Here is a 144,179-nt window from a genome sequence, read left to right on the forward strand (position 1 = left end):
TTTAAGGATACAATACTTACTTTCCATGGTTAATATTTTTATTGCTATCATATGATTGGGTGTAAATTCAGTAGTAAGGGATTTTTCCTTCTTTTTTTTATGTCTAGTAATGTTTTAATTAAATTGATTGACACAATATATTGCCAAAATAATTCCTATTGTGAAATTTGATTTGATTAAAATTACATAGATATTAGTATGAAATTATTTATGCGAAGTATGTTTGACACAAAGGAAGATGCAATTTGGTCAAATAATAACATACTTGTGATGATAAATATGTGACAATTATAAAGTATTTTCATGTGAGTAATGGTCAATTCAAAGAAAAACTATTATTTGACAGAACTAATTATCAATGTTTGATCTTGAGAGTACCAATTACAAATTAATTTATCTATCCAAAGACTAGGAATTAAAGTTGGGCTGAGTATCTTGTGAATAGTTTATTATTTAAAATAATTGCATGTCATGTTATATATATATATATATATATATATATATATATATATATATATATATGACTTGTTATTTGTAAACACTATATATTAGGAATGGTTCTTTGTTATTGACTAAGCAAATATATGATATATGGTTGATACAAGGTCAGAATATTGATTTGGATACAATATTAATATATATTACAGTATCCCTAGGTGCAGGTGGTTTGTAAATTAATATGATTTTATTTTATTCTATTTTTCTAATCAACCAATAAAGTCATTTTTATTTCATTTGGATTTTGGATATAATGAGATATTATTCAACATATTTTTTTTTATAAAAAATTGCATCGAATCTAGTGTGCTAATTATATATAGTTGTGATGTAATTTTATTATGGTAATTTGGAATTAATCTTTTACAATTATATATAATATAAAGCCTTGTGAAATTGAAAATTATTCTAGGAATACTTCTTTTTCACATGAGGATTGTTTAATGATTATATAATCATTAAACAATAATGTACATGTACAATTTTTGGTTTTGTACGCTTATGTGTAAAATGTGTAAATTTCAGACCTCTCATTTCAATTAAATTGTCTTGTATTTTTTGTTGGACTAATTGAAACAACATGTTGCCCGGAACCTCTATTGCGTAAGTTAATCTAATTGAATTTACATAGATGTTGCATGAAATTATTCTTGTAATTGTGTTCAGCCTAAAGGAAGACACAATTTGGCCGAATAATTACATGCATATAATGGTAAATGTGTGGTGATTATAAGGATTGATTTTCCATGTGAATTATGAAGTGTTCAAAGACAATCATTATTTGACAAAATTTATCACCATATTAATTTTCCATGTGAATAATGGAATGTTCAAAGACAACCATTGTTTGATCATTGCGTTGAGAGTACCACTTGTAGTTAGTCATTTCAATCCAAAGGTTAGGGATTAATGGTGTGCTAGGTATCTTGTTTAGGTCTTTAAATTTACCATAAAGATAAATTGTGCATTGTATGCTTATTGTTCTCTCATTAGTAGTTGTTGCTACCACTCTTGTCACTACTCATATTTCTTTGGAATCCCAATATGTCAATTTAAAAGGAGTTAATTGAGTATTTTCTCAATTGCATGGAATTGGACAATTTTTTTAACTATGAAAAACACTAATGGGTCTTTATTTATCATGATACTATATCAAACTAGGTCCTTTTTTAATAAGAAAATGAAGAGAGTTGATGATATTGCATAAAGTTTTTCTCTATTAGAGTAGAAACACAAGAGCAAGATAAAGAATTTACTTATTACTTTTGTAAAAAGGTAGGACATGAAGCAAAAGTGTCCAAAGTACATTGTTTGATGTGTGAAGAAGGGTAAACTTTTCATTTTGTTTGTTCTAAAGATAATTTAGTTTTCATACCCAAGGGCATTTGGTGGGTAGATTTTGGTGCTATTACTCACATAAGTATGTTTTTGCAAGGTTACTTGTGGAGTCAGTTGCCAAGTGATGCTGAACGAATCATCTATATGGGGCAATGAAAATAAAATTGTAGTTGAAGTTATACGAACCTTTAAGTTGTTTTTAAAGACTTATTATTTGGATTTGGTTGAGACATATGTTGCACCGTCTATTAGATGGAATTCAAATTTTATTTCTATTTTGGACAAATTTAGTTATTTTTGTTCATTTGGAAATAATAAAGTTAATATCTCTTGTGATTCAAATGATGTTGGTTATGAGTCTTTAATGGATATTGAGTATTCCTATAATTAAATGTTGTGAAGGATTCACACGATACAAAACATAAATTAAATGAGAATTCCGTCACTTTATGGCATAGACGCTTAGGCCACATCTCTATATAGAGAACTCAAAAGCTTGTGCTAGAGGAAATTCTTGGACCCTTAGATTTGTCAGATTTTTAAGTTTGTATTGAGTGTATTACGGGAAAACAAACAAACAAACAAACAAAAGGAATTTAGGTGCCAAAAGAGCTAAGGATGTCTTAGAACTATTTCATACAAATATTTGTGGGCTTTTCCCTAGGGATTCATGGAATAGACAAATATATTTTATCATGTTTATAGATGATTACTCTTTCTTTAATTGATCAAAAGTCTTGGTCTCTAGATGTTTTCAAGTCTTTCAAAGTTGAAGTTGAACTCCAATTAGGAAAGAAAATTAAGACTGTCAAATTTGACTGTGGTGGTAAATACTACGGTAGATATGACACACAAGGTGAGTAACGTCTAGAACTTTTCACATTTTTTCTCTTTCTTCAATAAGTGTGAAATTGTTTTGCAATATACAATGTTGGACAAACCTAGCATGAACAAAGTTGCAGAATGACAAAATTGGACTCTTAAGGATATGGTAAGAAGTATGATTTTTCTTTACTAGAGTCACTTTGGGGAAAAACATTAAAGATTGCATTTTATATCCTCAATAAAGTACTAATTAAAGTAGTCGCTAACACCCACCCCCCCATGAGCTATGGACTACGAATAAACCTATCATTAGGCACATGCACATTTGGGAATGTCTAGCTGAAGCAAGACCTTATAGGCCGCATTAAGGTAAACTAGACTTAACGATATATTTACTATTTTGTTGGTTAGATTGAGCACTCTTGTGAGTGTAAGTTTTACAATACCACTATAAGATTATTCTTTGAGATGAAAATTCAAAATTCCTTGAAGAAGTTGAATTTGGAGGGAAAGGAAACATAAGTGTTGTCCTTAAAGAATAACTTGTTATTGACAAATGGATAAGTCTTTGTACTTACCATTGTTCAAGAAACATATCTAGTAATTAATAATGATGTTATTCTTGACATCATTCAAGAACAAGACAACACTGAGATTCCTCCTCAAGCACCACCTATAGCTCAAACTCAACCGCCTCAAGAAGTGTCATTTAGAAGATCCACTAGAAAATGGAGAAATGCAACTTTGGATTATTATGGTGCATCTCTTTAAGAACATGAATATGACATTAAGTTGATTAAGAAAGATCTAATCAAATTTATTCAAGTCATACGTTGTTCTAACCCTTGAAAAATGGATTATTGCTATTAATTATGTGATAAAATCAATGGTTAACAATGACTTTTGGAATATCGTCAAATTACCTGAAGGTGCGAACCCCATAAGTTGTAAACAAATATCTATAATTTGAAGGGATTCAAAGGGCAATGTTGAGATATATAAAACTTGTCTTGTTGCCAAAGACTTTACTTAAAAAGAAGGAAATGATTATAGAGAAACTTTTCCCCGATTTCTTAAAAAGATTCTCTTAAAACTATAATGACACTGATGACTCATTTTGATTTAGAGTTGCATTAGATGGATGTAAAGACTATGTTCCTAAATGATAACATTGATAAAACAATATGGTGCAACTAGAAAACTTTGTTAAGGTGATTGAAAGTTTATGGTGCGCAATCTAAAAGAAATCATCTATGACTTTAAATAGGCTTCCCCTCAATGGTATTACAAATTCCATCAAGTTATTACCTCTTATGGTTTTGAGGCAATTTTGGTTGATGATTGCATATATCAAAATTTTAGTGGGAGTAAAATTGTCCTTTTGGTATATATGTTGATGACAAATTTCTAATCATAATATAGTTTTGGATATATTCAACATGAAAATAATAAACTAGAAGATACACATGTTGGTAAAGGAGACAAGTTAGTCTCAAACAGTACCCCACTAGTAATCTTGAAAAAGAATAGATGCAAATAATTCCTCGTGCTTTAGCTGTGGGGAGTCTTATGTATGCTTAAGTTTGTTTCCATCCTAAATAGATTTTTTCTTAGTGGAGTCCTAGGGAGATATGTGAGTAATCATGGTATGCGTCACTAGAAAGTAGTAAAGTGCTTAATGCGCTATTTGAAGAGAACAAGAAACTACATGCTTACATATCAAAAGTCTAGAAGTTTAGAGAGCATAAAGTATTCTGACTCTAATTCTATGGGATGCCTAAATAGAAGAGACTCCACATTAGGATACATTTTTAAACATGATGATGGAGTTAATATCTTGTTTTGAGGCATCAAACCATATGATATAACTGCAAAAGTTTGTCATTGGCTTGCCTGTTGTTACAAACATTAAGAGACCATTAAGTATTTTTTGTGATAATAACTCAGTAGTTTTATACTCCAACAACAACAAGGGTTCCACCAGGTTAGAGGTTATTGACACAAAGTTTATGGTTGTTAAATAAAGAATTAAGAAAAATAAAGATATTTGTAGAACATATAGGAAAAGATAATTTGCTAGATGACCTACTAATTAATGGTTGACACTTATGGTGTTGTTTTAGTTGTTGCCTTGGTTTAGTGGAAGTCTTTATGTTCTATGTTTGGATCCAGATTTCATGTATTCGATTTTCTGCATAAATAAATATTACAGTTTATAAGTGCAATATTTTAATTGTACTTAAGGACTTAAGATTGATCTCGCTAAAGACTTAAGTTGGACCAATTGGAAATATGCATGACTGAGATCACATTGCATGTAATTTCCATGTTGCTTATCCATATTGACCTATGTCATTGAGTGTATTGATGTGGTGGTCATTGAGGTCTAGTCACATTTGTTGTAGTAATGAAAGCTGTAGTGATTCCATTATTGATACATGAGATGAACCGGGTTGTTAAGGTGAAAGTCTAAAGGTAAATAGAGTATGGATGCGCGCCTAAGGATTTTTTATATAATTGTTACAATATATAACCCAAGTGGAAGATTGTTGGAAGTTTCTATTCTAATAATTAATGTGGGCTAATATTATAAGACAATTATATTAGTTATTTATCATTAGTGAGTTTTATTTTATGTGATCAAATTAAGTTAGTTTGTTGGACAATTAAATAAGATGATATTGACTTAAATGAGCATATTTCAATATTGGTCCATTAGGGGATAATGAGAATCATATTAGGTTAGCATGTTATAAGAAGGTTATGGTTTCCAATATACCGAGCCTTTACAAATAGTTTCTCTTCTCCCCATATGAAGAGTTACAAAGGTCATATTGAGCAATAAAGAGGTTCCGATTAAGGAAGAATCATAATGCCATTGTTCATAATTGTGATGGATAGCCACAAAGATCTTACAACAAATATCAAAAAATGCTTAGATCAAGAACCAACTACAAATCTAGGTATTTCATCTAATCGTTAATAATCAAACATGTTGTAGATCCTAGGACTTTTGTTTAATTGTCCTAAATTATAGACCTATGAATTTTTAGCTTCCGCATAAAGAATAAAGATTAAAGATATTCCAATAAAACACACATATAAAAAAAGAACCATATTAATCTAATTCCTTCCTCCGTGATTTGCATGGATTCTGTTGTTTGTTCTTTTCACTCTTACATGAAGAACACCTTCAACAAGTCTCGTAAGCCATTGGGGTTTCCCAGTCAAGAATACGTTGCAGCCCAAGAGCATTCCAAATAGCACCCTACATGCATATCCCACTACTATTGCATAGTTTTCTTAAAGGGATCCCGTGGAGCTTTGGATTTCCTCCATATGAATAATTTCCAAATGTATCAAACTGTCCACATGTAGGTATGATTTCCTCAAACTGGTTTTGTGAAAGGTTCAAGAAAGATAGAAAATTCATATTTGTCAAAGCCATGGGAATCTCCCCCATCAACTCAACTGGTTCCTTGAGAGGTTCAACCATTCCAATTTACTCAAAGATTGTGGAATGATATCGATGATTCCATTGTATGAAAGTTCTCGATGCATCATACTGGTAAGGCCCCACTAAAATTGTGTTATTGGAGAACATAAAAAATTCACAACCTTGGAAATGGATGCTTGGTAGTGGTACTGAAACACGTGATGACACCACGAAATTTATTTCATTGTAATTGAGTACCTGTAACTCTTGTAGTGTTTCTTGTCATCGGGGAAATGTATCCTCTATGTTATTGTTTCCATGGTCCAAAACTTCGAGTGTTGTGCAGCAAACCAAAGACTCTTGCAAGTAGGGGTGTGCTAAATTTAGTTTGATAAAAAAAATTGAATTGAATTGGTTTCAAATTATTTTAACTGATTCGGTTTTATATCCAAATAGTCAAACTAATTTAAAAACTTCTTCAGTACCGAACTGGTTTTAAAAAACTGGTTATGAACTGAACTAGTTTTTAATTAGTTTTAAACTTATTCTAAGAGCAGAACTAGTTTTCTAACCAGTTTTTGAACTATTTTTTTGAAATAAAAAAATATTTAAATAAAAACTTGTTCGGTTAATTGAATTGGTTTTGTAGAAATAATTCGGCTAACCGAATTGGTTTTATAAAATAATGCACTCATTTTTTCTTGAACTAGTTCGAAAAAAAATCAATTCAACTTAGGATTGGTTACCGTCCGAACCAATTTTTGCACACCCCTACTAGAAATAGTCCCTCCAATTGGTTTCCATTCAACTTTATAGTCTCAAATGCATTTCTCTTACCATGTATTTGGATAGATAATTTTAAAATATTAAGTCATAATTATCAATTAGGTCTCAAAATATTTTAATTAGTTTAATTCGATTTTTAAATTTTTAAAAGATTCAATTTGATCCTTAAGTTCTTAAAATTAAATCAATTTGATCTCCAAAATTTTAAGAATTTGAGGATCAAATTGAACCAATTAAAATAATTTAGGGATCAAATTGATTCATTTGAAAAAATTTGAGAACAAAATTGAACCTCTTATAATTAAATTTGGAGACCAAATTAAACATTTTAAAAATATAACACCAAATTGAATAATTTTAAATAATTTGGATACAAGTATCATAGATTCAAAATAAATGTCAAAAACTAGTGTCCATACCGAGCGTTGCCGGGATACTTTTTCTATTTTATAAATTAAAAGACAAATAAATCAATATATATATATATATATATATATATATATATATATAATTTTTTTACATGTGAACTTTTTATGCAAACTACATGATTACATATATTAAATTAAATACATTATATTTTGTCAAATACTTTCTTATATATGATATTTTTGGTACTGGACAACTTTTTGTTATGTTCATCACATATTAACATTCAGACATACTTTTGACTCTTCAATTATAACATACAATTGTTCATGAAAAAATACTAATGTTGGTAAGTACACATGTTTGGGGATGCCACCATTGTCAATTACTTTGAAGAAGCTCATTATATACATGTGTCTCCCTCTTTTACACAACCCATTAAATTTCCTTAGCATGAACTTTCTTATTCTGGACTGAATCTTAAAATACATTTTATAAACTTTAAATAGAGAATATTTAATTTTTTTTGCCATAGAATCATTTCAAATCAACGCATATATATTTATTAAATAGAACTATAATTTTAATAAAAAAATAAGTTTTTTCATTTAATTTAACTTGAAACACATGTAAATTAAAAATAGAAAGTTTTTTTTTGGCAAAGAATCATCTCAAATCAACATATGCATATTTAACTATATGGTTTTTTTTCATTTATACCTATAACGATCGTGCTTATTTTTTAAACTTAGATATCAATTAAATGAAATTTAAAAATATTTATTAAATAGAACCATAATTTTAAAAAGAAAAAATGCATATTTTTTTAACTTTATATTTTTAATTTATGTTTGTTATAACTGTATTCTTCTTTTTAAATTTACGTATCAACTAAAATAAAAAAATAAACATAATAATCAAGAACTGGAAATAGAAAATATAGATTTTCTATTAAAATAAAAATAATGTGTAGATAAACAGATAAATCTTCAATTTCTAAATAAATGATTGAAAATAAAAATTATACTTATTAATTTTATCAGCAAATCATTTAATTTAACTTAAAATACATTTTGTAAACTATAAATAGATAATACTTTTTTTGTCAAAGAATAATCTCAAACCAACACATTCTACATATTCATTAAATAAATTAAAATTTTATTTAAAACAGAAAATGCATAAATTTTATAACTATATTTTTTTCATTTATGTTTGTAATCATTGTACTTATTTTTTAAACTTACTTATCAATTAAATTCAAAGTAAGCATTGTAATCATGAACTGAAAATAGAAAATATAAATTTCAATTGATAAGTACAATTTTAATTTTTAAGTAAAACTACAATTTTATAAAAACAAAAAATACATAATTTTTTTAACTATATTTCTTTATTTATATCCTTAATAACTATACTTAAGAATACCAAATTCAGCATCATTCAGACCAACAATTTATTAGTTTTTAACTATACATTTTACATTTATGTTAGTAGTAATTATACTTATTTTTTAATTTACTCATCAATTAATTTAAAAGTAAAATAGTAATCATGAACTGAAAATAGAAAATACAAATTTTCTTTTATATTAAAAATAATGGGTAAATAGACATATAAATCTTCAATTTCTTTATAATGGTGGTAAATAAAAATTATACTTATTATTTTTATGAACAAATTTTCTAATTTAACTTAAAATATTTTTTCAAACTATAAAATAGAGATTTTTTTTCCCCAAAGTTCCCTTAGAATTGTTATGTTATAGATGACAATCAATTAGGAATTATAGTCTTCATCCACAGTTCCACACCTTAGTAACCACGCTACAATATACATGGAAAACTCTCCTAAAATTGACACCAAGAATCTCAGCAATCAATCTTCATTGGATTCTTAATATAATATTCATTGGGACTTTGGGAGAAAGAATCACTATTTGCAATATAACTTGAACAATAAAAGTATAAAAATGAACAAACCATATACTGCCATCATTATTGCTTTATACTATTTAAATTTGAAAACATTATCATGACATGAATAGACCATAAATGGTGTGTTAACTTTCTGGAAAAGGCAAACCAGCATAGATTTTAGGCAATTAGCAGAGATGTGATCTTAGATCTTCTAGCAAGGAACAGAGCAAAGAGGAATGTCCTATAGAAGCAAAGCAACTGCCTGTGTTCTTGGTCTATCACAAGTGGTGGAAAGAGTAAAACTAAAATAAAAAAAATTTGTAAATCATTGCAAAGAAGTTAGTACTGGCTCAAGTTTTCCATTTAAATGAATGGTCCTGCTGTGCTTTTCAAATTTCCCCTCAATAACCTCCAAAGCCAAAGTAATTCTTTCTATTATTTGCAGTGACCATGCTCTGCTGACGTTCAAATTTGGAACAATCCCAGATGCGATGACCAAACCCACCGGGATCCTTTGTTTTCCTTCAGCAAGAGGTGTTTCAAATCAATCACTGTTGTCTCACTTTGATTGTTGTTTACAAATGTTGTTGCTGTATCTTCCTTTCCACATCTGCCAGTTTAACCAATCCGATGGACATAATTTTCAATCTCAGCAGGCATGTGATTGTTAATGATGTAATATCCCTTTTTTTAAAATAAATTAAAAATGATTTTTATTTAAAAATAAATAGTGTTTTAGAAAAATAATGAGATTTTTATAATTAAATAAATAAGGAGAAATAGTTTTATTAATTAAAATAATATTTTTAAGGTAAATAAAATAAATGTGTTTTTAGAAAATAAAAACAAAAGATGTTTTATTTATTCATTTGATAAATAATAAGATAGAGTTTCTTTTTTATAAAATAAAGAAAAATAGGGTAAATAATATGCTGAGAGTACCTAGCTATAAATAGATACATATTAGGTTAGGTTTTATATTTACGATACGTCTTTACCCTCTATCTTCCTCTAAAATTCATTTTTTCTTATTCCTTTCCCAAAATCATCTCTTTTTCCTGCATACACTCAAATTTGTCCTAGTAAAACTAAGATCTCAGACTTGTTAACCGTTGGATCATCTTTAAATTTGTACACCCCTTTGGAACTCATTTTTTCACATTCTCACCATTGGGATTTGTAAAATAATGTCTCTAGAAAGATAAATACACCTTGCACGAAGAGAGGGAAATTGAGACTCCAATCACTTTTCATTCTCTCTAACGCTTAGAAACCCTAACAGACCAACTAGAAAAAAAGCTTGAGGAATCTTAGGAAATCGCTAGAGACGTTTCTATTGTTGCTGGACTACACACATGAACCTGTTTAGATGTAAGGGATGAATTTATCGTAATTAGGGTTATAATGAACATGTGCAAGGATCATTAGAGGATCAAATTGGAGTTTATTTTAAGATGTTTATTGTACTTCTTCCTTTACGATTATAATTACGAGATTGCTCTGTTTGACGGATCAATTGATGTCCCGATGCAAATTATTATGAAATTGATATGTTCTTGTATTGAGTGTGAACCCTAGAAATTGGGTTTTTTTTTTCTAATTAGCGTAAATTGATGAAATTAAGTAAGGAGGGATTTACAGTAAGAGGGAGTGAGATATTGATTTTGTATTTTCTCATTTTCTTGCCTTTTAGGGTTTTTTTATAGTTTAAAACTATTATAATTGAAATTGATTGAAGATTCCTAGTAGATTATGCAGTGTATTCTTAGATAATATATATGAATTTATGTGTACTTATTTTTACATTTATATATACATATATATGTATATGTGTGTGTGTGCATGTATGTTTTAAAAATATTTGAGATTAACTCATGCTAATAATATCATATTATGCATGCTAGTTTGGAAAGATATTTTCAATGGCACTTTAGTTATTATATAAATATTTACTTATGATAATTTTTTTTATATAATTGAGTTAAGTGGATTTACTTTCTACTTTTTATATACTTGAATTGTTTGCTCTTATGCCTTATTTCATGTTAGTTACATGTGTGCCTATATATATATATATATATATATATATATATATATATATATATATGATAAAGTGTTCATATAATTATTTGGAATTGGTGCATTGAAAGCTTACTTTGAAATTCATGATCCAGTATTGATGTGTGCTAGTTTTATATATATAGCTTTAGCTATATATCTATATACATTAATATTTGATGTAAATAATATTGTAGTGTTGCTATAGTATGATTCCGAAAATTATTCAAGTGTTGGAGTTTGAGAATATTATGGTTAGATTTGATGTACATATGTATATTGTAACTTATGAATATTGTTACGAATGTTATGAAGATGTATAAATAAACATGAGGCTTAGTGACATGTCATTTTGGGATTATGAAATTGTGATTGAGATTGAGTATAAGTGGCAAGTTGAGCATGTGTTAATCTGTGGGATACACGTGAACATGTGATGTTGGATTGTGACATTGTGGGATGTTAAATTATGGATGTGGGATATAGTTGTAAATAAGTGTGTGGTTAATACTTGATGTGATATTACTTGTGTGTGTTAGTTGTGAATTATACAATAATCCGACTAATCTTTACCTTGAGAAAAGTGTTTATGCGTGAGTTGTTAAAAGGAAAGTGTAGGGTTTCAAGTTAGGAACCTGAAGTGTTAAATTATAGCGCAACGTTTTAAACATGTTTGTTGTTTTAGGGGTTGGACCTGAATCAGAAAGGTGATACCCTAATAGATTCTTCGTAGTCTAGGCATTGGGGGTAAATACACTAGGTTTGAGTGCTCCTTTAAGTCTATGTTGATCCCATATGATTGGAGCAATCTTGCAAAACATAGTGACTTGACTGGTCACCTTATGATTTTACTTAGTGAGTGACCTGACATACCCATTGTGTGGTGTGTCTTGTTATGTACTCCTAAGCGTCCTAGTGTTGTTTTTCACTGACATGGTACTACATTGCATATAGGCTTGGGTCTTGGTAAAATTGTTGCGTAACGCCTGTGAATTGTTTATTTGAGATTGGTGAGTGTTGTTACATCTTGAGTCTAGTGTGTGATTCATGTGTAATATGATTGATGATTGAAAAATGAATTTTTAAGGATAAAGTGGTGAAGTGACATGGATTGTATTAAGTTGAGCTATGTGATCAATATTTCTATAATGTATTTTGCTTATGTATTTGTTTGTCCGTATTTTATTTAGAAATGTGATAACTCACTCCCTATGTGTTGTTTATGTTTGAATCCTGTGATGATCTCAAACCTTGTATTCATGGGAGCAGATGACTAAGTGGATGATTTTAAAGAACCTCACACTAGAGGACACAGGACACAATGTTTTGATAGGATGTGACATTGGGGCATGGGTTTCTATTTCAATTGCATGATGTTTTGAACATGTTATTTTATTCCGCTGCTTAACTTGTTTCCTTTTGTAAACTTGGACAACCTTGCTTTGAGCCAGAGATATTTCTAATAAGTTTTATTTGGTAACAATGAAGTGAATGTGATCCTTTTACACACAAGGATTTATTTACGTGATTTGAATAAAATTGATTTAATTAAATTCCATATTTTTATATGTTTTTCTTATTTATATGTATGTCAGGGTAGAGGGTGTCACAAATGACATGCTAAATAGTAGGAAAATCCAAACCTTTGGATGCAACATCAATTGCAACCTCTTGCTACATACTTAGTATAGACCTCTATTTAACCAAATAAAAAAAGTGTCAATTAGGTTAATATCAATATTATCGTGAAATAAGTATATCACCTAATGTATCAACCCTCTCCACTCGTTGGGTGTTAGACTCGAGATCAACTTAGTTCATCGATTTCTAAGAAAAATCCACTCACTTTCCATTTCTATCCATTTGTCTTTTTTTGTTTAGCTCATCACCAATATCATAAGAAAATACACTAGTTTTTGCAATTGAATTGACTTTGACATTAATGACAAGGTAGATCTCAGTCTATCGATGGACTTCTTAACTGGTGCATGACAATATAATTGCATCTTGCTTGTTAGATTCTAAAAGAAGTTATTCCTTCTCAATTGCATCAAAAGTGTTGTCTCTTTGAGCGACTTCTCCTTATACTTCTTTAAATTCACATTTTCCTTCAATAATATATAGTAAATCCATTATGTACTTCAATAAGCAAGAAGTATGTCTCAATGGGAACTTCTTGTCCACAGATGTGCATTCTCTATGTCATCCACACATTTTAAAGTGGAAAAAAAAACATGAATTGCAATGGAAGGCCAAAAGAAGTCATAATTGGATCAAAATTGAAGTTAAATCTATATTAGCACCAAATACATAATATACAACAAATACCAAATGATAAATTAGAAAAAAGAAAACCTATAATAGAACATGTTCTTCACTTTCCTGCCTAATGTCAAGAATTCAATCTCAAAACATGTTTTTTTGCTTGGAAAGGGTGAGCAATCACAAGCTAGAACTTTGTATGCATGTGAGGTCATACTCCATTCAAATAAATGTTACCATGAAGAAAGAGCATAAAAATTTAATGTTTCTATTCAGTATAAGTTTGGATTTCCTCTTTCTTTTGGCTGTTTACTTTGGTTATTTCTATTTTTATTTTTTTAGGAAGGGGAGGTTAACCATGTTAAGGTATATGGAATATATTAAGTATAAAATTAGCCAACGAAAACTAATTGATACATAAACAAGCCAATAGTGTTGATTATTCAAAGTATGGGCATCAAGAGAAGTCTTAGGAAACCAAGTATTTGGAAAGTATATTCCAAAAAAAAATGCAAGGTTTGTTAGGAGTTAGTGTGAAGTAGCAATTGCTCATATGGAGATAGTGACTGATGTAGCTCCATGTGGAGCTTGTAGGCCTTGGATCTTCTTCATTAATGGAGTCCTTTGCTTCTTGAAGATCAATGGCAGCAGAAGGGAGAAGGAAGAAAGATGATTGGAGACACCACTTCAAGGAGAAGATGACTCAAGAACAAGCTCACGACCATATGAAACCATGGATAAGAGCTTGAAGGTAGGAGAAGATGAGTGGAAGGAGAAGGAGCACGAAATTTTATGCCTCAAATGAGGTCTGAACTTTGAAGTGTAATTCTCAAATGATCAAAGTTGAAAAAATGCACACACAAGGCCTCTATTTATAGCACAAGTGTCACACAAAATTGGAGGGAAATTTGAATTTCTATTCAAATTTCACTTGAATTTGAATTGGTGGAGCCAAATTTGGAGCCAAAATTTCACTTATTATGATTAGTTAATTTTTAGCTAAGTTTCAGCCCACTAATCCAAGATCAAGTCCAAGATTCTCCCCTAAGTGTGCTTAGGTGTCATGAAGCATGTAAAGTATGAAGGACATGCACAAAGTGTGACTATATGATGTGGCAATGGGGTATAGCAAGCAAATGCTCACCTCCCCATTAAGATGGTCCAAAATTTAATTAGATTAAGCTTCTCCAAATTCAATTAAATTTATCTCCTAACACTCATATCAAATAGTGCACTTAATGCATGTGAAATTAAAAAAATACTCCTAATACAAAAACTAGTCTAGGTGCCCTAAAATAAAAGGGTTGAAAAATCATACATTACTAAGGTACCCTTCCTACACTATGGAGCCCTAAATACAAGGCCCAAAAATAATGAAACCTTAATGTAATATGCTAAAAGATTAGTTGGCTCATACTTAGCCTATGGGCCCAAAATCTACCCTAAGACTCATGGGAACCCTAGGGTCTTCTCTTGCATCTCTGGCCCGATCTTCCTGGAGACTGCTATCCAATGCCCTTGAGGGGTAGGATTGGATCATGTTGGACAAGTGGCCTCAGAAATTTTAAGAAGGGGGGGTTGAATTAAGATTCTGTTGACTATTCCTAATTGAAAATTTCCCTTTCTTAGATATTCCCTAGATTCAAGTATTTCTTTAATTGTAAGTTACTCGAATAACAAATAAGGGGAAGTAAACTTAAAAGAAATATGAACACAACAAAAAGTAAAAGAGATTAAGGAAAGAGAGAATGAAAAATCGGATTTATACTAGTTCGACCACAACCCGTGCCTACGTCCAATCTCCAAGCAACCCGCTTGAGATTTCCACTATCCTTGTAAGGACTTCCCTCCTTTGTGTTCAATGATTACATCCAGGAAGTTATTCCCACTTCTTGCAAGAATGGAGGAGAGGAAGAAAAATAGAATAGCATAAGTTTTTGCCCAATGAACTTTTCTTGACAAAGCAAGTGTTGAACAAAAACTCTTAGAAAGATGTTAAGAATAAGCATTTTGAAATTCGTGTCATGGTCACATATTTATAGTCATTTGATGGCTCATGAAGAAACCATGTTAAAAGTTGTGACTTTTGACAATTTCTTCAAAACCAGTCACTTTAAAAAAGTTGTGACTCTTGGAAATTTCTTCAAAAACCAGTCACTTTAAAAGTTGTGACTCTTAGCAATTTTTCAAAACCAGTCACTTTAAAAGTTGTGACTTTTGGCAATTTTTCATGGCCAATCATTGGTAATCAATTACCATAATGGTGTTAATCGATTACACAGTTTATTTTATCAAAAGTTGTGACTCTTCATGTTGAGGTTTGAAATCCAACGTTCAAAAACCATTGGTAATCGATTACACTATTTTGAAAATATTTTGTCACAAGTTGTGACTCTTGAGATTTGAAATTCAACGTTCAAAAACATTGGTAATCGATTACATGTCCATGGTAATCGATTACTACTTTGTAAAACAATTATAAAATTGTTTTGGGCTTCTGGAAATCGATTACTACCTTATGGTAATCGATTACCAGAGAGTAAAAACTCTGGTAAAAGATTTTTCTTTGAAAAATTCTTTTGGAAAAATTGTGTTATTCAATCTTTTCTTTGAAAAATTCTTTTATACTTATCTTGATGCTTTTCTTGAGGTTCTTGCATATCTTGAGTCTTCTCTTGAATCTTCACTTGAATCTTCTTGATTTCTTTAATCTTGTTTGAAAAATCTTTGGCATCATCAAAATAATCTTGGAAGCTTTGCTTCTACACATCATTATCTCCCCCTTGAAAAGGATTTGACCTCAAATCCAGAGGTTCTTGATTCTCTGGGCTTCTTCCCTCAACACCTCTAAAAAGAATAAAAACATATATATTAGTGGTGTTTGGTATGTTAGAGTAGGGTAAGGTCTGAAAACCCCTTTCCTGGGCATCTTCCCATGAGGGAACATGGTTCCTCACTGATGTGTCATTATTTTCTCCTATTTCTTAACCCTTTTTGCATCATTTTAAGTACTGATTAGTCTTAATTGTCAAATTAATTAGGCAGTTTTATTATCTAGGCCCATTCAACTAATTTGATGTTTTAAATCTAATTTTAGGAATTAATGAAGCATTGGGCTTGAATCCAAAATTGGGCTTGGACTTGAAGAGGGCAGACTATTTTATTCTACAAAATTAGATCTTATCTTATCTTATCTTATCTAGATATTATTTAGATTTGATCTCATCTAGATATTATTTCATCTAGATCTTATCTTATCTTATCTAGATTTGATTTTATTTTATTTATGGGCTTGGATTTAAAACAAATTTGTAAGCTTTGGGGCTGGAAAACTATATAACAGCACCAAAGTTCTAGTTTAGGCTCTATCTCTCTCCTCTCTCTCTCTTCTATTTTTCATTTTTAGTTTTAGTCTCTCTTCTCTTTCTCTTTTATTTTCGTTTTTTACAATTCCAGTTCGGACTTTTAGTTTTATCAATAAAATTTTGTTCTCTATTTGATTAATGGAAGGCTAAGTCCGCAGCGTTGTTTTCTCTTGAGGATCAAGCACAGTTCTCTTTGAGGTTCTATTATTACTGTTAAATTCTATTAAGTTTTTCCTCTTCACTAATTACTCTGAATTTGTTGCTATTAATTCATGCATGCTTAGTGCTTGATTAATTGTTTCTGCGCTTAATTTACGTTCATGCTTAATGATTGTTTATGAGTAATAGGTGTGTGTGATGCTTAATCACATAATGAATGTTTTATGTTAAATTTCGGTTAGTAATTTAATTTAGGGACGGATTAAGTGGTTGAACTGATAAAGGATAAATTCTCGCAACCCAGGATAAGAGACTTGCTTGTGAATCAAGGGGAAGCAACGTATTTTAATTATGATAATTTCTAATTCAATTTTACTCGCTGTTTAATTTACAAAAGCAAACAACCCCCCCCCCCCCCCCCCGCCCAATTTGTTCCTATTTCCTACTATCTGTTATGAACATTTGGTGTATCATTGCTCATTGGGAAACAACCTAGGATCACTTCCTAGTTACTACATTTTAATATTTATTTGATTCGGGTACGGCCTCGATCACTCACCAACTCAGTGAGTGGTGTTACAAGTATAGAAAAATATGGGACACAAACTTTGGCCATCCATGAAAACCCCTCTTATCTTTCATAGTTAGTTGATCTTTGGCCACCCGTGAAGGTGTTTGAGGATGCAACATAAAATTTGTTCCAAGGTGGGTAAGGGTTATCTCATTAGTTAGGCCATTATAGATGATTTTCCTATCATATTGCCATGGCCTACCTAAGAGAAGGTGTCCTGCCTTCATAGGAACTACATCATAAATCACTTCATCCTTATATGTTCCAATGGAGAAGGGCACTTTAACTTTTTGATTGACTATCATCTCCCCTTTCTCATTGAGCCATTGAAGTTTGTAAGGCTTTGGATATGGAGTGGTAGCAAGGCTAAACTTAGAGACTAATATTGTGCTGCAACAATTGCAACATGAACCACTATCTACAATGAGAGAGCATGTGTTATAAACTTTTTACACCTTGTGTGAAAAATATTCTCTCTTTGAGATTGGGTGAAGTCACAAGATTGGCCTCCTAGAAGCCTTCTGACCATTAAAAGGTCCTCTTCTTCATGAGGGTAGATTTCTTCACTAGATTCTTCCCATTTTGCTTCTTTACTTTCACTAGAGGAAGGTGAAGTAGTAACCTCATCTTTGTTGGATCAAGTGGCCTCGAAATAATTAAGAAAGGGGGGTTGAATTAATTATTGATGTGACTTGACTAATTAAAAACTTATCCTTCTTAATGTTACTAGATTCAACTAGGATTTTACTACTAAGTTAAGAAAGTAAAGAACAGAAACAATAACTTAACCACGGCAATTAAAAGTACACAGTGGATATTAAAGAGTGTAAGGAAGAAGAAGACAAACACAAGAATTTTATACTGGTTCGACAACAACCCGTGCCTACATCCAGTCCTCAAGCAACCAACGGTTCTTGAGATTTCTTTCAACCTTGTAAAATCCTGTACAAGCCAAAGATCCACAAGGGATGTACCCCTCCCTTGTTCTCTTTGAACAACCAAGTGGATGTACCTCCACTTGAACTGATCCACAAGAGATGTACCCTCACTTGTTCTCAGTACAACAACCCAAGTAGATGTACCCTCTACTTGTACCACAAAGGGTGTATCCTCCAATGTGTTAAGACAAAGGATTCTCAGGCGGTTAGTCCTTCGAATCTTTGTAAGGGGAAACAAAAGATATCTCAGGCGGTTAGTCCTTTGAAATCTTTTGTTAAAGGGGAAGGGAAGAATCAAAAGAATTCTCGGGCGGTTAGTCCTTTGAATCTTTTGGAAAGAGAGAAGGGAGACACAAAAGAATTCAGGCGGTTAGTCCTTCTATTCTTTTGGCAAAGGGAGAATAGAATGAAAAAAAAGAGTAGCACAAGTTTTTGAACAATGAACTTTTCTTGGAAGAGAAAGTATTGAACAAAAACTCTTAGAAAGAAGTTGAGAAATGAATCAGAAATTTCTATGTAAACTTGTTATAAAATTCATGCCATGGTCACATATTTATAATCATTTGGTGACTCAAGTTAAAGTTTGTGACTCTTGGCAATTTCTTTAAAGCTAGTCACCTTTTAAAAATTGTGACTCTTTTGAAAACTAGTCACTTAAAAAGTTGTGACTTTTGAAAAAATCTTCAGAAACAAGTCAGTTTAAGAATTGTGACTTTTGAAAATTTATTTTTCGAAATCAGTCACTGGTAATCGATTACCATCAAGGTGTAATTGATTACACATCAATAGATGTGACTCTTCATTTTAAATTTTGAAAATCAAAATGTTTAGAAACTTTGATAATCGATTACAAGTATTGTGTAATCGATTACACAAGTTTAAAATGATTTAAAAAATATTTTATCACTAGTTATGACTCTTGAAATTTGAAATCTAACGTTTTAAAACATTGGTAATTGATTACATGATTATGGTAATCGATTACAGCTTTGTAAATCAATTTTGAAAACAATGCTGGCTACTGGTAATCGATTACTACCTTCAGGTAATCGATTACCAGAGAGTAAAACTCTTTGGTAAATGATTTTGTGAAAAATTCTTGTGCTACTCAATGTTTTGAAAAACTTTTTTAGTACTTATCTTGATTGAGTCTTCTCTTGATTCTTGAATCTTGATCTTGATTATTCTTGAATCTTGATTCTTGAAATTTGATTAAATCTTGAAACTTGATTATTCTTGAATCTTGATTCTTTGAAACTTGATTCTTGAAGCTTTTTGACTCCTGATTCTTTGGGACTTGCTTAATTCTTGATTCTTTGGCATCATCAAAATAATCCTGGAAAGCATTGCTTCCACAATCTCCCCCTTTTTGATTATGACAATCCTGAAATCAAGAGAATACATACAAGTTTTGTTCTACCATTCACTCATCTCTTTCTCCCCCTTTCTTTTTGAATTTATGCTTAATTTTAAAGCTTTGAAAATATAATATCTTGATTTCTAAAATACCCATTTTTCTCTCTCCCTTTGGCAACATCAAAAAGGCCAAAGTGCGTAAAACATGAAAAATTTAATCATACACAAAGCATAATTTGTAAAACAAACATAAAAGATTCTAAAACATACATACATAAAGCAAAACATGAATAAAATCATATTGAAATGCAAACCACATAGTCATATATCACAACCCATAAATATTCAGTCATACTAAGCAAATATTAAGAGAAATACTAAGTGTTCAAATGTCATAATAATATAGCCAAATACACGGCTAGAAATCAAAATACTAATAATAATAATGTCTAAACTGATGGTGGTGGAGGTAAATCAAGGCAATCACGAATGATGGTGACATCTTCTTCAACCTTTGCAATCCTTGAGTCCATTTTGTCAAATCGCATGTCCACTTGTTGTTCCAAAGCATCAAACCTCTCACCAACATAGGTTTGAAGTCCATCAAACCTTTCAAGAATGTTGTGCATAAGAGATGAAGAGTCATCTCTCTAAGAATATGGTGATGGAGAACGGTCTTCAGCGGCCTGTACTGGAGCATCCTTCTTTACCCAAGAGTCATCCCTCTCTTTGCGGTAACCGAAGGAAGAGACTACATTTGCACCGATAGAGAAGGATCTCTTGACGTTGACAAAGGGCTCAGAGTCAAGAGGGACATTAAAATGTTGTAGAAACAAAGTGATCAAATGAGGATATGGAAGAGGAGCATTTGATCGCAATGCCTTATGCATGCGATATCTCACAAGATGGGCCCAGTTGATTTGATGAACGATTAAGAAAACCCACATGATTATCAAATCTTCCTTAGACACCTGTGCAAGGTTGGAAGATTTAGGGAGTAGAATGCACACAATCAAGTAGTGCATAATGCGGCATTCGAATGCCAATGAACCGGCAAGAAGCCTTCCGGTCATATCCGCTTGGTTGGTGCAAACCTTCTGGCGGGCATCAGACACAGAGAAATCAAACTTCAACTTATCATCAAGTGTACCCTCAAATGGTACACCGTCACTTGATAATTAAGTGAGATAAAAAAAAGGGACCGGTTTATGACCATCTTAATCCCATAAACTTCAGAAATCAAGGAATCTTCTTGAATTTCCAAGTTTGAATAAAAAGCTTTATCCAATTTAGGGTATAAAGGAAGTTTCATGGAGATAAACTGAATTAAAACAAAATTTTGAAATGCTTGAAGGCAATTAAACACTTCATCATCAAACAAAGCTAAGTCTATGAACTTAGGGTTGATAATGGAACAAGAAGAGAAAAGAGAATTGCATCGGATACGTTGTTCTTTCGAGGAAAACAACGTAGGAGATGATATGGAGGGAGGAATTGATGCAATCCTACCCCGCAAGGGCATTGGATAGAAAACTCCAAGTAGATTGGGCCAGAGATGCAAGAGAAGGCCCTAGGGTTCTTATGAGCCTTAGGGTAGATTTCGGGCCCATGGGCTAAGTACGAGCCCACTTATCTTTGTAAATATTAGATTAAGGTTTCATTATTTTTGGGCCTTGTATTTAGGGCTCCATAATGTAGGTAGGGTACCCTAGAAATATAGGATTTTTCAGCCCTTGTATTTTAGGGCACCTAGACTAGTTTTTGTATTAGGGGTAGTTTTGTAATTTCACATGCACTAAGTGGATATTTGATGTGTGTGGTTGGAAATAAATTTAATTGAATTGGTAGAAGCCCAATCCAATTAAATTTTAGAGGGGGAGGTGAGCATTTGCGTACTACACCCCATTGCCACATCATATAGTCACACTTTGTGCATGTCCTTCATGCTTTTCATGCCTCATGACACCTAAGCACACTTAGTGGAGAATCTTGGAATTGATCTTGGATTAGTGGGATGAACCATAACTAAAATTCACTAATCATAATTAGTGAAATTTAGGCTCCAAAGTTTGGCTCCACAAATTCAATTTCAAATTCAAGTGAAATTTGAATTTTCCTCCAATTTTGTGTGACACTTAGGCTATAAATAGAGGTCATGTGTGTGCATTTTTTTCAACTTTGATCATTTGAATATTAACTTCAGATTTCAGAGCTCTTTTTGAGCACAAAATTTCGTGCTCTTCTCTCCCTCTCCCTTCATTCATCTCCTTCTTCCTCCAAGCTCTTATCCATGGCCTCCTATGGTGGTGAGCTTCTTCTAGACTCATCTTCTCCTTGAAGTGGCGTCTCCTCTCTCTCTCCCTTTCTTCATTCCGCTGCCATTCATCTTCCAAGAAGCAAAGGAATCCATTGATGAAGAAGATCCTAGGCCTACAAGCTCCAATGGAGCTTGTATCATGTGGTATCAGAGCTTCTTCATCTAGGTGATGTTTTTTTGCTTCCTCTATCTTTTTGTTCGGTGAATTCTCTTCAATTCCTTGTTCTTCATCTTATTCTCCATGTATATCCTTCATTGTCTTGTGGTTTGGTGCTTTTTAGAGTAGATTAAAAAAAAAAACCGATTAAATCTTAGATCTACACTTGTTCTTGCATTTCTATGGTTCAAATTTTGTAGATCTACTCTTGAATCTTGTTTTTGTGTTGATTTTAGGTTCTATCAATTTTCATTCATAATATTCTTGTGCTGAACCTTTAGATCTAAATCTTGTTCCAAAATATTGATTAGAAAAAAAAAACACAAAAATCTAAGTGTAAATCACTTAATCCATGTTGTCTTAGAGTCATGTTTAGTCATAGTAATTGTCACATTATGTTCTAAGTTTGTGTTGAATTTTATTTTATTGATTGAATTCTAGATACATTTGTTCATGTATTATTGTCATTCTTAGCCTATCTTTTGAATTTTGAGTCTAATTCATGCATGTTATTTAGTTCATAACATGTTCTAAATCAATTCCTAGAAGTAGTCTTGTTCTTGAACTTTTTTTTTTTGCTTTCTAAGTTTCCTACATGATGCCTATGATGAAGTTGAGTTGTGGTGCTGAGTTGTGGCTGGATTTGTGAATCAAAATAAGTCTTAAGATCTCTTTAATTGTGTTATTCAAGATAATTGAGCATAAGAAAACACAAATTGTAACTATCCAAGCCTTAAACAACATAAACACTACTCTTGATTTCTAGGCTAAAATCGCTGGTGCTGGCAGCTTGAACATACGAACTTGTATAAATTACTGGGAAATTGGTCACTACGTTTTTTGAGTTGAAACTTTTACTGAATTTTCTAGACATCTGGACCAAAATTATAAGAAAAGAACCAAGCGATTTGGATTAAAGGAAAAAATAAGAAAAATCTCACAAGTTGGCAGAAAAATCAGTGTCCAGGAAAAAAAAAGGAAAAGTGAAAGGAAAGTGTGCTTGTTGTTTTGGCTCAAAATTTGTTCTATAATTGGTGCCTATTTTATACCAATCCTAGTTCTGAAATTTCAATTGAAAATTATTGTGAAAACAAGTGCCAAAACTAGAGGTTTCTTGAGTCTTTTTTTTTAGAGTTTTTCTACTCTACTCTAGAGCCATTCTAGGTTTCTCTTTGAGTCCTAGCTTGGTTTTTTGTGCTTTTCATTGCTTTAATTGTTGAATAATCCTTGGAAATTTGTCTTGTTAAAACTCTATTGATTTAGCTTTCATTTCATTTTATTTTTTTGGTCTTTGGTTATTGCTTGTCTCTTTGTTTCCTTGCTTGTGAGTTGCCATATAGGGAATTGGAAAGGAGGATTGGTGTCATATCTTGAAGAATTTGAGTCAAGAAGAAAGGGGCCAACCACCTTAAGAGCTATTGGACTAAGAAGCACTCCAAATTGAGTGAAACACTAAAGAGAGAATAGCCACCACAATTGAGGACTTTTTTTTTCTTTGTAATTTTGTAATTGGCAATTTGCTTTGCTTTCAAATTTTGTAACAAAAAGGCCTTTCATTGGAAGTAAGTTGGGAGCCTCCGCTAGGTCACCCTACTTCCATTTGTGTGTAATAATTTTAGGCAATTTTCCCTCAGGATAGTGAGTGTTTTGTTGGGAACCTTAAATGAGGTCATCCAAACACTCTTAGGATCCGCCTAGTTTGCCTTTCTTGCACTTTAATTTCTTGCTTACTTTCATAGCTTATTTCTTTTACCCTCCATTGTCAAACCACCTAGATAGCTTGCCTTTTACCAATTAGTTTTTACCTTATCTTTCACACCTCTTTTAGTGTTTATTTTGGCTAGTTTCAACCATAGTTTCTTTTACCTTTTGTTTTCAAACCCCCAACAAGAAAGAACCATAACTTAGGAACCAACATGAGTCTTCATTCTTCATCTAGTGTTAATGGTGAGGGTTCTACTCCTAAGGACCCCTTGTATAAGATATTAGATGAGTTGAGATCCCTTAAGTTGTGGAAAGAAAAACAAGAGAGAAAAGAAAAAGGTAAAAAAGGAGTGGAAGAAATAAGTCAAGATGAAAGAAAGAAAATAAGAGAGGAAGAAAGAAGAAAAATAATGAAAGAAATGAAAAGAGAAAAACATGTCTCCTATAGTAGTCATAACTCTTGCAAGAGCCTAAGTGAAGAACTTCGTGACTATTATGAAGGAAGGCATAGGTCACATCTTAGACCTCACTCCCATAGGAGAGAAAATGGAAGAAAGCCTCAAGAGGTTAACATTAAACTCTCATACTTCCATGGGAAGGACAATGTAGAGGCTAATTTAGATTGGGAAATAAGGGTAGAGCAACAACTTAAAAGGAAGTCTACTTCAAAATCTTATGGCTCTCACTCTTATCCAAAGAAAGACCAAGGTCAAGGAATCTTAGGGGTGAGACCTTCTAAGCCCAAAGATGATAAGGGGAAGACAATAGAAAAGCAACCCCTTAAGGCTAGTATACAAGAGAAGACTAGCTCCATGAAGTGCTTTAAATGTCTTGGAAGAGGACACATTACTTCTCAATGCCCCACCAAGAAAACCATGATTATGAGGGGCCAAGACATTTATAGTAGCCAAGATGAGGCTACTACTTCACCTTCCTCTAGTGAAAGTGAAGAAGCAAAGGGGGGAAAATCTAGTGAAGAAATCTATCCCCAAGAAGAAGGACAACCTTTAATGGTTAAGGAGGAGTGTAAGGAGGTAAGTGTCTCCTCCAAGAGGTTAGCTAAGAAGGAAAGACATTTTGAAATAAAGACAAATATTAAAGAAATTTCCCTTCCTAGACAACCTCCACATTTTCTCTTTTGTAAAAAGACACTTGTTAGCATTGCCACATCTCTTAGGCTTGAGTTTATTCCTCAAGTAAAGGAGTTGTTGGATGATGGTTTGGTTCGCAAGAGATTAAATCCTTGTGCTTTGTTGGTGCCCAAAATAGGTATTATTAGGCACCAAATCCCTACAATAGGTGGTGTGATGAATGTTTTGGGTGGTGCAACACTCTTTTGTAAAATCACTCGTGCACCCAACATCTTCATGATTGATGTACATAGGGACTCATTAGGTAGGTTTGTTCTTATTTTTGGTTTTAATACAAACTTAGGTGCTCATATGGGACACCTTAGGTTTGTCGTATTTTTTTGTAGGAATAATCAACATAAAAATACAGAAAAAGGTACGCTTTATTGCATTACTTTTCTTAATTTTTTAAATAGTGATCAAGGGGTTCCCACGGACCCTAAGAGAATAAAGGTCATTCCTGATTGGCCCCCTCCGCCAAGTATAAGGGAAATCTGGGGCTTCCATGACTTAACAAACTTTTACAAAAGGTTTGTCCCATATTTTTCTATACTTGTAGCACCACTCATTGAGTTGGTGAGGAACCATGTTCCCTCATGGGAAGATGTCCATGAAAGGGGTTTTCAGACCTTACCCTACTCTAACATACCCAACACCACTAATACATATGTTTTTTTTATAGGTGTCGAGGGAAAGAGCCTAGAGTATGAAGAACCTCGGGATTTGAGGTCAAATCCTTTCCAAGGTGGAGGGGATGATGCAATCCTACCCCCCAAGGGTATTGGATAGAAGACTCCAAGAGGCTTGGGATATTGAGATGTTTGCGCCTTGGATGTTCCGTGGCTTCGTGTTCTAGTGACTGCGAATGAAGTCGCAATCCCCTTTTTCTTCTTCGATGGTTCTGCCATTTGAGAGACTTATTCAAAATTTCAATCGATTGAAATGAAAAAGGATGAAAAAAGATGAATTTTGGGCTTTGTGGGATGTGATTTGGTTGAGAATTGAGGGAGAAATCAAGTTTTGAAGATTTAGGGATTTTGGGTTCGAGTTCTGCAGAAATCGCATTCTCGAGGTTTCTGAAATTTCGAATTTATAGACATAGACGCTCTATAATCGATTACAGGAATGTTGTAATCAATTACACTTAGCCTAACTGCCTGTAATCAATTACATGAAAAGGTAATCGATTACCAGGCACTTCTTCTAAAACAACAATGAAGAAATCAACACTTACCAAGATGAACATAGAAAGTTTTAATATATAAAAATGATTTTATATAATATAATAGTTTTGAAAAACATGAGCAATCAATAAAATACTTCTAAACATATCATACAAGTAATCATACAACAATAGAAAGATATAGATCATGGCATCACCAACCATTTAGATTTATGATAAGCTTCATATTTTGAGAAAGGAAGATAACTCTACAAAACATATGAGCACAAACTCATTATAGCAATCAATCAAGACAAACAAATAAAAAAAAATTTAGTCATCATATAAACAAGTTAAATAAAAGAGAAATTTCAACCAACTTAATTTAAAAGTTAATGGTTTTGATGTTACCTTTTTCATGATTCAAGTGCTTAGATCTTTAAAGATGGAAGTCAGACTTTTGTTTTTCTTACTTAAACTTCTTGAGAGATGTTCTCATCACTTTCATAGTCCTTGGATAGAAGGTTGATCTCCTTCTCCGAACCATCGGATGAGTAATTGTCATACCAAGCAATATACGCCTTCTTGGATCTTCTTTCTTTATAGCTTTTCTTCTCATTCTTCTCGGACCATGATTCATTTGAGGGACAATTTGCCTTTATGTGACCGGGTTGATTACACTTATATCATTTAAGAGTAGGAGAAACTTCTTGGGATCTCTTCCTATTGTTGAAGTTATGGCTTCTCTCCATTCTTCTATTTTTGACGAATTTATGAAACTTCTTCACAAAGAGTGAGAAGTCCTCTTCATCATCATATTCTTCTTCTTCTTCTTCTTCTTCTTCTAGCATTGAGGAGGAGGCTTTGAGTGCTATGCTTCTTTATCTTTTGTCGGTCTCTTCATTTTGGTTGAGACGTGGAAGTTCCATTTCATGTTCCTGCAATTTTCCAAAAAGAATGGCAAGAGACATAGAGGAAAGATCTTTTCTTTCAGAAATGGCAATTACCTTGGGCTGCCATTCCCTACTTAAGCATCTTAAAACTTTATTGATTAAATCTTCATTTGGAAAGGTTTTTCCTAAGGAGGCAAGATGATTGATTATGTGTGTAAATCTTTTCTGCATACTTTGGATGTCCTCATTAGGGTTCATCCTAAATAATTCATATTCATGTGTAAGGGTATTGACTCTAGATCTTTTCACATTAGTGGTGCCTTCATGTGTAAGTTGGAGAGTATCCCACATCTCCTTTGCATTTGAACAGTTTGACACTCTAAAATATTCATTAATTCCTAGGGCAGAAGTGATAATGTTTTTGGCTTTAAGATTATATTGGATTTTTCTTCTATCTTCTTCAGTCCACTTATCTCTAGGTTTTTGTGTTGTTGTCCTAGTGCTTGCATCTACTATGGTGGGTATGTAAGATCCTATTTTTTATTGCTTCCCAAATATTTAAATCTATGGCTTTAATAAGGATTTGCGTTCCGGTTTTCCAATAGTGGTAACTCTCACCATTAAAGATAGGTGGCCTATGGATGGAGTTTCCTTCAGGAAACAGAGAATTTGAGGAGGCCATGAATCTTGAAATTGTGAAACTTTTCTCAAGATACCTACTCCGATACCACTTGTTGGATCAAGTGGCCTTGAAATAATTAAGAAATGGGGGTAAAATTAATTATTGATGTGACTTGACTAATTAAAAACTTATCCTTCTTAATATTACTAGATTCAACTAGGATTTTACTACTAAGTTAAGAAAGTAAAGAACAGAAACAATAACTTAACCAAAAGTAAAAGCGGCAATTAAAAGTACACAACGGAAATTAAAGAGTGTAGGGAAGAAGAAGACAAACACAAGAATTTTATACTCGTTCGGCAACAACCCGTGCCTACATCCAGTCCTCAAACAACCAACGGTTCTTGAGATTTCTTTCAACCTTGTAAAATCCTTTACAGGCGAAAGATCCACAAGGGATGTGTTGGATCAAGTGGCCTCAGAATAATTAAGAAGGGGGGGTTGAATTAATTATTCCTAAACCCTTACTAATTAAAAATTTACTCTTCTAAGGCTTTTACTATGTTGTTCAGTGAATAAAGAGTAGAAGAGAAACTTGACCAAAAGTAAAAGCGGAAATTAAAATGCACAGCAGAAATTAAAAGAGTAGGGAAGAAGGAGACAAACACACAAAAGTTTTTATACAGGTTTGGCAACAACCCGTGCCTACATCCAGTCCCTAAGCGACCTGCGGTCCTTGAGATTTCTTTTCCAACCTTGTAAAAATCCTTTTACAAGAAAAGATCCACAAGGGATGTACCATCCCTTGTTCTCTTTGAACCTAGTGGATGTACCCTCCACTAGAACTAATCCACAAGAGATGTACCCTCTCTTGTTCTCAATCAAACCCAAGTAGATGTACCCTCTACTTGTACCACAAAGGATGTACCCTCCAATGTGTTAAGACAAAGATCTCAGGCGATTAAACCTTTGAAACATTGTGAATGGGGATACAAAAGAATTCTCAGGCGGTTAGTCCTTTGAAATCTTTTGTATAAGGGAAATGGAAGAATCAAAAGAATTCTCAGACTGTGTCATTTTGAATTCTTTGACAAGGGAGAAGGGAAACACAAAAGAATTCAGGCGGTTAGTCCTTTGTTCTTCTGGAAAAGGGAGAAGAGAGACACAAAAATAATTCAGTCGGTTAGTCCTTGACGAATTCTTTTTGGAAAAGGGAGAAGAGATGAAAAAGATGAATAGCACAAGTTTTCAAGGTTTAGAAAACTAGAAAACTTTGGAAAACTTTTGGCAAAAGGAAGAAGAAGAAGTTCAAAGAGACTTAGAAATCAATGTGGAAAAATTGCTTGTGTAAAGAATGAATTGGAAAAGATAGATGTGTAGATTAATGATTGGATTTTTATTTTTTTTTTTTTGTGAAAATGCAAAACAAAGTCTTGCTTTTATAGACTCTTCATGTCTGGTCAAGAGAACCATTTAGAAGAGTTATGACTTTTAGAAAAACTTAAAACCAATTTGAAAAAGTCAAAAACCATTTGAAGAGTTACATCTTTTGATTTATTCAGAAACAATCATTGGTAATCGATTACCAAATCAGTGTAATCGATTACACAAAGCTTTTTTTTGAAAAAATGTGACTCTTCACATTTGAATTTGAATTTCAACGTTCAAGCACACTGGTAATCGATTACCAAAACATTGTAATTGATTACAACTTTTTAAAATCAATTGGAACGTTGTAAATGCAGTTGAAAGCTTTTTGAAAACCATTTTGCTTACTGGTAATCAATTACAACAATCTGGTAATCGATTACCAGAGAGTAAAAACTCTTTGGTAAACATGTTTTGAGAAAAATCCATGTGCTACTCAGTTTTTGAAAAAACTTTTTCATACTTATCTTGATTAAGTCATCTCTTGATTCTTGAATCTTGAATCTTTAGTCTTGAATCTTGATCTTGATTCTTGGAAGCTTGAACCTTGAATCTTGATTCTTGAAATCAAATTTCCTCTTGAACCTTGAAGTGTTCTTGATTCAATCTTGAACATCTTAAACATCTTGAACTCATTCTTTGATTATCATGAATTGACCTTTGAGCTTTTTGTCATCACCTTTATTATCATCAAAACATCTTTGAATCAATCTTGATTCATCATGAAGCTTTGCTTCTACAATCTCCCCCTTTTTGATGATGACAACTTCTGAAATCAAGAAACACACACACACACTTTTTCCTAGTCGATCACTCACATAAATTTCCATTCTCCCCCTTTGTTTTTGAATTTATGCTTCCCTTAAAATTAAGTGGATTACTTATGTGAGTTCTTGATTTAATCCCTATTTCTCTCCCCCTTTGGCATCAACAAAAAGTACATAACAAGTTTGAATCATACAAATACAACTAAGCATCCACACAATCATTAATGGAAAAATATTTCCTAAATCATGAAGCAAGAAACATGAATAAAGAACCATGAATAGATCCAATATAAAATCCACATAGTCAAATAACATACTTAATATTTGTTCAAACTTACCATGCAAATATAGAAATAGTAAATTGTTCAAATATCATAATAATAAAGATTATTTGGATAAGTCACTGACATCTATTAGTCCTAATTCTCTTCTAATGTTGTAGAAGGTATCTTTACTTAGTGGTTTTGTAAAGATGTCTACAAGTTGATTTTTAGTATCTACAAATTCTAACACAACATCACCTTTTAGAACATGATCTCTAATAAAATGATGCCTAATTTCTATATGCTTGGTTCTAGAGAGAAGAACTGGATTTTTAGATATTTTTATGGCACTTGTGTTATCACATTTTATGGGAATGTGATCTAATACTATTTCATAGTCAGATAGTTGTTGCTTCATCCACACAATCTGTGCACAACAACTACCAGCAAAAATATATTCTGCTTCTGTTGTGGATAAAGCTACACTATTTTGTTTCTTACTATTCTAAGAAACAAGTGCAGACCCTATGAATTGACATGTACCACTATTACTTTTCCTTTCTGTTTTTGATCCAGCAAAATCCGAATCTGAGTATCCTACTAGATTGCATAAAGAATTCTTAGGGTACCATAATCCTAAACTAATTGTTCCTAATAGGTATCTTATGATTCTTTTTACTGCCATTAAATGTGAAAACTTTGGATTTGATTGAAATCTTGCACACATGCATACACTAAACATAATATCTGGCCTACTTGCAGATAAGTAAAGTAGAGATCCAATCATACCTCTGTATTGCTTTGGATCAACAGGTTGACCGGATTCATCTTTGTCAAGATAACAACTAGCATTCATAGGAGTAGCCAAGTGTTTTGAGTTTTCCATTCCAAATCTCTTAATAAGTTCTTTGCAATACTTTGCTTGATTGACAAAGATCCCATCACTTGTTTGTTTGATTTGTAGTCCAAGAAAGTAATTTAACTCACCATCATGGACATCTCAAACTCACTTTGCATATCAATAGAAAACTCCTTGCACAAAGATTCATTAGTAGATCCAAAAATTATATCATCAACATAAATTTGTACCAACAAGATATCATTATCCTTCTTTTTTATGAATAAGGTGGTATCTACTTTCCCTCTAGTAAAATTCTTTTCTAATAGGAATTTACTCAATCTTTCATACCAATCCCTAGGTGCTTGTATTAAGCCATAAAGTGCCTTCTTTAATCTATAGACATGGTCTAGTTTTCGTGAGTCTTCAAACCCAGGAGGTTGTTCCACATATACCTCCTCCTGAATTAGACCATTTAAGAAAGCACTCTTGACATCCATTTGATATAGTTTAAAATTCATAACAGATGCATATGCTAATAACATCCTAATGGCTTCTAATCTAGCTATAGGTGCAAAAGTTTCTTCATAGTCTATACCTTCTTCTTGGTTATATCCTTATGCTACAAGTCTAGCTTTATTCCTAATTACTATACCATTTTCATCCAATTTATTTCTAAATACCCACTTAGTTCCTATGATTGGATAATCTGAAGTTTTTTCTACTAATTCCCATACATCATTTCTTTCAAATTGATTTAATTCTCCTTGCATAGCTACTATCCAATGGTCATCTATAATAGCTTCCTTAAATTTTTTAGGTTCTATTAATTAAACAAATGCCATATTATTGCATAAATCTTTAAAATAGTGTCTAGTTGTTACCCCTTTTGAGATATCACCGATGATGTTGTCAAGAGGATGATTTCTTGAAGTTTTCCATTCTTTGGGAAGATTATCATTTTCTTGTGCTGTGTTATCTTGATCATCCTTGTCTTCATCATCTCCTTTTCTTTTCAGATTTCTTTCTTCATTTTGTGTATCTTCCAAAGTATCTGCAATATCATCAAGAAACTCCTTTCTCGGGGAGGTAGTATTAGTTTCATCAAAAGTAACATGTATTGATTCCTCAATTGTCATGGTTCTTTTGTTGTATATTCTAAATGCTTTACAATGTAAGGAATACCCAAGGAAGATACCCCCATCTGCCTTAGCATCAAACTTTCCTAGGCTTTCTTTACCATTGTTTAGAACAAAACATTTACATCCAAAAACATGTAAATGTGCAATGTTTGGTTTTCTATTGTTGAAAAGTTCATATGGGGTTTTCTTAAGAATGGGTCTGATTAAGGCTCTGTTCATAATATAACATGCGGTGTTAACTGCTTCTGCCCAAAAGTATTTTGGAAGAGGTGTGTCATTTAAAAGAGTTCTAGCAATTTCTTCTAGGGCTCTATTTTTCCTTTCTACTACTCCATTTTGTTGAGGTGTCCTAGGTGCAGAAAAGTTGTGTTCTATGCCATATTCATCACAAAACATTTCAAAATCATTGTTTTCAAATTCACCTCCATGATCACTTTGATGGAGATAATTTTGAGATTCTTTTTGTTTTGAATGACTTTGGCAAGTCTTCTAAATGCATGAAATGCATCATTTTTATGAGTAAGAAATAAAGTTCAAGTATACCTAGAATAGTCATCAACAATTACAAATGCATAGTAACTCCCACCAAAACTCATGACCCTAGATGGTCCAAACAAATCCATGTGTAATAATTGCAATGGTTGAGTGGTGGAAACAATATTTTTAGATTTAAAAGATACTTTTGTTTGTTTACCTTTTTGGCATGCATCACATAACTTATTTTTTCAAATTTTAATTTAGGCAAACCAATAACTAGATCTTTTGAAATTAATCTATTTAGATGATCCATGTTAATATGAGCAATTCTCTTATGCCATAACCATGGATCACAATCTTTACTTAAAAAGCATCTATCATTTTCAGATTTTTGTTTTAAATCAATCATGTAAACATTATTTTCTCTAAAACCTATATGTTCAATCAATATCTTTGTCATGCTCATGCTTAATAACACATTTTTCAGAATCAAAAGATACTTTATATCCTCTATCACATAATTGACTAACACTTAATAAGCTATGCTTCAAACCTTCTACAAGCAACATATTTTCAATAGGAGTAGAAGAACTCGTACCTATTTTACCGACTCCAATAATTATGCCTTTGTTGTTGTCGCCATATGTAACGTGTCCACTTTTCTTGGGGGAAATGGTTGTGAATTTGGATACATCTCCCGTCATATGCTTGGAACATCCACTGTCGATGTACCACTTCTTCCTTACAAAATCTTCTTTGTTGTTCTCATCAGATTTAGTCATAGACACAAGTTGACTTGGTCTTCATCATGATCTTAAAATAACCTATTCTTGAAAATTCTTTTGAAAAACAAAGAATCTAAAGAGGCCATTAATCTTGAAGTGGTTAAACTTTCTACAAGAAACCTGCTCTAATACCACTTGTTGGATCAAGTGGCCTCAGAATAATTAAGAAGGGGAGTTGAACTAATTATTCCTAAAGCTTTACTAATTAAAAATTTACTCTTCTAAGGCTTTTACTATGTTGTTAAGTGAATAAAGAGTAGAAGAGAAACTTAACCAAAAGTAAAAGCGGAAATTAAAATGCACAACGGAAATTAAAAGAGTAGGGAAGAAGGAGACAAACACACAAGAGTTTTTATACTGATTCGGCAACAACCCGTGCCTACATCCAGTCCCCAAGCGACCTGCGGTCCTTGAGATTTCTTTTCCAACCTTGTAAAAATCCTTTTACAAGCAAAGATCCACAAGGGATGTACCCTCCCTTGTTCTCTTTGAACCTAGTGGATGTACCCTCCACTAGAACTGATCCACAAGAGATGTACCCTCTCTTGTTCACAGTCAAACCCAAGTAGATGTACCCTCTACTTGTACCACAAAGGATATACCCTCCAATGTGTTAAGACAAAGATCTCAGGCGGTTAAACCTTTGAAACTTTGTGAATGGGGATACAAAAGAATTCTCAGGCGGTTAGTCCTTTGAAATATTTTGTACAAGGGAAAGGGAAGAATCAAAATAATTCTTAGACTATGTCGTTTTGAATTCTTTGACAAGGGAGAAGGGAGACACAAAATAATTCAGGCGGTTAGTCCTTTGTTCTTTTGTAAAAGGGAGAAGAGAGACACAAAAAGAATTCAGGTGGTTAGTCCTTGGCAAATTCTTTTTGGCAAAGGGAGAAGAGATGAAAAAGATGAATAGCACAAGTTTTCAAGGTTTAGAAAACCAGAAAACTTTGGAAAGCTTTTGGCAAAAGGAAGAAGAAGAAGTTCAAAGATACTCAGAAATCAATGTGGAAAAATTGCTTGTGTAAAAAGTGAATTGGAAAAGATAGATGTGTAGATTAATAGATTGCATTTTTTTTTTGTGAAAATGCAAAAAAAAAAAGGCTTGCTTTTATAGACTCTTCATGTCTGGTCAAGATAACCATTTAGAAGAGTTATGACTTTTAGAAAAACTTAAAACCAATTTGAAAAAGTCAAAAACCATTTGAAGAGTTACATTTTTTGATTTATTCAGAAACAATCATTGGTAATCGATTACCAAATCAGTGTAATCGATTACACAAAGCTTTTTTGTGAAAGAATGTGACTCTTCACATTTGAATTTGAATTTCAACGTTCAAGCACACTGGTAATCGATTACCAAAACATTGTAATCGATTATAGCTTTTTGAAATCAATTGGAATGTTGTAAATTCAGTTGAAAGCTTTTTGAAAACCATTTTGCTTACTGGTAATCAATTACAACAATCTGGTAATCGATTACCAGAGAGTAAAAACTCTTTGGTAAACATATTTTGAGAAAAATCCATGTGCTACTCATTTTTTGAAAAATCTTTTTCATACTTATCTTGATTAAGTCTTCTCTTGATTCTTGAATCTTGAGTCTTGAATCTTGATCTTGATTCTTGGAAGCTTGAACCTTGAATCTTGATTCTTAAAATCAAATTTCCTCTTGAACCTTGAAGTGTTCTTGATTCAATCTTGAACATCTTAAACATCTTGAACTCATTCTTTCATTATCATGAATTGACCTTTAAGATTTTTGTCATCACCATTGTTATCATCAAAACATCTTTGAATCAATCTAGATTCATCATGAAGCTTTGCTTCTACAGGATGTACCCTCCATTGTTCTCTTTGAACAACCTAGTGGATGCACCCTCCACTTAAACTGATCCACAAGAGATGTACCCTCTCTTGTTCGCAGTACAACAACCCAAGTAGATGTACCCTCTACTTGTACCACAAAGGATGTACCCTCCAATATGTTAAGACAAAGGATTCTCAGGCGGTTAGTACTTTGAATCTTTGTAAGGGGAAACAAAAGATATCTCAGGCGGTTAGTCCTTTGAAATCTTTTGTTTAAGGGGAAGGGAAGAATCAAAAGAATTCTCCGGCGGTTAGTCGTTTGAATCTTTTGGAAAGAGAGAAGGGAGACACAAAAGAATTCAGGCGGTTAGTCCTTCTATTCTTTTGGCAAAGGGAGAAGAGAATGAAAAAAAAAGAGTAGCACAAGTTTTTGAACAATGAACTTTTCTTGGAAGAGAAAGTATTGAACAAAAACTCTTAGAAAGAAGTTCAGAAATGAATCAGAAATTTCTATGCAAACTTGTTATAAAATTCATGCCATGGTCACATATTTATAATCATTTAATGACTCAAGTTAAAGTTTGTGACTCTTGAAATTTCTTTAAAGCTAGTCACCTTTTAAAAATTGTGACTCTTTTGAAAACTAGTCACTTAAAAAGTTGTGACTTTTCAAAAAATCTTCAGAAACAAGTCAGTTTAAGAATCGTGACTTTTGGAAATTTATTTTTCGAAATCAGTCACTGGTAATCGATTACCATCAAGGTGTAATCGATTACACATCAATAGATGTGACTCTTCATTTAAAATTTTGAAAATCAAAATGTTTAAAAACTCTGGTAATCGATTACAAGTATTGTGTAATCGATTACACAAGTTTAAAATGATTTAAAAAATGTTTTATCACTAGTTGTGACTCTTGAAATTTGAAATCTAACGTTTTAAAACATTGGTAATCGATTACACAATGTTGGCTACTGGTAATCGATTACTACCCTCTGGTAATCGATTACCAAGGATTAAAACTCTTTGGTAAAAGATTTTGTGAAAAAATCTTGTGCTACTCAATGTTTTGAAAAACTTTTTTAGTACTTATCTTGATTGAGTCTTCTCTTGATTCTTGAATCTTGAGTCTTGATCTTGATTATTCTTGAAATTTGATTAAATCTTGAAACTTGATTATTGTTGAATCTTGATTCTTTGAAACTTGATTCTTGAAGCTTTTTGACTCCTGATTCTTTGGAACTTGCTTAACTCTAGATTCTTTGGCATCATCAAAATAATCTTGGAAAGCATTGCTTCCACAATCTTAGCTACTATAAATGTCTTGGCCTCTCATAATCATGGTTATCTTGGTGGGGCATTGAGAAGCAATGTGTACTCTTCCAAGACATTTAAAGCACTTTATAGAGCTAATCTTCCCTTGCATACTAGCCTTAGGAGGTTGCTTTTCTATTGTCATCCCCTTGTCATCTTTGGGCTTAGAAGGTGTATCCCCTAAGATGCCTTGACCTCGGTCTTTCTTTGGATAATAGTGAAAGCCATAAGGTTTTGAAGAAGGCTTCCTTTTAAGTTGTTGTTCTACCCTTAATGCAAAGTTGGACTAGGTCATCTAGGTCCCTATATGGAAGAAGCTCAACCTTGTCCCTCACTTCCATATTAACCCCACTAAGGAACCTAGCAATACTTGTTCTTTCCTCCTCCCTATGCCCAACTCTCAGAAGGAGTAGTTCCATTTGTTGCCTATACTCTTCAACACTCAAACTCCCTTGTCTAAGCCTTTGGATCTTGTCTATAAGCTCTCTTTCCTAGTAGGAGGGGATGTGCCTCTTCCTAAGGGCACTTTTCAAGTCATTCCAATGCTTTACTGGAGGATCCCCATAAATCCTTCTTTCCCTAACAAGGGAAGTCCACCAATAGAGTGCATACCCTTGGAAGCTAAGGGTAGCCAAAGGAACCTTCCTTTCCTCACTTGTATGATGGCAAGCAAAGAGTTGCTCAACCTTTATTTCCCAATCTAAATAAGCCTCTACATTGTTCTTCCCATGGAAGTATGGGAGGTTAATGTTAGCCTCTTTAGGTTTTCTTTTCTTTTCTTTCCTATGGGAGTGAGGTCTAGGATGTGACCTATGCCTTCCTCTATAATAGCCACTAAGTTCTTCACTTAGGCTCTTGCAAGAGTCGTGACTACTATAGGAGGCATGTTTTTCTTTTTCTATTTCTTTCATTATTTTTCTTCTTTCTTTCTCTCTTATTTGTTCTCTCTCATCTTAATTTATTTCTACCCTCTATTTTCCTTTTTCTTTTCTTTCTAGTTTTTCTTTCCGTAACTTGAGGGAACTCAACTCATCTAAGATTCTAGATAAAGGGTCCTTATGACTACTACCCTCACCATTAACACTAGATGAATGATGACTCGTGTTGGTTCCTAAGTTGTGGTTCTTTCTGGTTGGGGGTTTGTAAAAGGTAAAAGCTATGGTTCAAAAGAACTCAAGATAAACGTGATAAGCAAGAAGAAAGTATTATGTAATTTCAAGATAAACTAAACGTGAATAGTAAAGAAAATAAGCTATGAAAGTAAGCAAGAAATTAAAATGCAAGAAATGTAAACTAGGCGAATCCTAAGAGTGTTTGGATGACCTCATTTAAGGTTCCCAACAAAACACTCACTATCCTAAGAGAAAATTGCCTAAAATTATTACACATAAATGGAAGTTTGGTAACCTATTGGAGGCTCCCAACACACTTCCAATGAAAGGCCTTCTTGTTACAAAATTTGAAAGCAATGAAGGTAAGTAAATTATCAATTACAAAATTACAAAACAATCCTCAATTTTGGTGGTTGTGCTCTCTTTGGTGATTCACTCAATTTGGAGTGCTTCTTAGTCCAATAGCTCTTAAGGTGGTTGTCAATTACAAAAGTGCACACACAAGGCCTCTATTTATAGCCTAAGTTTCACACAAAATTAAAGGGAAATTTGAATTTCTATTCAAATTTCACTTGAATTTGAATTTGAATTGGTGTAGCCAAATTTGAAGCCAAAATTTCACTAATTATGATTAGTGAATTTTTAGCTATGGTTTCAGCCCACTAATCGAAGATCAAGTCCAAGATTCTCCACTAAGTGTGATTAGGTATCATGAGGCATGTAAAGCATGAAGGACATGCACAAAGTGTGACTATATGATGTAGCAAAGGGGTGTAGCAAGCAAATGCTCACCTCCCCCTTAAGATGGTCCAAAATTTAATTGGATTGGGCTTCCCCCAATTCAATTAAACTTATCTCCCAACACACACATCTATTGGACAAGTGGCCTCAGTTATCTTAAGAAGGGGGGTTGAATTAAGATACAAAAATTATTCTCATTTACAATTTAACTGTCTTTTTGAATTAACAATGCACCCTTAATATGAATTACTCAAAAGACAATTCAAAAATAAACTTCTTGAAAGTAAAAGATAAATAGCAATAAACAAAAGAAGTTTAAAGGAAGAGAGAATGCAAACTCAAATTTTATACTAGTTCGGCCACCCCCTGTGCCTACGTCAAGTCCCTAAGCAACCCGCTTGAGATTTCCACTGTCTTGTAAAAGTTTTTTACAAACTCTGAACCACATAGGGACACCCTTCCCTTGTGTTCAGATATCCTTACAACTTAAGAGACCCCCGATCTCTTAAATAGATCTCTTTGAATAAGAAGAAGAGTTTTCTCTCTTTAAGAGAAGGATATTACAATTGAAGATTGATCAAGATTCCTTATTGAATTTGCAAGTATTTTGGCCAAGGAATATTTTGAGAGTGATAAGACAATTTGGTTTTGAGAGGATAAGACAATGTTGTTCAGAAAAACTCTGAGCAATTTCGTGTCCCAAATCACCTATTTATAGGCCTTTGATGGTCATTCAAAAACTTCTTGAACAGTTGTGACTCTTGGGAGTTATTTTTGAAAATTCCTTACTAGTAATCGATTACATAAATGTGGTAATTGATTACACGATTAGTTTATTAAGAGTTATGACATTCAGACTTGAAATTTGAATTTTTCTATCTGGTAATCGGTTACACAAATGATGTAATCAATTACAAGCTTTTAAAATTTAAATTCAAATTTCTAAAAGTTGCTACATATAGTTTAAACTTCTGGTAATCAATTACATACCTTGTGTAATCGATTACAGGCTTTTAAATTCAAATTCAAAATTTTCAAATTGTTTCATAAATCAATTTAGCCACTGGTAACCGATTACCAGAGAGGAAATATCATATTTTTGAGAAGATAATTGTTCTTAAAAAACTTTTGTAAAATATTTTCTTTAGCCAAACCTAGGTAGCATCAATTAAGGAATTCTTTCTAAGATCCTAACTAAGTACATCGTTCTTCTTGCATTTCTGAATTCTTGACTTGAATCGCGCTCATCTTTGGCATCATCAAAACTTCATATCATATATGCTTCTACAACATCAAATAGTGCACTTAATGCATGTGAAATTACAAAACTACCCCTAATACAAAAACTAGTCTAGGTTCCCTAAAATACAAGGGTTGAAAAATCCTACATTACTAGGGTACCCTCCCTACACTATGGAGCCCTAAATACAAGGCCCAAAAATAATGAAACCTTAATCTAATATGTACAAAGATAAGTGGGCTCATACTTAGCCCATGGGTCCAAAATCTACCCTAAGGCTCATGAGAACCCTAGGGTCTTCTCTTGCATCTCTGGCCCAATCTTCTTGGAGTCTTCTATCCAATGCCCTTGGGGGGTAGAATTGCATCAGTGACATTATAGACTGTGTATAGGGGTCGAAGGCATGTTTTTGGTGAGTTCCATATAGGCACAAATTTTTCCTTGAAGAGCCACAGGCTCTGTATTACGCTTTTGTGCTTATTCAGTGATTGAATAATAAAGTAATCCCAATATAGTTCTCCTGGTGCTTTGATCATTCTCTCTAGTGCTCTAACACATGCAAATACAAAATAGGGTATCAATTATCACAGACTTACTAACCTTATAAATTCTCTCCTCATTAGTATCCTGCTATGTTTGGTTTGCTATAAAAAGTTATAAAAAAAAAACTTAGTAGGGCTTTAAATACACTAAAATTTGTTCAATACAGGCTAGTTGATCACAATGACAACTTGCAATAGTCACACTTGTTCTTTCAGAAGTACCTTCGGTGCTTTCAACATGTACTTTTTTATGCATTGCATTTTAGGCCAGCTTTGCATATCATTTTACTTATGATAGGTTGCATTTATCTGTCTTTTAGCTTAATTTTATTCAATTTGTAGTGTTTCATGCTTTCTGGACTTATCACGGTGTTTCCTTGGTTGAGAAATGCTTGGAACACCCCCCCTTCACGCACACTTTCTCTCATTGGCTAAAATTTATTGAAAATGACAAAATCTGATGGGTCTCACATCATATTCAATGACTCTCTCTTGATTTTATAATTTTTAGTAAATTTGTATCCAATTAGAGAATGTGTATTTGAAGGAGTGTTGTAAAAAGTGTGTTCCTAGCACTTCTTTTTCCTTGTTTTCATTTTAGTTTAGATCACTTTTCACATAAAGGATTTACAAAGGGAAGTTTGAACACAAAAAACTTGACAACAGAGTTAAATTCAAGGAAGTTTTGTTGTAACTTGCAGAAAAGATCATGAGGGTGTGATTAGGATTACGATAGTTAGACATCAGAACTAGAACCCAAATAAAAAAATATAAACAATCACACTAGAAGGGGAGTTGAATAGTGTGTTAATCAAAGATAATAACTTTTTCCAAATAGAAACTTTTATCACCAATCCAAAAAGATAGATACAATGGAATCGTCCACTGATAAGAAAAAAAAGCTTGATCATCCAATAATGATAAAGAAATTTTTCACAACAGTTTTTCAAGTAAGCACTTGGTGAGAAACAATATCAAGATAAGCTTAAAAGAATACTCAATAAAACCACTTAAGAGAGACGTAGAAATACTTGGTTTATACTAGTTCACTCAAACAAAGCTACGTCCAATTTTCCTTTATGCAATTGTAAAGGGTTCTACTAATCAAAATTTTAATTACAAACAAGTATTCTGTCATACTGTTAGTCGTCTTATACGACTAACTTTTGTATAGAAAAATCTTTTTCAAAACATGTATAGTTTCCCCAATTTATAGTTATTTTGTATGAATTATAAATCTTGTTTTGTTTGAATAGTTGTCTTTAGAGTATCTCCCATGTGATTTAATGATAAAATTTGCACAATTTCAGGTCAAAATAGGTTAAAATCTGAAGTGCTAAAAGGAGCAGTCGTGCTAAGTGGACCCTGTGGGCTCAGCGCGCATCCACCACTAAGCACAACTTCAACGTGCTTAGTGTGACAAAGGAATCTGGAAGAGCACAAGAATCAAGGCTGCCTGCTAAGCGTGAGATCATCTCGCTAAGCAAGACTTTTAACTTTAGCCAGGCTCAACGCACGACTAGCGCCAAGCCCTAATCCACTAACTCGCGCTAAGCGCGACGTCACGATTTCAGAGCCTATTTAAGTCTGAATTGTCAGAATTAGGGAAGGATTTTGAGAGACAAGAGCTGTATATTTTTGCACAGACTTCGAGAATAGTGCTTTAGAAGCAGTAGAGAGGCAGCAGCTAAGCAAGGAAGCTAGGGTTCATCGCTTTGAGAGATTAGTGAGTGTTTGAGCGATTGTGAGGTGCCAAGAAGAGGAGGAGGGATCCCCCTTCCTATGTAAGCAACAATTGCTCTGTACTTTCTGTCTCATTTGTAGTAGGGTTCCTTGTATGGCTGGCTAAAAACCCTAGTTGGGGATTTCTAATAAACAGTTGATGTAATTACTTTTCATATCTAATTAATTGTGTTTTGTGTGTTCAATGCTTCTTTCAATGCTTAATTATTGCATGCTCTTGGCCTGATCACCCACTTTTGTGTACTGTTAGGTGACTTTAGCATTGGGAAATGTATTGTTGCCTTAGAACTTGATAGAACCAGGACTAAATAACTACATTACCAGGGATGGATTGTGGGGTTTTGGTTTTCTGAATATGATGTGATGATAATGTTGTTTAAGTTAAGCCTAGTCTTACAAGAGGGATATGTGGATGAAGCTTAGGTTAAATTAGTCTAAACTTACGAGGTATCGAGGTTTATTACTTTAGGCTACAGCATAGAACACAAGAACATGATTAATTAGAGAAATATCCTCATATACATCAACTTGTTTGTTAGAAAGACCCAACGCTTTTTACCTATTTCGGTCAACTTTTACCTATTTGCATTTATTGTTTTTACCATAGAATTAGTTTATTTCTGTTTTTAACCATCAATTATCAATGTTTGTTCCAACAATGCCTTACTTCTGAATAAAACTCTGTCTAATAAGCAAGTTCCCTGAGTTAGATACTTGGATCACTCCGTTTTAATTTTAAATACTTGACGCCCCGGTGCGCTTGCCAGTATTTCATTTCCCTTGATTATATTTGTTAAAAATTGGAGAAAAAAGGAACCACATGGGAAAGTGAACACATACCACTTCTGGCTATACAAGTATTCTCTTTATCATTCCTGGCACACCCTTAGACTCCTCTTGAATCTAAGACCACCCAAGTATTGTTTAACACTAATTCACTCTGAGATTTCACAAACAAAAGTTTGAATAAATACAATGATTCAACAACACTCAAAAAGTGGATAAACAATTAAGCTTAAGTACAAATAACTTTGCTTAGCAAAAAGTAGGGAAGATTAAGTGTTGAGTATATCGTTAACTAATCTAGCAGAGTTTCACTTTAGAAAAATTATGCTTATTTTTCAGTTCTTTTTTTTTTTCTTGAGCAAGAAACACCTTTTATAGAATTTAGTGAAGAATCCGTTATGGGATCAATGTTGAGCCTTAATATGACCATTGTCTCACAATTGGAGATGAAAACATGTGGCATACTCTAATTGGCGAGGATAGGAATAAAGATACAGACACTTGTATGTGCTTCTTTTCTACGAAGAAAGTGACCTTTAAGGAATATTTTGTAAATACCTTTTTTTCTCTTCTATTTTGTATTTTCCTTAAATTTTAAATGTTAGCAGTTCAACTAAAGAGATGCAAAACTAAAAATAGAAAAACAAGATCTTGCACTTTCCTTTGTGACTAACATAGTCCTTTAGTAACTTGTTGGATGTCACTTGTGAGGTGTACAAGTGATTTAAAGTTTAATGGAACTCAGTGTGAGAACACTGGTTTTCACAATAAGTGGATGCAGTCGATTTAACAACGCGTTGGACGTTGGATATATCTGAACAAAACTATTTTCCTCTTTAAGTATGGACATGACTTACTAGAGCTATAGATGTTGATTTAATAATGAGCAAGATCTTTTTTGAAGTTGGTCCTGCACACTTAACAAGAACTCATTAGTTTATCAACAATTTATACTTTTGTAAACATCATAATCTAAGGTATGGTAGGTCGTCTTGTTGTTAGTGGATCATCCAGACCTAACAAATAACACTTGCAAGAAGATCATAATCCCATGACCATGATCATAACAGCATGAGCGCGATCAATATTTTATGTTTTATTATTTTTAATTTTGTTTTGTAATTGGGCATTAGAAAATTTTGGCTTTGTAGTATTGAATTGGAGTATTGACAGCTTAGCAAATAGCTTGGGATTTTCTTGGATTTTCTCTTCTCCGATTGGTACTATTTCTTGTTCTTTATTATTTTCTTTGGGATTACTCATGATCGTGTGTGAGTATAACCCTTGGCAATTATTCTATGTTAATTTAATTTCTTTGAGGTTTTCCTTAATTTCGTCTTTAATTCTTCTCTTATTGCAATTTATACATGTTAGACGTTTGATCACTATTTGCTTGATTTTAGGCGCATAGGGATGAATTGAAATGTGAACCAAACACATTGGAACCATAAGAGGAGAATTTAGGATTTAATTCACGACAATAGAATTAATCCTAGGTGAATAAAATGAATTAGTAAAAAGCGTCGAGGGTTTAATTGAAGATAGCACCATGACAATAGAGGTTAATTCAATTAGGCATATATTCATTTCTTGAAAGAGAATAAATACCTTAGATTAATTCACCATTAGAAAAGAATTGGAAAGAACCTTGAATTGATATATTAACTAAACAAGAGTCTTAGTGTGAAACCACGATCCTGGAATTTCTCAAATTTGAATCTAATCCAAATCAAATATTCTCTTATCTTCTTTATTTTAAATTTATCTTATATTGATATTTAAATTTTTTTCTAAATATTTCCAAATCAATTTTTAATCTTTTACCAATTATTTGATTTCTATTTTTAATTATGATAATTGCTAAGTCCAAAAACATGATCCCTGAGGATTCAATATTATTACTTGATGACTGTTGTGCAGTTGTAGTTTTCCCTTATCAAGTTTCTGGCGTCGTTGTTGGGGACTTGTGTCAAGGTGTTTGGGCAATTTTTTGGTATTTTTTGTGGACTTTAAACATTCTTTTATTCATTCTCAATTTACTCTTATTTTTATTTTCCTCACCCAGTGTTAACTATCTTTTAGTTGCTCTAGTTTGTTATGGGTTTGTGCATGCCAGGTATGATTGGTACAAGGAGAAAAACCAATCCCAAAGATCTTTGTTTCACTCCAGAAATTGAGACAATTGCTTGGTGACTTAGTCGTCTAACCAAGAGAGCAAAATAACAAGCACAAGAGTTGACGTTAGAGGAAAATTCTTCCTACTCACCTGAGGAGACACCTTCCAATTCATATCATGAATACTCTTCTAGTTCACAAGATGAAGACATGGTAGAAGAAGCACCAATTGTCAAGAGAAACTTGGCGGACTGTGTTAATGTTAGTCGGTTAATACGACTAACTTTTGTGTAAAAAAACTGTGCAAATTGTTTTCAACTCCTTCCATTTACAGTTCTTTTTGTAGTATTGTAAGTACTTTTTGTAAATTTAGGTAATAAGTACTTAGTATCCCACTTTTGTGTATTTAATAACCTTTCCATTTCAATTTCAGGTAAAAATAAGCAAGTTTGGTGAAGTTTGATTTTTGCAGTTCGCTGAGCCATCTTCCTCTGGCTGAGCACATGATCCGCTAGGAGCAGCATGAGTGGCTGAGCGCATAGAAGAACCTGGAAGAAGATGACCAGTACAGGTGCGCTGAGTGAGAGTCAAACTCGCTAAGCGCACCGCTTGCACCTCCAGGCTAAGCGAAGAAGAGGCGCGCTAAGCCAAATGTCACTTAATTCGGCTGAGCGAACCAGAATGTGGCTAAGCTAACGACCAAAAATCAGCAACACTATTTAAAGCCTGAAATCAGAAATGAAGGGAGTTCTCAATTTTTGGTGTTTTCTCTGTTCTTGGTAGCATTCATCTAAGGGGCTGAGTGGCAGAGAGAACTTCTGGTGTGAAGATCTTGAGGGACAATAGAGATTGAAGAGGAAGTTATCTTGCGGAGTATTGAATGAGAGTTTAAGTGATTGTGAGGTTTCTAGAGGTGATAGAGACATCCTCACCACTTGTACTTCCTAATCTTTCATTTTCTCTTTTTCATCTTTGTAAGAAAAGCTTCCCAGCTATGGAGAGCTAAATCCTCAGTTGGTTCTTCCTACGGGGTACTTGATGTAAATACTCTTATATTTATCTAATGATGTTGCATGTGTTCTTTGTGCTATCAATACTTCATTTTAGTATGATTTTTCCTTGATCACGTAGATGCATGCATAGTTAGGGTCATTCAACATTGGGAAAAGGTTTGATCCTTAGAACTTGATAGGACGTGGCTAGTTTATCGTATTTTCACGAGGGATCGAGGTACGGTAACCTAGTTGTTGGTATGTATGTCTTAATGCAGTTCTGGTCAAGTTTAGTCCAACAAGAGGGATCTGAGGACGACGCTTAATTAGGATTAGGCTAAACATGCACGAGACATCGGGGTTTAGCAGTCCAAGAGACAACATAGAACACAGAAATGTTGTTAGGTAGAGAACATTTTTAGTAGCATCAGTCACCCAGTAGGAAGACCAACATGTTGACCATCTGCCTTCACACCTACCACTGCTCACCTTTTTATTTACCTTTGATTAGTTATTTTACACACGTGTTCATACTACACACAAACCTTTTACAACAAGACGCTTATTTACTGAACCACAGCTTTACCAAGTAAAATAAGTTCCCCAAGAGTTCGATACTCGATTCTTACCGTTTTATACTACTTGCACGATCCGGTGCACTTGACGGCCGTCGAACAGTCAACAATAACGGTCAGCTCTCTATTCCAGCATTGCCAAACCAAGAAACAATAACCAGACAACAAAGGCTAAGCCGACATCCATCCCTCTTCTTGGTCAACATGCATTTGCTGACTTGGCCATGAAGATCCATACAACCACCTTGTCATTATCTATGATCTACGCAGTACAATAAGGATGGCTCAGAATAAAAAGGAGAACCATTATCTTAGAGTTTTCCATTTTTCTCTAATTGGAGATGCCTTGAAGTGGCTCAATACTCGTCCATCTCAAAGCCTTACTACTAAGGGAGACGTTGAAAGTAAGTACTTACCCCGTTTCTTCCTAGATTAAAAAGAAGCGAAGCCAAAACTGATATACTGAGTTTCCGCGAGAGGAAGGATGAACCATTGTGTGAAGCTTGGGAGAGGTATAAGACTCTCTTGATGAATTCCCCTAATCATGGTATTGATGAGTTTAATCAATTATACTAGTCCTTCCAAGGTTGGTATTTTTTCCCCTAAGTTTTCTTTTTTTTTTATTGCTTTCTGTCTTTAGAATAATTGTGATTTGCCTTTACTTGTGTGACTTAGCTTGTAGTGATTGCTTTCATGTTCTCATTGAAGCATGAATAAAAATGGTTTTGGTTCAATGCATGATTGTGGTTGGACTCCTAAATTCTGTGTTTTTCTAATGGTGGTTAATGTGTGTGGCATGTTTGTATGGTTGTCTTTGCTTCCTTGATGAGGCCTAGCCTAGTGAAGAATTAATGTGATATATATATATGTTGAGTTGCACCATTGTTTCTGGCACATTTGATTTTGCTTGATTTTCTTGAGTCTGGATTGCATGCATGCTTGCTTGGAAGTGATCAAGGCCTTGCTTCTTAGTTTTAGCCAGTGGCAAAAAAAAACTTTGCCTTGAACAAATAAAATCATTTGCACCCTTTTGAGCTAAACAATGAATTCTTTTTCTCATGTATGTACCTTTACCCTGAAAAGAAAGGCAAAGTCTTCTCAATCCTAAGAATAGGAGAGAAATTTGAAAGGTAAGGTCTAACATTAAGTTTGGGATGTCTTACTAGACAACCAAAAGTGTTGTGAAGAAGGGTGTCCTAAGGAAATCATATAGTGTAACAGTTGGTTACTATTAAAAAAAAAAAGACGAAATTGAAAAACTCAAGCAACACATTGAAACCACACAGATTTTGCTTTTCATTTCTCAAAATTTCACAATCAACACACATACAAGCAAGGATCACTAAGGGCTTTATTGGCTTCTAACATGGTTGGGCTAATATAAAAATTGGTTTTTCATAGAAGTCAAATACCTAGAGAATATGAGAGCAAAAAGAAAATGGAATCTCAATTCAATCTCAATAATTAGAAGAAAGTTGTATCTCAATTTTCTCATTAAGTCACACCACTTATTTGCTTTCACCTAGGTCTCACTTTTCATTTATTTCATTTTTTTTTTACACATTGTGGGACAAAGGTAAGATACACTCGCCCATGTTGTGTGATTGAGTGATATTCGTTCTAGGACCAAGGAGCATAGGTAGCTCATTGCATTCTTTGCTATCCATATTAACCACTTCAAAAGTGAAAAGCTTTACCACCATTTTGGAAGGAAAAAAGGAGAGAATTTGTGATTTTACTGCTAAGACTTAAGCCTACCACTTTGGTACGACTAAAGCTCAACTCTAGAAAAAAAGTTATGAAAAATATAGCTGTATAGTTTATCTAAGTAATGTATAACTGACGTCTACCCACTGCATATGATTAATCGTGTATAGAAATATGATTAATTTTGTTTCACATGTGGTTAACTACTACTATATGTTTTCAATCATCTTTTAACACACTTATTCACTTAAACATAAGTAGTTAAACATTTTTTCAATTTGAGAGAGTAAAATGTTTTTTATATAAAAAAATCACCCTCCTCTCTCTCTCTCTCTCTCTCTCTCTCTCTCTCTCTCTCTCTCTCTCTCTCTCTCTCTCTCTCTCTCTCTATATATATATATATATATATATATATATATATAAAATTTAAAATTTCAATTATTATGATTGAGAGAATAATGGACATTTTAACATATATTAAAATATAAAATTATGTAAATATCTTAATGAATGTGCTACATTAATGCTAGAAAAAGAAAAAATAATCAACAACCTTATATATAACGGTGCTTTGTTTCTATAATTATAGCTAATATTTTACTTCAATTTAAAATTAAAAAATGGTTATAAAAAGTATGATATTAACTTATTTTATATCAAATAAGTTGATTAATAAATTTATATTTTTAAATGAAAATATTAAAATTCTATTAAATGTCAATAAGTTTTTTTTAGGAAAAAAGTTAATTTAATAGCTTATTACGAGGTTATTAATTACTCCCCTGATATTAGAATTTCTTTTCAATTTTAATGTAAATAATTTTCAATTGTTCCTTTTTTATGCAGCAACAAATATGAGTCAGGGACAATATTTTGAACATGTTGGATTTAGGAATTTTGTTAATATTTTCAATGAAATCATAACTTAGAAGTTGTTTAACTATTTTTGTGTGTTTAATCCTCCGGTTCATCAAGGGAAAGAGATGTTGACTATTCTAGAGTTCGATAGGAAGATAAGTAAAACCTGACCAAAAATTGTTTCCTCCAAAGATCAAACTTGAGTACTACCCGAATAATTCAACATTAACTTCAGAACATCAACCATTTGTGCCTAATTACTTGGTTGAAGTTGTTTGACTATGAGTCACTATGACAAGTTAAAAATAGATTGATATTGTCATAACAGATTAATATTTATAAAAATATTATTATTTATCTCTTTAAGTTTTATTTTTAAAAAATAATAAAAAGGTTAAAATATGTTTTTCGTCCCTATAAATATCGAAATATTCAAAATTTGTATCTACAAAATTGGGTCTTTTTTTCATCCTTGAAAAATTGGAATCTATTACTTTTTGATCCAGACGCAAGTTTGGGTAAATCCGAACCTATGTGTCACTCTTTCATTAGTGCAATTGTTGGCTATGGGAGTAAGTGATTTTTGGGGGTTAAAAACCATCACAAACCGCAGAAGAAGAAAAAACCCAAAATTTGTAATCCCTCTTGCCTAACTTTCTTCATCTTCTCCGTCCACCAAGCTCATGTCATAGAAGTTATACTCATTGCCCATGGTGAACTCCGCCAAGGTTGCCAGTGGGCTTTCGTCGATGTCGTTGCAGAACAAGGACCCGCCGTAGTCCCTGACTATGCAGCGCCCCCGCCCACCAGTGTCGAAGGCACAACCATGGCAGCCCTAGAAGCGGATGGACCACATGGTTGGGAGCTAAAGGGAGTAGGCTCGATTTAGGGCGAGCTTGAAGCCTCTGCAAGCCAAAACAAGCTTTCCTACACTGGGTTGGATCTTGGGCCACACTAGGTGTTGGCACTTGTTGTAGAAAATCATTGAGGATGATGCTGAAACCTTAAGCACTATAAGTGAGGAAGAAGATAGTGGTGAGAAGGGGTCTCAGACTCAGCATTAAGCCCATCATGGCCATGGTACAACAATGTTATAGGGATGGGGGATGGGTTGGGCTATGTAGAGCTTGCCTTTTATAGACGCAAATAAGGGAGGGGTATGGTATGAGGGTTTAAGCAAAGATAGATAAATGATGCCCTTTATTATGTGATTGAGTGAGTGATTTAAGCAGGTTGAAATGCGGGCTCTATACACATACAAACGTTAGGAGACGGGTGATTGTGGAGTTGGGATTTAATGGTTCGAAGAAGATGAAGAAAGTTGGGGAAGAATGAGGTTAGAGAAGAAGGGGGGGGGGTCTACATTTTGTGATGATTTTTAAAGCCCAGAAATCACCCACTTTCATACTCAACAATGGAAGTATGGAACCAATGAAAGAATGACATAGAGGTTCAGATTTACCCGAACTTATGTCTAAACTAAAAAGTAACAGATTTTAATTTTTTGAGGACAAAAAAAAACTTAAAATTTTACAAAAACGGATTTCGAACATTTTAATATTTGTAAGAACAAAAAATATATTTTAGCCTAATAAAAAATACCACTCCCTTACAAATAATTTGCCTTCGTGCATCACACGCGAGAGCGTGAACTAATATAATTATAAGATAACATCATTAACATATGCCTAAAAATATCATTAGTGTTGTAGATAACATTTTGAACAGTGAAAAAAGTGTTTTCTAAAACGTTATAAAAACAAAAAATAAAACAAACATAATTTACAAGAACTAAAAATAAAATAATTTTGTAAAGATAAAAACAAATGCAAGAAATAATAGTTATTTTGAATGGCTATTTTTAAGGATTATTCTTTGAATGTGAGTGTTTTTAATTTTAAGATGTCTTTGTTCAATGTGAGTTTTAAGGAGTTTTAATTTAACATACTTCTTTTAATTTATTTGTTTCATCTTTAATTTTAAATTGAATTTTAGTATTTTTTTTTTTAAAAAAAAGACACTGTCAATCATTAAAATAATTTGATATCATAATATAATTTTTTATAAGTTCAAAATATGATTTACATGTTTAAAATATTATGTATTTTAATTATAATATATTTATATATTTAAAAATATTTATTTGTTATAAATTTTGATTATTTAAAATAAATATTTATTTTTACATTATATAAATTGAAGGTTTGAATATCTTTTTAGTTCTCACAATTTAGTGAAAAATTTACTTTTCATCTTTACAAAATTCTTTTGTCATGGAGATTCCTCGTTTTGCTCAAGGAATACAATTCCTACAAAAACAATAAAAAAATACAAAAGGTATAGGTTTCATTATCAATCACCATGACAACCGAAATTAAAAAAGGTTGTAAAGGAATTAATAAGCCACAGCAAACGTGACGTGCCATTGTTCTCGGGAACTAATTACAAATCTAAAATAGAAATGTTTTTAATTTCTCATTTATCACACCTAACCCTAGGAGTCAAATTTCATGTTTACTAGTATTATTCACATCAAACAACTTTGCATTTGACATTAATAAAATCAGTTTCAACTTTCAAGTGTTGATTGCATGGAAAGCACGTTATGGAAAAACTCAGATTTAGTATATTCCATTCCTTTTTCAAATGACATTCATACCAAAAGTCCATATAATTTCCTTCCTGCACCAGAGAATTAAAAAAACAAGTGCCTTGAACTTGGCCTGGTGAATGTTGCAGCTATATCTGTCATAAAAAACATGATGCCGATATTCACTCTAAAAGTTCATCATCCTTGGCATGTTGACCCGCGAACTTGCCTTGCCTTGCCTCGCCTCAGCCAACAGTATCTAAATCAACATCTGCATCTGTCTCTCCATCTATCATTCCGGCCTCAACTTCGGCATCAGCTTCCAATTGGCCTGCTTCCTGACCACCATCAGTGTCTGAGCTGAGCTTCTGAAGTTCTTCAGGCGTTGTGGTCCCACCTTGTGTACCAGGGGCAGTTGCAGCATCAAATTCCATAGATGTTGCTGTGGTATCTGTTCTAATGCCATCACCATCGATCTCAGTTGCATTTGTAGCAATCTATTATTTCAAAAGAGAAAAAAATGGCATGAGCTAAAGTGGTTTCAAGGACGCCTTTTAAACATTGGATTCCTTATTACAAATACTAAAAAAGAGTGTTACAATGTAAGTTGGGACTTAACTCAATCCTACAAAATCGACTTGAAAGATAAGGATAACTCCCCACTTATATACTCTAAAGAGAACTGTTGAGACTAAAGAATGATCTGTTACAATGTATTGGTGTATTTCATATGTTCATAAAACAAAGAGCACTAACCATTATTTATACTAATTATGATCCTAACTAATTAAGGAAACAAATCCTAGAGAATAATGTAAGGTACGATAAAATATTTTTGGATATTTTGATATATTCTAATTTCTAACACTCCTCCTCAAGCTAAAAAGCTTACTATGGAATGGAGAACTAGGATGATTCATTAGCTTTGAATGATATTAAAGAAGTGTTAGAATATATTGCCATATATTCTAAGAAGAACAAATACAATGGAGAGAAGAAAGAAACTGGTGCAGATAGCAGCTAATCTTACAATATCATCGCATGGGGTAGCATTGATAGCAATTACTATTTGATTATTCAATTAACAAATATACTACAAAAAACATAAAACCGTACATAACTAATGACCATCAAGGGCAGTATATAACTTCATAGATGGATTCTATTTGTCATATATACATACAGAAAATCTGAACAAGAAAGATTAGATGGGCATTGTACAACAGAAAGATAGGGAATTTTCTATACTAGTTTTTTGGGTTTCATTGACTCCATTTGTTTTCTAATTCAAACAAAAGGATTTAGCCTCTTAAAGCTTCTGGGGCATTTTCAAGTAAAATCTTTCAACAGTTTCAAAAACTCATCCATTCAATGGAGCTTTCTGCATGTCGATAAAACCCTTTGGAAGTCTAAGGGCTAGTTTACCTTAAGAAAATGTTTTGTTTTCCTTTATCTTTCTTTACTTTCAAGTTCGGAATACAAAAAAAAATTACATTGCTTTCATTTTATCTTCTATTTTCAAAGATTTGTATTTTGTATAGCAGTGGAAGCAACTTTATTATTTTTTTCACTAATTCCTATACACTTTTGAAAACAAAAAAAAAATGAAAACTAGGTGGTATTTTCTTCTCCTTTTTCTCTCTTGGGTTACGAGGGAGGTCCAAAAACCTAGATACTAGTTGGAACAAGTATTGAGACAAACCAAGGATTGACCCTAGAATTAAATTTTTTCAAAGGAATGGCCTTTTACGTGACACAAGAAAACCAACAGCTTAGAATATGCTAAGTTGCTAATGCATTAATCTCTGAAATTATAATAAATTGATATTATGCTGCAGATGATGAGCTGCTCTTGGAGTGCCAACCTAGTTGGGATGTCCTGGCCTCTTTGACGTTTTGCATATCATCACCTTTATATATATATATATATAAAAAATCTCTGACATTAAAAGTGAATTGTCTGCTCCAGCTTAAATATAATAGTTGAACTAGAAGCACAGCAATACAGGAATTATATCCTGCCAACAATTTCCTCTGTGCGGGAGGAATAAAATGTTGAATATAACCAGCAACAATTGGAACCATCAAATTCTACACAGCCCTCTATAAAAAAGATATTTCTCTTGAGCTGATGTGATTAAAAAAGAAAAATGAAAGGTGTATCTGAATCAATAAACCTGATTTTCCTCAATTTGATGGGCAGTGCCTTTTGTTTCTTCCTTTTTACTACGCTTACTTCTGTCATTTGGTTTAGCTTGGTATTTAGATCGGACATCAGGTGGCAAAAGTTCTAGAGGGACAACCCCTTCAATGCCATGATCAGTAAACTGCAACCAAAAAATATACAATCATTGGACCTAAGAAAATGAGCAGAACAAATTACAGATTAAAAAAAACCTTGATACCTTAGAAAATCCCTCCAAGTCTTGTCGTGCTGAAAGCCTAAGACCTTTCCAACAATAAACCTGAATTGAAAAGAAAAATAGATATATCATATGTATGTTCTCAAGTTGAAGGCTAATCATCAGAAAATAAACATGCTCCCACTAAATTAGGAAGATTTCTTTTGTTAATTTAAATTCTGTTCTATGGCCAGATCATACGTATGCAGAGATTTTGAGACTCTGGGTGTGGCAAAATGCTCATATTTTGAATTTAAAATATTTCTCTTCAGACTTGCTACTAGATAAGGACGCTGTTGTGGTACCCCACTTGCAATCAGCATAAGGGTGTTTCACAAGAATGTCTTTACTCTTTAGTAGGTGTGGTGTAATGGGAGAGCTCTTTTGTATTCATGTCTGTTTTTCCACTGGCCTTGCTTTATTCTTAATTTTTCTTTTATCTTCTTTTTGCATTTTTCTTTTTTTTTTCAAATAAAATTATTGTAAATTATTTTTTAATTTATACTTTAACATGTTTTAATGTTTTCCACTAGCAGTATATCATTTAAGATTAAAGAGTAAGCAACTTATGAGTTAAAGACATAAACAGTAGAATGAATATGACTAAACAAAACGATTTGCAACTGAGTCCAAGTTGCTTTACTGATGAAGATATTTTGATGTTACCAGAAGGTGCAATACTTTTTAACATTGTCCATTTGGAGGCTAAACCATTGGTTACTCAACTGATCCAGCTGACCCATAAACAGCTTTAATTCCTCTCTTAGCTACATATACATGGAGACCAAGGCTGTTAAATTCATGGTTGGAATTTTATGATTTTTTTTATAGGACTAGCAATTCTCACCACACCCACTAGCATGGTGAAATCAGGGATGTATCATAGAGCGAGAGCATAGAAATGGTTGAAAAAGGTGATCTTTAATGTACTAGTGAGTCAGCATTTAAGTGCTGGACTAAACCAATTTGGGGAAAAAAATATCCCCAACCAAACTCTTTTGTTTGGCCCTGTCCAAAAAATCACATTGCTGGAGAGAATACATAAAAAGAAAAAAGTCAAGGATGAAAGGTGATTTTTGCCAAAGTCTGGTTATTCTAGTGAAGTTGAAGCTTGGTACAGCCGCTAATCCTCATGTCACGCCTTTATTTATGAAAGATGCTTTGACATAGGGTATGCTTTGGTCAAATTAATAAGTTTTTTAATTGAAAGACAAGGTCAAAAGGCACAGTGCTCTATAAAATTACATCACAAATAAGAGAATGATGAGGAACTTTCCTCCTCTGGCTGCTATTCATCCTTGCAGCTGTCATATCCACCACCTTCCATGCCATTTAGCCATGGCTACTATAGACAGTACAGACTCCGGAGCAATAGGTAGCAGCCAAACATGTCTAATTCCTAAAATAAGTATTTTTGGATAGGCTTATATTTTTGGTTGTCTTCACTATTCTACTCATGGTTGTTTCAACTGTCAAGGGAGTTTTCATCTCTGAGATGAAGAGAGAATAAGCAGCCTAGCAATATTAGTAATTTCCTTGTTCTTTAGCATTTTTTATTTTTGAAGATAACTAATTCTCAAATTTCTCCTTTCCTTCTTTTCTCTTAAATAAAACCACTTTTGCCATCCAAAATAAAATTTTAATCAGAGGATTACCCTGTTATTCTTGTGATGATAATCGGCTTCTATTCCAGCAGAGGGATCCATCTGTAATTTCAAAAATACAAAGAATTTTGATATTCAGTAAAATGAGAGAAAAAAGTAAACAAAAAAATAATGGGGAAAATTCCTAATAACCACTCCTGAAATATTAAACAGGGTCTGAAGGTAGGAAGGGAAAATCAATATGCTCATTGCAAAAGAATAAGGAAGCTTACATCTTCAGCCAAGGGTTTCCAGTACTCCATAATTGAAGGTGTTTGAACACGTTGAGGATCAGTTAAAGCATTCTGGTAATTCAGAAAAATTGAGTGTAAATTGATAATAACAAAAATTCGATCCATATTATATGACCAAAGAGTGGAAATAAAGAAATGTTTTTTAACCATGGGGAATAAGAACTAAGTATAACATCAATGCAAAGACAATAGATAATTCATTTTGAGATTCTCCTTTTACTCAGATTGATGGAAGGATATATAACAACCCACCCTAGGGAATTTAAAGTAAAATACTTAAAAGTCTAGCATCTTAAGATGGTACATAAAAGCAGTTCTAACAAACTATATTGGGCCATAAAGCAGCAGAATGTTCAATGTATAGAAAAAGTTACTTAGCTCTAGGTGCATCATCGGTGACACCATGAATCATGATAAATAAATACAACTTAATCGATTCATTAATGTATCGTATGATTCAAGGTCGTTTAATATTCATCTGATGATATGAATTGGTAACAAATTGAATCATATCTAACCGTACGATTTGAATCATGAATGTAAGATTCTAATAACTATGATTTGTTATGCTGAGTTGGCAAACAGTTAGGAAGGTAGTGGGAATATTCGGAGGAGCAGGTGTGAGGCATGCAGCATGCAAGGGTATTTGTTTTTAGTATTTTGACAGAGAATATCATTCTGAGGAGCCCAAGGCTCTGGTTGTGTCCTTGTAAGAACTTCAGCTCAGTTCTTTTAAATTGAATAGCACTTACAGTGGTTTGTGTTTTTGGTGTCCTATCAGCTAGATTTTGTTAATAGAATTGATAGGCAGATTATTTGTGCAGATTTGTTGGCCCTTTAAACTAGCATATCTTGCATCATTGTATAGCTGTAACTATGTAATTATATCCTTAATTAGTTAGCCCAGCTGTAGGTTACCATTTATAGCTTTCTAGCAGATTTCAAGGCTAGAAATCAAATTGTACCATATTATAAATGAGAATTCTCCAAAGGAGAACACACAATTTTTATCCCAATTTCTGAGTTATGGTATCAGTCTAGGTTTTGATCCTAACCTAATTTTTTTTCTTCGTTGTGCTCCCAGTCTCCAAGTTACCAGTTCTAGTCTCTTGCGTGGTACTGTTCACATCGTGGTACTGTTCACAGTGCGGTTACTGTTCAAGTTGATCTTAGTTCTGCTCTTGATTTCTCTAGTTTCTTTTTCTTGTTTTTTCTCCTCCTTCAATTTTTCTCAGCATCATGTCTACTGAAAAATATGATGTCCTCTTTGTTCGTTCTAATGGAAAGAACTACTCCACCTGGGCATTCCAGTTCCAGATCTTTGTCAAAGGCAAGGAGCTTTGGGGTCATGTTGACAGAAACTCCTGACAAAACTACTCACAAGGAGGCACATGCCAAATGGGAGGTCAAAGATGGGTCATGACTTGGATCATAGGCTCTATTTAGCCTAATATCGTCCTCAATCTCAGACCCTTCACCACAGCAGCAAAGATGTGGGACTACCTGAAGAAAATTTATAACCAGAACAACATTGCTCGCAGGTTCCAACTTGAACATGAAATTGCCATTTTTCAACAGGATGGTCTCTCAATTTCTAATTTCTATTCTCATTTCATGAATCTTTGAGCTGAATATACTGACATCGTCTATAAAGATTTGTCAACTAAAGGACAAACTGCAGTCTAAAATGTTCATGACACCACAAAACGAGATCAATTTCTTATGATATTGAGATCTGATTTTGAGGGCATTCGGACCAACCTAATGAATAGGGCTACGGTCCCCTCCTTGGATGAATGCCTAAATGAACTGCTTTGTGAAGAACAACGTCTCCTCACTCAGACAAACATGGAACAATAGAAATCTGCCTCCCTTCCTGTGGCATATGCAGTACAAGGCAAACCATGAGGACGAGACATAAGTATTGTCCAATGTTTCTACTGCAAAGGCCATGGACATTTTGCTTCCCACTGCCCAAAATAGTTATGCAATTATTACAAAATAGGTCACATCATAAAAGAATGTCAAATCAGACCACCACAGAGAAATGCAACAGCCTTCACTGCCACTGTTGACTCCTCTACTACTCCTGTTTCTGGGGGTCAGAATTCGTCTTCTTCTATGCCAACTTTAACCCCTGAAATGGTTCAACAAATGATCGTTTCAGTATTTTCTGCTTTGGGTCTTTCAGGTAAAGCTTCTTTACCCACCTCTCCTTGGTATTTTGACTCTGACGCATCCAATCATATGACCAACAATGTTGTTGCCCTTAACAATGTTACAAATTACTCTGGTAATTTGCAAATACACACTACAAACGGAAACAATTTACCTATCAAAGCAATTGGTGATATTTCCTCCTCTCTTACTAATGTTTATGTTTCCCCTGATCTCATCAGTAACCTTATTTCAATTGGTCAATTAGTTGATAATGATTGCAGAGTTAAATTCTCAAAATCTGGTTGTCTTGTGCAAGATCAACACTCAAGGAAGATGATCACGAAGGGACCTAAAGTTGGACTTCTTTTTTCTCTTTATTCATCGTTGTCATCATGTTCTTTTCTGCCTTTCATTTCTTGCAATTCTGCAACTGTTAATTTCCAATTATGGCATAAGCATCTTGGTCACCCACATTCCAATGTACTTCATGACTTGATGAAATCCAGACTTCTTGGCAATAAACATTCCCCATCTTTAAGTGCTATTCAATTTGATTGCAATTCTTGTAAACTTGGTAAAAGTAAAATTCTACTATTTCCAGTTCATCAATCAAATGTAAATCAGCCTTTTGACATAATTCAAAATGATTTATGGGAAATCACACCTATAATATCTCATGCACATTACAAGTATTTTATCACTTTAATTGACGACTATGGTTGTTTTACTTGGATCTATTTTTTGCATTCTAAAGCTGAAGCATTCTCTGCATTCAAATTCTTTCATGCCTATGTTCAAACTCAGTTTTCATCAAAAATTGAAACTCTGCATTCTGACAATGGGGGGAATACACATCTCATTTGTTTCAAGAGATCTTGCAGGCAAATGGTACATTACCTCAAAGGTCGTGTCCTTCCACACCCCCAACAAAACAGGGTAGCTGGAAGAAAAAACCGTCATCTTCTTGATGTTGTTCGTACCTTAATGTTGGACTCCTTTGTGTCCTCCTGTTTTGGGTGTGAAGCTCTCTCAACTGTTGTCCACTTTATTAATTGGCTGCCTTCTCAAGTCTTAAACAATGATTCCCTTTTCTTAAGGTTATTTGGTAAGCCACCCAATTATTTCAATCTCCACTCCTTTGGTTGTGTCTATCATGTTCATCTTCAACCACCAGAACACGCCAAACTCACAGCTCAATCTGTTAAATGTGCTTTTCTTGGTTACTCAGCACACCAAACCCAATTATCCCTTTTCTAGAAATGTCATCTTTCAAGAAGATACATATTTTTTTGCTACTAACCAAGAGACTCACTCTTCTACATCCAAATCAGTTTTGTCATTGTTTCCTAACAGTTCTGCAGAAGAACAAGCTCGTCTCCTTTCATGATTTACCAAAGACGTCTGACTGTTCCACCAATTCACCCTTCAATCCCTCCAAGGCCCCCTCCCAATCATTTTCTCTGGCTGCTGATCCTGCTGATCCGTCGCAGTACTCACATTCGTAAACCACCAAAAAAGTATGATTTTTCTTAACCTTTATCTTTGACAGCAACTTTAGCAGTTGTTCCTATTCCTTCTTCATATAAACAGGCAATGGAGCATAAATGTTGGCAGGATGCCATAGAAACTTAACTTCTTGCACTAGAGGAAAATCAGACATAAGACATTGTTTCATGTCCTCCATCGGTTAAACCTCTAGGCAGTAAATTTGTATTCACTATAAAGTTGCGTTCAAATGATCAATAGATTGATACAAGACTAGATTTTTTGTTCTTGAAAATAAGCAAGAATTTGGCCCAGACTATGAAGAGACCTTTGCACCGATGGCTAAGATGACTACTATGAGGACTATTATTGCCATTGTTGCATCTGAATCTTGGCAAATTCACTAGCTAGATGTCAAAAATGCCTTCCTTCATCGTGACCTCAAAGAAGAAGTTTACATCAAACTTCCTACTGGTATGCCCTCACCATTACCTAATACTGTTTGCAAGTTAAAACATTCTTTGTATGAATTAAAACAGGCACCAAGAGTGTGGCTTGAAAAGTTTAGCACAACACTACTTGGCTTTTCCTTCATCCAAAGTAGCTATGATCCATCTCTCTTTCTACAAAGGACCTCAAAAGGAATCATGATCCTCCTTGTTTATGTGGATGACAGTATCGTCACCGGCTCAAATCAAGAGGCTATCACTACAATCAAACAATTGCTACTACTCCTTGTTTATGGGAGTGTACAACTTTCCACATGAAAGATCTTGGACAGCTCACTTATTTCTTGGGATTAAAAGTACAATTCCAACAAAAAGACATATTTGTCACTCAACACAAATACACATAGGATCTAATTCAGCTAGCTGGTCTCACCACTGCAACTACGGTTGACACTCCCATGGAAGTTAATGTCAAGTTAAGACAGAATGAAGGTGAACTCCTACAAAATCCAACTTTATATAGAAAGTTGGTTGGAAGTCTCATCTACCTAACCATCACAAGACCTGATATCTCTTTGGCTGTCCACCCAGTCAGCAAATTCATGCAAAATACTAGACACTTGCATCTTACAGCAATACAACGAATCATTAAATATTTGCCGGCCACTCCTAGTCGTGGTCTCTTCTTTCCTACAGGTGCAATAATACAACTTCAAGCATACAATGATGCTGATTGGGCTGGATGTCCCGACACAAGGAAGTCTACTACTGGCTAGTGTATATTTTTAGGAGATGTCTATCTCTTGGAAATGCAAGAAACAGGAACCGGTCTCTAAATCATCTACTGAAGCAGAATACCGGTCCATGTCTGCAGCATGCTCTGAGATTATTTGGTCACGGGGCCTTCTTTCAGAACTTGATTATTCACAAGCAACACCAACTCCGTTGTATGCTGATAATAAAGTGCCATACATATTGCAGTAAATCTTGTATACCATGAAAGAACAAAGCACATAGAGGTTCATTGTCATTCAATCAGGGAAGCCTATGACCGTAGAATTATCACTCTGCCTCATGTCTCAACATCTGTTCAACTAGCTGACATCCTCACCAAATCTTTCACACGTCAACGGCATAATTTCCTAGTCAGCAAATTGATGCTTGTAGATTCACCAGCATCAATTTGATAGGGGATGTCAATGGAATTGACAGGCAGATTATTTGACATTATTTGTGTAGATTTGTTGGCCCTTCAAACCAGCATATCTTGCATGATTGTATAGCTGTAACTGTGTAATTATATCTTTAATTAGTTAGCCCAGCTGTAGGTTACCATTTATAGCCTTTTAGCAAATTTCAAGGATAGAAATCAAATTGTATCATATTATTTAAATGAGAATTCTCCAAAGGAGAACATAGTTTTTATCCCAATTTCTCTGAGTTTTACAGATTTCACTTGAATGAAATATCATTAGGAAAGCGGAATATCTAGACAGATTGTGATGGGTTTTGACTGACCAATTCAAAACATACTACGAGAGCTTTGAAGGTAAAGTACAGAATGTCATGACAATATCTACTCATTCATGACCCTAGTGTTCAGCATCCACAATCACCAACTTCTACAGAAAGGCATTGCATGTTGAAAACTAGTCACAGCTTCTGTAAAGAGTAACATACCGGATTTTGATCTGCCCATTTCCACAACTGAGACAGTTCTTTATTACCCAATCTCCATCTTGGCCTACTGCAGATAGCAAGATAGAACAATGTAAGCGAGACAATCATAGCATTGACAAAAGCATCGGTATAATAATAATAATCTACAAAAAGAACTTCAAATGCCTTAGACTAGTTATAATCCACTTGTCACCTTTACCCAGAAGTGGATTTCTTTGTTGTGACCTATATAAATTTTATTTACCCTCTACACAGAAGTAGTTTTTAAATTGAACACATACATTCCCTCTATGTTTCTAGCCTTTAAATCTTTAAATATGTTCATTATCCTAAACACCACATCTTATATAAGTAGATAATGGCATATCAAAACAGAATTCTCATCTCCCCCACCCCCACTTCCCCCGGTAAAAATAAAAAAATAAAAAAACCCTATGAGAAGGTCCTGAGTAGAGTTCTGTTCCATGGCAGCTCAAAAATAAACATTGATGGGTGTGTTTTACCCCAGCCAAAACTAGCAACATTGAAATAATGCCATCAGGTGTGGGAGTGTATATTGCATGTAACCACCGAACCAGAGTGAGTTTCAATTAATCAGAAATAAACTTCCCCAATTTAAACTGGTCCTCAAACATCCATTTTAACTACTGGTCCTCAAACATCAGAGCAGCATTTCTCAATAGAGGAGGATAGACTATTAGAGCAAATTATGTAAAGTGATATTATACCAGATTTTGGTCCCAACCTTTATGTATTGGGACTAATCTGGAATGTAGTTTGTAATTCTAGTACCACTGGTACTCAACAACAACAACAACAACAACGCCTTATCCCACTAGGTGGGGTCGGCTACATGGATCAACTTCCGCCATAATGTTCTATCAAGTACCATACTTCTATCCAAACCATTAATTTCGAGATCCTTTTTGATAACCTCTCTTATAGTCTTTTTGGGTCTTCCTCTGCCTCGAATTGTTTGTCTTCTCTCCATCTGGTCTACTCTCCTCACTACAGAGTCTACCGGTCTTCTCTCTACATGCCCAAACCACCTAAGTCTATTTTCCACCATCTTCTCTACAATAGGCGCTACTCTAACCCTCTCTCTAATAGCTTCGTTTCTAATTTTATCCTGTCGAGTCTTACCACACATCCACCGCAACATCCTCATCTCCGCTACACCTACTTTATTCTCATGTTGGCTCTTTACCGCCCAACATTCTGTTCCGTACAAAATCGCCGGTCTTACCGCAGTCCGATAAAACTTTCCCTTTAGCTTGATCGGTACCTTTGCATCACATAACACCCCCGATGCTTTTCTCCATTTCATCCATTCTGCTTGAATGCGATGATTCACATCCCCTTCAATTTCCCCATCATCCTGTATTACAGACCCAAGATATTTAAACCGTGTGACTTGAGGGATAATATGGTCTCCTATTTTCACCTCTGAGTTAGAAACCCTCCTTCTTTTGTTGAACTTACATTCCATATACTCCGATTTGCTTCTGCTTAGGCGAAAGCCATGTATTTCTAGAGCTCGTCTCCAAGTTTCCAACCTCTCATTCAACTCCTCCCTCGACTCTCCAAGGAGGACTATGTCATCTGCAAAAAGCATGCATCTCGGCGCTATCTCTTGGATTTGTTCCGTGAGGACATCCAGAATTAAGGTAAAAAGGTAGGGGCTAAGGGTTGACCCTTGATGTAAACCAATTGTGATGGGAAAATCGTCTGACTCTCCACCCTGTGTCCTAACACTAGTCGATACCCTATCATACATATCTTGGATAGCTCGAATATATGCAACCCTAACCACTGGTACTCAATTAATAGAATATTATTTTTGCAGAAAAAAAAAAAACTGGCATATGATTGGCTACTCTGCAAGTCTGCAACATCCATGTATAAATAACTAGTATTTATTTAATTCAGAAACAATGACCTTAAAGAAATGAGGAAATAATTTTTTTTATCTTCCTGGAGATTCTGAAAGATTTCTAATCCTATAATCTAAAACCATTATCACATGACAAACATTTTGTCACTCAACAAACCATACCGTTTCTTGGGCCCATCTGGTACTGCTTTCTTCTCTATACGTTGTTTTTCATATGGGAGGCAGCCATCACGTTTCCACCACACCTAAAAAGTACAGAATGGGATTATATTTAGCTAAATACTAAAACTAATCTTAACGTTTAATAATAAATAGCAACCACATGTTTATGAGCAAGAAAGCAAGAGAACATAGGGAGAAAGAGTTTAAGGAAGATACTCACCCAATTTTTTTCTCGTTCCAATATATGCTCAATTTTGTGAAGAAATTCTGTCCCTTTTGGTGGTGTCAGTTCAAGAAGTTTTTTAACACGTTCCTCCCATGATGTAATCTCTTCTTTCTGAATTAAATAAGGAAATATGCAGTCCAAGGTTACATGTAAACAATTCCACTTCTATCAACACATTTAATAGGATATAAGCAGTCTTGAAAAAAAAAGCTAAAATAAGGCTCCTCCTTCCATAAAGACCAATTCATGTTTGCACAAAGGGCAGGAAAGCAAGAAAAAAATAACAAAGAACGGATGTTTCACAAAACATGACAGAGTATACTAATGTCAAAAAGAAACTTGCCAGTAACTAACCCATGCTAACTGCATCTCAATACTGCTACTATTAAAAAACCTAATTGAATGTAGAATTTTAAACAGAGGATTGACAAGAACATGAAACTCTGGATATAAAGAGAGGATGAAACATAAACTCCAAGTGTGCTTATGCTAGATCAATTACATATTCCTTATAATGATTCCATAATAAAATTTTACTTAATTTTTTCAGTTTTCCTTTTACATTCTAAGGTGATCACATTATTTAAGTTTTAAATTCTAGTTCAGAGAGGAGACACTGAAGGGAGTTTCTGATGGCCATTGCTGCGTCCACAAACATTTATAGATATGTATATGATTGGATTTCTCTTTCCAGCTTAATATTTTTCTCTTTCTTTTTTTTTAGTATACTTTAGTAGCACAAAGAAGATTCCTAATCCTATGCTCCTGTTTCCTTCCTTTTCTTGATGAAAAGATGAAAAACTTTGTTAGATTACATTTATCTTTACATTATCTTGTATTTATTATTACATAGAAACTTATGATTATGATTGATATGTAATTACCCAATAATCAGTAATTGATTGATATGTAATCAATACTGATTCTGATTTCTCCATTATAAATAAAGATGAGATGTCATCATCTAAGACAACAAAACATCCCAGTAAACCCTGTTATTTGAAGCTTAGGTTTTTCTTGAGAGAGGAATAACGAAAACCCGTGTTCCACAAAGGACATACTTGTTGGACAAGTGGCCTTAATAACTTAAGAGAGGTTAATTAAGTTTCAAAATTTTTCCACTAACAAACTTTAACCCCATTTTAAATGATATACGATAGGCTCAGAATACAGAAGAAGAAGCAATCAATTTAATAATGTTCTTTTAACTACACAAGACAAAGTAATCTGCAATAAAACAACTGAGATAAGGGAAGAGAGAAATGCAAACTCGTTTTATCCTGGTTCGGCCACTTCCCGTGTCTACGTCCAGTCCTCAAGCAATCCACTTGAGATTTCCACTAACTTTGTAAACTCTTTACAACTTCTGAACACACCTTGGAATCCCTCTCCCTTGTGTTCAGGATTCTCACAAGTCAAGAGACAAATAATCTCTTGATCACAACAATGTTTTTAGAATGTACAAAAGAATTTCTCTCTTTTAGAGATGATAATACAAGTTGAAGATCTTAGAAGAATACTCAATTGATTCGGAAGTGTTTGACCAATAGTTGTTTAAAGAGCATTTGACAATTAAGTTCTCTTTTAAAATCTCTCTTACTTTTCGAAGTCAGACACACATATATATAGGCCCATTGTGCCTTTTCAAAATGGTTTGAAGAGATGTGTCTTTTCAAAAAGCTTTTCTGAAGTTTTTTCATTGGTAATCGCTTACAGGATTCTAGTAATTAATTACACAGTTATATTTCTGAAGAGTCATGACTTTTCAAAGGTTTTGTTTGAAATCTCTTCACTGGTAATCAATTACACAAATCAAAATTCAAACAGTTTTGTGCCGTTAGTCAAAAATATCTTCTCAAACTCTCTGATAATCTTTTTGAAATGATTTAGCCTTTGATACTAAAGATGTTGAGGCCAAACTAAAGCAATCAAATTGAGATTCTTTAAACAAACTTACTAAGTTCTTATCTTTAGATTTATTTGATCTAGCTCTTTTGACTTGATTCAATCCATGCTCATCAAGTAACCTTTTTGGCATCATCAAAATCTACATTTCACGATATTGTCCCAGGTGGACCTTTTTGCTTTTCTCCCATCTTCTGGTGACCTTATTTTTCGCACTTTGTTTTAATCACATTTCGTTTTTCTGTTTTCACTTATCATGGCTTCTTTGCCCTCTTTTGGCAGACTTCCCAACACCTTTACCTCGAAGCTCACCTTCGACCACTATCGCCTATCGCCGAAGACTGTCATGTCGTCTACAAGCACAGCCAACTCAAAACAAACGCTACACACGACCCCAGGCGTGTTAAGTTCACGAACATGACACGTGACACATCTCCGGCCAGCGTCACACTGATCTTCTCTCCCTCCGCCTCAAGGCATCCCCGGTGGATCTTTTTGCTTTTTTTCATGGGTGAACAGTACACATCACCATCACGGAAGACTAGTGTTGTCAACAGCAGATCACGGAAAATCGTGATGAGCTGAAAATCTGCTATAGCATATAGTGGATAGCGTCGCGGGCAAGTAGCGGAAGCAGCATAGCAGTTGAAATATAACGTGTGTGTGTGTGTATAACAATTAAATATGTCTAAAAAAATTAAGCTATATGCAAACAAAAATAAGTTGGATAAACATTGACATAATATTAACTTATAAGTTAAATTGTGCAACGCAAAATATGTTGGAAACATTAAAAAATGAGCTAAATACTAAAGAAGTCTTAGTAAAGGAATGGAGAAGGCTGGACTCTAGAGGGTTCTGAGTTTTGGGAGGAAGGGTTTACGTAGAGGAAATGTTTAAGTGGCAATGATCTTCAAAGGTTGAATGCAATAGAAACAAAAAAGGCTACGTTGGGCCTATTTTAAAATAAGAAAGCCCAAGTCACATTTAACTCCAACTCCATAGTTTAAAAACACACGTGAGTTTTAGTGTAGAATAAAACTAAAACAAATCTGAATTTTTATTATTTTTAAAAAGGCACATGAGCCCAATCTGTCCAAGACCCGCAAGCCCAAACATCAGTCATCTCCTTCACGGGAACCCTAAATCTGAAACTACCTCGACTCTGCTCTATCACAGCTGAGAAACTTTGTCACTCTGCAATTTCTGAATGGAGACACAAGATCCGCGACGTGAGTTTTAACAAAGCCATAAACCTTGTCCACAAGCCCAAAACAACTCTGAACTGAAGTGTCGTGCAGACTGCAGATGCGACCCGAATCCGCACCTGACCCGGTTCCTTTCTTTGAGAATGATGAACCAATGAACCCTAAACACTGTCGATGCAATTTCTCTCTAGTTTCAACCTTGTCGGAAACCGACGACACAACAACCGTGATGCAATGAGATTCAGTGATGCGTAAGACGCCCGTGATTGCAATTTTTGCGGAATCCGTAACGCGATGCCGTCGCGATTGCGTTTTCCCTAAAACCCGCTACGCTATAGCGTGGTAGCACCGTGATAGCCGCTATTTGACAACACTGCTGAAGACCGCCACACCATCCACGTGCGCAGCCAACTCAAAACACCGTTGCACAGGGCCTTGGTCACGCACATGACGTGTGACGCATCTCTAGTGAGCAGCCTTTAATTTCTATCAGGTTGACCACATTTGTAACAAGTTCCATTTATATGACATATATGCTTGAGCTTGAGAGGGAATATTAGATTACATTTATCATTACATTATCATGTATTTATTATTACATAGAAACTTATGATTCTAATTGATATGTAATTACCTAATAATCGGCAATTGATTGATATGAAATCAATATTGACTCTGATTTCTCCATTATAAATAAAGATGAGATGTGGTCATCTAAGACAATACAACATCATAGTAAACCCTGTTATAAGCTTCTTACAGGAAAAGAAGAAAGAATAACTAGGATATGTATTCCAATAGGATTCTAGCAAGGAAGGACACACCTTCAATTATAAAAGCAAGAAATAAATCTAGACAACCTGTTTTATAGGAGTAATTTAAGAGAAATAGTATAGATCACGTCAAGAAAGGCAATAATAGCAAATAGTGAGCACTTAGAAAGACAAGTATTGGGCTTTCATAGCCATAAATATAAATATAACTCTGAAGACAATATAGTATATACTGCATAATCAAAAGAGTTCATGGTGGCAGCACTGACCATGTTTTCAGATGGCAAATCCTTGTCACCTTTTCCAGGGGCCTTAAAGCAAATGAAGTTGTAACCATCAGCTCATATAGATTGCGTAAAATATACATCAAAGAGAAATTAATCTTTAAAAAACTATTACCTTCAAGTAATCAAACAATATAAGACACTGTACAAGAACATGGCGTCGAAAACTTGGATCTTTTAACTTTTAGGAATTCCACCAACAAAAAGAAACAAAAACAAAGGGGATCTTAAGTCAGGACATGAACATCTTAACAGAAAATTGAGCATGCATTTTTAGTTGTAAGCATCAAGATAGTCAAACTGCTTACCTCTAGACCCATTAGTTTGCTGCTTGTAAGATATTTTATACTAAAATTAACTGCCTCTTCCTCCAAATTATTGGCATCTCCTTCTTCATCACTCAAAGGTTGTGCTTCAAATGTATTCAGTACAACCTTTGTCCAACAAAAAATTTGATGTAAAAAAAAAAGAAATGAAGCGATATCAAATTTGAGAAACAACCGCATGCACACACAAACAAACAAGAAACTATGAAACAAAGGATTACCGACAAACTCAAGGTAAATTTCTGCCACTTTGCCGGAGCATGACTTATGGAAGTAGGGTTAGAAAAATATTCCTGCATCAAATAAAATAAGACTGATCAAACATACTTGTTTTAACATTTTTTAAGTAAAAGTGCTATACTGTGGCTTTAATATGAGAACCATTCATTATAATTTGCCGTTTAAAGACACATCTCAAAACAATGTATTTCATCCACTTGTTTAATTTCTTTAAAAATTTCATGCTACCAATTTTATGATTATCTCAAAAATTATTAGAGTACTTGCTAAAAGAAGTAAATGTTAGAACTGTTGGAATTACACACATTGTATGGGTAGCTGTTCCACACATTATATGGGTAGTTGTTCCAACAAAGAATAGTCATTAATGTACCTAGTTAGTCACATATTCATGTATCTAGGAATTCACATGGATGTACATAGGTACTAGAACTTCATCAATATTCTTGTAAATTTCACATTGTATTTACTCCCTAAGTCTATATAAATATAGATCAGCTGAGTGGGTTAAGCACTCAAGCATTTCACAACCTCTAGTTTCTTCAATATGGTATCTAGAGCCAACTTGTTTGTTCTTTAAAGGTTTCTGCATCTGGTCAGCACAACCTAAAGTCCCGTCTTTGTCCCTTTGTCCAAACAACAACTTCAATATCCAAAAGTCCCTTCCACCAACCTGCCCACTATCCAAGGCCGCCTTGGTCACCCTCACCAAAAATCGCCGCCTCTCCTCTTCCTTCCTAGGTGATTAGTTCTTCGATTAGACAACTCTTTGACAAGTGCTGAAATGGCTTCAGACTCTCAGAAAACTGATGGTCATGCATTCTCTATCTCTGGAACACCAACAATCACTTCAGAAAAATTGAATGGAAAAAATTATTTAACATGGTCAGCCTCTGTTGAACTTTGGTTTCTTGGTCAAGGTTATCATGAACATCTAGAGCAATCCTCAAAAAAGATTTCAGAAGACAAACACGAGCAGTGGAAGAAACTTGATTATCAACTTTGTGCTCTCTTGTGGTAGTCTATTGAGCCAACTATATTGACAAATTTCAGAGCCATCAAAACTTGTTATTCTTTTTGGAAAAAGGCACAGTGTTTTTGCTAATGACATTCAACAATTGTATGATGCTGCTCAGAAATTGGTCACTCTAAACAATCTGATCATAACATGGTTGCCTTTGTTTCGAAAGCTCAATTTGCAGTGGAGGAGTTAAAATTATCATTGGAAGCCGATAAAGTTGAAGACATAAAGGCGAAACTTGATAATCTATATATGGTGTTGGTACTACATGGGATGCATCCAGATTTTGATCATATTCGTGACCAAGTCTTAACTGGCCAAAAAGTTCCTTCTCTAGAGAATTTAATTGCCTGACTCCTTCGAGTCCCCTCACCAAAAATAGGAGGAAATTCAGTTGACAATATTGAAACTTCTGCCATGGTATCTAATCGACGGGGACAAGGTGGTGGGGGAAACCGAGGAGGACAAGCTGGAAGAGGATGTCACCATCAATGTTCTTACTGTAAGAGAGTGGGCCACATACAAGACACTTGTTATTCTATTCACGGATTCCCCGGAAAGTCAGTGAATATTTCAAAGTCTGAAACATCTAAGATAAAGTTTTCGGAGGCTGACTATCAAGAGTATCTCCAGCTAAAAGCTGCCAAGGAATCTCAAACATCATCTGCTATAGGTGGTCATAACTCCACTGCCTGTATTTCCCAATCTGGTAATAATCAAAGTCCATGGATAATTGATTCAGGTGCTTCTGATCACATTGCTGATAATAGTTCTTTATTTTCATCCCTCTCTCCTCCAAAAATTTCTCATTTCATTACTTTAGCCGATGGTTCTAGAGTTGCAACAACAGGAATCGGCCATGTATCACCCACTTCTTCTTTGTCTTTAAACTCTGTTTTGCTCATACCTGGTTGTCCTTTCAATATAATATCTCTTAGTCAGCTTACTCGTTCTCATAATTGTTCAGTAACATTTGATGCTAACTCATTTGTCATACAGGAACGTGGTACGGGTCGGACGATTGGTCTTTACTACCTCAAGCCTAATCTTTCTTGGGTTTGCAGTGCCGCCACATCATCAAAGCTCCTTCATTAACGTTTGGGACACCTACATTTATCTAAATTAAAAATAATGGTTCCGAGTCTTAAAAAAAATAAAGGACCTATTTTGCGAGTCAAGTCAACTAGGAAAGCATGTTCATTCTTCTTTTAGGCATGTTGAAAGTCGTGTTGATTCCCCTTTTTCGGTTATTCACTAATATATAGGGTCCTAGTTGTGTTTCGTCTATGGGTTATAAATATTTCATTACTTTCATTGATGAATTTTCTCGATGTACTTGGGTTTTCTTAATAAAAGAACAATTTGATATTTTGTTCATTCTCACTTCTTTTGTTAATGAAATTAAAACTCAGTTTGGTAAGACAATTAAGATCCTTAGGAGTGATAATGCGAAAGAATACTTTTTTCTGCTATTTCTTCTTTTTTGTCAGTGCAGGGCATTCTCCATCAGTCCTCTTGTCCCCATACTCCTCAACAGAATGGCATTGCCGAAAGGAAGAATAGGCATCTTGTTAAGACTGCTCAGACATTATTACTTCATGCCAATGTACTTGTCCGGCATTGGGGTGATGCAATTTTGACAGCCTGTTTTTTGATAAATCAGATGCCTTTTTCCTCTATTAAAAATAAAATATCACATTCCATTTTATTTCCTAAAGAACCGTTGTTTCATGTTGATTCACGTATTTTTGGATGCACCAGTTTTGTACATAACTTGTCTCCAAATCTTGATAAGCTTGCTGCTCGAGCCATCAAATGTGTTTTCCTTGGATATTCTAGATTACAAAAAGGTTACCGATGTTACTCTCCTATTCACAATCGTTATTATATCTCTGCAGATGTAACATTTTTTGAAGAAAAACCATACCTTGCTCCCTTCATGGTTAAGTCCAATACTCTTCAAGAATTTTTTCCTATTCCCTATCTTGGTCCATCACCTTCTTTGCAGGAACCAGAGTCAACTGTAGATTCTACCATAGATATTCCTGACAATCCTCGACTTGGGCAAACTCAAAGATCACCCATTGTATATCGACGTCATCCTCGAATTCCTAACGCAAAACTTGAAGGTAATGAAAGACCAGCTGAATCATGTCCTACTCCAGCAGACAACCCGACCATGGACTACCCGAAGAGAATCTTGACTTGCCCATTACTCATGGGAAAGGTAATCAGTCTACACGTAATCCTTATCCTATTTATAACTTCTTAAGTTATCATTGTCTCTCTTCTTTGTACCATTCTTTTGTTTCCTCTTTATCTTCTATTTCTCTTCCTAAAAATCTCTGTGAAAAACTTGATCATCCAGGATGGCGACAAGCCATGATTGATGAAATGTAGGCTTTGGAGTATAATGGTACTTGGGAGCTGGTTCCTCTTCCCCCAGGCAAGAAACCTGTTGGCTGTCGATGGGTATATACTATAAAAGTTGGGGCCAATGGACAGATTGATCGCCTCAAAGCTCGATTGGTAGCCAACGGTTATACTCAGATTTATGGCCTAGATTATAGAGATACTTTCTCCCCTGTGGCTAAAATTACTTATGTTCGACTCTTTCTTGCCATAGCTGCCATCCGTCATTGGCCACTATATCAGTTGGATATTAAAAATGCATTCCTACATGGGGAATTAGAAGAGGAGATTTATATGGAGCAACCACCGGGATTTGTTGCTCAGGGGAATCAAAGCTCGATTGGTAGCCAAAGGTTATACCCAGATTTATGGCCTAGATTATGGAGTCTCATCGTCATCCGTCGTTGTCAACCATCGGTCCACTGCTCTTGACCCCCAAAAAATTTTCCGGCGAACTCAGCGTTAGATGCACCTCGTTGAGCACAACCCAGCCCAAGTGGTTTCGAGAGCAAAAGCTCTCACGCTTTCTCACGCGCCGGTACAATCAGCGCCCAAATCTCGCGTGCCATTGTCCTGTTGCCGAAACACAGTCGCACCTACATGGTTGTCTTTGTTGGCTCCTTCTAGACCCAATCCAACCCTTGTTTGGCTCTAGTTGTCACATCCGAGAAGTGGGTCTACAGTCCACCCCGTGTTCGTTTGTTTCTTGCTCACTGGTATTTTTGCAGTGCTCGAAAAATGGCATCTACAGGATCTTCTGCAACTAATTCCTCCACAGGCCCTATTTCTCCCTTCTCTACAACTCCCATTATCACAACTAAGAAATTCAACTGGAAAAATTATCGGTCCTGGTCTAATTCAATTGAGATGTGGTTTGTTGGTCAAGGATACTATGATCATTTGGAGAAGGATGTGAATGAAGTTTGTGTTGAGAATAGAGCTCAGTGGCAGAAACATGACTGCAAGCTATGTACTATTTTATGACAATCTGTAGACCCTGAGTTGCTAGAGATACTTAGATCATTCAAGACTTGTTCTTCTTTTTGGAGGAATGCCTAGGATGTTTTTGCTAATGACATTCAACGTCTGTTTGATTCAACCCAAAAGGTTGTTTCCCTTCAACAGACCAACCATGATATGGTTTCACACATGGCTAAAGCTATAGCTGCAGTTGAAGAATTGAAAGTATTCCTTGTATGTGATTCTGCAGAGAAACTGAAGAAGAGGCTTGATAAACTGTTTATGGTTTTGATCTTGCAGAGCTTCCATTCAGATTATGATCATGTGCACGAACAAATTCTGTCTCGTGATCAGATTCCTTCAATGAACAGCTTAGTCGCTAGACTTCTCTATGTTCCTACTTTGGTGAAAGGTGAAAATGCAGCCACAGCGGTCGAGACTTTGGCCATGGTTGCCTCTCGTGGTTAGGGTAGAGGGGGTTGCGGTAGTAGAGGAGGAGAACGTGGTGGTAGAGGTGGTTGAGGTAAGCTGTGGTATCCTTATAGTGGAAAAGAAAACCATATTCAAAATAAGTGTTATGACCTACATGGTTGGCCTGATAAGGCAGCAAATGTCTCCACATCTGAAAGGCTGAATCTAGATTTTCTGATGAAGAATATAAGGAGTACTTCAGGCTGAAACCTAGCTGCCAAGCTCTATCCTCTTCAGTACCAAGAGTTTCAACAGCCTGCATTTTTCAATCTGTGGATGGTCAAGGTCCATGGATAGTTAATTCAGGTGATTCTAATTACATTTCCGGTAATAATTCCTTGTTTTCCTCTATCTCTCCACCTAAGTTTCCTCACCTTAGTACGTTAACCAATGGATCCAAAGTTGCATCTCAAGGAATTGATCAAGTTCCTCTTCCTCCTTGAATTTAAACTCAGCTTTGTATGTTTCTAATTTCCCTTATAACCTAATTTTTGTAAGTCAATTGACTCATTCCTTAAATTGCTCAGTAACATTTGATGTTGATTCCTTTATCATACAAGATCGTGGTACAAGTCGGCTGATTGGCACAGGACATGAATCACATGACTTTTTCTACTAGGAAACTAGCCCTTCTACGTCCTGTTTTCCTTCAGCTCCTCCAAAGCTTTTGCATGATTGTCTAGGTCACCCAAATCTTGCAAAATTGAAGATAATGGTCGCAAGTCTTAGCAAGTTACAGATATTAGATTGTGAATCTTGTCAATTAGGCAAACATGTTAGATCATCATTTCCAAAGCAAGTTGAAAAAAGACATAACTCGATTTTTTCTACCATTCATTCAGATATTTGGGGACCAAGCCGTGTAACATCTTACAGTTTCAAATGTTTTGATACCTTTATTGATGAATATTCTCGATGTACTTGGGTTTATTTAATGAAAGATAGATCTGAACTTTTGTCTATTTTCGTGTCTTTTTTCCATGAGATTAAGAATCAATTTGTGAAGATCATTAAAATTCTTGAAGTGACAACGCAAAGGAATATTTCTCTTCAGAACTTTCTTCTTTTTTGTCCTCACATGGAATCCAATTTCATTCCACATGCCCACACACCACAACAAAATGGAATAGCCAAAAGAAAAAATAGACATCTAGTTGAGATTGCACGAACCCTATTGCTTGATGCAAATGACCCTGTTCACCATTGGGGTGATGCAGTCCTCACTGCTTGTTTTTTAATAAATAGGATGCCCTCCTCGTTTCTTGATAATAAAACTCCTCACTCAATTATCTTTCCTAATGAACACTTGTATCATGTTTCTCCTAAAGTCTTTGGTTGTACATGTTTTGTTCATGATGTTTCTCCCGGTCTTGATAAGCTCTTAGCAAGAGCTATCAAATGTGTGTTTCTTGGTTATTCATGCCTTCAAAAGGGACACAAATGTTACTCTCCAACCACCAGGAGATACTACATGTCAGCTGATGTTAGCTTCTTTGAAGAAAACATGTTCTTCTCCAAACAAGAGTCCAACTCTATACAACAGGTTTTGCCTATTCCTTATCTCAGCCCAGTGGTACCTCCAACTCATACAACATCCAATCAAGGAGAAATTCAGCCCATCTCTCCAGTCAAATGTGAATTAGTGTGGATCAAACAACTTATTCAAGAGCAAAAGTTCTGTGAAGTTCAGCCAATGAAGTTGTATTGTGATAATCAAGCAGCCCTCCATATTGTCTCTGATCCAGTATTTCATGAGAGAACCAAACATATAGAGATTGACTGTCATTTTGTGAGAGAGAAGTTATTGTCCAAGGAGATTGCTACAGAGTTTGTCAGCTCAAATAATCAACTTGCAGATATTTTGACTAAAATCCTTAAGGGAGCCTCAGATTGATTTCATATGTTCCAAGCTTGGAGCATACAATTTATATGTTCCAACTTGGGGGGAGTGTTAGAACTAATGTCTTTTGGGATTTTGTATATGTACTTATATATTTCTTTATGCTTGTACTGTCTGTTCTTTTCTTTTCGTGCAGTCTGCAACCTTTCTTGTCTTGTACTCATGACCTTGTGTCTATATATATATATATATATATATACAAGTCTTTTGGCTGAGTGATAAACACTCAAGCTTTACCAAAATACCTAGAGTTCTAAAATCTGAAGTGTGACCATTTAGTAACTTTCTTACAGAAACAAGGACCTTCCATGAATTTCAGATTTGTCAAGATAGAAGAATTTTTTGATGAAACAGAGAATAAACATAAAAAATGGATCAGGAACTCTCCTAACAGCAACAATAACAAAAATATGTATGCATATCCAGTCCCTCTGAATGTGCAACAAATAAACCTATTACAGATGACACAAAAGTGCACACATCAAATTATGACAAAGAGCACATAAGAATTAAAGAACCTCCCCTCAATGATTACAAAGAAGGAAGTCGTAAATGCAGTCTTTGATTTGATGATTTGGTTGTATTTATGATAAGATCGTATTATAGATATGACATTGCAAAGCAAGTCGAATAGGTAGTGTCAAATAGCAAGACAGGCTTCAACCTAAGAAAATGGAAGAGACCTCTTTTCCAACTTCAAGAACTAAAGTTTCATTGAAGACCTACCTGTAGACCCCAAAAAGTCTGATAAAAATTGAAATCAATACATATGCCTGGAAAGTGAGGAAAAATAAATTATTAGTTGGAATGATATAATAAACCTTGTATTAAGAACGGCAATTAAGCAAGCTAAAATAATAAGCAATGATGTACCTTCCAAGGGTTCTTTTTCATATTTTGTTTCGTTTGATGTGTTAAAAACTCCTTTGATATTTAAGGCTGCAAACGTTTATCAAAAACATCAGTGACAAGGCGGACTCAAGAAAAGGAAATTGAAACCAAAAGGGAAGATAGGCTTCACACAATTATACCTGATCGCTCTGATAACGGAAAGAAATGAGCTAGAAACATGAGAATTCTTCCACAAAAGACCACATCATTTGCCTGTAACATCAAAAAACAACATATCGAGTTATGACTGTCTTGAAAAGAAAAACCAAATGCAGAGATTTCTTCATACAGAAATATGGATCCTCTGCAAACCTAACTTAAACAATACTCATTCAATATTATAAAGCTCGACAAATGAACAGTTTATCCTATAGCTACAGCCTACAAGAATGGAACAAAGGATATATATATCTGTTTGTTAACTCCAAAATTTGCAATATATAGAACCGTGGATAGTCAATGTCTCTACCATCCAAGAAGCAACAAACATACAGCATATTATTTTTTTTCCTTACCTTGAAAGCAGCATACAATTCAAACCATTGTGAGAATATGATTTGGTTCATTGATTATGCAAAATATCCTATCAAAAGAAGCGAAAGTGTGTATTTTATCAAAAAGCAAGGAAGCTGGAGAAAAAAAAGGAACCATGGACACTAGGCTCCAACTGAGTAGAATTTACTTTCAATGCAGGCGTTTAAATCCCACACCCCCATGTGAAATTCAGTCTTATCACCTCTCCCCCAAAATAAAGGAAACAGTCCATCCTCACATAGAAGCAAAGTTTACGTACAGATGACCTCCCAGACTCTGCATTGGAGGGAGCCTCAGTCTACATTCATTTAGCAATGTTCAATTTTAAAAAATTCAGTGGTTAATGATTAACAACTAACTGATTCAATAAAATAGTAAACAACTATAGTGGTTAATTGTTCCCAAAACTAGAAGTATTTTTACCAAGATATCCTTTTGTCTAATTTTCCCAAAAACACCATGCTATTCCTTTGCTTGCAAGGAATTAAATTGCACACTGCACCATGTCATGGTTATGAATATATATAACCAATTCATCATATACAGAGAGCATGAGAGAGAGTGAGAGAGAGAGAGAGACTGAGAGAGAGCAAGAGAGTGGGAGAGACCAAGAGAGCTCGAGAGAAGGTGAGAATGGGTGGGTAAGAGTTAAGCATAGGACCCAAACCAAAGAGCGTAACAGTGAGAAGGTGAGAGAGGATCCTCATCGTAGACATGCCGGGAGCAGGCAAGGGCAAGGACAGAGCTATGGTAGAGCTAATTAGAGGAGCAGAAAAAACATAACATCGTTCTACTTTACCCGATTCCCTGACGACACGACGGAGGAAGAACTATGGTACCACTTCAAAGTGTTTGGTGCCGTAAGGGAAATCTTTATTGCTAAGAACAGAAACAAGCATGGTAGGAGGTTCGGTTTTGTTAGATTTGAAGGTGTCGAGAACGCACAGAAGTTGGAGTGGACACTAGATAACATCGTGTTTGGCGGTCTCAAGATGCACGTAAATATTCCAAAATTTGGAAGAAACAAAGTTGTGAAGCCAATCTCGGTCACGAACAAGGTGAGGCAGGACGTGCACAAAGAAGAAGCAATACCTCGCTATGTACAGCCTATATCGACCACACACCATGGGTCGTATGCGGAGGTAGTAGCGAGAAATAACACTGGTCCAGGATTAAGGAGAATCGCAGGTAATGCCAGCGGCCATAATGGTACATCGTGGTCTTCAGTGTACCTAGATATCCCAGAATCGTTGATGAAGAGGGCCAAAGAGGCGTGGGTGGGAAGATTGAAAAATCTGGCTATGTTTGACAGGGTAGAAGATGACCTATACTGGGATATCAGTGCCGACATATCGCCAAAATACATGGGTGCCGACATGGTCTTGTTGCAGGGCCTCTCCGACGAAGGTGCAGAGCTGATGATGCAGGAGGAAACAGAGGGAGGATCTACTCCTTTCCATTCTTTGGAGAAATGGAGCCCTAAGCTGCGCATAGAATACAGGCTGACATGGGTTTACTGCTGGGGATTACCACTCACGGCTTGGGACCCGCACCAGATCAGAAAGATAGTGGCCGCAATAGGAGACATGGTGGATGTCGACGACGCCGTCGAGTTGGTTAGAAGGATGGATAGGGTTTGGGTTCTCGTCAAAACACCGCGGCAGCCATACATACAACATGCAGTCAACGTGCATATACATGGGGAGGTGTATACTATGCATGTTGTGGAAGAAAATGGTAACAGCTCTGACAATTGCTATGGCCGGAAGGGAAGTGTCTACGGCTCATCTGAAGAAGTAGAATCTGACGACAGTGAAGCCGGAACACTAAACGAGATCAGCAACATTGAGTGGATGACCAGCAGGAGGTGGAGGTCACGGCGGTAGAGCCAAACGCCGAGGGGCAGAACCCATATAGCTTTACCTCGTCGGCGAGCCCTGACTTTCGCATGCAAGGGCAGGGTCTCCATGAAGACATGATGGACGGAGCTCCCACTGCGGTCACGACGACGGTCGGCGATCAAGCTTCCCTTCCTGGAACCCAGAATCCCGTCGGAGCTTCTTTATCCAGCAGACAAAAAAAGAACGTCCCCCCAAAGGATAAAGCTATTATCCGCTGTGCAAACTCTCCAACGGTCAACGGGCAGCCATCAAACAGCGGTACTTGCCCATTGGATTCTGCCGTTACCTACCTTGCATGTGAGCGACAAGGAGACTTTCATGAAAAGGGCACTGCAGGCACAATTGGGATTCCAACCTCTGACGCAAAGGATGTTTTGGAGTCTGGAAGAGGAAAGCTTGAAGAGGAAGGGCAGCATGAGACTTTGGAGACTCATATTTCAAATTCAAAAGGGTCACGTGATCAGGAAGGGGATTTTGCTGATGGGCTGGATCACGCTATCCACACCCCCCATGTTACTCACCCAAAACAGAACCTAAGCCCACCAGCAACCAAATGGCAAGTCTATTCACGTAAAAGGAGTTCCAAAAGGAAATCTATTTCGGGCCTTACACATGGATTGAATTTAATTGATGAAATGGATCCAGAGCCAAATAATCAAACCTCATCTCAGCCAGTGGAGGGTGTTGAAGACAACCATGGGCCCGAACAACTTGTAAGCACCAAGAACAACGACATTAGACCAACACAAATTCAACATGCAGAGGCAGATTTTCTTCCCTTTAACATGCAGGAGGCAGCAGATATGTGGGAGTTGGTAAAGTCATTGGGGGTTACCAGTGGGTCTTCGCAAGGGGATCCTGCAACAAAAATAATGGACATGGAGACAAGAGATCGAGAAGAAGCACACAGATTGGGATGCAGGAGAGTTTCACAATGAATATAATCACATTCAATGTTAGAGGGTTGGGAAGGGGGCTCAAGTGGCCAGCAATTAGAAGACTGGTCAATAAACAAAAAATAGATATGATATGCTTACAAGAGACAAAAAAGGAAGTTATAAATAAATCCATGTGCCAAGCTTTGTGGGGGGATTCCGACGTTTGTTGGGAAGCACAACAAGCAACGAATTCAGCAGGTGGAATTCTATGCCTATGGAGTGAAAACAGCTTCAAGTTAGAAAGGAAGGTCATAGGGCAAGGCTTCATAATGCTGATAGGGAAATGGCACCAGGAGACACAACCAATTCATATCATTACAGTATACTCACCGTGTGATATTCAGCAAAAAAGAGTCCTATGGGAAAATATTAAACAGCTGAAAATTCAGAATCAAGGGGGGCTTTGGTGTATCCTGGGTGATTTTAATAATATCAGATTGGTGTCAGAAAGAGTGGGCAATTGCATTAGGGGTTGGGGAGAAAGCCACATAAATGAGTTTAATGAGTGGATTGGAGACTTGGATGTCCAGGAAGTACCATGGGTGGGTAATCAGTTCACTTGGTTTAGGCCAAATGGTACCGCTAGGAGTAAGTTGGACAGATTCCTGGTGTCCCCCGAATGGCTCACCAAATGGCCTGCAAGTTCCCAGCAAACCTTGAACGGAAATTTTTCTGACCACTGTCCAATTATGCTCACATCTAAATTTGTTGATTGGGGTCCTAAACCTTTTAGGATCCTTGATTGCTGGCTATCGGACTTATCATTCAGGAAGGTGGTAGAAGAATCATGGAATGGTACTCAGCAAAGTGGTTGGGGTGGGTATGTGTTGAAAGAAAAAATTAAAAGACTGAAGCAAAGGCTAAAGGTATGGAATAAGGAACAATTTGGGGACACCTTCAAGAAATTCAAGAAAATTGAGGAAGATTTGAACTTGTTGGAGGCAGAAGCAGCAAATAGACCTCTAACCCCCACTGAAATAGAAACCAGAAAGCACCTTCAGGAAGACTTATGGAGTGCAGCTCAATCACATGAGTCTTTACTCAGGCAGAAGGCAAGGTCTAAATGGATTAGGGAAGGGGATTGTAACACTAGATATTTTCATTTGGTAATGAATGCCAGACGCAGAAACAATTGCTTAAAAGGAGTGATGGTGGATGGATCTTGGATCGAAGAGCCATCAAGGGTCAAAGAGGAAGTCAGATCATTTTTCATGCGAAGATTTCAAGAACCAGATCAAGTCAGACCACGGTTGGATGATATACCTTTTCAGACCATAGAAAGCCATCAAAATGATATGTTGGAGGAGCGTTTCAAGGAAGAGGAGGTAAGGAGGGCAGTGTGGGAATGTGGGGGCGAAAAAAGTCCAGGCCCAGATGGTCTTAATTTCAAGTTCATCAAAAGGTTCTGGTATCTAATTAGACCTGACATACTCAGATTCCTGGATGAATTCTACACAAATGGAAGTTTCCCAAAGGGTTGCAATGCATCATTTATAGCCCTCATTCCTAAGGTGCCAGAACCACAATCCTTGAATGATTTCAGACCTATCTCACTTATAGGTTGCATCTACAAGATAGTGGCAAAGATTCTGGCCAACCGCCTGAAGAAGGTGTTGCCTCTGATCATCGACGAAAGACAAACTGCTTTCATCGAAAGTAGGCACTTACTACACAGTGCAGTTATAGCAAATGAGGTTGTTGATGAAGCAAAAAAAGGCCAGAAACCATGCATTGTGTTTAAAGTTGATTATGAGAAGGCTTACGACTCAGTGGCATGGGATTTCCTATTGTATATGCTGAGAAGAATGGGTTTTGGCCTCAAATGGATTAAGTGGATCGAGGGTTGCTTAAAATCTGCCTCTATCTCAGTTCTGGTGAATGGTAGTCCCTCATATGAGTTCACCCCGCAAAGAGGTTTACGGCAAGGGGATCCATTAGCACCCTTGTTATTTAACATTGTGACTGAGGCTTTAAATGGGTTACTAAAGGCAGCTGTGGGAAGAAATCTGTATAGGGGATTCAAAGTGGGCTCAAATAATGTGGACGTCAGCATCCTTCAGTACGCAAATGACACAATATTTTTTGGGGAGGCTACTATGTTGAACGTAAAAGCAATCAAAGCAATATTGAGGGCTTTTGAACTTGTCTCGGGTCTTAAAATTAATTTCGCAAAAAGCAAATTCGGCGCATTTGGAATGACTGAGCAGTGGAAACTTGAAGCAGCAAATTATCTCAACTGTGGCTTGCTGTCCTTTCCTTTTACCTACCTTGGCATTCCTATTGGTGCAAATCCAAGAAGGAGCACTACGTGGGATCCTCTACTTACTAAGTGTGAGAGAAAATTAGCGAGATGGAAGCAAAGATACATCTCTTTCGGGGGGAGAGTGACTCTCATAAAATCTGTCTTAACATCCATTCCTATATATTTCTTTTCATTTTTCAGGGTTCCCAAAGTGGTGGTGAATAAGCTGGTTCGTTTACAGAGACAATTCCTATGGGGAGGCGCTGAGGATCATAACAAGATAGCTTGGGTAAAATGGGACACAGTGTGCCGCCCAAAAGAAAAAGGAGGGCTAGGAATCAAGGATGTGAACACTTTCAACATTGCATTGCTTGCAAAATGGAAGTGGAATTTATTTCAGCAACAAGGCGCCCTATGGGTTAGAGTATTGGAGTCCAAGTATGGAGGGTGGAGGAGCTTGCACGAGGCATCTAGGGATAATAAAGAATCTACTTGGTGGAAAGATTTAAGGCTGGCCCTACATCATCCGGATCATGGGGAGGCTTTGGCAAGGAGCATAGTGTGGAAGGTGGGTCGTGGCGATAGAATTAAATTTTGGGAGGATGATTGGATGGGGGAGGAGGAGCACTAGCAGCTAAATATCCACGGCTGTACTTCATTTCTAATCAGCAAAATCATAATGTTCAGCAGATGAGGGTGTGCAAGGATTCGGGGTGGGAATGGGAGTTCTCTTGGAGGAGACCGCTGTTTGATAACGAGGTAGGTATGGCAATCTCATTTCTGAATGATGTGGACAGTATGCAGATTTATCCTCAAAGAGAAGACGCATGGGTGTGGGAGGCAGATTCTAGTGGTCATTATTCTGCAAAAAGCGCTTACGACACGATGAGGGAGTTTCTACATGAAGGGACAGTGGACAAGGCTCATGAAGAATTGTGGAAGATAAAGGCACCAAGTAAAGTATTAGTGTTTGCCTGGAGGCTTCTTAGGGATCGTTTACCCACAAGAGCAAACCTTCACAGACGTCAAGTGGAAGTAAATGACTCGAGGTGCTGTTTCTGTAACAGTTTTGAAGAAGATGCAGGCCACCTGTTTTTTCACTGCTGTAAAATCTCACCTTTATGGTGGGAATCGATGTCTTGGGTAAAAATTGTGGGTCCTTTCCCGCAAATCCCAAAGCATCATTTCCTCCAATTTATTAATGTGCTGCCTAAGGGTGTGATGGTTAATAGGTGGAAGAGCTGGTGGTTAGCTTTGACTTGGACCATATGGCAACAGCGGAATGCAATACTCTTCTCCAATGCTACTTTCAACGCCAACAAAATCATGGACGATGCAGCTTTTCTACTTTGGACATGGCTTCGCAATCTAGAAAAGGATTTTGGGACCAGCTTTAATCATTGGTCCAGCAATCTCAGTTTAGGTTTCACTTGTTAGTGGAGGGTCTCTCTTTACTGTAATTACAAAATATGTAATCCTGCTTTCCAAGATTTGGTTCCTATCTAGACTACTTCAAGTCTGATCTGGAACCATGACCTTGGCATCTCTAACTGTAATTTTGTACCTCTGGTACTCATCTAATACAAAGTATATATTTTTGCTGAGCAAAAAAAAAAAATAACCAATTCATCATCATATGACTCATTGGTGACCAAAAAAAATGTCTCCTGAATGATTCTTCGGTGTAAGAAAATTCACCACTGGTATGAACCACTGGGCTGCCAGAATGATCATTGACAGGAAGACATAAATATTTAGGTTGCCAAACAAGTCTAAAAGCAGGAAATAGAAGCAGGCGCTAGAATAGGGACAGCAGCAGCCACATGATTCAAACCACAATGGAACCAAAAACAGATCACAGCAGGGGATATAGAATTATAGAAAATTCAAAATAAGTTTAGGGACTTCATATTTTAATTGATTATTCTGTAATTAATAATCAGCCTAGTTTTTTCTATTTCAATCGTTTGTCTGCATGTACTACCAATGTGATTCAGGCAGCAATTCACGTCATAAAAAATTCTCCAGTAAACAAACATATTGATTGCAAACAGTGACAGATGCTCTATAATCTATAAAAATGTCATCAAATAAAAATTGGATCATATTTAGATGATAACTCTTATGCAAATGTCCTCATTTACCCCCAAATGAGCAGACAATACATGCCACCATTCACTCCCAGGTGAATATTGGAAAAAAGAGTAAAGCGAGAAAAAGGAGACAAAAAGAGCACTCAAAGTTGAAATGTATATCTAAAAGAGGCAGGAATAATGTAGGATCCATTTGTTACAGCTTTTTTTGTTAAAACAAATCACATTTTTAAGAAAATACTCACTTTTAAAGGTTTTTCATGTTTTGTTCAAGTTTTTCAAAATAATTAGAAGTTGAAAAGAATCTAAAATTTGATTAAAATGGTTCTCATAAAAATCAGCTGTTTATTTCTCTTCCAAAAAATGATTTTTATGATTGTAAACAAACATAAATTAGCTTTTTCTTTTCTTAACAATCTTTAAAAAAAATCAATAAATTGTTTTACATCAGAATCACTTTTTTTTAATTTAAATCTGTAACAAATGGGCCCATAGTATATTTAGAGATGGTTATTAGTCAAAAGCTAACTTTTTATTTAAATCTGTAACAAATGTACCTTTGACAGTCGACGAAGAAGCTGATTGCAGGTTCTCAGCATCACAAGTTTTCCTCGAGCAAAAAGTTCTTGCTGTAAGTCATGCAAACACAAATTCCAGAGAAATATAGGTCATGATAAATTACTTATGCAATAAATAATTAAATAGACAAGCACAAAGAGCTAAAAACAACTGAGAAATATACCTTGCCCAATATATCTTGCTTACTCTCTATATAACCAAAAATATCTTTGCAGTTTTTCATTGTAGACATTTCTGTCAAGTCTTCCAACAGCTGAAAAATCATACCACCTTCAATGTGTTCTTTCTCACAAAGATATAGCACAATATCTGAAAATTGAAAGCCACATACAACATGAATAGGAGAGAAACATAGGACTTTACATTTAAGATGTAACTATAACTAATTAAAGCATTCCTAAATGGACAAAATAGGATTAGAATGTAAAAGTTAATGACCAAAATAAAATCCACAATTTTTTTTTTGATCGGCAAAAATAAATTATATTTATATATATAATCAGTACCAGAGGTACTATCAGTACAAGTAGTTAGACTACCAGCCACATGGTTCCAAAATCAGACTAAGGTCAGTCCCAGAGGGAACCAATAGCTGGGTACAAACTCTGTTAACAGTTCCATTTCCTATAATTTCTACCCCCCTGTAGTAACAAAAACTGATGAAATGTTAGTCGACCAATAACTGTAGGGAAGTGCAAAGTCTTTCTCAAAACTCCTCATCCACATCCAAAGTGTAAAAATAGCATCCTCCATCACCTTGTTGCCATCAAAAGTGTCGTTTGAAAAGATTATTTTATTCCGCTGTTGCCACACTGCCCATGTAAGGGCCAACCATCAGCATCGCCATCTGTTATCTCGAATCCGGTTAGGCAAACAAATCACATGTTGGGAGAAATCTAAGCATAGATTTTCAAAATCTAAGCAAATAAGAATCTTTAAATAGATTCCTTCGGAAAGACCAAACTACCAGATTTTCAACGATGCAAACCATCAAAAAAGTTATATGCTTCTAGTTCAAAACATCTCCCTCATTATACTTTAAGCAAAGCAAAAACATGGAAGTTCACAAGTTCCTATAATTAAAAATAAATCCTTGTAGGAAAGCACAACATACACTACATCAAAATATAAGAACAAATTAATGTAAAGCACTAGAAAGAATGTTTTCCAATAAGTGAAATGGTGCACAGACCAAGAAGGCGGGGAATGTGGCCCTGGGTAGTTTCACTAGAATCAATTGATTGGCCAAATTGCATGATTTTCTCCCCAAACTGTACCGCTGCTGACTGAAGCAAAGTACAAGCAAAATAATTCCGATCATAGTTAGACATAACCAAGGAAACAATGCAACAGAGAAAGGAGAAGAACAACAACAGCATTAGATAAGCCCATATCTGAAAATATGTTTCTTAAAACAATCTTTTAGTTAAGAGGTCACTTTATATGAGTAAATAAAGTGCCTAGATACACTCCATACGATACAATTCAATAACAATTGAATGCAAAGAAAAAGAGTAAAAAGATAATACTTGGACCAGTTTTTGCTGACCATATTTACTGGTTTTGGATACACTTTACTGTGTTTGGGTGTAGCATAACTCATTGGATAAGCAGTTGTTTAGGGAATATATTAGACATTTGTCTTACTATAAAGCACATTGTCTTACAAATATGTTAAGGGTTGGATGGCTTTACTACATTGATGTCCATTGTTCTTCAAAGAAATTCTAACAACACACTGACACTATATTTTCAACATATTATCTTACGCACTTTTTATAAAACTTTATTATTGAGTAAAATTCAACGTGTTGCTAGTCTTGTTCCTTAATATAAACTATTTTGTTTTCATTATTTTAAGCCCTGTGTAATATTCCTTTCTTCGTCATAACAAATTTCTTCTTTTACTAAAAAAAATAGAAAGAAAGAAATGAGCCTATGTTGGTAATTGTTTGTTTCTCGATTACTACTATGAGAAACTCAAGGAAAGTTAAGTGTTTTTGGAATTTGTGGGTGACTTAATGATTTGAATTTTTTTTTCCACGTTGAGGTCATGGTAGTATAACTCAGGCTTCAAATGCAACAAACATAGGAATCCTGATTTGCTAGCTTTATTGATGTTACTTTTCTTAACATGTCGAAATCCTAGTAAACTTCTAGTGTGAGGATTTGTGTTAAGAATATAGTATAATGATATGAAAGCTCTTTGGGATTAAGTGAGTAGTTATTGTAGGCAAACAAAGTATAGGTATAAGTGTCATTTGGTAGTCATAGTATTAGTATAAATATGAGAATAAAGACTGTTTTGTGTCACAAACAGTCCAAGTAGTTAGTGAATTTCAATATTCTGATATTCTCTCTGTCTAAATGTCCCATTTTTCCATCAATTGCTTGAAATCTTGTTTTCTAACAAGCATAATGCTTTTTAGTTCTAGTGCATTTAATTAACGGAATAAAATTCCTGTTGTAAAATTAAATTATATTAAATTTCCATTCCCATAAATATCATGCATAAAAAGCATACCATAGGGGAAAAAATCCTAAAAAGCACCATTCATGATGGATAAACGGCATGAGCATTCTCATTGGTATTTTACAAGAATATTTTTTTAAGTAGAATTAGATTGCTATTAAACATTCAACAAGCACAGAAAAAATAAAAGACCAATGTAGGAACAAGGGCAACAGTTAGACATACCACAAACTCCTGAAGCAACATACGTAGAATATTTTCTAGGAACTGGTTCTCATCTTGGGCCAATTTTGTTTGTTTCTGTCACACACAAGTCAATTTAATTAGCTACAGCAGTTAACAAAATCACATGAAAACTAACAGAAAGGGAACCTCATGTTAGCGTTATCAATCATGCAAACATCATGGAAATGGAATCACAGATTAACAAGGCAAGTCAAAAGACAAAGACAAACATAGTCTTATTCACAACTAAAGCTATAGATATCATATAACGCAAAACCCTTCTGCAATCAACAGAGTAGTTAACAGCACACTATAGCATTCTATTGTGCTGTGCCAGAACTGTGACGACAGACAGGATAGACGCATGATTCAAAGCTGTCATTTGCAGCAGTTTGTGGCCTCCACAGCTTCTATTTTATATATGGGGCTGAAGATTATTTCACCCCTGCCCCCGAGTGTCGTTTTGGGAGGGGGGGGGGATAGGAAAATCAGACAGGTTTTCAAGTTGACTTGTTTCCAGTTCAGGTTTCCCTTACATTTGTTCGTGCACCCCTACCCTCAACACAGCACTTACTCCTCCACCAGTTTCTACTCACCATCGCAGACCGCTGTGTAGCTATTTTCTGGCCAATTTTCAGTATGTCCAGGCTCTGTTCTTGCCGCTTTATGGGGATCCATCTCGTCTCCAACCAATTTCCAGCGATTTAGTCACTGTTGTTGCCTACCCACTGCCATTTCAACCTATTATCTACTTCTTTCTTCTCTTCTGTCTTCAATCTCAACCAGATGAAACAACAATGACTTCTCTTTAATCTTATGTATTTTTTGTTTATTTTTCAGCATATATACGGGTTAATATAAGGTTTACAGTTCAAAAGAGCAGTCATCCCACTATCCTGTTATAGCATTTTTGGGGTTGGTTGCTCCACGCCATTATTTGGGATTGACAACTATGAATCGACAGTCCCTCCCCTCTCTTCTTGCAGTGCCTTAAATACAAATTTCTTCCTTTTTTTGAACCATTCACACATCACCCCACACCCGGCCACCACCACTGCCCCTCAGAAAATAAAAAAAAATAAAAAGAAGAAAAAACCAAGGAACTAATAATCAGACTAACAGACACAATCAATTCTATAACCACCACCGCCAAGGTACTCTTAGAACAAAGAGCTCAAATCATTATTACATCCATAATTTTACAAACTAGTTCCAAAATGCTCATTACCAAGTACAGTAGAGGAGTTAAATTTTCAAAATAGTGCACGTACCTGAGGCTTAATTACTTCTTGAACCGTCCTCAAAGCAAAACTTTCCGGTGGCCCAGGCTGTATTATGGCCCTTTTGAATACCTCCTGAGAACAACAACAAACCAGAAAACACACAACCAAATGAAATCAAACAAATGACAAACAACAGAGGGGGAAATAAAAACCCAACCATATAAAAAAAAAAAACAAATTGCATGGAATTGCAGTTCAGCCATAAAAACGTATCTGGTTTGATACTAGAAGATCTGGTAAACAAATTAGTTGCATTACACAGTCTAGCTAGCAACTATATAAATAAATAAATACACAGCACAACACTAAAGTCATAGAAACAATTGGGTATAAGGTATTCACCATGCCCCTTCGAGAACCAAACCCACCGAACACAAAAAAGAAAAAGAAAAAAAAAATGGTGCAAGGGTTTGGTTTTTAATTTTACCCATTAAAAATTGAACCTCAGACAATTTTTCACAGGAAAAATGAAGAAGGAAGCTTACCATGACGAAGTTTGCACGCAAATCCCCTTTTTCTATTGAAATATATGGCAGCAAAACACCCCAATTGAGATTCTGCAGGAAAATAGAATAAAATAAACGAAAATCTCGTTTTGATTGCACCCAACTTGGAAAATCGAAGAGAAAGGTGGAGGCACTCACTCAAATGCAGAGTTGAAGTGATAGAGTGAGTGCTCAGTGAGGAGAGAACGATTTCGATTTGTTGAACTATTGAACACAAGCCTTGGAAACACACCGCTTAGGCGCTTAGTACCAGTACTCACAAATTTCAACGAATTTGGAATAATTATTACTATTTAAGAAAAAAAATTTAAAAAAATAACCCATGGGGAAATTAATTAATTATTTCATAAAAATCACAAATTACAACATAAATAGAGTAATCATGCTTTTATATCATATTTAAAAAATATATATATATGTTCTCTCTACAGTTCAATATGTCCAATATGTGTTACAACTAAGTGAGCTGTACTCATTGGCTAGTTAAATATTATGTTTTTATTCACTCAGTAGGGCAATGCTTATTTTCAATCTCTTAAAAATAAATTATCTTTTCAAAAATTCTAGATTTTAAACTCCCACAGATTTTATTATATTATATTTATATAAAATATATATATATATATACGTTAATATTTTGAATTTTTAAAATATTTAGAAGCATATTAAAAGAAAATTACTATTTTTACTTGTGAAAAATATTGTAATGTAACTAATTTCAAAAAGTAAATAAAGTTGAGAATAAGTATAATATAATATTCAATAAAAAAATAAAATTACAATTAAATGTTTTTATTATAATATTTGTATATTTACATATTTATATCATATTTAAAAATAAAATAAAATAATAAACATTAAAATATATTTTTTTAGAAAATTTATTATTGGTAAGAAAAATTAAAATAATAATAATAATAATAATAATAATAATAATATATCTATAATAGTATATTGAATAAAATCAAATTAAAAACAAAGTATACTAAATAGTAGCATCTAAATTGTAAGTATCTATAATAGTAATTAAGATTTTGAAAAAATTATATTAGAAACAAAAGTATATTAAATTATAAGATTTGAATTTTAATTAATAAATAAAATTGAATCAAATTATTATAATATCTAAATTATATCACAAATTTTGTATAAATAAAAGCATAAAATTATTTTAAGTATATGCATAAATTGTATAATAAAGAACATTAATGTGAGTAATTTAATCATCTAATAATATTAAATTTGATTATATCAAATCAACCACTATCGTGAAGTTTAAAATTCTTTCAGTGAATTATATATATATATATATATATATATATATATATATATATATATATATTAGAAAAGACTAAAAAAGGGGGGGAAACATCACAATTAAAAAATATATTGATATGCAAAAAAAGAAAAAACACAAAATCCAATTAAGAAAATAGATGTTTTGGAAAAAACAGAAGAAAAATATATGATCCTGATAGAAAAAAGATATAAAGTTTTTAAAAGAATAAAATCATTTAATTAAGAAGATAATTAATTATTTGTAAACTTGCGTTGAATGAATCTTCTATAAGTCCAAACCGCTCAAATACATTCCGAGTAGAAGCAAGGGTACAATTTGCCATCTATCCTTGCATTGAAACAATTATACTTACACGTGTCTCAACCACAATGAAAAAAAAAATTATTATTAACAACAACATCAATATATATATTCATGAAGTTGTACTATATATATTGTCAAAATTCCTCATAAAATATTTGAATCAATTCAAGTTTGTGCACATTTCTTTGTCAAAATTTCTATTAAACCTCAATTCATGAGTGTGTATTTACATAACTTCTTATCCAAAGACGATAATGCTTCATAACAGATGAGTCACTATTATAAAAGATTATTTATTAATTTCTATAAACTCACAAATGTCACCCATAATAGACGAACTCGCATTAGAGTTACGAACAAAGCATGATAAAAGATTATTTATTAATTTCTATAAACTCACAAGTGTTTTATCCTAATTCCGAACCATAGATATGTCATGACTTGATTTTGCAAATCATTTCCTATCAAATCAAAGATTACATGCGTGATCATGGATCAATAGGACCTTTCTTGGGAATGGGTTTTTTTTTGTGGGAACTTTGGCTTTAAGTGTTCCTGGCCTTTTCCTTTTCTGGTTTTGTTTAGTGTGAGGTGAACAAGCCACCGACACACAGGATTTTGGTTGGTAATCAAAGGGAGAGGACCATTTTAGGTCGTGATTTCCTTTCTTTTTGTGTTTACTTGGTGACAATTCTGTATTGTTCAGATGTTGTCTGGTCCAAAGACCTTTCTGCATATTTCTTCTGTTTTCTTCCGATCCTTGATCGGGAATTTTCTTTCTTTTGTGTTCTTGCTTTCTCCCACTCTTTGATTGGGAATTTTCTCTTTTTGCTTTCTTCCGATTCTTTGATCGGGAACCTTCTTTTCTTAGTTTTCTTCCGAGGGCAAGGTTTATGGTTAGTTGGGATTTTGGCTCAAGGCTTCGGGGAAAAGGAGATGTCCCACATTATTTCCATGATACACATGCAACAATGATGATTTGGAATTTTTATGCAAAACTGGTCATGCATGCACCTATGTGGACACTTACGCATCAAGTTTTTATGGTCATGTGATACTAGGGCTCAGGATTCGTTTTCTCTATTTAAGTCAACCCAGTGTTTCCAAAATATGTTCTTTTATCAATTCATGCATTCATCCGAGTCTATTTTGGGTGTTCGGGAAAATTTTCACAGCATTCACTCTTCAGGTGTATTCACATTTTTTTTCAAAAACTGGTTATGATCAGTGAATTTCTTCAAAGAAAAGCTGGAAGTTATCTCTTTTCAAAAGCATGTTGGTTTTTTAGCTAGACAACTTATTATTATTTTTTCTTTTTTCTCTCTTTTTCTTTTTCCATGAGGTATTTTGCTACCTAAACATATGTATATTTTTGTGAGGTATTTTGCTATATACATGCGTGTCCAAGGTATCTTGCTACCTAAACATACATAAATATGTTTTGTGAGATATTTTTGCTATATACATGCATATCCAAGGTATCTTGCTACCTAAACATACATATATATATTTTGTGAGGTATGTTTGTTGTATACATGCATATCCAAGGTATCTTGCTACCTAAACATACATATATATATTTTGTGAGGTATTTTTGCTATATACATGCATATCCAAGGTATCTTGCTACCTAAACATACATATATATATTTTGTGAGGTATCTTTTTGCTACATACATGCATGTCTAAGGTATTTTCACTACCTAAACACACATACATATATTTTGTGAGGCATGACTACCTTCCGAGCTTGTGCTTGTTTCATTTAAATTCCTACAGTCATGAGCAACTAGGTGTGTCCTATTATGACTTGAGAAACAAAAGGTGATCAAATAACAAGCAGAAATTTAAAAGTTATTAGGTTGCCTCCTAGTAGCGCTTCTTTAACGTCTTGAGCGGGACGCCTAATGACTTGTCGGTCACGGACCCAGTACTTTTGCTTACCTTTGGCTTTGGACTTGGTCACCTATTGGACGACCATGTGTCGTAGGCAACACTCTAACCTTTTTGTGGATGAGCTGAGGTGCTCTGGAGGTGGCGGCGGTGCATCTGTTGCCCACTGCCGGCCATCCCCAAGCTGTTGTGGTGTATCGCCCTGCGCCTGCCTAGGGGCGCAATACTTCTTGATGAAAGCTCGGTTAGCAGGGGGCCTGATGACCTTGCTGGGGGCGGCAGATGCTAGACAAGTGGCCTCAGATATCTTAAGAAGGGGGGGGGGGTTGAATTAAGATATTCCAAACTATTTCCCCTAATTAAAAATCTATTTCACTTTTTACTCAAGTTATGAATTCCCTTAATGACAATCTTCTTAAATATTAATTCAAATAAAGCAACTTGAATATGAATATAAAGCAATAATAAATAAAGGAGATTAAGGGAAGAGAAAATGCAAACTCAGTTTTATACTGGTTCGGCCACACCCTTGTGCCTACGTCCAGTCCCCAAGCAACCCGCTTGAGAGTTCCACTATCTTGTAAATTCCTTTTACAAGTTCTAAACACACAAGGACAATCCTTCCTTTGTGTTTAGAGATCCTTTACAACAAGAGACTCACAGTCTCTTAATCCCTTAGAGAATGAGAAGAAGAAGAGGAACAAATCTCTCTAGAAAGAGATGAATTTTACAGATTGAGCACTCAAATAATTCCTTAATGAATTGCAATTGAATTGGCCAAGGAATTCTTAAGAGGATAAAATGAATTTGCTCTTTGAGAGGATAAACACTTTGTTGTTCTGAAAATCTCTAAGCAATTTCGTGTTTAAGTCACATATATATAGACCATTGGTGGTCATGAGTAAAGCCTTTGAAAAGTTGTGACTCTTGAAATTATTTTTCTGAAAATCCTGTCTGGTAATCGATTACAGTAATTGTGTAATCGATTACAGCTTTTAAAATTTGAATTAAAATGTTTACTAACTGCTGGTAATCGATTACACAGTCTAAAAATTCGAATTCAAATTTTTGTAGCTGTTATAAAACATATTTGGCCACTGGTAATCGATTACATCCTCTGGTAATCGATTACCAGAGAGTAAAACCTTTGAGAAACACTTTTTAATTTAAATCACTTGGCCAAACCTTTGCTAATTCAATTAGGAATTCCCTTCCTAATATTCTAGTGATCATCTTGATGTTGTGACTTGTAATCTTGAAGTATTGTCTTGAATTTTAATCTTGAAAAGCCCATTTGCATCAATTGCAACACATCATCATGATCATCATCAAAACATCAAAGCCAATTGCATCTACAATCTCCCCCTTTTTGATGATGACAATACAATACCTGAAATCAAGATTCAAGCAAGCAACAAACAATTGTATATAGATAAAATGTGCATTCGTTTACTCCCCCTATATTTCGGAATTCATGATCACTTGATTTCTAAGTTTGTTAAGCTTTTTCTTAAGCTTTTTCACAACTTTTTCTCCCCCTTTGGCAACATCAAAAAGCCAAAGAACTCGGAAATCAACACAGATATAACAATGGAGTAGCAAGATATAAGTATCAGAGTATTAAATACAATAAGCCAAACTCACAAACAAGAAATAATCAAACCAGAATTCAAATAACATAAAATGTCAACAACCACAAAACATCCAAGACTGAAATTTAAAAAAAAACAAAAGATAAATAAGCAAAGTACTTTAGCATAATAATGTAAATTCAAAGAAACTAAAAGCCAAAATACACGGCTTATAAAAGATAAATAATCAGAACCTAAAATCTAAGAAGACGGAGGTGGTGGTGGAAGATCGAAACTCTGACGAATGTATCCGACATCCTCTTCAAGCTGTGTAAGACGAATGTCCATACCGGCAAAGCGTGAATCTAACGAGTCGAAGCGGTCACCAACATAAGAACGAAGACCCCGTAATTCGGAGAGGACTTCATTCATGAGTGCAGAATCTTCACGATGAGGAGGAGGTGAAGGAGTACGTTCATCTTGAGGAGGGAGTGCATCCTTCTTCAGCCATTGTCCATTCCGATCTTTACGATACCCAAAGGAGGTCACTGCACCAGCACCAATGGCAAAGGAACGCTTGACTTGAACAAAGGGTTCATCATCAAGCGGAATTTGAAAATGACGCAAAAACAGAGTAATCAAATGTGGATAAGGAAGAGGTGCATTGGCCCGTAATGCCTTATGCATTCGGTACCGAACCAAATGGGCCCAGTCGATCTGACGACCGGTTAGAAAAGCCCACATAAGAATCAAATCCTCCTCAGAGGCTTGTGCTAAATTTGAAGACCGAGGAAGCAAAATTCTAACAATGATATAATGCATGATGCGATTATCAAAAGTTAATGACCCGGCCAACAATCTACCGGTCATTTCAGCTTGATCATTGCAGACCATGCGATGAGCATCATGACTCGAATAATCGAATTTCCAGTCATCAACAATGGTGCCCTCAAAAGGTGCACCTTGACTGGGTAAATGAGTCAAAGAAAAGAAAAGTGACTGATCAATGACCATAGAAGTACCATGCACCTCAGACATAAGAATACCATCCTGAATTTTTAAATTGCAGTAGAAGACCTTTACAAGTTCAGGATAATATGGCAATTTTAATGACATGAAATCAACAAGACCAGAATTTTGAAACACTTGATAGCAATCAAACGTTTCATCATTAAAGAACTCTACGTCTAGATACTTAGGGTCTAAGATTATTCTAGAAGAAAACTGAGAAAGGTACCGTAGACGTTGATCATCGGATGAAAACAGTGTTGATGATCTTAGAGATGACAAAGAAGGAGGAATAGGTGCTGTGGGTGCTCCGGATGGGCCGTGACGGCGATGGGCAGCAGCGGTAGCGGTGGAGGATGATCCCTTTCTCTTCTTTGATGGCTCTGCCATTTGATGAAGTTTTTCTGGATTTTGATCGGTTGAAGTGAAAGAGGAGTGAAAAAGAGGAAGATTGGGCTTTACGGGACGTGATTTGGTGAAGAATTGAGTGAGAATCGAAGGTTTGAAGTTCTAGGTATGGAGGAAAACGTGGAGGAAGCTTTGGCTGCGCAGCAGCTCTGATTTCATGAGTATTTATAGAAGATGACGCATTGTAATCGATTACAGGTATTGGTAATCGATTACAGGCCCAATAAGCCTTCTGGTAATCGATTACAGGATGTTGTAATCGATTACAGGCTGCCTGTTCATGTGTAATCGATTACACTGGATGGTAATCGATTACCAGAGCCTATCCGATGCTAGTTTCTAAGAGAATATCTATATTTATGCTCAAATACATCCTATATGACTAATTTTCACTACTAATACACTAAATTCAATCATTCAATTACTATATACACAAGAAATCATAAATTCTATCATAAAAACAAGAATTCAAACAAGATCAAACAAAATAATCTACAATCAAAAGGTAAAAATAAATCAACCAATCAATCAACATTTTTCTAAATCTCTTACATCAAAGAGACCTAATTCTCTTCTAATAGAGAAGAACACTTCCTTGGGGAGAGGTTTAGTGAAAATATCAGCAAGTTGATTCTTAGTATCAACAAATTCTAATACACAATCTCCCTTTAAGACATGATCTCTAAGAAAGTGGTGTCTAATCTCTATATGTTTAGTTCTTGAATGTTGAACTGGGTTTTTGGATAGATTTATGGCACTAGTATTATCACACTTAATAGGTATGCGATCAAGAATGATGCCATAGTCAGATAATTGTTGCTTCATCCATAAAATCTGTGCACAACAACTACCGGCAGAGATATACTCCGCTTCAGCAGTAGATAAAGCAACACTATTTTGTTTCTTACTATGCCATGAGACAAGAGCCGATCCAATAAATTGACAAGTTCCACTTGTACTTTTTCTATCAGTTTTAGATCCGGCAAAATCAGAATCAGAATATCCTATTAAATTACATGTTGAATTCTTAGGATACCATAATCCTAAATTGATTGTTCCTAATAGATATCTCATGATTCTCTTTACTGCACTTAAATGTGATTGTTTGGGGTTGGATTGAAACCTAGCACACATGCATACACTAAACATAATATCAGGTCTACTAGCAGATAAATAAAGAAGAGATCCGATCATACCTCGATATTGTTTTATGTCTATAGACTGACCAGATTCATCTTTATCTAAGTAACAATTAGTGCTCATCGGTGTAGACATGTGTTTTGCACTATCCATCCCAAATCTTTTGATCAATTCCTTACAGTATTTGGATTGATTGATGAATATACCTTCTTGAGTTTGCTTGATTTGTAATCCCAGAAAGTACTTTAGTTCTCCCATCATTGACATTTCAAATTCACTTTGCATATCAAGGGAAAACTCCTTGCACAATGAATCATTAGTGGATCCAAAAATTATATCATCAACATATATTTGAACCAGCAAAATATCATTATGCTTTCTCTTTATGAATAATGTGGTATCCACTTTACCTCTGGAGAATTCTTTTTCTAGAAGAAAATTACTTAATCGTTCATACCATGCCCTAGGGGCTTGTTTCAAACCATAAAGAGCCTTTTGTAATTTATAAACATGGTTTGGTTTATCAGAAATTTCAAAACCAGGGGGTTGTTCAACATATACCTCTTCTTGAATTAAGCCATTTAGAAAGGCACTCTTAACATCCATTTGATAAAGTTTAAAGTTCATTATGGATGCATATGCCAAAAGCATTCTAATGGCTTCTAATCTTGCAACAGGAGCATATGTTTCTTCATAGTCTATTCCCTCTTCTTGATTATACCCTTTTGCTACTAACCTGGCTTTATTTCTAATAATTATACCATGTTCATCTAATTTATTTCTAAAAACCCATTTTGTTCCTATGACAGGATAATTTTCAGGTTTTTCTACTAATTTCCACACCTTGTTTCTTTCAAATTGGTTTAGTTCTTCTTGCATGGCAATGATCCAATTATCATCTACTATGGCTTCTTTTATATTTTTAGGTTCAATCATAGATACAAAAGCCATATTATTGTATAAATCTTTAAGAGAATGTCTAGTTGTTACCCCTTTTGAGATATCACCAATAATGTTGTCGAGGGGATGATCTCTTGAAGTTTTCCATTCTCTTGGGAGTGCATCATTGGATTTTCCTTCTTCTGGAGGATCTTCATTGTTTCCTTTGTCATTTCCTTTGGAATCTTGTTCATGAATGTTCATATGTTCTAAAGAATCTGCAATGTCATCTAGCATATTCTTTGTTGACAATATAGCATTAGATTCATCAAAGGTAACATGAATGGATTCCTCTATATTCATAGTTCTCTTATTATATATTCTATATGCTTTGCTTTGTAAAGAATATCCAAGAAAAATGCCTTCATCAGATTTTGCATCGAATTTTCCTAGATTATCTTTACCAGTATTAAGTACAAAGCACTTGCAACCAAAAACATGTAGATGAGAAATATTAGGTTTTCTACCGTTAAATAACTCATATGGGGTTTTCTTTAAAATAGGTCTTATCAAGGCTCTATTCATGATGTAACATGCAGTATTGACAGCTTCAGCCCAAAAATACTTTGGAAGAGAAGTATCATTTAATAAAGTTCTTGCAATTTCTTCCAATGACCTATTTTTCCTCTCAACAACTCCATTTTGTTGAGGGGTTCTTGGTGCAGAAAAATTATGTTCAATACCATGTTCATCACAAAATAATTCAAAATCTTTATTTTCAAATTCACCCCCATGATCACTTCTAATGGATGCAATCTTGAGATTTTTCTTGTTTTGTATGACTTTAGCAAGTTTCCTAAATGCTTGGAATGAATCACTTTTATGTGTAATAAATAATGTCCAAGTATATCTAGAGAAATCATCAACTATAACTAAAGCATAGTAATTTCCTCCAAAGCTCATGGTTCTAGATGGACCAAATAGATCCATATGCAATAACTGTAATGGTCGAGTGGTTGAAACAACATTTTTAGATTTGAATGAGACTCTTGTTTGTTTGCCCTTTTGACATGCATCGCATAGTTTATCTTTTTCAAATTTCAATTTAGGCAAACCAACTACTAAATCTTTTGAAATTAATTTATTTAAGTGATCCATGTTTATGTGAGCAATTCTTTTATGCCATAACCATGGATCATCATCTTTACTAAGAAAGCAATTATTGTTTTCTTGTTTTATGCTTAAGTCTATCATGTAAACATTATTGACTCTTTGTCCTACATGCTTTATATTAATGTCATGCTTATGTTCTATAAGACATTTCTGAGAATCAAATGATACTAGATAGCCTTTGTCACATAGTTGACTAACGCTAAGCAGGCTGTGCTTAAGGTCTTCAACAAGTAGAACATTTTCAATGGAGTTTGAAGAATTTGTACCTATTTTACCCACTCCAAGAATTCTACCTTTGTTGTTGTCACCATATGTTACATGCCCGCTTTTCTTTGGAGATATGTGTGTAAAATTTGATGCATCTCCAGTCATATGTTTTGAGCATCCGCTATCTATGTACCACTTCTTTCTCAAAGATACCTGCATAATCAAGTTTTTGACTTAGGTACCCAAATTTTATTGGGTCCTTGCATGTTAGTATAAACTGAGGATCCTTTTGGGACCCATATCATTTTAATGTTACTGTAATTTTTCTTGAAGTAGCAAGTTGATATGCCATGTCCTCTTCTTCCACAGTAAAAACAAGTGATAGAATTAGAATTACATTTTTGTGTGGAAGTGGAAAAGTTTTTATGAACCTTTTGTAGTTTTTCAGATTTATACCCTAGTCCATTTTTATTAGACACATATCTTTGTTTACTTAATATAACATCTAAATTATTTCTACTATATGAAAATTTTGCAAGTGAATTTTTTAACTCTTTAATTTCTTTTACATATTTATCACAACAACTACAAGAATCTGTTATTTTCTTGTCATTAATAGTGGAGATATTAACTTTTTCATTTGTTTTAGAGATTGAGACTTCATTTCTAAGAAGATCTAATTCTTTGTTTAATTTTGAAATTTCATTTTCTAAATTTGAAATTGTTTTCTTTGATGATGAAACTAATTTTGCAAGTTTAATTGATTCTTTATGCAAATCAGCAAATGCATCTTGCAATTCATCAAAAGAAATAGATAAGTTATTTGAAGATGTTACCTCTTCATCACTTTCGTAACTTTTTGCCATAAGGCAAAGATTTATCTCTTCATTTTCAGAATCTTCAAAGGATTCCAAATCATTTTCATCCCAAGTGATGTATGCTTTCTTTAGTTTCTTCTCACTATGATTTTTCTTTTCAGATTTTTCCATCTTTTTCTTGAAGATGGGACAATCAACCCTCAGATGTCCATGTTGATTGCATTCAAAGCATTTTAGAGTAGAGGATGAATTTTCTGTCCTTCTCTTTGATTTAAAATTTGGTCGCCTCTGATTTCCTCTTACTTTAAGAAATTTGTTGAATCTTTTTATAAAGAGACTTAGATCATCATCATCATCATCTGGATTATTATCCTGATCACTTTCTTCTTGAATTGAGGATGATGCTTTAAGAGCAATTCCTTTCTTTTTCTTGTCATTTTCTTCATTTTGGTGCAATCTCAATAGTTCCATCTCGTGTTCCTGCAACTTACCAAATAAAGTGGCAAGAGACATGTTAGACAAATCTCTTGATTCAGAAATAGCCGTTACTTTGGGTTGCCATTCTCTACTTAAACATCTTAGCACCTTGTTTATAAGATCTTCATTTTGAAATTCTTTGCCTAAGGCTGCTAGATGATTTACTATATGTGTAAATCTCTTTTGCATACTCTGAATATTTTCATTTGCATTCATTCTAAATAATTCATACTCATGAGTTAATGCATTTATCCTAGATCTTTTAACATCTGTAGTTCCTTCATGTGTTAATCGAAGAGTGTCCCACATTTCCTTAGCACTCTTACAATTTGAAACTCTGAAATACTCATCCATTCCTAGGGCAGATGTTATTATGTTTTTGGCTTTTAGGTTGTATTGTACTCGTTTTCTATCCTCTTCAGACCATCTATCTCTAGGTTTTTCTATGGTTATGCTTTCACTTGATGAACTACCATCTATTGCAACTCTTTCTACTGTGGTGGGTATATAAGGCCCTATTTCTATGGCTTCCCAGATATTTAGATCTATTGCCTCGATAAAAATTTGCATTCGGGTTTTCTAGTAGTGGTAACCCTCTCCATTAAAGATTGGAGGTCTATTGATAGAATTCCCTTCTAGAAATAAGGAATTTGCTGAGGCCATCTTTTTCTTGAAGCTTCTAAACTTTGTACAAGAATGAAGCTCTGATACCACTTGTTAGACAAGTGGCCTCAGATATCTTAAGAAGGGGGAGGTTGAATTAAGATATTCCAAACTGTTTCCCCTAATTAAAAATCTATTTCACTTTTTACTCAAGTTATGAATTCCCTTAATGACAATCTTCTTAAATATTAATTCAAATAAAGCAACTTGAATATGAATATAAAGCAATAATAAATAAAGGAGATTAAGGGAAGAGAAAATGCAAACTCAGTTTTATACTGGTTCGGCCACACCCTTGTGCCTACGTCCAGTCCCCAAGCAACCCGCTTGAGAGTTCCACTATCTTGTAAATTCCTTTTACAAGTTCTAAACACACAAGGACAATCCTTCCTTTGTGTTTAGAGATCCTTTACAACAAGAGACTCACAGTCTCTTAATCCCTTAGAGAATGAGAAGAAGAAGAGGAACAAATCTCTCTAGAAAGAGATGGATTTTACAGATTGAGCACTCAAATAATTCCTTAATGAATTGCAATTGAATTGGCCAAGGAATTCTTAAGAGGATAAAATGAATTTGCTCTTTGAGAGGATAAACACTTTGTTGTTCTGAAAATCTCTAAGCAATTTCGTGTTTAAGTCACATATATATAGACCATTGGTGGTCATGAGTAAAGCCTTTGAAAAGTTGTGACTCTTGAAATTATTTTTCTGAAAATCCTGTCTGGTAATCGATTACAGTAATTGTGTAATCGATTACAGCTTTTAAAATTTGAATTAAAACGTTTACTAACTGCTGGTAATCGATTACCAAAATTGTGTAATCGATTACACAGTCTAAAAATTCGAATTCAAATTTTTGTAGCTGTTATAAAACATATTTGGCCACTGGTAATCGATTACATCCTCTGGTAATCGATTACCAGAGAGTAAAACCTTTGAGAAACACTTTTTAATTTAAATCACTTGGCCAAACCTTTGCTAATTCAATTAGGAATTCCCTTCCTAATATTCTAGTGATCATCTTGATGTTGTGACTTGTAATCTTGAAGTATTGTCTTGAATTTTAATCTTGAAAAGCCCATTTGCATCAATTGCAACACATCATCATGATCATCATCAAAACATCAAAGCCAATTGCATCTACAGCAGACACTCCGTAGAACTGACCAAGGCCCGTAATCAGGGTTGAAAACCCCAAGACCCTGTTGGACTTCTCCGGGTCCACTGGGTGTCTTGCGGGCACGATCCCTGCAAACAATAGATGACATCAGAAATCAGTTGAGAGAAGTGCATACTTACCTATGTCACGATGGCATGACCTTGCTGGGGGGGACGGGCACCCTGTAGGACTAACAGAGGCCCATAACCAGAGCTGGAAACCCCAGGGCCCTGTTGGACTTCCCCGGGTCCACTAGGTGCCTTGTGGGCGCGATCCATGCAAATAATAGATGACATCAGAAATCAATGGAGCGATGTGCATACTTACCTATGTCACGATGGCACAAACCAACTAATACTTTCATAGGGGGAGATTGGCATTGTGGTTGCTGGACGGAATGTTTCTAAGTAGCAACGTCATCCATATCTGTGTAAGAGTGGTCATGTTGGTGCGCATGATCCGCACTCGTCTCTTTGTAGCGGCATGGGCAAAATCTTGCTCTAGTATGCACAGTAGCTGCGCGATAGCCTCCTCCTCTGGTTGTACTTGCATAGTTGGCCCTCCTCCAGGATCAGGGGGGTAGCCTTGGAGCTGATAAAAGGAATCTACTGGCCCCTTAACCGGGAGCGTAAGTCTCGGTTAAGCATTAAGGGCAGAGGACCTTAAATTCTCTTAAGGTGCGGATGTGGAGCCCACTGAAGGCGAGAGCGTGTAGCCTTCTGAAGGCGAGGACATGTAGTCCTCTGAAGTGGAGGACGTGTAGTCCTCTTAAGGCGAGGACATGTAGTCCTCTGACGGTAAGGACGTGTAGTCCTCTAAAGGCGAGGGCGTGTAGCCCTCTGAAGGTGAGGACATGTAGTCCTCTGAAGGCAAGGGCGTGTAGCCCTCTGAAGGTGAGGACGTGTAGTCCTCTGAAGGCGAGGGCATGTAGTCCTCTAAAGGTGAGGGCATGTAACCCTACGAAGGCGAGGACGCGTAGCCCTCTAAAGGTGAGGACGTGTAGTCCTCTAAAGGTGAAGGCATGTAACCCTACGAAGGTGAGGACGTGTATCCTTCTAAAGCAGAGGGCGTGCAGCCCTCTGATGGCGAGGACGTGTAGTCCTCTGATGGCGAGGATGTGTAGTCCTCTGATGGCGAGAACGCATAGTCCTTTGAAGGTGAGGGCGTGCAACCCTCTGTTGGCGAGGACGTGTAGTCCTCTAAAGGCGAGGACGTATAGTCCTCTGAAGGCGAGGGCGTGTAGCCCTCTGTTGGCGAGGACGTGTAGTCCTCTGATGGCGAGGACGTGTAGTCCTCTGAGGGTGAGGACGAGCGGTCCTCTAAAGGTAAGGGCATGTAACCCTACGAAGGCGAGGACGCGTAGCCCTCTAAAGGTGAGGATGTGTAGTCCTCTAAAGGTGAGGGCATGTAACCCTATGAAGGCGAGGACGCGTAGCCCTGTGAAGGCGAGGGCGTGCAGCCCTCTGAAGGCGAGAACATCTAGTCCTCTGAAGGTGAGGACGTCCAGTCCTCTGAAGGCGAGGAAGTCTAATTCTCTAAAGGTGAGGGCGTGTAGCCCTATGAAGGTGAGGATGTGTAGCCCTCTGAAGGCGAGGGCGTGCAACCCTCTAATGGCGAGGACGTGTAGTCCTCTGATGGCGAGGATGTGTAGTCCTCTGAAGGCGAGGATGTATAGTCCTCTAAAGGTAAGGGCGTGCAGCCCTCTGTTGGCGAGGACGTGTAGTCCTCTGATGGCGAGGACGTGTGGTCCTTTGATGGCGAGGACGTGTAGTCCTATGAAGGCGAGGACGTGTAGTCCTCTGAGGGTGAGGACGAGCAGCCCTCCGAAGACGAGGACGTGCAGTCCTCTAAAGGTGAGGGCATGTAGCCCTCTGATGGCGAGGACATGTAGTCCTCTGATGGCAAGGACGTGTAGTCCTCTGAGGGTGAGGACGTCTAGTCCTCTGAAGGCGAGGACGTGTAGTCCTATGAAGTGAGGACGTGTAGTCCTATGAAGTGAGGGCGTGCAGCCCTCTGAAGGCGAGGACGTGTAGTCCTCTGATGGTGAGGACGTGTAGTCCTCTGAGGGTGAGGATGTCTAGTCCTATGAAGGCGAGGGCATGCTGCCCTCTAAAGGTGAGGACGTGTAGTCCTCTGAAGGTGAGGGCGTGCAGCCCTCTGATGGCGAGGACGCTTGGTCCTCTGAAGGCAATAGGTTCTAGTACCCAAAGGTCCACCCTTATGAGAAAGCATGAGATTGACTCATTGAGAGGGTCGATCATCCCAAATTCAAAAGATTGGACATTAGATGTAGGAAATCTATGCAGTTAACATCATTTTTAGGGATGCAGATGCATGCAACCTTTGTCGTGAAATTTGGTAAATGCGGACTTCATATGAAACAATGCAATGTAATGGAAAGTTGTACAATGTTCATAACATTCTTTCCCTATTTTATGATTTTGATTTTGATTTAATTTTTTTGGAAAACACAGATTGACTGTCCTTTTGAAAGAGGTGATAATTCATGCAACCTTATCGTATCTTTTGCAATCTCTTTAGGAACTCCCTTAGAGTGTATGTTCTGTTTGATTTAGTCACTTGACCATTTTGGAGTGACGGCAATTGAGCTGTTTGACGTTTAATCAATCCATTGAAATTCTAGTGTTTGTCCCCCTTTTTTTTGTTTAAAAACATCGACGGGTGAGAACTTTTGATCTGCCCCTATTTTCACTTGAGGCTCATGCACAGTGCCCCTCATTGCCCCAGTGTAAGGCTTTGAGGTACCAATTGTCATTTTTCTTCATGACCTTGTAGCTGGGAACCTATTGGGTGAGAACTTCTAATCTGCCCCGAATGAAAGAAGTGGTTGATTCTTGCAAAAAGAATTTTCCAAGGACGAGAAATAGTTGAAGGATTTTTTCAATCGACGGATTAAGTCAAATGACTCCTATTCTTGATAACTCACTTCTCTCTAAAAAGACAAAATTTCTGGAATGATAAAATGAGGTCACATGAATGTCTATATTTTTACTTGAAAACACAGTCAATCAAATGTTTCTTTTTTCTTTTTGAACTTTTCTGCTTTACTCATTGTTTACGACACCCCACCAACGTGCAGGACGAGTAATCTCTGATTGAACGGTCTTGGAAGTCAACACTTAGGAGCGCATGTCGCTTTGAGCAAACAAACCAATGGCTTACACTCACATTCCGGTGGAAGTTGAATAAGCAAAGATGTGTTTGTGAGAGGATGAGAGAGACAAGGATGTCAAATTCATCCATTTTAGCATTGTAACTGTGGTTTATAATAATGGCATAAACTTGAAAATCCTGATGAGTCATTAGAGACATCTGACAGCAGCTTTCAAAATTGCCCCATGTGTGGTGTCGTTTGTCAATGTTAGGATTCACAAGCGATTCTCATCAAATTTTAGCCAGCCCGCATCAATTAGACTTTGCACCTTACGCTTTAGGGCCCTACAATGCTCAGTGGAATGCCCCGGGGCTCCTCCATGATAAGCACACATTGCATTCGAGTCGTATTCTTGGAGAAATGGAGGTTGATGAACCTTGGCTGGGGTTATGGCTACCATTGAATTATCAAGTAGATATGGGAGCAAGTCAGCATAGGACACCAGAATTGGGGTGAATTCTACAGGCTTTTTCGCTGCAAAATTCATTTCTTGGTTGGTGTTTTGGTTTGTGCTAAAGGTGGTGTTCGTCATTGGAAGTTCCGTAGACAGGCTTTGTGGTTGATTTAGGGATGACCTTTGTGGATAACTGGGTGGTGGGTAAGGAGAAGGTTTGTTATTGGCTGAGTAATGACATTGTTGGGTTGGTGGGAAACTTGGTTGTATAGGAATGACAATCACAGCATGGGTTTCTCCCTCATTCTCACCCTCTTCATTTGTCCCAGTTTTTGCATTTATCAAAGCAGGATGATCAGATTTGCCTCTTTTTGGGCCCATATCCATCCTTTCACAGGCGAAGACCAAATCCGTAAAACTTGAAGGTGTGTAACCCACCATTTTTCATAGTAGAACACTGTTAATATGTCTACTATCATTGTTATCATCTCCCTTTTCGTCATTGGGGGTGCCACCTGGGCTGCCAGATCCCTCCATCTTTAGGTGTATTCTTTGAAAGATTCGTGCCTAACGAAGGCAACCATTAGGTCCTTCCAAGAATGGACTCGGGAAGGTTCCAAGTTAGTATACCAGGTAACATCTACCCTAGTAAGACTTTCTTGGGAGAAATGTATCAACAGTTTCTCATTTTTTGCGTATGCCCCCCATCTTCCGACAATACATCTTTAGATGGTTCTTGGGGCAAGTAGTCCCCTTGTACTTGTCAAAGTCCAGCACCTTGAACTTGGGAGGGGTGATGATATTGGGCACTAGGAACAACTCTTCTAGGCTAGCAAAGGCATAATCTTCGCCTCCTTCAATGGCCCTGAGACTTTCCTCTAGATGATCCAACTTCTCTCATTTTTGCCATAGCATGAGGGTTTTTACCCGCTGTGGAATGCAAGGGGTGTGGTTGTGGGTGATACTAAGGGCCCTCAAAAGTTTTTTGTAGGGGTATGCCACCAACTGCTTGCCCTTAAGTGGCATATTCGAGGCAAGGCTCAAAGTCTGCTAGATGGTGGTGGGGCATTTCATGTGTCTCCCCCATAGGTTAAGAGACATGTGCATGATCAGTTTGAGGTTGTTGGCTCTCAATGAGTATATAAGTGGAGTTATTGACATTCTCATTGGGAGTGTACGCCACATTGGGTGGTGTAAGTTGAGAGGCAAGCCATATGGCGGGAAGGTGTGCTCGTTTTGAATTTTCACATCATGGGAGCCGCCCGTACTTCCCAAATCTTTGCCTACTATAACTGAGGTTGGATGATTCATTTGGTTGAGATCAGATGGAGGCATCGGGTTCACCTTAGCAACAGCGCTGGTAGCGGCAACTACAATCGCATTGGCTTCCATTATCTTCTTCATGCTCATTATGGCCTCCATCATTGTGGCCATTTGCTCTTTCATGGCCTCCATGTCGGCCTTCATCTTATCTTGCACCTCCTCTGCTTTACCCATTACTCTAGCTCTAGCACGAGTTCAGTAAGGGCGCCGTAAAGCGTGTTCTTTTCTTTTTGATAACAATGATTAAGTTCATTTTTTTTCAAGGAAAGAATGCAATGAGCAATGCAACCAATGAAAAGCATGGATGTATGCAAATGATGCACAGTTGAAGTATTGCGAATTTTTACGCAGGATATGGGGTTGAATCAATTTAGATTTTCAACATGGTTCATGACATCTTCATCAAGGTGAAACTGGAAGTAACAGGGACATCGACAGTCCTAAATGTGTTGGGCAGTAGACGAAGCAGCGATGTAACTCGATCCATCTTTTGCCCCAATTTTTGCAAGGTAGTTACTTCCATACTTCAACTTGACTTGATGAACCTTTTTCGTAAAAGCATGAGCTTGGTTCAACCACATAATCCAAGGAATGACAATTCTGATCGCCAATACTCGACAACATTTCATAGAGATGAAAGACTCAGGAATACGTATGCTATGCATGGAAAATGTAATTATGAGATCGAGATGCCCGAAGAAACATCTTTTCTTAGTTAACCATGCATTAGGTACCATGTTCAATCATTTTGATTGTTGTTTTTATTTTATTTTTAGAAATGGGTTTATGATCCCAACATGGTTGGCTCATGGTACCTAACATATGCAACTAAGACTGCAGCGTGAATTTTCTTGCTTCCTTTTTTTGTATTTGTTTTGTAGAGGAAAACGCAAGGATCATGCATGAGAAAACATGAAAACAAAAGATATGCAGTTTGTAGAACAAAAAGTATGTTGAATGCATATGCATGATGATGCAATGATTCATGCAAAATGTGAGGCTGGAATATGATAACGAACAAATGCAGGAACAATATGTTCATTATGATGCCATGAAGAGATGCTTATGCGATGCATGATATGAATGCATTTACGGACACGAGAGCCCGAAAAATTATCTCTTCTTACTTGCGCATTTGGGGGTGCAGTGCCCCATGTGTGCAGTTTAAGAAGGTGATATGGACCTTCCGGCTTCCCATGACAAAAGACGAGACCAACATACAATGCGTGCGTGACGACATGATGTAGACGCGCAAAAGCATAACACGGGGATGCACATAGTACGACAATATCCACAAATAATTACAAGCAAAGGCGTACAAGACATTTAGGACTACATGCATGGCAGTGTTTAAAACGGCACACAGCGTGTTTGCTCCGTGCCCCTATTTTAGGGACCTACATGGGAGGAACCAAAAGGCCTTTTAATGATAATTCCCAAGGTGGTCATATCTCTCTTGATGGTCTCTAGAGGTATCATCCCCTTCGAAGAACATATTGCGGCAGTAGAGACTACTAGCAACAATATGTTATCAAAGAGAAAAACTCTAGATGAGGGTTCACTGTAATCAAGCAAGTCGGAGACCTAGCATGACCACAGATTCACCTCCACTCCTTATGTTCCCATGGACCCGGGTATAGGGCCCCTTTTCAACTCACCGTGTGTGCAAATAGTATTGGTGTTTGTGTGCGTCAAATGAATAAATATTTACCTCATGCATACATTTTAAAACACACTAATAGCATCAAAAGAGTTTATATATACAAGAACATAAGAAAAAAAAGACAAAGAAAAAGAACAAAAGGGAAGTCATAGTAAGGAAAGCACACTGATTGATTGGCCTAACTCTCTAACAATTGTCCCCAGTGCAGTCGCCAACTGTGACAACCTACCCTTCGGCGGGAAGGCGACGCGAGGGCTCACGGGTGCATCTTCCAAGGAAGGAAAACGCGCGGAGTCGCCACCAACGTTTATTCGAGGAAAACGTCGGAAAAACTGGAAAAGGCGTGGTCTACGAACTTTAAGTGTGAAAGGTTCGGGAGTTATATTTACGCACGGGGAAGGTATTAGCACCCTACGCGTCCATCACAAGGGACGACAGCCTTTAATCAAGTGTGCAAATATGACTTCAATTTGTTTTATCTTCCCTTTTTTACGCTTTTTATGTCTTTTTATGCCTTTTATATTTTTTTATCTTTTTGTGGTCGACAAGGGTGTTTCCCTTGCTCCTACGTATTCCTCAATTGTGATAAGAAAATCAGACCTACGTAGTTCTTTGAGAACTAAACGTTGGTTAAATTGTTTTTATCCTTTTTTGCAAGATATATTTTGATTGAATGAAAGGTTATTTAAGGCGTTGGACCATTAAACGATCTTTCGATTCTTTTGAAAGGAGAGAAAACATTAAGGTATTGGACCATTAATGATCTCTTGGTTTTTTGAAAGAGGTGACAAAGCTATGTGTTGTTTTAAGGCTTTTAAATCCACGTTTAACTAGTAAAAGCGAAAAAGACCATTTCAAGGCGTTGGACCTTTAAAAAATGGTTTTTAGGCGATGACAAAAGCTTGGTTTATGAATTGATTTTAGCCTTAGTTTCACTTTGGTTATTAGTCAATTCGATTAAGAAAGAAAATCTCAAAGAAAAACGTCCGATTGATTTTTTTATTATTTTATTAAAAGATATTTTTTTCGATTATTATATTATTATTTTGTCTCTTTTTGGTTTTAAACGTGGTTACGACATGAAAGATCGACTGGATTTTATTCTAACAGAAATTAAAATATATTACAACTCAAATGATCGGTGGAAATTTATTTTATTTTTTTATTAGGCGAGAAAGTGACTTAAATAAATGACAACAACACGTCAAAAGGGGGTACGAAAAGTAAATGAAATAAAAATAAAAGCACGCAAAACAAGTGGGGACCACTAAGGGCACATAGAATGAATTGAAAGGTTCGATTTCGGGAACTTATCGGTTGAAAACCGAAGAACGACGAAGAACGAACGAAGAACGATGAAGAATGGTGGAAAACCTTCGCAAAATCGCCTACGGAAACGTCTCAGAAGCATTACGGAAGCGTCTCGACTTGGATTTTCTTCATGGAAACAATTTTTCTCACTAATTTTAAGTGATTCTCAGATACCTGGAAGGGTTGAACGAATTTGTTCTGCCCTCCTTCCCCTATTTATAGGGGAAAAGAGGGAGGTGGTTGCCGCCCAGCTTGCCCAGGCGAGCTGGGTTGCTTCCACCAGAAGGCACTGCCTTCTGTTGGAAGATCCTGGAAGGCCCAAGTGGGCCTGATTTCTATTTGCACACCCCTTTTACTAAATACACCCCATTTGCCCTTTTTTGTTGATTCTTCTTCCATAATGTTACGAAACTTTACGAATTACGAAACGATACTTGTTTTCTTTCCGTAATGTCTCGAAACCTTACGGATTACGCAATCATCCCTTCTTTGGCTTCCGGAATGTTACAAAACTTGACGGATTGCGCATTAACACTTGCTTTTAACTCCCGACATGTCACGGAATTTCACGGATTGCCTAACAATGGGTGCCAAGTACCCCGAAGTGGTCAAGCGAAGGTCGTATCCCACCAAACAGATGGTCCCCAGACGAAATTAGGGTATGACAGATATGAATGAAGAAAATGAAGAAGAACCTGGTGTGCATCAACACGTTGATTGTTCAAATGCCTTCAATACTTCTCAGGTATTAATATGATTTTTTGTTGTTAAAGTAAGTAAATGAATGTTCCTTATAGACTAAACATGTATGAATTGCATTGTAAGTGATGATGTTTTGCATTAGGCTCGATCTGTCGCTTATGATATTGGTTTTGTGGCGGGGATTATGAGGTCAGACACAAATACTAGTATTAGAGGAATGACCTCGTTTGTTTTATTTGATGGTGAAAGGAGTGGTCAGTATAAGGACAAGAAGAAAGATTTAGTATGAACATTTACTGGTAGTAGAAAATGTGGGTGCCCCTTTAAGCCGTGTGCGAAACAAGTTGTGGGAGGCAAAGGATGGATGGTGAAGTTAATGTTTGGGAGTCATAATCATGAATTGGCTATGTCATTAGTTGGACATCCATATGTTGGTCGATTGACTAAGGATGAGAAGATTATTATTACTGCTATGACAAAGTTAATGATGAAACCAACAGAGATCTAGCATCAATGAATGTAGTGAAATTTGTTTTCCCTAAGTCTACCAATTTGTTATGTTGGTTTCACATTGATCAGAATGTGAAGGCAAAATGTAAAACCCTAGTTGGTCAAAAAAATTGATAACTGCTAAATAAATGTGTTGTTGATAATGAAAAATAAAGAGAAATTGTATTTAAAATAATTATTTAGTAGTTATTTGTGCCTATTTATTAAGAATTGATGTTTTTCCAAATTTTGGTTGTAGATATAAAAACTGGAGGGACTAATAGCAAAAATCTACATGAATTACAAAGAAAAATTGAGGCTTTAGCATCAGGCCCAGTCCAAAGGCGCGCTTAACGCGCCGCCCGTGCTAAGCGCACAGCGCGCGCTAAATGTGAAAACAGGCACTCGAGCTAAGCGAGCAAAGCGCAAGTACGTAGGCTCAAGTCCACTCCATCAACTATAAAATGGGAGTCAAGCCAAAGGAAAAAGACACACCGAGTCTTAGAGTATTCTCACTACTACCCAAAGCCTGAGAACTCTTCCTTAGGGAATTCTCTTCTCTCTTCCACCATTTTCTCCATTTCTTTCTTTGACCCCTTTTCTTCCATCAATTCTTATATCACCATTCATGTGTAAGACCCCCAATGGCCATGAGAGGCTAAATCTCTAGTTAGGGCTGGGCAAACCTAAAAAGCTAAAGCGATGTATGATGTACTTACTATTTATCAATGCAACATGTGTTTTCTATCCTATTGTCTTTTCTATTTATCTCCTATGCATTATTCATCTTTACATTCTTTTAGGGGTTAGGTGTTCGACAGAGGGTAACTTCTAATAAAGTTATAAAGAAAATATGCATGCATTAGTTTTAGGGGTTAGACGCTTGACAGAGGATAATTTCTAATAGAACAAAAAGAAAAGATATCGTAAGGAAATCATTACTAGACATAGGATGATAACTTTATGCCCATGCATTTAAGCACACATATAGAATTCAAGCTTCATGCATTTTATTTGTTGAATCTTTTCAAAGGAATTTGGGGGATAGATAAATAAAATAGGCTTGTCATCATGAGCCATCAAGGGCAAGTAAATGAATAGAGGTGGGTAGGATAAATTCACTTGAATTGATAAAGAAAAATCCTAAAATCATACATCATAGGCAAACAAGGCATGTTAGGTCCTAACATTCGCATTCCATTGAATTCCCTATTTAATTCTTTTGCTTTCTACTATTTATAATTTCCTGTTATTATTTCCTATTCTTTCTTCTACCCCTCTCTTTAATTATTTCTTCTCTTATAAATTGAAAAGTATATAATAAAAAGTACAACATAAAATCCCTGTGGAATTTGACACTCCGACTTTCGAGTTTTACTATTTGGACATTTGGTGCACTTGTCAAACTGTTAACAAAAATGCATGGGATTATGTCATGGAAGCCTGAGGGAGTTTGGTGGATTATCCTTCCAAGAAAGAGTATGATGAATGCCTTTAGAAGTTTGAAATTTCTTGCTCACCATGGCCAATGTTTGTTGACTATGTCAAGCAAACATGGTTGATTCCCCATAAAGAAAGATTTGTTAAAACCTGGACGAATAAGGTGATGCATTTAGAAAACACAAAAACTAACTGATATGAAAGTTGTAAATATTTGTTGTTGTTGGGGTTTAGGATTTCTTGGATAAAAATAATTGTTTTTCTTTACTTGTTTGTCTATTTCATATGTAGAGTTGAGTCTGCTCATTGGGCCTTAAAGAGACTACTACAAAATAGCCTTGGAGACCTATGTAGTGTTTGGGAAGCCATGAACAACATGATCACGCTGCAACACACCAAAATTAAGGTATCTTTTGGGACAAGTACACATGTGGCTGGACACTTTTTTAAAGTTACCTTATACAAGAAACTACTTGGCATGGTATCAAGGTATGCTTTAAACCAGATTGTTGTTGAGTTTGAGCGTGTAAGTTATGTTGGTATTGACAGTTCTCATTGTGGATGTGTAATGAGAACTACTCATGATCTTCCTTGTTCATGCGAGTTAGATAGATATGTTGTCGATAGCATACCTCTCGGCATAATCCATATGTTTTGGCGGAGGCTAAGTTTTTCAGACCAAGGGTTATCTAAGCCCAAAGTCAGCATAACCGAAGAGATGGAAACCATATCCAAGCGGTTTGAAGAGATTGATGTTTGTGGCAAAGTTACTCTAAAGAGTAAACTTTGGAAAATTGCCTACCCTGATCTAAACTCTATGTGTGCTCCTCTAGAAAAGGTCAAAAGAAAATTTGCTTAGAAGAAACCGATGACCAAACATCAAAGATCAACAAAGCGTGATCCATCTTACGGGGAGTATGTTAATGCATTACATTCTATACAAAATAGTAATTCTTCAATCAAACGTAGTGCATCGTCATCTAAGCAAGCAAAACTAAGAAGGACCATGTCGATGTTGGATCAATTTCATTCATGCATTCATGATTCCATTGAAAACATTGTTGATGTCAAAGTTGATGGTAACTATGGATATCATGCAATTGTTGTCTTATTAGGTATGGGTGAAGATTCATATTCTTTGGTTCGCAACCATTTGGTTAAAGAACTTGCAAAATGGTCTGATGAGTATATCAACCTGCTTGGTGCCATAGACATATTTAAGGAATTAAAGTGTTCCCTACTTGTTGATGGATTATCCATGGTATATAATTTTTTTTGTTACATTTTGATGGATTAATTTTGCTTTAAATAAATGTAATTGTAACTGTTACTTGCATGTTACCATGGATAAGTTGATGATTATAACCGACATGGGATATGTGATTGCATCAAGGTATAATGTCATCCTTGTTTCTCTTTCTCTCCAACAAAGCATGATGTTTTTTTCCTCTTAGAAGTCAACCACCAAGAGATTATTTTATACATCGCGTTATATGTATCGGTTATGTGTATGACAATCATTTTGTTCAAGTAAAAACATCATCATCATGTTTGTGTAGGGCTTATGTAATAAAATGTGTTTTAATAATTTAAATGTGTATGTCTCTATGTAATAGGTATTTGTAAGAGACCATTGTCCCTTACCACTAGTAGCTTTGATATGGTATACACATTGTCATAATCAAGCAAAGTAGTGACCTACACCATATATTAGTGTAGACAAAGGATCAAGCTGAATGTTTTGATGATGCCTAAGTTTCACATACGTCTCAAAGCTTTATTCAAGACAAAGAAATTAAAAATATTCAAGATGGATGATCAAGACAGTCTTTAGAGTCTTAGAAAAGGTATATTAAATTGGAAGGGAATTCCAATTGAAGTAACAAAAGATTTGGCCAAGAAATTTAAGTTAAAAAGTCTTTTTCAACAAATTTACTCTCTGGTAATCGATTACCAGAGGATGTAATCGATTGCCAGTGGCCAAAACTGATTTACAACAACTATTAAAATTTGAATTCAAAATTTGCACTGTGTAATCGATTACACATATATGGTAATCGATTACCAATAGTTTCTGAACCTTTTAATTCAAATTTTAAAGCGTGTAATCGATTACACACATATTGTAATCGATTACCATAGGAGATTTTCAGAAAATATTCTCAACAGTCACATCTTTTTGTGTGGTTCTTGAATGGCTATCAAAGGCTTATATATATGTGACTTGAGACACGAATTCGCAAAGAGTTTTTCAGAACAAAAAGGTCTTATCCTCTTAAAAAAGAAAATCGTTTTATTCTCTTACAAATTCCTTGGCCAAATTACTTGTGATTCAATAAGGAATTATTTGAGTGCTCAAATTGTTCAATCTATCTCTTTCAAGAGAGATTTCTTCTTTTCTTCTTCTTCATTCTATAAAGGGATTAAGAGACCGAGGGTCTCTTGTTGTGAAAGAATTCTAAACACAAAGGAAGGGTTGTCCTTGTGTGTTTAGAACTTGTAAAAGGAATTTACAAGATAGTGGAACTCTCAAGCGGGTTGCTTGGGGACTGGACGTAGGCACAAGGGTGTGGCCGAACCAATATAAATCTGAGTTTGCATTTTCTCTTCCCTTAAACTCCTTTATTTATTATTGTTTTATATTCATATTCAAATTGTTCTATTTGAATCAATATTTAAGAAATTCATTATTAAGGGAATTTATAACTTGAATAGAAAGTTAAATAGAATTTTTAATTGGGGAAATAAGTTGTAATATCTTAATTCAACCCCCCCCTTCTTAAGATATCTGAGGCCACTTGTCTAACAAGTGGTATCAGAGCTTCATTCTTGTATAAAGTTTAGAAGCTTCAAGAATTATGGCCTCATCAAACTACTTGTTTCCCGAGGGAAATTTTATAAATAGACCTCTCATCTTTAATGGAGTGGGTTACCACTACTGGAAAACCCGCATGCAAATCTTTATAGAGGCAATAGATTTAAATATTTGGGAAGCCATAGAACAAGGACCTTATGTTCCCTCTATAATGGCCGGAAGTGCAACAATAGAAAAACCTAGAGCAGATTGGACTGAGGAAGAAAGAAGATTAGTACAATATAATTTAAAGACCAAAAATATTATTACATCTGCCTTAGGAATAGATGAATACTTTAGGGTTTCAAATTGTAAAAGTGCTAAGGATATGTGGGATACACTACAAGTAACACATGAAGGCACAACAGATGTTAAAAGATCTAGGATAAACACTTTAACTCGTGAATATGAACTTTTTAGGATGAATGTAAATGAAAGTATACAAGACATGCAAAAGAGGTTCACACACATAGTTAATCATCTTGCATCTCTAGGAAAAACTTTTCAAAATGAAGATCTAGTAAATAAAGTCTTAAGATGTCTTAATAGAGAAATGCAACCAAAGGTAACAGCCATCACAGAATCTCAAGATTTATCTAGTATGTCTCTTGCTACATTATTTGGAAAATTGCAGGAGCATGAAATGGAATTACTAAGATTAAATCAGCATGAAGAAACTGATAAGAAGAAGAAGGGAATCGCTCTTAAAGCCTCATCTGCAATCCAAGAAGACAGTGATAAAGAAGATTCTATTGACTTGGATAATGATGAAGATATTAGTCTGTTTGTAAAAGGATTCAACAAGTTCTTGAGAGTCAGAGGAAATCAAAAGCGACCCAATTTTAAACCTAAAAGAAGGACATAAACTTCACCCTCTACTTTAAAATGCATTGAATGCAATCAACCTGGACATTTGAGGGTTGATTGTCTCATCTTCAAGAAAAAGATGGAGAAGTCTGAAAAGAAAAATATTAATGAAAAGAAATTGAAGAAAGCATACATTACATGGGATGAAAACGATATGGAATCTTCTGAAGATTCAGGAAATGAAGAAATAAACCTCTGCCTTATGGCAAAAAGTTATGAAAGTGATGAAGAGGTAACATCTTCAAACAATTTATCTATTTCTTTTGATGAATTGCAAGATGCATTTGCTGATCTACATAAAGAGTCAATTAAACTTGCAAAGTTAGTTTCATCTTCAAAGAAAACAATTTCAAATTTAGAAAATGAAATTTCAAAATTAAACAAAGAATTAGATCATCTTAGAAATGAAGTCTCAATTTCTGAACCAAATGAAAAAGTTCATATCTCTACTATTTCTGACAAAAAAAATGTCAGATTCTTATAGTTGTTGTGAAAAGTATGAAAAAGAAATTAAAGAGTTGAAAAATTCACTTGCAAAATTTTCTTATAGTAAAAATAATTTAGATGTCATATTAGGAAAACAAAGACATGCCTCCAATAAGGCTGGACTAGGATATAAATCAGAAAAACAACAAAAAGTTCATAAAAATTTATCTACTTCCACACAAAAATATAATTCTAGTTCTATCACTTGTTTTTACTGTGGAAGAAAAGGGCATGGCACATCTACATGCTATTTTAGAAGAAATTGTAACAATATTAAAATGATTTGGGTCCCAAAAGGATCCTTTATTCATACAAACACACAAGGACCCAATAAAGTTTGGGTACCTAAGTTACAACCTTGATTTTGTAGGAACCCTTGAGGAAAAAGTGGTACATAGATAGCGGATGCTCAAAACATATGACGGGAGACAAATCAAAATTCATACATATCTCTCCCAAGAAAAGCGGACATGTAACTTATGGTGACAACAACAAAGGTAGAATTCTTGGAGTTGGAAAAATAGGTACAAATGCTTCAACCTCCATTGAAAATGTTCTACTTGTTGAAGGTCTTAAACATAGTCTGCTTAGTGTGAGTCAATTATGTGACAAAGGCTATCTGGTATCATTTGATTCTCAAAAGTGTGTCATTGAACATAAACATGATACGAATATAAAGCATATAGGGTTTAGAGTCAACAATGTTTACATGATAGACTTAAGTCAAAAACTAGATAATAATCAATGTTTTCTTAGTAAAGATGATGATCCATGGTTGTGGCATAAACGGATTGCACATATAAACATGGAACACTTAAATAGATTAATATCAAAAGATTTAGTTGTTGGTTTGCCAAAACTAAGATTTGAAAAAGATAGGCTATGTGATGCATGCCAAAAGGGAAAACAAACTAGAGTTTCTTTCAAATCTAAAAACATTGTTTCAACTACTCAACCCTTACAATTACTTCATATGGATTTGTTTGGTCCTTCCAGAATCATGAGTTTTGGAGGAAGTTACTATGCTCTTGTTATAGTTGATGATTATTCTAGATACACATGGACTCTTTTTATCATTCATAAGAATGATGCATTTCAAGCATTTAGAAAACTTGCAAAAATCATTCAAAATAAGAAAAATCTAAAGATTATATCTATTAGGAGTGATCATGGGGGTGAGTTTGAAAATAAAGAATTTGAATTATTTTGTGATAAGCATGGGATTGAGCATAACTTTTCTGCACCAAGAACCCCTCAACAAAATGGTGTTGTTGAAAGGAAAAATAGATCTTTGGAAGAGATTACTAGAACTTTATTAAATGATACTCCTCTTCCAAAATACTTTTGGGCTGAAGCCGTTAACACTGCATGCTACATTTTAAATAGGGCTTTAATAAGACCCATTTTAAAGAAAACTCCATATGAATTGTTCAATGGCAGAAAACCAAACATCTCACATCTTCATATCTTTGGTTGTAAATGTTTTGTATTGAATAATGGAAAAGATAACTTAGGAAAATTTGATGCTAAGTCAGATGAAGGTATTTTCCTTGGATATTCTCTGCATAGTAAAGCTTATAGAATATATAATAAAAGAACAATGACAATTGAAGAGTCTATACATGTTTCCTTTGATGAGTCTAATGCCATTCTTCCAAGGAAGGATTTTTTAGATGATATTTCAGATTCCTTAGAAGATACACATATTCATGGAAATGAATCTAAAGAAAAAGATGAAGGAAGCAATAAGGATTCTCAAGATAATGGGGCTAGAGGAAATAATGAACTTCCAAGAGAATGGAAAGCCTCAAGAGATCATCCCCTCAACAACATTATTGGTGATATATCAAAAGGGGTAACAACTAGACATTCTCTTAAAGATTTATGCAATAATATGGCTTTTGTATCTATGATTGAACCTAAAGATATAAAAGAAGCCATAGTAGATGATAACTGGATCATTGCCATGCAAGAAGAAATGAATCAATTTGAAAGAAACAATGTGTGGAAACTAGTAGAAAAACCTGAAAATTATCCTGTCATAGGAACAAAATGGGTTTTTAGAAATAAATTAGATGAACATGGAATAATTATTAGAAATAAAGCTAGGTTAGTAGCAAAAGGGTATAATCAAGAAGAGGGAATAAACTATGAAGAAACATATGCTCCAGTTGCAAGATTAGAAGCCATTAGAATGCTCTTAGCATATGCATCCATAATGAATTTTAAACTTTATCAAATGGATGTTAAAAGTGCTTTTCTAAATGGTTTAATTCAAGAAGAAGTATATGTTGAACAACCCCCAGGCTTTGAAATCCCGGATAAACCAAATCATGTTTATAAATTGCAAAAGGCTCTTTATGGTTTGAAACAAGCTCCTAGGGCATGGTATGAACGTTTAAGTAATTTTCTCCTAGAAAAAGAATTTTCTAGAGGAAAAGTGGATACCACATTATTCATAAAGAGAAAGCATAATGATATTTTGTTGGTTCAAATATATGTTGATGATATAATTTTTGGATCCACTAATGATTCATTGTGCAAGGAGTTTTCCCTTGATATGCAAAGTGAATTTGAAATGTCAATGATGGGAGAACTAAAGTACTTCCTGGGATTACAAATCAAGCAAACTCAAGAAGGTATATTCACCAATCAATCCAATTACTGCAAGGAATTGATCAAAAGATTTGGGATGGAAAGTGCAAAACACATGGCTACACCAATGAGCACTAGTTGTTACTTAGATAAAGATGAATCTGGTCAATCTATAGACATGAGACAGTATCGAGGTATGATCGGATCTCTTCTCTATTTATCTGCTAGTAGACCTGATATTATGTTTAGTGTATGCATGTGTGCTAGGTTTCAATCCAACCCCAAACAATCACATTTGAGTGCAGTTAAGAGAATCATGAGATATCTATTAGGAACAATAAATTTAGGATTATGGTATCCTAAGAACTCAACATGTAACTTAATAGGATATTCTGATTCTGACTTTGCCGGATCTAAAACTGATAGAAAAAGCATAAGTGGAACTTGTCAATTCATTGGATCCGCTCTTGTCTCATGGCATAGTAAGAAACAAAACAATGTTGCTTTATCCACTACTGAAGCGGAATATATTTCTACCGGCAGTTGTTGTGCACAGATTTTATGGATGAAGCAACAATTATCTGACTATGGTATCCTTCTTGATCGTATACCTATTAGGTGTGATAATACTAGTGCCATAAATCTATCCAAAAACCCTGTTCAACACTCTAGAACCAAACATATAGAAATTAGGCACCATTTTCTTTGAGATCATGTCCTAAAGGGAGATTGTATATTAGATTTTGTTGATACAAAGAATCAGCTTGTTGATATCTTTACAAAACCTCTCCCAAAAGAAATATTCTTTTCAATAAGAAGATAATTAGGCCTTTTAGACCTTAGTGATTTGGATAGGTAATTTTTATAAATGATTGTTTGTGTTTTGATTAAGTATGACGCTTGTTTTGTTTAATTTAGTTTACTTTTCTTGTTAGTATAATTAACTCTTAAGATAGTATAAGTTTTTAGACTTAGAAATAAGTTTTCTTTTAGGAAAAGGCTATTTTTTTTGTTCTGGTAATCGATTACATGAATACTGTAATCGATTACAGGTCATCTGTTCTAGTGTAATCGATTACAGTATTCATGTAATCGATTACCAGTAGGCTGCCTCCTCCTGTAATCGATTACCATTACTTGTAATCGATTACCACGCATCCTGCTCTATAAATATCACATTTTCAGAATCCCCTGCGCAGTCCCTTCCCCCTTGCGACGTTCCTCCATTCCCAAACCTCCAAACCTTCCTATCTCACTCATTTCTTGATCAAATCGACTCCCGTAAATTGCAATCTTCTTTTTTTTCAATTTTCTTTTGATTTCACCGATTGAAATCTACAAAAACTCCTTCAAATGGCAGAATCGTCAAAGAAACGTAAGGGTTCATCCGCCTCCGCTTCGGCTTCAAGAGCTCATCGTTCCGGAGCCACCAGCGCATCCACAGCACCAATTCCACCCTCATTATCCTCTTCCACATTGTTTTCTTTCGAAGAACAGCAAAAACGGTATTCAAATCTTTTTTCATCTCGTTCCATTATCGACCCTAAGTTCATTGATATGGAATTCTTTTCTGATGAAACCTTTGATTGCATTCAAGCATTTCAGAATTTAGGTCTCATACCTTTCATGTCATTACAGTTGCCTATTTATCCTGAATTGGTTAAAGCCTTTTATTGTAATCTTGAAATTCAGGACAACACCTTAATTTCTGAGGTTTTTGGGATAAAAATGGTCATTGACCAATCCCTTTTTCATGACTTAACCCAATTGTCCAGTGACGGTGTACCATTTGAAGGTACACTGAATGACGATTGGAAGTTTGATTTTTCTGCACATAATGCCCGCCAGTTGGTTTGCACCAACAATGCGGATATGTCCGGACGCCTTCTTGCCGACTCATTGGCTTTTGAAAGCCGCATCCTTCATTATCTGATTGTGCGGATTTTGCTTCCACGATCTTCCAATCTTGCCCAGGTTTCTGAGGAAGATCTTGTTATCATGTGGGCCTTTCATACCGGCCGTCAACTTGACTGGGCACATCTTGTAAGATATCGCATGCATAAGGCATTGCGATTAAATGCACCTTTGCCGTATCCAAATCTTGTCACTCTCTTTTTTCGCCATTTTCAAATTCCTCTTGATTCTGAACCTTATGTTCCAATCAAGAGATCTTTTTTAATTGGTGCTACTGTGATTGCTTCTTTTGGTTACTGCAAAGAGCGTGATGGCTCTTGGGTCAAAAAGGGCACTCAACCCGCTGATGAAGAAGGCAACCTACCAGTTGAAGATAATTCCACTCTTCTTCGAAGGCTTATGGACAAGTTTGACGGACTTCAGACTTTTGTTGGTGATAAGTTTGATGCTATGGAATTGCAAGTCGACATACGGTTCGATGCCATGGAATCAAGGATCACCAAAGTTGAAGAAGATGTCTCATTCATCCGTACTTGCTTTGATCCACCACCACCACCTCCATCATCATCTTAGCTTATGTATTATGACTAAGTATTATTAGTAATTAAGTATTATTAGTACTTTGATTTATCGCCGTGTATTTGGCTTTTTATTGTTTAGATTATCGTACTCTTGCCCTTATATTATATTTCTTGACTTTGCTTTGGTTGGTTATGACAATGTATGGATTTATTTTGGTTTACTATTTGGCTCTGTTTGGCTATTGATTATGTTGCTTAGTTCTTTTTGATGTTGCCAAAGGGGGAGAGAACTTGAGAGAACGTGGGTTAGAAATCAATTATCAAGTAAAGTTAGGCATACATGCCAAAAGATAGGGGGAGTAAGGGTTGTGTGAACGTGATATCATCTTGTATATAGCTTGTCTTGATTTCAGGGATTGCCAACATCAAAAAGGGGGAGATTGTAGACAAAGGATCAAGCTGAATGTTTTAATGATGCCAAAGTTTCACATACGTCTCAAAGCTTTATTCAAGACAAAGAAATTAAAAATATTCAAGATGGATGATCAAGACAGTCTTTAGAGTCTTAGAAAGGGTATATTAAAGAGGAAGGGAATTCCAATTGAAGTAGCAAAAGGTTTGGCCAAGAAATTTAAGTTAAAAAGTCTTTTTCAACAAATTTACTCTCTGGTAATCGATTACCAGAGGATGTAATCGATTACCAGTGGCCAAAACTGATTTACAACAGCTATTAAAATTTGAATTCAAAATTTGCACTGTGTAATCGATTACACATATATGGTAATCGATTACCAGTAGTTTCTGAACGTTTTAATTCAAATTTTAAAGCGTGTAATCGATTACACACATATTGTAATCGATTACCAGAGGAGATTTTCAGAAAATATTCTCAACAGTCACATCTTTTTGTGTGGTTCTTGAATGGCTATCAAAGGCTTATATATATGTGACTTGAGACACGAATTTGCAAAGAGTTTTTCAGAACAAAAAGGTCTTATCCTCTTAAAAAGAAAATCGTTTTATTCTCTTACAAATTCCTTGGCCAAATTACTTGTGATTCAATAAGGAATTATTTGAGTGCTCAAATTGTTCAATCTATCTCTTTCAAGAGAGATTTCTTCTTTTCTTCTTCTTCATTCTGTAAAGGGATTAAGAGACCGAGGGTCTCTTGTTGTGAAAGAATTCTAAACACAAAGGAAGGGTTGTCCTTATGTGTTTAGAACTTGTAAAAGGAATTTACAAGATAGTGGAACTCTTAAGCGGGTTGCTTGGGGACTGGACGTAGGCACAAGGGTGTGGCCGAACCAATATAAATCTGAGTTTGCATTTTCTCTTCCCTTAAACTCCTTTATTTATTATTGTTTTATATTCATATTCAAATTGTTCTATTTGAATCAATATTTAGGAAATTCATTATTAAGGGAATTTATAACTTGAATAGAAAGTTAAATAGAATTTTTAATTGGGGAAATAAGTTGTAATATCTTAATTCAACCCCCCCCCCCTTCTTAAGATATCTGAGGCCACTTGTCCAACAATTAGTAGAATGCTACAGTATACAAATTTGACGAGGTTGAAAATATACTTTGTTGATTTAGCAGAAGATTGAACATTTAGTTACTATTAAGCCAATATTTGTAACATACATAGTTGTGACATACTTATGGGGTTGTCATGTAATATGATCATTAACATGTGTTTCATTGGACGTTCATATAATTATTAATTTTACTTAAGTATCAACTATGCAAAAAATCAAATTAGAAAAAAAAACATGAAACAATATATAATTATTTGTTTTAGTGTTTTTATTTAGGGTTATTTGACTAATTAGGGTTTAGGGTGACTTGACTAATTAGGGTTTAAGGTTACTTGACTAATTGGGGTTGAAGGTTATTTGACTAATTAAGGTTTAGAGTTGTTTGACTAATTAAGGTTGTCTGCTAAGGCTGTTTAGGGACTTCGTCAGCTACATGATCCACATGTTCAACATCCTCAGCAATAGGTGCAGTTGCGCATTGCCTACGTGTGCAGATGTTGTTGGCCTTCGTTGCTGAGGGGATTCATCCGCATCACCACTATGTTCTCTTCCTAAGGCTCTTCCTATAACCCTGCCTAAAGCCCGACACAATCCTTTGATTCTAACCATAATTTTCACATTTAAACGGTAATAACAATTACTCTCATCGTTCAAATAATACTTCAATCAATTACTATTTAATAATTCATAAATAAAAAATTTATTTTTTTAAATAACATTTTCTATTACTTTTATATATTCATAAATGAATATAAAAATTATTTTTTCAAATTTATAGACTTCACATCACTAATTCTAGTAAACTTAAATTAATGACCAAAATCTAACTATAATTTTGTTTTTTATTTTTAATAAATGACTATTTCATTTTTTAACAAATTAATATCTCAATACCTTTAAATATTTTTAAACAAATGAAGAAATTTTAATTTTATACTTTCAAACATTATTTATATAAATATCTAATACTATGAGTGTAATAATATATATACGACTATATCAATAAAAAAAATTTTAAGTTACAAATTTAGAGTTTCTTTTTTAACTAAATTATGAAATATATACTAATAAAAATTTAGAATTTATGATATTTAAAAAATCTATAAAAAAAACTTTTTTAAATAGTCAATATAATTAAATTACTTATATTTTAAAAAAATAAATAACAATAATATTTATACATTCATTTTTAGATAAACAAAATTCTTAAATTATTTTTAAAAACCAACTTCAAAAAACAAATATAATTAATTAAATGAAAATAAATAAATAAAATTCTTAACTTATTTATTAAAAACCAACTTCAAAAAACAAATATAATTAATTAAATAAAAACATATAAAAAATTCTTAACTTATTTATCAAAAACCAACTTCAAAAAAATATAATTAATTGAATAAAAATACATAAAAAATATACAACAATATTTATTTATTAAAAAAGTATTTTTACAAAAAAAATATTAATTTATTCTGAATTTAAAAAAATTATTTAACTATTATTTTATTAAATTTAAATTAAAAAATTAAAAATTATATAAATTTAAAAATTCTTATAACTCATACGGATTGCCAATCAGTATGAGTTATACGGATTTTCCAATCCAATGCCAAAATGGGAAACAACCATAGGGCGAAGACGATGGCAGAGGCACTTATTGGCGACGTGACTTGGACAGAGGGACAAACAACAGCGTTTGACGACACGATTGTGGAGAACGCAGAAGTGAAGGACAAGAGGTGAACACTAGTAAGAAGGCGTGAGAAAGAGGGAGAGTGAGAGAAACATGTTTTTAAAATTTTAAGTGAAGCGCATTTTTGCCACTTCATTTAAAATGTTGGGTGCACCAACAATTTTGCTGGGTGCACAAAGAAAAAGCATTGGTCTTGTCCACGTGTCAATCTATCTTTTGTCACATTTCTCGCCCAATGGGCTTCTAGCACCGTGGAAAAAATGAAACTTTTTGCAATGCCCATACTTAACTCTTGGGCAAAATCAAATAAAAAAATAGAAGTAGATTTTGTGCCTATTTCTTTCATCTACAACCTTATGTGCCTCTTCTATTTGTTTTCTTCTTCTTCTCTTTCCTCTTCTCCTTCTCGGTGACTCCTCTCATCGCTCTCTACGATGCAAAACACATGCTAGTAACTAGTAATAAAGGATTTTTGTAATCATCTGTGATTCCCATTTTTTATGTTTTTTTCCTTACGACTGATATTCAACTGCTTTCCTTCTTCTACTTCTAGTTGTCTCCGACGCAATACACATGGTGTGTATGACTTTTGTTTATGGTTAATGATGTTTCCTTTCACTCCAAAAAAGAAACACGGAAGAGAGAAAGAGAGAGAAACTTTTTTCATACCTTTCTGTATGGTATTTTCTCTTATTAATCATTTTTTTCTGTTTGGGAATTTTGTTGTTAATCTCTTTTCCATTTCCATGTTCTGGTTTTCACTAATATTTGTTGTTATTGTTTAGGCATTCAAAGAGAAAAAAAAATTGATATGGTGAAAACGAGCTAGCTTGGAAATCTTAGATTGCTACCATTTTAATTTACTTTGACCTTTGTTTTCTTGAATCGGTTTACCTATTATCAAAAGGAAAATGCAGCCATTCCCAATAGTTTAGGGGAGTTGAACGTGCAGAACAACTTTGAAATAAGTAAATAATGAGTTGAATGTGCAGAACAACTTTGAAATGTTGAATTAACTATGCACCAATATAGTTTATATTGTGAAAAAAAGTTTGTTTAAGAATATAATTGTTTGTTTTTCTTTATTTCTGCATAGTAACCAAATAAATAAAACAATTTTGGCTTGAATTGATGACTAGACTATGCAAACAAACTTTTTTTGTTGATACATGGAAGTGATCTAAGATAAGGGGAGGGATATGTGGGTTAGTGAGTGGAGGATGAAACCTACACATGGCTTTTGTTTTTGCCTGTCATAGAAAAAAATTAACATGGAAGAGAGAGAGAAAGAGACAATGCCTTATCTTAATCCCTTTTTCTGTTTGTGCATTCAATTCTTTTTCTTTCTATTTTTGCTTCTGTTTATGGTTAATTAATGTATTTTCTTCGCTTATGTGTTGTGAATATTATTATTCTAGTCTTAATAATTTTTTCTATTTATGCATATTTATTGGTATCCTATTTAGCCACAATAATACTTATATATGTGTTTTTCTTTAGGGTGGAACATCGAAGAATGTCACAGAAAGTAAACACCATTGAAGAGATTGATGACTCTAAAGAGACTTGGAAAATGGTTGTGAGAATAACAAATATTTGGACAAGATTGTGGTCTCAAAAGCAGATAAATGAAATTATCTTTATGAACAAAAAGGCAACATGTCTTTTTAATTTTGGTTTCTATATATGTGATTGGTTACTGATTTAATGTGCTATGTTTGTTCTATTGGTTGGTGCTGTAGGGGGATAAAATAGTTGTATCTGTGAAGAATATAGACAATAAAAAATGGCCAAGCCAATTGAAATAGGGCCAAACTTATATTGTGCAAAACTTTGAAGTAGAGAACTACATTGGCAAATTTAGAGCACCAAATCATCGTTACACCTTATGTTTTGCCAAAGCAATTACTTCCAAGGAACAAGATATACCAAGCATACCCTAAAATGTCACTCATTTCACTCAATATGAGGTAATTACTAATGGAAAGGCTTGTGCTGATATTCTAATAGGTAATTTATTCTTAGCATATCTTTCACCAATATTAGAATACTTTTTCTAAAAGTACAAATTACTTTGAATTGCAAAACCTTTCTTTTTAATCTCCTTGCATCCATTTTTGAAATTAATAGATATCATAGGTGAGTTAATTGACATAGAGCAGTGGTAATTTGAGAATGACCTAAAGATAGTTGTGATAACTCTAAGGAATGAAAGGTTAATGAATGTCAACTTAGTATGTAAAAAAATGTTTTTACTTTGTTTGAAACAAATTATGAGAATTCTTTTTGTTGTACCAGGGGTACTACACTCCCATGCTATTTGTGGGGAGCTTCTGCAATCCAATTGAAAGCCTACATGAAAAATCATGAAAACAAAAATGGACAAGTGGAGATCTTACTATAGCTAGCTTAGATTAAAGAAGCTAATTGTTTGTTACCATGAATTTGTAAGAGGAGGCCCGTATGGATGAAGAAATGACTGACTTGCTCGGTTTCTTGGAAGGAAGCGGAGCCACGAGACCGAGGTCACCGCACTTTTGCTATTGACATTACTGTTTTCTGTTATTGTCTATATTGCTATTGACATTACTGTTTTCTGTTATTGTCTATATGGTTACTAACGTTGCTGTTATTATTATTTTTGTTGTTTCTGTTAGAGTTTGGCGTTATGGCTCTCAGTTATTCCATCACCATTTTTTTGCGACTTACCATTTCGTGCGTTTTTTCATTTTGAAAAGAGATAACTTCCAACTTTTCTTTGAAAAAAAATTCACTGATCATAACCAGTTTTTGAAAAAAAATGTGAATACACTTGAAGGGTGAATGCTGTGTAATTTTCCCGAACACCCAAAATAGACTCGGATGAATGCACAAATTGATAAAAGAACATATTTTGGAAACACTAGGTTGACTTAAATAGAGAAAATGAATCATGAGCCCTAGCATCACATGACCATAAAAACTTGGTGCTTGAGTGTCCACATGGGTGCATGCATGACTAGTTTTGCATAAAATTTCCAAATCATCATTGTTGCATGTGTATCATGAAAATAATGTGGGACATCCCCTTTTCCCCGAAGCCTTGAGCCCAAAATCCCAAACTTACCATAAACCTTGCCCTCAGAAGAAAACAAAGAAAAGAAGGTTCCCGATCAAAGAATCGGAAGAAAGAAAAAAAAGAGAAAATTCCCAATCAAAGAATAAGATAAAGCAAAAAAAAACACAAAAGAAAGAAAATTCCCGATCAAGGATTGGAAGAAAACAGAAGAAATATGCAGAAAGGTTTTTGGACCAGACAATATCTGAACAATACAGAATTGTCACCAGGTAAACAAGAAAAGAAAGGAAACCACGACCTAAAGTGGTCCTCTCCCTTTGATTGCCAACCAAAATCCTGTGCGTCGGTGACTTGTTTACCTCACACTAAACAAAAACATAAAAGGAAAAGGCCAAAGAACACTCAAAGCCAAATTTCCCACAAAAAAAAAAAAACAAACCATTCCTAAGAAAAAGTCCTATTGATCCATGATCATGCATATAATCTTTGATTTGATAGGAAATGATTTGCAAAATCAAGTCATCACATATCTATGGTTCAGAATTAGGATGAAATACTTACCCATGTGAGATTGATACACTTTGAGTGATTTTCTTCTATTTTTGTTGAACCCAGTGTTTCCTCTAAATGGTCATTTAGAAGCGAAATGCTAACCTCCAAAATCTCATTTACGGTTATGAGAAAATCTTATCAGCATACTCTCCTTCCCCGGTAGACACATTGTTTTTCACCCGAAAAGCATATGTTGCTCTGATCAGTTGGAAGTTTTGTCTCTTTACTAAAGCATGTTCGCATTTTTAGTGAAGAAGACACATAATTTGTCTCAGCCGCCCCACAATCTCTGTCATACTGACCCTGAGGTCATGTGACATGCGGAGACAAATTATGGTCATTCCGCACACCTTTTCGCCATTCAGAGACAATTGTGTCTGATGGCACGCAGAGACAAATTATGGTCATTCTGCGCCCTTTTGTCATTCAGAGGCGGTGAGCCCGATGACATGCGGAGACAAATTATGGTCATTTCGCACACCTTTTCGCCATTTGGAGACAATCATGTCTGATGGCACGCAGAGACAAATTATAGTCATTCTGTGCCTTTTTGTCATCCAAAGGCGGTAAACCCGATGACATGCGGAGACAAATTATGGTCATTCCGCACACCTTTTCGCCATTCGGAGACAATTGTGTCTGATGGCACGCAGAGAAAAATTATGGTCATTCTGCGCCCTTTTGTCATCCAGAGGCAGTGAGCCCGAGACATGCGGAGACAAATTATGGTCATTCCGCACACCTTTTCGCCATTCGGAGACAATCATGTCCGATGGCACACAGAGACAAATTATGGTCATTCTGCGCCTTTTTTCATCTAGAGGCTGTGAGCCCGATGACATGCGGAGACAAATTATGGTCATTCCGCACACCTTTTTGCCATTCGGAGACAATCGTGTCCGATGGCATGCAGAGACAAATTATGGTCATTCTGCGCCCTTTTGTCATCCAGAGGCGGTGCGTCCGTTGACATGCGAAGACAAATTATTGTCATTCCACACACATTTTCGCCATTCAGAGACAATCGTGTCAGATGGCACACAGAGACAAATTATGGTCATTCGGCGCCCTTTTGTCATCCAGAGGCGGCGAGCCCGATGACATGCGGAGACAAATTATGATCATTCCGCACACCTTTTCGCCATCTAGATACGATCGTGTCCGATGGCACGCAGAGACAAATTATGGTCATTCTACGCCTTTTGTCATCCAGAGGCGGCGAGCCTGATGACATGCAGAGACAAATTATGGTCATTCCGCACCTTTTGCCATCTAGATACGATCGTGTCCGATGGCACGCAGAGACAAATTATGGTCATTCTACACCTTTCATCATCCAGAGGCGGCGAGCCCGATGACATGCGGAGATACCTTATGGTCATTCGCGCCTTTCGTCAATTGAGAGGAATGAATTCGGCAATATCAGGATGATGTTGGTCGTTCGGTGCTAATCATTTTAAAATTTTTTGCAGGTTCCGTTGGCGGGGAGATTGACCGGCCGAATGATGTTCCGCTCGAATGAAATTAGTGTCTTATCTTTACTTCCTTTTTATCTCCAATAAAAGACAAGTAAAGAGGGGCAACTGTCATACCCTAATTTCGTCCAGGGACCATCTGTTTGTTGGAATGCAACCCTCGCTTGACCACTTCGAGGTACTTGACACCCATCGTTAGGCAATCCGTGAAGTTCCACGACACGTCGGGAGTTAAAAGGAAGTGTTAATGCGCAATCCGTAAAGTTTCGTAACATTCCGGGAGCCAAAGAAGGGACGATTGTGTAATCCGTAAGGTTTCGTGACATTACGAAAAGAAAACAAGTATCGTTACGTAATTCATAAAGTTCCGTAACGTTACGGAAAAAGAATCAGCAAAAAAAGGGGCAGAGGGGTGTATTTAGTAAACAGGGGGGTACAAATAGCAATCAGGCCCACTTGGGCCTTCCAGAATCTTCCAACAGAAGGCGGTGCCTTCTGATGGAAGCAACCCAGCTTGCCTGGGCGAGCTGGGCGGCAACCACCTCCCTCTTTTTCCCTATAAATAGGGGAAGGAGGGCAGAACAAATTCGTTCAACCCTCCTGATATCTGAGAATCACTTAAAATTAGTGAGAAAAAATTGTTTCTGTGAAGAAAATCCAAGCCGAGGCGCTTCCGTAACACTTGCGAGACGTTTCCGTGTGCGATTTCGCGAAGGTTTTCCACCGTTCTTCATCGTTCTCCGTTCGTTCTTCGTCGTTCTTCGGTCTTTAATCGGTATGTTCCCGAAATCGAACATTTCAATTCATTTCCACCGATCATTTGAATTGTAATATCTTTTAATTTCTGTTAGAATAAAATTCGGCCAATCTTTCATGTCGTAACCACGTTTAAAACCAAAAGAGGCAAAATAATAATATAATAATCAAAAAATATTTTTTAATAAAATAATAAAAAAATCAATAGGACGTTTTTCTTTGGGATTTTTCTTTCTTAATTGAATTGACTAATAACCAAAGTGAAACTAAGGCTAAAATCAAGTTGATCTGGAAGAAGCTTACAGATCAACTTGATCCGTAAACTCCACTACTGCTAATGACGCCGGCAAACTCAGCCAAACGATGCTTACCTCGAAAATTCCAACGCGCGGAGGGAGAAACACCACCGTCAATTTGGCTGGGATACTCAACACCGACGGCAGTGCGATCGCAGAGCGAAAGGTCGACGAAGACGCTCTCGGGAGAAGAAACACGGCTCGGAGGATGACGACCACGGTGGCTGAAGCTTTTTTGAAGGAAGAAGAACGCAGGGTGAGGTGTAGGAGGAAGAAGAAGAACAGAGGGGAGAAGAAGTCGAACGCGGGGGAGAAGAAGAAAAAATGGTGAGGGGTAGGAGGAAGAGGAAGAAGAAGGAATGAACCGTTTTTTTTTTCAATTAAGCCAGGGGCATTTTTTCCATTTACAAATTTTGTTGGGTGCACCTAGCAACACTTAGAAATAACTGTGGATAGGTTGCATCAGTTGAGCTATTTTTCACCAAAACAGTCTAGAGCTGCATGTTGAACAACCCAAGCAAAATAACTAAAAATTGATAGCAAAAGGGAAAAATTTAGTCTTATAGGAACTAATTATGAATAATAACATAAATAAGAGAGTAAAAATAGTAAAAAATAATTATTAAAACTAAAACCCAAAATTTGAAATTCTAAATAGATTGACAACTTATTTAATCCTACTTATGTGACACCCTCTACCCCGACATATAAGTAAATAAAATATATAAAAAATATCGGTAACCAAATTCACACGGGTAAAAGGTTCACATTCACTTCACTATTATCAATTAAAACTTATTAAAAAATATATTCGGCTCGAAACAAGGCCGTCAAAATTTACAAAAATATTTTGTTAAATCAGTGAGATAAAATAAAATAGACTAACATTATGCAATTAATATAAAACTTATGCCCCATTGTCACATCCTATCAGAGCATTGTGTCCCGACGTCCTTCAACACAAGGTTCCTTTAAGCACTTCACCTAGCCATCTGCTCCCCCAAACACAAGGTTCAAGATCATCACAGGATCCAAACACAAACAACAAACCGGAGTGAGTTATCACATTCCTATCTACTAGAGAGAAACAAAACAACATATAGTAGCCAAATACAATTTACTTAGCATATCTCACATTATTTCATCACTTTGTCATTCAAAATTCACTTTTCAATCAACAATCAAACCTTTCAATCATCAATCACAATACACAAGAATCACACACTCCGATCAAGACATAATAACACATTAATTTCATAATGAACAATTAGCAAGCGCATGAGACAATTATGCTAAGACTCAAGCCTATATGCAATGTGGCACCATGTCAGTGAAAAACCACCCTGGGGCGCTTAGGAGTACATAACAAGACACACCATACAATGGGTTTGTCAGGTTACTCTCACTAAGTAAAATCATAGGGAGACCAGTCAGGGTCACGATGTTTTGCGAGAATGCTCCAATCATATGGGATCAGCATAGGCTTAAAGGAGCACTCAAACCCGATGACCCCCAAGGCCTACACTCCGAAGAGTCCGTCAGGGCCTCTCCCTCCTGATTTAGGTCCAACCCCTAAAATCATTTTAGCACATAGACACTGTTAGTGAATTATACAATACCCACGATCTCACACTCGTGTCTTAAACACGTACAACATATTGCACTATAATTTAACATTGGTTCCTAAATAGGAACCTACACTTTCTCTTTAACACTGGTTCCTAAATAGGAAACCTACACTTTCTCTTTAACACTACGCATTTACACTTTTCTCAAGATAACACTGGTCGGGTTATTGTACAATTCACAGCTTACAACACAAATAATGTCACATCAAGAATTAATCACACACTTATTCACAAGTTCACATCTCATAATGTCACAATCCATCATCACATGTTTTCACGTATCTCACAATTCAACACCTGTTCTACTTTACACTTTTACTCAATCTCAATAACAATATTATGATCTCAAAGCAACATATTATTCCACAATTCATCACATATTTCATTTATAAGCACTGCTCATGAATTATACAATACCACGACCTCACACTCATATTTCAAACATGTTTAACACAATTGCGCTACACTTTAACACTGGTTCCTAACTAGGAACCTACACTTTCTCTTTAACACTGCGCATAAACACTGGTCGGGTTATTGTATAATTCATAGCTCACGATATAATTAATGTAACATCAAGTGTTAAACACATCCACTTATTCATAATCGAATATCATGTCCACACTTTAACATCTCATAACATCACATCAACCATCTCATAACATTCCCAATGATATTCATAAGGTACAACATACACATGTTCATGAAATTTAACCATAATATTCTCAAACTCCAACACTTAATAAATTTTGGAATCATACTATAACACTCTACAATATTATTTACATAAATTATTAATATAAATAACTACCTCTATATATATAAACTAGCATACATCATATTAAATCACAAATTTCAAAGTAAGCTTTCAATGCACAAATTCTAAATAATTATATGAACACTTTGGTCAGTTTCAATTATGATATTAATTTTTTAAATTATATATAAAAACCTAAACAGCAAGAAAAAAAGAAAATACAAAATCAATATCTCTCTCTAAATTTCTCCTTACTTTATTTCATCAATTTATGTTAATTAGAAAAAGTACTCAATTTATAGGGTTCACGCTCAACACAATAGCATATCAATTTCACAACAATTGGTCTGTCAAACATATATATTTCACACTTATAATTATAAGGATAGGATAAAAATGACGGAAACACCCAAAAACTCATTCCAATTAATACTCTAAGGATCCCTACACATGTTCTCACTAATCTCCAATTGTGAATAACTCATCCCTTACCTCTAAGCGGGCACACGTGTCTTCAGCCAGCGATAGCAGCATAACTCATCCCTTACCTCTAAGCGGGCTCACGTGTCTTCAGTCAGCGATAGCAGCATCTCTAGCGGTTCCCTGAGATTCCTCCAATTTTTTTCCTCTAACTCCGATAGAGTTCCCAAACATCAAAGAGACTGAGAAGGGATTGAAGCCTCCACTTGTACTGTCATCATGCGATTTATTTTTCTCCCTCCAAAACTATTATCCCGCAAATCCCAACGGTAAAAGCGTGCAAAATTGAATTTTGAACACCATATTCAAATTTCATGAAAATCCAACGGTTAAAGAAACCGAGATCGTAGTTTTACCGAGCAGCTCTAGGTTTCTACGGGAAAGGAAAATGCTACGATGCGAGGGGTATTTCTCTTAGCTCAGACATAATATCGAAATTCCCAACGGTGAGAATGCTAGTAATTGGGTTGCGAACGTGGTTCTCAAATTTCACGACGATCCAACGGTGAATGAGTCCAAGATCGTCATTTTTATGAGATAGGTTAGGTGGCCTGCGGGAAAAAGAGAGGGTCTGGGGAGAAGAGAAAAAAAAACGAAATTGTGAGGCAGAGGAGACTGAGGAGTCAATCTGAAAACTGACCTAGCATGTTATTATTTATAGCTAGAGGCATTTACGACCTATTATTTACTCTATTTATTTATTTATTATTTTATAAAAACAAACTTTATTTTATTCTCTATCAAACAAATAAAAAAAATACTCTTTTTATTTTCTCTCAAATCATTATTTTAATTAATAATTATACATCCTTATTTATTTATTTATAAAATCTCATCATTTTTTTTAAATTCTATTTATTTATAAATAACAATCCTTTTTAATCTAGTTTACAAAAATTGAGATGTTACAACTTATATTAGCATTGCATCAAAATAAAACCTAAAATCATAAATAAAATAAATATTTATTTTATTATTTTAATAGAAAAACTGACCCTATGGCATACTCTAAATTAGGGAGAGAAAAAATATTTTAGATTAAATTAAGAGTTTAATGCATAGGGATTGATACCGTAAAATATTGGAGGATTGTGTAAAACTTTTAATACTATAGTGTATTATCTTTTTTCTCTAGTGATAATATGTTTGAAATATGTAAAATCACAAAATGATTAATATATAATAAAATTAAAGTGTAATATTTAACTTATGTTATCACCCAATATGATTTGTCTAAGTATAAAAATAGACATAGACAATTATCAAATAGTTTAACAAAAAAATCTCTAAGATAATAACACACGATAAACAAAGTGTGAGAGTATATATATTTGGAATTTTTTAGTATCGAATGTGATTTATCCAACCATAAAAATAGACTCTATACATATATATTAACTTTCAAATTAAAAAATAAAATATGTAGCACAATATAAATGGAACACCTAGTAGTATAAATTATATTAATCTTTTGGCTAGACTTTACTTATCTTTAGACGAATTTTAATTTAATTAGAATCTATTTTCCTATGAATCGCATGATTAAGAAAAAAAATATTAATCTTATTTAAAAGCTTTTGAAATATCTATAACAAAAAGCGTTAGGATCCTGGAACATTTTTAGTAAATCAACCGTCTATTTTTGTCTTTAGTATAATTTACCATATTAATGATATTATTGATAATAGAATAAACAAAATGAATAAATTAATAATAACATAGAAGTGAAACCGGCGGGAACACGGTTACCACATTATAATTTTTGTTACTACTTTTATTTAGTTTATGTGGTTGATGAGGAGAGAAAGTGGTGGCTTTTTGAAGAAACCAATTTAAAGATGATGTGATTTAAAATGGGAAATGGGTGAGCGTAGCAAGAAGGCTAGAGTGTGGCGAGAAGGTTTCCATCAGAATGAAAGGTTGAAGCTTGTTTTCCATTATTACAAGAGAGTTTTCAAAGAAAAAAAGTAGAAGGACATGAGACAAGTTTTGCTTCTTTCCAAATTTCATTATCTTTTTTAAATTGCAAATATTAGAGTCAGAGCAGATATTAGTAATTTGAACTTTGAAAGAACAAGTCATTTGCATTGAGCCAAGTGCATGTTGTAACATCCCTAATTGCTTATTATTTCATAAATTCGCGGAATAAAGTATAGGTTTACAAATACATTTCAAATATATTTTGTTCATCTTTATAAACAAGTGAGTTCAAATCCTTTTTATAAATGTCATGACAAAATACAAAAAGATAGGGTAAATTTTTCAATGAGCCTCCATTGCCACCAAACATATGTAAATAAGTAACAAAGTTAAATAATAAGTAAATAAGATGACTGAACACATATAAAAGTTTCTAAAACCTAGGTCTATTCATATCAATACACAAAATTAGAAAAACCTAAGTCTTAGAGCAGTCATTTATCCAAGCCCTATGCAATAACCATGCCATCAAGAAGGTGTACGTGCCAGACGAAAGTGAACCCACAACGAGAATCCAGTGAAGAACTCTTGGTGGGATCCTCTCACACTCAAAGATGCTAACCCACAAGTGGAAATCCTTCTTGACGCTCATCATCAAAACTTAAAAATATTGGTGTAAGGGGTGAGTCTTCCATTCCCTTAGTAGCCACAAACAAAGAGATAACACACACTAACCTACATAACCACTATGTGGGGTTTACTAACAAACAAATCTCTCATGGTAACATAGTCTGCATGTCTATCACACTTTTTATTTATCTTGGGCTCAACCTTCCATTAAGTTTTTCCTACTTTAATGGTCTTACAAACTTTCATAGATGACAATTGGAGTTCACATTTCGCTCGGTACAAGTGATGTTCTTCTCTCAACCATGGATATGACTTCGTTCTAGTCAGGAATGTTAAGTGAGGTCTGCAAGTCCCCCACACTAATTGGACCTATTGTCCTTAGTCAGGTTATCACCACTCTTCATTTCCCTAAGATTCCTTTGAACCATTCGGACCATCCCTCAATGTACCCACTGCGAGTCAGCTATCCTTTCTCATTGTTGCCTCACTTTTTGTAGTGTAGAGATTCATTGTCCTCATATTGTTAGTTATGTGGTACCTGTAGACGAGTGTTGAAGGACTATGCTATAATCGATTTTAGAGCCATCCTCTTCCACCAACACTTCCATCTCTCCAACCCCACCTCACACTTGTCATCAACTTACATCTGTTTCTTATTCTGTTCACTTTTCCTTTCCTTTTTCCTTGTTGTATATGTCACCCTCATTGAGTCATCAACTTCACAAGTTGTCATCACACATACAATAAGAGGAAGGATCATTCACTATTTCACTCCCTTAGGGTACCATTACTATGGTCCCTCAAGTGGATAAGTTCCCTTCTCAAACAAGCAAACTAATCAACATCATTACCATAAACAATCAATTCATGAACATCAACTTGCTACAATGTCGAGGGTCGGACACCCCTAAACCCAAACCAAAGCTCGGATAGAATCACAATATAATATATCATCATAATGAATCTATATATAAACATAAATCATGAGACTAAATTTATATCCACATCATGTTCATAACATTACAATTACATTCTACATTCAAGTCACCATACCTAGTGTCACATGCTATCAAAGTTATCTCTTCCATTACCATAAGCCCACAAGCAATCATCATATATATTCAATGACTCTAAAGCATCTCTTAGTCTTTTTGTCATGCTTCCATATAAACCACAATTCCTCTTGTTATTCATATCATTCATGATTAATGTATTAAATTCATACCATGCACTCTTAATCTAGAAAATCATAATTGCATAAAAGAAACATAATTTAGAAGTAATCTCATGATAGAAGCATAACTTAGAAGCAATTTCATAATAGAAACATAACTTAGACATAATTTTTTCCATTGACATAGAAGTCCAATTTTTGAAAACTCTATATATTTCTCAAAGTTTTCAAGCATGAAAAATCCATTTTTGAAGTCCAAAAGTTCCAATTTCAACCCCAATTTCACCTTTCCCCAAATAATGCAAATATCAGTCTAAAAGGGTTTAAAACTTGATTTTAACATAACTTTCACTACACAAATTCAAATTCAACAAACTTTATAGGCTTTCCTAGGTTTTGGGGGTCAAGGAACTCAATTTTGGCATCCAAAACAGAAAACAATAATCACAGTAGTCCAAGTTTCATGAACAGAGTCAAATGCCAAAAATAACACTACATTCCACAACATAAAAGTTAAAGCTTCACCCATTGCAACTACACATAGACCCCAAGGATTTGGAAAACTCCCCCTTACCTTGGTCCCAAAGCTCAAAATGGAAAAATGGACCACCCAATTGTAGCCCTTGAATAGTTCTACCACATTAAAAAAAATACAAAGAAAAAAGGAGAAAATTAGAAAGGGAAAGAGGAAGAGAGAAGATGAAAATCCTAAGAGAAAAGAGAGAACCTTACCTCTCTTAAAACAAGCTCCCAAGCTCTCTCTAAATCATGGCTACAACATCTAAGGGAGAGGGGCCTACTTTAGCTTATATAGGGGGCTCAAATTAGGTCTAGTGGTTCTTAAGTCATTCCCAAAATGTGATTTTCTAAAAAAATATTTTTGGACATCTCTAATCATTCTATTTTAATTAATTTGACTCCAATAAATAAACCACATTGTCACAAATAATTTTATGAGTCCAAAGCCTTTGGAATCACTCAAATCTAGCTTGAAATGAATTTTCTATGATTAAAAAACTAATAATGCTCAATAAATTAATTATCAATGCATAATAAAATATTTCATTGAACTAAAAAAACATGAAAATTCTTAATTATAATTAAACTAATTTTATCAAGGCTCAAAATAATTTTTAGCCAAAAAATTGAATAATTACGAAAATACTATTAATGAGAAGATTTCCTTACTTTGACTAGTTGACTATGATTGATGGGATGTTAACCAAGGCTTTTTAGGCCTAAAACACATCTTCTTAAGCATAGAATTAAAATTCTAAGGCACTTCTTATCCATTCAAGGACACAGACAAAACAATCATTTGACTACTTAAAATGCTATAACATTAACTATCATTCAAAAGTAAACTATTTTTACTAAAAACTTTTGAAGGTATGAAAATCGGAATGTTACACAAGCTACACTCATAGAAAAGCCAATGGTCTAAAGCATTTTCCATGTTGGCGTGTTGTGTTCATACTTAAAGCTATAACTTATACATGCTACACATAACTTTGCTTACTTTATTCAGAAAAAAAAACATTTGATGGATGGGTTCGTTTCGATGGGAAAAAATTTCAAAACCGAACCCACCCACTGAAACTCATTGTTAACTGTTTTGTATACCTATTTAAATTGAGGATCTGCTTGAACCCACCTAATAGGCCCCTATTTTTTGTTCGAGTTCTTTAGATATGGGTCGAGTAGCCGGTTGTTGTTCACCTCTACTTTTCGTGACTAATTATGAACAATAAAAATAAGTAAAAGACTAAAAATAAAAAAATAACTATTTTAGAGTAACTAAAACCTGAAGTCTAAAGTTCTACTGAGTCAAAAACTTATTTAACCAATATAAACATTTCTTGGTTATGAATCATTTAAAAATAACCTTACATACAATTTTAAAAACTATTATTAAAAACTAATAATGTTACTATACATGAAAATCTATCACAACAAAATGATAACATAAAAACTTAATTACAGAAATAGTCCACCTATTTATTTCAACTCACTAAATCAATCCCTCTACATTTTAATTCAGTGTTAGAGTCTCCCTTTTCTTTCCAAATTGGTTATTTGAGATCCCTTGGTTAAAATTGGACATTGACTGTCACATGTCATCATGTAATTGGTCGTTGACTGTCACATGTCATTAATTAGATAATGACACGTGATCGTTAATATTTTTAGTTAATAGTCAATGTCCAATTTTAACCATGGGGACTCAAATAACCAATTTGAAAAAAAAGAAGACTCTGACAGTGAATTAAAATATATGGGAACCAATTTAGTAAGTTGGAAAAAATAGGAAGACTATTTTTACAATTAAGCCTAAAAACTATCATAATAGGATAATAATGTATTTTTTTAAAAATTGTTATTATACCATGCAATAACACCCACAAAGATTGATAAAATGGTGATGAATTTGGATAACTTTCATAAAGTCCTAAAATTTAACTTGAGTAAATAACCACTTTAGTGTTAGAATTGAAATTTTTTATCATGTTAGTTATTGAATTTAAGGAAATTAAAAGAAGTTATTGAGGGTACAAATCAATAATTACAGTAGTTGAAAAAAAACTATAATTTAAGTGATAATATTAATTTATATTTAAATACTAAAATGACAATAAATAATTGAATTTAGAGATTTATTTGACAATTTCCTAATTTCATCCTAACATGATATTATTATTTATTTATGGGAATTACGATACCATTTTAATAAGTGTGACCATAGGTTGACTTGATTTGAATTTGAGATATATTTTGATTCAAACCAATGAACGTTAATCGATTTTGATTATTTTAAAAAAATAAAATTGGCATCTTGAACCAAAATTAACCCAATTAAAATAATAAAAATTGAAAAAATTAAATATTATTATAAAATAAAAGAAAACTAGTAGATAATATAAAAGTAAGAATTATAGAATTACACAACATAAAAATTATATATATTTTTTTCTTTGGTTTGATTCGGATTGATGGGTTTATTGGTTCTCATTTGACTCCAAACCATCCGTACTTTTTATTTTTTAACGTCCTTACTTTTTATTCATTTTAACCTCATTTCCATCATTGTATAAAATTATATCAAACAATAACATTTTTTTTTTCTTAAGTAAAATTTGCACTGGTAGTTGAGTTGATCACTGATCCCAGTAGAAAGTAGAATCTAGAAAGTAAAAGCATATTAAAGCGCCGGAAATAACAAGACTTTTTTTGAACCCGCTACAATATATATACAAGAAGTTCCCTCATTTTAGGGTTTTTGAAAGGGTTTAAGCGTTTCTTCTCCTATGGCATTCAGCGATAAGCAAAAGCAAGAAGAAGAAGAAGAACCGCACAGAATGGAAGAAGACGACGACGAAAGCGAAGAAGAAGAAGAAGAAGAAGAAGAAGAAGAAGAAGAAGAAGAAGAAGAAGTGTGGGACGATTGGGAAGGAGAAGACGAAGGAGAGAGAGAATCTGAATTCGTGTGTCTATTCTGTGACTCCCGGTACAGTTCGTGCGGTTCCTTGTTCGACCACTGCGCCTCCCTTCACCGCTTTGATTTCCACACGATCAGAACAACTCTCAGCTTGGATTTCTATGCCTCCTTCAAGCTCATTAACTTCATCCGCTCTCGGGTAAATGTTGTTATCGCTTTCTTCTATGCTTTTGTTAATTGACAAAGTTGCAAAATTGGACTAGGATCTCGAGAAATGCTAGGAATGCATTATCTGACACACTCTTTTAAACCCATTTCAGCTTATTAAAATTTAATCGAAGTTGCAAAATTTTTTGGTTCTCACACCCAATTTAACGAGATTTCAATAAATTTTAACCAATAACGAGAGAGAGTATGCTATTAGCACAGTAGTACTCTTGTTAGGATCTTCTCGTAAAGAGAATGATGCAAAGCAATCATACTGGTACTTGCTGTTATTTTCTCATAACATGACATTGTTTTACTTGACAAAGAAAATTCAAATTCATTGTTATGATTGTTTCTTGAGGTTGGGGCTTTTGGAATGAGGAAGTGTAATTAAGAGAAATTGTGAATTTTGGATTTTAGATTTGAAAATGGCAGTTTATCTTTATCATGATTTTGGTGGTTGTTACTTGTTAGTGTTACTTGTTCCTTTTGTTGTCAATTTAAGGATTGTTTGTACAGAGGATTTCCCTCTATTAACCTGTTACTTTGGTTTATGAAAAAAATGGAGAAGGTAACTATCGGATTATGTATGTGATACTAGCTATATGTAGACATTCTAACTTTGTATGTGGACTATATATCAAATTTCAATTGTGTACTTTTTTACTTGTGTATCTTGCTAACTGGTGTTTTCTTCTGCTTTTTTTTTCTTTCTAGGTGGCAGAGAACATATGTTGGAGTTGTGGATTAACATGCCAGTCCAACTGTGACCTTCAGAATCATTTGCATGATGTAGTTGACTTTAATGAGATAAAGACTTTGTGGAATGATGATAGGTATCTGATACCTTTCATGCAAGATGATTCACTGTTGTACAGTTTTGGTGATTGTGACGAAGACGGGGAAGATGAACATATTACTCGAATTGATGAAGATCTTATAAAGGATCTAATGAACATTGAAGAGAGTATCCATGACGATCAAGATCTTGTGAAAAAAGTGGTAGTTGATGATGACAAACATGAGATTGATTCTGTCTCTAATAATCATTTGAACAAGGCTAGTTCTTCAAAGAAACTTATTAATGGTAAGGACTCAAAAGGACATGTTTTGTGCAGTGATAAGGATCCAGAAGGACATTTGATGGTTAATTCTCAAAATCACATTGCAAAGCATATTAAGAAGATCAATGAAAGTTATTTTGGGTCTTACAGTTCATTTGGTATCCATCGAGAGATGTTAAGTGATAAGGTATAGGATGTGCATCTCATTTGTTGGCTTTATATTTAACTAAATTGTTGTGTCCCTACTATAAATTGACAAACTGAAGCACTTTAACCATGCTATCACCATTTTATTAAAGTAATATCTATCTTTATGTAGGTGAGAATGGATGCTTATGGCCAAGCGATTTTGAAGAATCCCTCTCTACTAAATAGTGCTGTGGTTATGGATGTAGGTTGTGGAACTGGAATTCTCAGGTGAGAAATATCCTTGATTTTTGTCAGTGTATAATATCATGCAGTCTATACTCTAGCAAAATCCTAGATTATATCTTTTATGGAATTTTATATTCATAGAATAATACAATGAAACATATGATAATTAATGGTGGAAGGATGATGTCTTCTTAGTAAAAACATTAGGAAAAGAAAATTCCTTAAGATTACCAATGTTGTGTATATAACTTGGGACTTGGGAGTGCTAGTTTATTCTCCCATCAACCTTAGATTGTGTATTTCTCTCTCCTCTCTCTCTCTCTCTCTCTCTCTCTATATATATATATATATATATATTTATGTTGATGTGAGAAAGCTATCCTTTTTGGGCTCTATTATGGTCTTATGGACTTTGTTAAATTACTTCATATGAAGAGTTTTAAGATGTTCCTCATTGGCTAGGAACATGGCTAGAATACTCCTTATAAGACTTGGACAATACTCCTCTCTGAGCTAACTTTTGGGAGTTAGTCCTCCTCCTTATAAGACATGGCTAGAATACTTCATTTGAAGAGTGTTAAGGTGTCCCACATTGGCTAGGAACATGGCTAGAATACTCCTTATAAGACTTGGACAACCCTCCTCCCTTGAGCTAACTTTTGGGAGTAGTCCCTGTCCATTTGTAATAAAGATCGCAGAAAAAAAAATTGTAATAAAGATCAGCAAAAAATTGTCTCCATGAAAAAGTTTCCTCAAAGGGGGCTTAGCCTCCTAAGCTTACCTCTTGCCTATGACAAGAAAAATATACCTTCCCATTTCATCTTTTCACCATTGAGGGTGAGCCTTGGTGCAATGGTAAGTTTACTGTGCACTTCTATACTCCCCCTAGACCTCAATTGGTGGGAGCCTCATGCTCTGAGTCACCCTTCTTCTTCATAGATGAAATTAGTTGATGCAAGCTTGGTGGTCCTGTATGTAGGATAATAATCTGTATATACTACCCTGCATATGTATAAGTAGTTTCTAAGTGAAGTAGTTCTCTTCATGGCCCTTTTTTCTTCTGAATATTGAAGATTTCATCTTCCCTTAATGCATGGTAGTAGTAGAAACCATTAATCATTTTCCATTATCCATATGCTTCCTCAAATTGATAGGCTTGTGAGCTCTTTCTGTTTGTTCAGTTTTTTGGCAGTAGTGGTAATG

At 35.0% G+C, this 144,179-nt stretch overlaps 2 protein-coding genes across 4 annotated transcripts in view; one reads left to right on the forward strand and one right to left on the reverse strand.

Annotated features, from left to right (window-relative positions):
• Positions 1–51,492: 51,492 nt before the first annotated feature.
• Positions 51,493–89,454, reverse strand: LOC114409476 (THO complex subunit 1). 2 transcript variants are annotated; one of them, XM_028372955.1, is made up of 22 exons: positions 89,342–89,454; positions 89,183–89,254; positions 88,686–88,769; positions 87,415–87,489; positions 85,909–86,002; positions 84,880–85,025; positions 84,695–84,766; positions 76,570–76,642; positions 76,412–76,477; positions 76,265–76,311; positions 68,756–68,827; positions 68,517–68,642; positions 68,324–68,389; positions 68,194–68,235; positions 64,033–64,149; positions 63,813–63,895; positions 61,757–61,823; positions 55,962–56,033; positions 55,741–55,791; positions 54,089–54,148; positions 53,861–54,010; positions 51,498–52,180 (listed from the first exon to the last, which is right to left on the reverse strand). In XM_028372955.1, exons 2-22 carry the CDS (start codon positions 89,183–89,185, stop codon positions 51,929–51,931), a joined length of 1,818 nt encoding a protein of 605 aa, XP_028228756.1. In that variant the 5' UTR covers positions 89,186–89,254; positions 89,342–89,454; the 3' UTR covers positions 51,498–51,928. The 2 variants fall into 2 exon arrangements, with proteins under 2 accessions (XP_028228757.1, XP_028228756.1); XM_028372956.1 differs by lacking the exon at positions 89,342–89,454 and having other exon boundaries at positions 51,493–52,180; positions 89,183–89,251.
• A 51,665-nt stretch (positions 89,455–141,119) lies between these two features.
• The window catches only part of LOC114409478 (probable protein arginine N-methyltransferase 3), a 5,236-nt gene continuing 2,176 nt past the window's right edge, over positions 141,120–144,179 (forward strand). Inside the window, exons 1-4 of one of the 2 annotated variants that reach the window (XM_028372958.1) lie at positions 141,120–141,274; positions 141,314–141,529; positions 142,255–142,788; positions 142,921–143,018. In XM_028372958.1, coding sequence (XP_028228759.1) covers positions 141,200–141,274; positions 141,314–141,529; positions 142,255–142,788; positions 142,921–143,018 — 923 coding nt within the window. In that variant the 5' untranslated portion in view covers positions 141,120–141,199. Of the gene's footprint in view, positions 141,530–142,254; positions 142,789–142,920; positions 143,019–144,179 lie in introns of both variants that reach the window. The other variant, XM_028372957.1, reaches the window with a different exon arrangement.

The sequence above is a fragment of the Glycine soja genome, chromosome 4, assembly GCF_004193775.1.
Source record: "Glycine soja cultivar W05 chromosome 4, ASM419377v2, whole genome shotgun sequence".
In the NCBI taxonomy this organism is placed as follows: Eukaryota; Viridiplantae; Streptophyta; class Magnoliopsida; order Fabales; family Fabaceae; genus Glycine; species Glycine soja.

Coding starts and splice junctions, on each gene's coding strand:
- LOC114409476 (XM_028372956.1), bottom strand. Junction 63,896..64,032: donor TGGAACGAGAAAAAAATTGG/GTGAGTATCTTC, acceptor TGTACTTTTTAG/GTGTGGTGGAAACGTGATGG. Junction 54,149..55,740: donor ATCATCACAAGAATAACAGG/GTAATCCTCTGA, acceptor TTTTCAATTCAG/GTTTATTGTTGGAAAGGTCT.